The 125,104-nt window shown below is 41.2% G+C and overlaps 9 protein-coding genes across 21 annotated transcripts; 4 read left to right on the forward strand and 5 right to left on the reverse strand.

Moving 5' to 3' along the window:
• Positions 1-1,772: 1,772 nt before the first annotated feature.
• si:ch73-43g23.1 (serine/arginine repetitive matrix protein 2) lies at positions 1,773-11,989 on the reverse strand. Its single transcript, XM_046405531.1, has 3 exons — positions 11,383-11,989; positions 11,079-11,270; positions 1,773-10,531 (listed from the first exon to the last, which is right to left on the reverse strand). The coding sequence occupies exon 3, from the start codon at positions 10,450-10,452 to the stop codon at positions 2,308-2,310; it is 8,145 nt and encodes a 2,714-aa protein (XP_046261487.1). The 5' UTR covers positions 10,453-10,531; positions 11,079-11,270; positions 11,383-11,989; the 3' UTR covers positions 1,773-2,307.
• Positions 11,990-14,433: 2,444 nt separating this feature from the next.
• rmnd5b (required for meiotic nuclear division 5 homolog B) lies at positions 14,434-20,253 on the forward strand. Of its 4 annotated transcripts, none has more exons than XM_046405538.1 (10): positions 14,434-14,587; positions 16,302-16,494; positions 16,639-16,781; positions 16,860-16,997; positions 17,164-17,264; positions 17,685-17,851; positions 18,079-18,244; positions 18,457-18,559; positions 18,645-18,799; positions 19,337-20,253. In XM_046405538.1, exons 2-10 carry the CDS (start codon positions 16,356-16,358, stop codon positions 19,398-19,400), a joined length of 1,176 nt encoding a protein of 391 aa, XP_046261494.1. In that variant the 5' UTR covers positions 14,434-14,587; positions 16,302-16,355; the 3' UTR covers positions 19,401-20,253. The 4 variants fall into 4 exon arrangements, with proteins under 4 accessions (XP_046261494.1, XP_046261498.1, XP_046261495.1 ...); XM_046405542.1 differs by having other exon boundaries at positions 14,455-14,543; XM_046405539.1 differs by having other exon boundaries at positions 14,465-14,587; positions 16,307-16,494.
• A 2,025-nt stretch (positions 20,254-22,278) lies between these two features.
• On the reverse strand, positions 22,279-43,146 carry n4bp3 (NEDD4 binding protein 3). Of its 5 annotated transcripts, none has more exons than XM_046405532.1 (10): positions 42,836-43,146; positions 26,870-27,150; positions 26,594-26,765; positions 25,908-26,120; positions 25,575-25,696; positions 25,234-25,429; positions 25,059-25,151; positions 24,709-24,960; positions 24,295-24,541; positions 22,279-23,926 (listed from the first exon to the last, which is right to left on the reverse strand). In XM_046405532.1, the coding sequence occupies exons 2-10, from the start codon at positions 27,115-27,117 to the stop codon at positions 23,547-23,549; spliced, it is 1,923 nt and encodes a 640-aa protein (XP_046261488.1). In that variant the 5' UTR covers positions 27,118-27,150; positions 42,836-43,146; the 3' UTR covers positions 22,279-23,546. The 5 variants fall into 5 exon arrangements, with proteins under 5 accessions (XP_046261488.1, XP_046261490.1, XP_046261489.1 ...); XM_046405534.1 differs by lacking the exon at positions 42,836-43,146 and adding an exon at positions 37,846-37,943; XM_046405533.1 differs by lacking the exon at positions 42,836-43,146 and adding an exon at positions 36,089-36,558.
• Positions 43,147-44,092: 946 nt separating this feature from the next.
• On the reverse strand, positions 44,093-48,224 carry LOC124068570 (platelet-derived growth factor receptor-like protein). Its single transcript, XM_046406928.1, has 7 exons — positions 47,513-48,224; positions 47,099-47,265; positions 46,871-47,013; positions 46,625-46,776; positions 46,186-46,479; positions 45,803-45,942; positions 44,093-45,378 (listed from the first exon to the last, which is right to left on the reverse strand). The coding sequence occupies exons 1-7, from the start codon at positions 47,592-47,594 to the stop codon at positions 45,172-45,174; spliced, it is 1,185 nt and encodes a 394-aa protein (XP_046262884.1). The 5' UTR covers positions 47,595-48,224; the 3' UTR covers positions 44,093-45,171.
• Positions 48,225-48,306: 82 nt separating this feature from the next.
• LOC124068569 (cationic amino acid transporter 2-like) lies at positions 48,307-53,693 on the reverse strand. Its single transcript, XM_046406927.1, has 11 exons — positions 53,265-53,693; positions 52,591-52,746; positions 52,124-52,286; positions 51,851-51,987; positions 51,297-51,519; positions 50,409-50,545; positions 50,216-50,318; positions 49,974-50,107; positions 49,691-49,857; positions 49,469-49,577; positions 48,307-49,382 (listed from the first exon to the last, which is right to left on the reverse strand). Exons 1-11 carry the CDS (start codon positions 53,632-53,634, stop codon positions 49,252-49,254), a joined length of 1,830 nt encoding a protein of 609 aa, XP_046262883.1. The 5' UTR covers positions 53,635-53,693; the 3' UTR covers positions 48,307-49,251.
• A 4,275-nt stretch (positions 53,694-57,968) lies between these two features.
• anxa6 (annexin A6) lies at positions 57,969-68,778 on the forward strand. 2 transcript variants are annotated; one of them, XM_046406742.1, is made up of 25 exons: positions 57,969-58,120; positions 59,227-59,281; positions 61,057-61,141; positions 61,278-61,372; positions 61,494-61,607; positions 61,706-61,796; positions 61,887-61,966; positions 62,096-62,152; positions 62,607-62,700; positions 63,030-63,125; positions 63,225-63,283; positions 63,442-63,564; positions 63,685-63,743; positions 63,992-64,070; positions 64,686-64,767; positions 64,858-64,952; positions 65,099-65,212; positions 65,665-65,755; positions 65,845-65,924; positions 66,136-66,189; positions 66,300-66,393; positions 66,543-66,638; positions 66,726-66,784; positions 66,998-67,135; positions 68,343-68,778. In XM_046406742.1, exons 2-25 carry the CDS (start codon positions 59,279-59,281, stop codon positions 68,400-68,402), a joined length of 1,998 nt encoding a protein of 665 aa, XP_046262698.1. In that variant the 5' UTR covers positions 57,969-58,120; positions 59,227-59,278; the 3' UTR covers positions 68,403-68,778. The 2 variants fall into 2 exon arrangements, with proteins under 2 accessions (XP_046262698.1, XP_046262699.1); XM_046406743.1 differs by having other exon boundaries at positions 66,998-67,120.
• A 7,473-nt stretch (positions 68,779-76,251) lies between these two features.
• Positions 76,252-88,012, forward strand: tnip1 (TNFAIP3 interacting protein 1). 4 transcript variants are annotated; one of them, XM_046405271.1, is made up of 18 exons: positions 76,252-76,404; positions 77,421-77,603; positions 78,176-78,319; positions 78,436-78,521; positions 78,682-78,741; positions 79,437-79,646; positions 80,571-80,665; positions 81,105-81,267; positions 81,485-81,577; positions 81,694-81,759; positions 83,165-83,296; positions 83,405-83,533; positions 83,629-83,763; positions 83,865-83,990; positions 84,092-84,175; positions 84,663-84,878; positions 85,138-85,222; positions 86,417-88,012. In XM_046405271.1, the coding sequence occupies exons 2-18, from the start codon at positions 77,456-77,458 to the stop codon at positions 86,488-86,490; spliced, it is 2,046 nt and encodes a 681-aa protein (XP_046261227.1). In that variant the 5' UTR covers positions 76,252-76,404; positions 77,421-77,455; the 3' UTR covers positions 86,491-88,012. The 4 variants fall into 4 exon arrangements, with proteins under 4 accessions (XP_046261227.1, XP_046261229.1, XP_046261228.1 ...); XM_046405273.1 differs by having other exon boundaries at positions 84,753-84,878; XM_046405272.1 differs by having other exon boundaries at positions 78,176-78,307.
• Positions 88,013-88,149: 137 nt separating this feature from the next.
• gpx3 (glutathione peroxidase 3) lies at positions 88,150-93,392 on the reverse strand. 2 transcript variants are annotated; one of them, XM_046405277.1, is made up of 6 exons: positions 93,343-93,392; positions 91,324-91,537; positions 89,833-89,980; positions 89,623-89,740; positions 89,007-89,106; positions 88,150-88,653 (listed from the first exon to the last, which is right to left on the reverse strand). In XM_046405277.1, exons 1-6 carry the CDS (start codon positions 93,375-93,377, stop codon positions 88,432-88,434), a joined length of 837 nt encoding a protein of 278 aa, XP_046261233.1. In that variant the 5' UTR covers positions 93,378-93,392; the 3' UTR covers positions 88,150-88,431. The 2 variants fall into 2 exon arrangements, with proteins under 2 accessions (XP_046261233.1, XP_046261232.1); XM_046405276.1 differs by having other exon boundaries at positions 89,833-89,983.
• Positions 92,991-102,377, forward strand: dctn4 (dynactin 4). The gene is made up of 13 exons (XM_046405275.1): positions 92,991-93,187; positions 93,984-94,054; positions 94,195-94,373; positions 94,564-94,607; positions 95,015-95,122; positions 96,419-96,492; positions 97,339-97,451; positions 97,544-97,653; positions 97,755-97,828; positions 98,288-98,342; positions 98,779-98,886; positions 100,845-100,942; positions 101,030-102,377. The coding sequence occupies exons 1-13, from the start codon at positions 93,053-93,055 to the stop codon at positions 101,247-101,249; spliced, it is 1,389 nt and encodes a 462-aa protein (XP_046261231.1). The 5' UTR covers positions 92,991-93,052; the 3' UTR covers positions 101,250-102,377.
• Positions 102,378-125,104: the final 22,727 nt, after the last annotated feature.

Below are 125,104 nucleotides of genomic sequence, written 5' to 3' on the forward strand. Positions count from 1 at the left end.
TAATTTGTTTCAAAATTACAGTGGAGTGGAAGTGTACAGTAGCAGATGGCAGCAATACTTAAGTAAAATGCAAGTTCCTCAAAATGGTTCTGAGGGACATTTAACACACTGAACAATAAAACCAATTTTTTCTGGAATTTTTTAAAAATGGTGCAGAACTGGATTTTTACATCAGATTTGAACAGGCTCTGGATTTTTAAAGACAGAAAATTTAGATAACTGTGTAAAGCTTCTTCTTGGAACAGATCCAAAGTGCATGTACTTGTGTGGAAGTAATTTTGTATTAGGTGTGCCAGGACGTTTAGATTAGCATGTGTTCCTAAGGTGTGTCTGTAATCATTAACCAGGTTGTGACAATACTGAACCAAGGCAATAAACTGCTAAGAATTGCATTCCATTGACAATTTCAGAGGAGGAAGCCGTAGAGAGACAGATTGGGTCTAAACTGCTGATGTTTTGTTGTTATATGCTGTTGCTGTGCAGTTATTAATTTTTAACTGACAAAGTTGGCGGCTACCTTTCTTCTCACTGATATGCCATAGTGACAAATGCTGAGTGTCCTCTTCAGTAACACGTTGGCTGTGACAGATAATCAGTGGTACATTGCGGCCTGCGTCATCTGGTTTACTAGATACTCAAAACAATAAACAGTTGTGGATATCAGTGTTTGTATCGAGAGTGCTGGTGAAGTATGAAATTGAGAATGTCCCACATATAGAGACTGCACATTTTGCCAGGTGCTGTCAGGGTAATATCCCCTGCAGATGTGAATGAACGCACGTCTGTGTTCTTATGGGGCTTTGAGTTGCTTCTTTCAGATGAAACAGTGTTTTGTTCAATCAACCACATGCACACACTCAGTCATACAACCACACACAAACACATTAAAGCCCCTCACAGCTACTGGTCAGACCTCTCATTAGTTTTACTGCCATCCACATCAAAGAAAGAGGAGACCAATTATGCCCCTTTGGTCTAACAAATTAGGCTCTGGTTTCAGTTAACAGGGTCAGTTTTAGATTAGGAAATCATTTAGCTGTTTTACTATGTCTGGGTTTTCTCATGAAAGGTTAGCACATTTCAGAATGGGACTTCCTGTGCCACTCTAGTGGTCTGTGGCACCCTCCAGTGGTCTCTAAAAATTTGTAGTAGCCTATTGAGGACTCATATTTACAAATTTTTGCTACTTTTCTTCTACTGTTTTCAATTACTTCCTTGTCATATGACCTTGTGACATCAATAAAACCACAATTGCTGGTTGATAAAATACACTAGATTATTAAAATATTAAAGTTCATTCATGCAGTTAGTGCCCTCTAAAGGCAGAGAGAGAAAGAGCTGAAGGGTACATCTAAACAAAGTGCTTCTTTGCAAAACTAATTTCAAAGGAGCATCTGGACAAGGAGACATAGGAATAACCTCCTCCTACACACTTTATCATCAAAGCCTCTTTACTCTTTGTTGTAATTGGAAGTTGGATTGTTTAATGGATTGTTAAAGCTAATATTTGGTATATTCAATATATGTGTAAACATAGTGCATTGATGTCAGCCCCAACAAGTGAGACCCATGCACAGGCACTGCATTGTTTCTCAAAAAAAACAATCTCTAATGAAGTTACTGATTGTAAGACTGTGTTAATTCAAAAGTTACATGATTGTAAATATCCAGCATTTAACACCTTACATGGCCTGGTTGTTAAATGAACGCTAAAATGAGCTATAAAGGTAATCTATATAAAAACAGCTGAGGCATGAAAACAGAGCTACGCATATACAACATACTTTATTGGCATTTTTGTTGCAGACATCATGTGCACAAACTCACTGATCCAGTATTAGAGAAACACAATAATAAAAGAAACATGAGGTTCTTTGAAAGCAATATTTTCAAGTTTTTTGGAGATAATTAATGTTAAAGTATACAGAACGGTATAACAGTAAACCTGTTGATTTACAGTACCTGTACATTACTGGTGAACATACAGTATGATGTTCTTACCTTGCATCAAAAATAACAAGCATTTTAAGAGATGATTTTAGATTTAGGTAATAATCTTAAAGAACATTGCATAAAAAATGTTAAATTTGTGTTTTCAAAAGTATCAACTTAAGAATAATGTCTTGCTCTATTAAAGCATCCTAGGACAGAACAAGCAGCAGCAGATAATCAACAACTGAAGAATTGCTGTGTTCAGGCGCAATGTCAAAACTCAAATAACATTACAGGCTAACATTAGACACCCCCTTTATACACTATGTATTTAAAACCCAACAGGCTCCAGGAGGGCGGCCTCTATCCTCTATTTCAGGACCTTTTCCCTCCTGTTGGGGGTAGGTTAGGGGGATGTTTGTGGTAATACTCTGGTGGGGTGGGATTGGGACTTGCATTCATCCCTGTAGGGACATAATACATACTGTCTAAGTAGCTCTGGTCCAATGGTGGATGGTTCTGGGGCTCTGGCTTGGTTGGCCGACCAGAGGGATTCCTGTAGCTGACCCCAGGTCCACTTGTGTGCATTGTTGCTGTGGCAGAGGCCTCAGGATATCGGGGTGGCTGGGGCTGAGCCTGGGGATGGGCTGGAGGAGGAGGAGGAGCTGCATAGGGCATGTATTGCGGAGCAGGGGCATACATGTTGGGGTTATGGAGAGATGGGTAGGGCGCTGCTGATGAAGGAAACAGTCCTGCATGTGACATTGCTTGCTGTGGAATAAGCACCTCCACATATTGGCCAGTCTCTGGGTCAAACAACATTTTCCTCAGCGGCTGTACAGGCATCTCGATATAAAAATACTTCCCTGTGTCAGGATCCAGGAGCACTCTACGAGGTGTCTGTCCGTAGCCACTTTCTGAGTACAAACTGGAGCTGTCACCTCCATATTCAGAGCCATAGGAAGGCCCCAGGCTTTGAGGGCCACACAGATATTGAGGATCCAAAGGCGGAATGCCAGGAGAGTGGCTGTGGCTGGGATCATTGTAAGGAGCCCCAGTCATGCCTGGTGGCTGTTGCTGGGGTGATCTGTGGACAGGAGGCCGTCGGGAGTCAGTATGCTGGGGTGGCTGCAACTGGCGGTCAGCAGGGCAGGCCTGCATGAGTGAGGGATGGGGAGGGCAGGGAGGAGGCTGGTGGAGAGGCTGGTATATGGCTGGTGGCTGGCTTTGGGTGAGAGGACTTGATTTGGGAGAGCCAGGCTGGTAGATCATTTGCTGAGGGTCAGATCTGCACTGGTGGGGACGGAGAGGTGGCTGAGCCACAGGGTAAGGCAGTGCCTGACCTGGAGAGTGTGGTGGAGCAGGGGGGGTGAGGTTACAGGGGCTACACTGATGGTGAGGAGCAGTGAGACCGGGGTGGGAAGGACAGCCAGCTGTGCAAGAGCAGGGAGGAGGAAGGGAGGAGGGTTGATAGCGATTTGACCTCCTGGATGTTAGATCTGGAAGCATGAGGGGACTGAAACTCTCTCTTTCATCATAACTTGGAGGGTCATCTGATGCATAAAAATGCAGCTCATCTGGCCTTTGGGAGTGCTCAATGGAGAATGACCTGCGGCATGGCTGATGTGCGTTTCCTAGAAACTGCATTGTAGAAACAGCAGGAAGCTGTGTTGTATTGTTTGAAGTTATGTGTTCATGGGGATATGTCATCCTGGGATACTGTGGTTGGCTGGCTGGGTCCATAACTGCTGGCGGGCATGACTGGTTGATTCCAGCTGAGGCAGGTCCAAGGATTTGGTTTGATTTTGTGTCAGAAACTGGACCTGGAGCTGAGGTTAAACCTCGGTCAGTGGCTGTTGTTGAGACTGTATTTAAGTTGGAGGGTCTTTGTGTATGACTACAGCTCTGATCTGAGGCCCCTGGCTTCTGCGGCTGACTCTTGTCATGAGATGCCTCTGTCTCTGATGGTGCTGTTGACTGGCTTGAGACACTGAAGTTGGGAGTTGCTGTTGCTGTTTTGCAAGATGGAGGTTTGAGGCTCGATACTGCAGATACAGCGAGTTTTCTTGTACAGTTTGATGTTGACTCATTAGAGATCTTTCTATAGATTGTCGGTGAGGACACTACAATTGTTTGAGGCCTCTCCTCACCTTGTATTTTTACAGTTGATGTTGTTGCTGATTGTCTCTGTGCTTCGTGTGGAATTGCTCCTAAATCTGCAGGTTTAAATTTGCAGATTGGTTTTGGAGGCACAGCTGGCTTTTGAGAATTTTTAGCTATAGATTTAACTTCAATAGTTTGAGGCCTGCTTTTTCCTGCAGAGTGCGTGGGTATCTCTTGCTTCTGTATTTCTTTGGACAATGATTTAACCTCAATTGGTTGTGGCCTGAACCTCCTTATTGCAGGGGACCTTGGAGGGAAAGTTGGATCTAGCCTTTTCACTGCTTCAAAATCCCCTTGTTCCTTCTGTTTGATGGAAAGTGGTGTTTGCTCCAGCATATTCCTTAGAGGAGAAGCACATTTTCGCTTTGCTGCATCTTTTACAGCAGGCTTCATACTAACTCCCTCATCTTCTCTGGTCCTTGTAAATGTGTCTGTGTTGTCAGACAATGCAGAGGGGCCAGATGTGGGTGATGAGGAGGAGAATGTCCTTTCTCTATTAGACTCAATCCGACCATTGTCTGAAGGAGTAGTGGTCTGAAGGGGGATCTCCAGGCAATTCACATGTTTATGAGAAACCCCTTTGCCTCCAGCTGCATTCTGGTTGTCACCCACCACTGCTCCAATGTCAGCTTGGTAGCCTTTCTCCTTTAATAACATGGAAACTGAGTGGCCACTGCTACCATGGGTATTGCCAGGGGTAGTGGGCCCAGGTGAAGGTGAAGGTGAAGCAACTGGAGCTTGGAGTGAGGTGGGAACCTCTTCCTGGGCTGCAGATGCAGATATCTTGGTCTTGCTGGATCCATCCCTTATTAACACTACAGCAGTGGACACCTCTCTTTCCTTACTGGGCAGTTTAGGAAGGCTTCCAAGCAGGGGAGGTTTTCTGTCTGTTCTTATCACCACAGGTTTGTCCTCATTTTCAAGCACTTTATGCATTTTTGTAAGATTCTCTTGTGTTTCTTCTGCCATATTTAGATCATGTTGATATTGCCTGTCAATTGTGTCTCCTGTTGTGTAATTTTGTGTGTTTGCATTCACAGACTTTGGAGGAGCCTGAGGTTTTTCACCTAAGTTCTCTGAGTCCTTTGTGATACAGGACATTTTATTTTTGTCTTCTCTCCAGCAGACAGCCTTGCATTCTATTTGCATTGGCTGTGAATGAGACAGAGTGTTTTCGTTGCTCTTGAGAGTTGGCGATAAGGAAAGTATCTTTGTGTCCCTCATCTCCCCATTCTGTTCGTCTTTCTTCTCCACCCTGAACTCCTCTTTCCTCTCCTCCGTTCTTATCTCTTGAAATGCCTCCCTCTCCTCCTGTGCTGCAACTTCTTCCCTCCTTTCCTCTTTTATTTCTTCCCTGCTTTCCTCGATAAAATCTTCCGTTCTTTCTTCATTCTGACTTGATGTCATTACAGCACTAGTTGCTTTGAAGGACAGATTATATGTATTTTTCACAAGTCGCCTCACATCTCTAACTTTGTGAATGGGGACCTTAACTTGATTATGCCCATTTCCTTCTTCCATTTTTTCATCTATTCCGGTCTCTACCCTGTCCTCCCTTTCTCTTTCAGACATATGTGGTGAAGAAGCCTCAGGTTTGATTTCTGCCTCAGGTGTGAGACAGACGTTTAGGGAGGTTTTCTTTTTCTCCACAGCTTTGAATGTAATCTCCTGTGTTTTTGATGCGCAGGTGCCCATGTCACCCTCATACAGTTGTTTATGGTCCTCTGTGTTTTCACATTCCTGATCTCTGTTTGTCACTCCGGCCTGCATGGTGCTGGGTCCAGTGGCAGAGGGAGCTCCCACATTCCCTGCAGTGGCATTTACTGAGTCACTACTCTTCCTTCCATCCCACGTTTTACTGTCTTCTGCTTGTTGTACTACAGTTCTTAACTGTGTCCTATCAAATGGCATTTTTAATTCTGATTTCATTTCAGACCTTAATGAGGAAACATTCCTGCTTTGAGAATCAGCCTCTTCACTCACAGTCGGTGAAAAGCTAACACTCCTGTTGCTGCTGGATGAACTTGGTCTGTTATTGCATCGCACTCCAAAGCTTTTTGGTGGTTTGGTTTCATGGTGGTTTGTGCTTGGGTCTCCTCTCAAAGGAAGACCCTCAGATGAAAGACTGTAATCTGATTGAAGACTGGAACTCAGATTTAGCACATCAGGTTTTGGTGACTCTCTAAGTGGTGCAACTCCACTCTCTGTTGGAGGGCTTTTTTCTTCACAAGCAGGGCTAACTTCTTCTCCTGGATGCTCATCAGGTTGTTTATCAGCACTTTGTATTTTCTTGGATAACACACTCTTGATGAGACAAGTGGCCATCTTGGTTTTAGTGCATGTTTCATCGAGAGAAGCAGATTTCCAGAGTTTCGATTTATTTATATTTTGTTGACTGGGCTCAGGGCTGCCCTCAGATGTGTAACATTCCTGCATTACTGCTGGTGTACTGTATTGTCTCACAAATGTCTCTCTGGAGTGACTTTCTAAAGAAGGACTTTCCACCATCATTGGAACCCCAGGACTACTATTTTCACTGCTCTCACCCTGCTTCTCTTCAGCATTATCCTTTCTCTTCAGCTGGATCTGTCTCTTTGGCACTCCTTTTCTTTCTTTCCTGGAGTCCTCTCTTTCCACGGCCACATCTATGCACTCAAAGCTGCCCATCTCATAACACCTCGATGGATCTAGGCCAGCTGAGTAGTGTGCAGATGCTTGCTGGCCAGAGAGCTCATCATTGTCCAGCTTTGGAGCAGAACCCCTTAAGTCTGCATAGGCCAGCCAGGCAGCACTGACCCCAGCCGGGCTCTCTTGCGTAGATGGTTGAGAAATGTTGGTTGATGAACGGTGGCTGGAGTTGTACATATCAAGGTAATCTACCTCAGGGCTTGACAGACTGTGAAAAGCCAAGTCTGTAAACCACTTCACCTCATTGTCTGCTTCATCAAGTTCACTTCCCATGCTGGAGCTGGAACTCCGGCAAGACCTGTTAATGGCCACTCGTCCAGGAGCACTGTTCTTGTTCTGTGGTGCAGGAGGTAGAAGCCGTCTGCCAGAACCACCACCCTTGGTGTCTTGTTGGGAGGCAAGTCTAAGCAGACTCTGTTGTTGCTGTAGCTGTCTTGTGGAAAGCAAGCTCTCTGAATAGGAATGCGCTGTAGGCAGTCCCTGACGGGTCTCTCTGCTTGTGGAAGCTGCTCTGCGACTCGCAGGCCCTTTTCTATTCCTGGCATTGAATGACAGCTCAACCTGTTCCTCTCTGTAACTAGTGTCCCCCTGCCACCCCTTCCCCCTTTCAGGAAACTGCTCCTCCCTCTTTTTCTCTCTTCCCATCTCTCTTTGCCTCCCCCTGCCTACCTCCCTATTCTCCTCCAGCTGCATTTCCTTCTCCATCTCCAATTGCATTTCAGGCCTGACCCAGTGGGCCTGGCTATTATTGTCAACTGGAGACACATTGGGACTTTCCCTATTTCTAGCTGCTTTCTTTAAATTACCACTCGGTGAGGAAGCAACAACCTGAGAGGGGCTATAGATTTGGTTCTGCCAGTCTCTGTATGGTTTCTCAGGGGCTATGATGTGGACAGGTGTAAACCTGGTGAGTGGTGGAGAGGGTGTCCGCCTTCTGTTTACATGGTGGGCCATGTCCTCTGTGAACCTGGACTGTTGTTTTCTCACGTGTTCACGTGTACAACCTGTTTTTAATGAGCTGCTGCTTTCAGGAGTCTGGTAATAACTAGTGTCTTGAAGTTGTGTGTTTTCCAGTTTCTGTACAGGTGATTTGAAAGGAGCCCTATGGACAAGGGAAATGCTTAGACTCCTGTCCTTAGAGACTAGAGGATTAGGGGAAGTAGACCTAATTTCAATGGGAGGATTATTATGAGTATCTTGATTCTGAAACAAGGTGGGGCCAATGGCTTGTTTTTCTTCAGAGATGGAGGTTACGCTTGAGTTACCTTGAAGGTTTGCTCCCTTTGGTGTTGCTTCTCTCTCTGTACGTTGTTGTTTCAGTGAACTGTCTACCTTTTCCTCCGAGAAGAAGGGTGAAGTACATACAGGTGAAGGAACTGCCACCACTGGTGATTTGCTTTTGCTTTCAGCTTCAGTTGATTTGCCTGCCCTTTCTAATTCAAATGAGTGTGACACACTCCCGTTTTTCAAACTTGTGGTGTTACGTGTTTCTGTAATATCAGCTGAAGAGGAATCTGCCTCAACCTCAGGTGTGTTTCTTAGAGGTGGAGTAGGCTGTGAATACTGAAGGTTTTCCTCTGTGGAGAAGTTTGTCGGCAAATATTGATGATACCTCTGCTCAGGAGATGGGGCAACAGGTGATGACTCTTTACTTCTGTGCTGAGGTGAGGGACTTTGATACTTGTCAGATGAAGGGGTGGAATATCTTGGCTCAGGTGAGAAAGTGTGATGTTTTGGACAAGGTGAAAGTGTGTGGTACCTGGGTTGACGTGTTTGAATTATTTCAGGCTGCAAGACAGAGCTTGTGAACCCTATATGAAGTGAGTCTTGTGGTGTGGATTCTGCTATACTGCTCTGTATATTATCTCTGCTTGGGGTAGGGCTCCTTGCATCAAGTGGCACAAATGTCCTATCAGGCTCAGGGGTGGAGAGACGAGAGAGCTCAGGAAATGGGGGAGTATCCCTGTCTTCAGGTTGAACAACAGAGTAAGAAATCCCCGTGATATGGGGGGAGGAATTGAGGCTTCTTGATGAGGCAGAATCAAAGTGAGACTCTAAGAGAGGAGAGGTTGATGCTTCACAAGACCAGTCTCTCCTATCGACCTCAGGCGATGATGCTGTAATCCTGATTTCAGGTGAGGGAGCAGTATATCTGTGCTCAGTGGAAGAATTGTTGCTTGTAACTTCAGGTGATGGAGATAAACTAAGACTTACCACAGGTGAGGACACCTTGGTCTCAGTTTCAAAAGGTGATGAAATGTATCTTAGAGAAGGAGTTCTTGTCCCAGCTTTATCTGAAGAAGCAGCACTTAGCAGACCTGGTGAGGGAGCTGTGTGACTCAATTCAGGTGAAACACTATGGTCAACAAGATCTGGAGATGTTCCTGTTGAAATGACAGGTGAGGGAGGTGTGTATCGTGGGCCAGATGTGGACACAATACTGACAGATTCAGCCGATAACCTTGTGCTTTGGCTTTCAGGAGTCCTTCTTGTATCTCTCTCTGCAGTGTAAAGATCTGATATCTGCTCTGGTGGGTGGGTAGAATCTTCTATATCGGGTGTGGAGCCTCTGCTAAAAAGATCAGGCAGGGAAATCCTTCTTTCTACCTCAGGAAAAGGAGACGATGCTTGAGTATCTGGAGAGTAGGGCCTGTTCTTCAGCTCAGGAGAGATCAATGTTTCTCTTGATTGGGATGATAACTCTGTAGTACTGGAGTAAAGCAAAGGAGATGAAAGGACAGCTCTGGATTCAAGGACTGATTCTGTACAATCTAGAGAAAAATCTTTGGAAGCTTGCTCAGGTGAGGGACTGCTGTGTTGATTAAAGTAGCTACTCCTTGGTTCAGGTGAGACTTGTGCTATCCTGAACTCAGGTAAAGATTTGGTATTCACTGATTCAGAAGAGGATGAGCTGACACAGTTCTTAGGCTCAGGGGAGGGGTTTGGAGTGTCGTGTTTTCCTTTGAAAGTAGGAGTAATTCTCCTTGGTTCAGCCTCTGAATGCACTTGCCTAGGGTTGGGTTGTGATGGTGAATACCTTTTCTCAGCTGAGGAAGAAGATAAAGATGATGCTATTCCTTCTGGACTCAGCGTATGGGGGCTGTAATGTCCAGCAGAGGGGGTCCTCTCACCAGTGTTATGGACTTCAGATGATGGGTTAGCTGTACCAAGCTGAGATACTGGTGATTTTCTTTTTGGTTCTGGATTTGGGCTGTTGTCCTGAGAGACTTCTGTATTTCCTGAGCTCTGTCCCTCTAGCTGTTGCCTCTCTGAAGACTCACTCTGCAACAGGGGGCTGTAAAACCTTTCTCTTGAATCTTCAAAACACTCCTCTCCTTCACTAGAGCCCCGAACACTGTGGTAAGAGCCTGAAGAGTCGTTCAGTTCATCCACCAGGGGTGAAGCGGCAGCCTTCCCATCTGCCTCCCTCTGGGAAGGAATGAAAGCCCCTACAGCAGGGCTGCTTGACAGGGAAGATGACTCACAGTCGTCTCCAAAAATGTCACATAGGCAAGTAGTCTCAGAAATTGCACTGCGCTGACTGGGAACATTGATGATGTCGAAGATTTCAACGTGGTTGGGTGTGCCGTCACGATGGCACAAGGAAAAAGTGCGGGGCGCACTGCGCAGGAAGGAGTAGCTGTCCCCCTGGAGAGTCCAGCTGTCCATTGCTCATTCACAAGCTCCAAATTCTCACTGTGGCCAGTGCAGACTGCTCCACCACTCTGCTCTGGGCTCTGTTCCTGGACTGGAAATAAGATATGGTCACCTGGAGGGTGTGTAGCTCATTCATTTATATCACGTGTAACACTGATGGATATTACCGAGAGGAAAAAGCTCACTGATAGCAAATATAGAGGTTAAAATATTGTGCATTGTTTCTGTTTTGTTAGCTTGCCAAAAGCAAATTTAGCTTTTAACCTTCAAATATTCTAAGAATAAATTCATAGACATTATAGGTTAAACTTTCAAGAGCATAAATATAACTTTGTCATGGGGGCTTAAAAGCAAGCAAGCAACTTGAAATCTACATAAGACAATATGTGTGTATGAACGTGTTTGACTATATTCATTATATGTGATTAAAGGCTCACAAGATTTCATCAAGACATAATGCTAAAGACTGAAATCTATTCATCTTACAGATATGGAAAGTGGCAGTTTTAAGATTTGCTCTGCCCAAATCATACCTTTTATCTAAACCTTCCACAATGTATTGCTGTCGGGCTAACTGGAGAAAGAAAGCCTGCTCCCTGAGCAAAGAGCGAAAGACATAATGACTGATGGTACTGTACCTTTGCCCACTGGTGAGGCTTTTCAAAGGGCATTGAGTTCCTCTGTGTTGCAATATCTGCCCCTCATCTAGAGAACCGACTCTTGAAATCCACAGCTCAATCCAGGACTGAGCAGTTCCGTATAGACCAGTCTGGCGGTGCCACACTGGCTAGACAACTTCAGACTGCAAAAGGCACTGACATGTATCAGACCTGAATAGAAAAAGCAAAGAGGGGGATCTCACTCAGACCCATCACATCCTCTCATGCTCCCATCTCTATTTCTGCCCCTCCCTTCTGAGCTGGCCTCAGGGAAATTGCTTACTGAGTCTGTCCTGGATCTTTTTTCTTCTCCAGGTCGAGGTTTGGTTGGACATTGGTTTTCCTGTGTGAGCTGAGCTAGGGTGCAGCGCTGGGGATGGGTGGGTGGGTTTATAGTTAGCAGCAGGTGCTGATCCAGCCAGGACAGATGAGTGCCCCTGGAATCTGACACTTACAGGCAGCTCAGTCACAGGGCTCCTCTATATATAGACCCATACTATCATGGCCAGATAGCTATGGCTTTAGCTGTTTGCCCGAACACACTGGTGTGGAAAGAATAGAGAAATACTTGCTTGAAGTATGCTTGAAGTACAGCCCATGCATTGTCCACTTAACTACTAGATATGAGGTTATACTTGACACTGAGGGTGTAGTTAATATATACTTGTTTGTAAGTGTTTGTGTATGTGTAAGTTTGATTGCTAAGGTGTAGCTGGGGCACAGCAGGTCAAAGGTTAACACAGACCACCCAATGTTGACAGGTCACATGCGGAACTCCTCTGCTCTGCTAGCAAGCAAGCAAGCAACACTTGCATAACATCAGTGACATACACTTGCATGTTTTGAGTCACGTTTTTCTTTTTAACGTATGGATATTTCATGTCCCAGGATCACTACAGCCAATGGAAATTTTCAATTGTAAATTCACATTTAGGCTTGTCTGTCAGAACACACAACAAACCTTTGATTAAAACTGTCAAAACAAAAGTGATTATATTATCCTACTGTACCAGTTATTGCTACAAATGCAGCACCGTCTGACCACACTAAGGCTGTCTGGGCATGTTTGATGGTAGTGTGTTTGGATAAGCCCTGTGTCCCTAACCCAATACCTCATGAGATTATCATTCATTCTTAGTCATTAAGTCATTCAGGGCAAGCCAATGGAAAATCTTTGATTGCAGCCTTGAGTGACTGTTGCATAAGACTGTGACTGAGGGTATATTATGTCTGTCGTATCAAAGGGTTCAGAATTGCTTTCAACACTTGCAAGTCAATAGTCTATTACATGTATGGCATCATACAATTGTAATTTGCCCCCTTTTCTGTCTGACAGTGTAAAAAATACCTAAAGGTCAAACCAGAGGATAAATAAAGATAAACTATTTCTGTGATTAAAGTGAAAAAAGTGAAAGACGCCTATACCCAATAGTACTTGAGTAAAAGAGTTAAAGGATCTGATATGAAGTGTACTTATCATAAGCAATTTTCTGGAAATAAATATATTTGATACCATCAGAAGTGCAAGCAAAAATAAAGTGTACATAGATGTATGCACCCTCTATAAAGGGGATGAGTGATCACTGGATCTGATATTCAGAATTTTTTCAATTACCGGTATTGGAATCATTATTTTTTAAAATTCAGTTGCTAATAAAATAGATTAATTCAAGCAATGTAATGTGTGTTTAAAGTAACTAAGAAGTTAAGTTATCAAAAAATGTACAATATTTGCCCAAAGTATAGTGGAGTGTAAGTATAAAGTACCAGAAAATGGAAATAGGCAAGTAAAGTACAGTTACCTTGAAACTGTACTGAAGTACAGTACTTGAGTAAAGTACTACATTCCATCACTGTTCTCAGAAGTTCAAGCATTTTGAGTCTGGCAGCCCACAACAGGAAGGCCTTTACCTTAGTGCAAAGCAGCTATACTCACAGACCTATATAACAGCTAGTCTGTACATGTATTTTTCTATATCATTAATACTGTATAAACTCACCATAGTTTATACACAGTGATTATAAACTCCAGATCCACTTTCAAAGATAAGCTATAAGTGATTTTGTGTTTCACTGGAGGCTCTAGTGGCATAACAAATGTGAATTAGAGGGAAATCTTAAAGGGTACGAAGGAGAGGATGGATGACATGATTAGAACTCACAGTTTGTGATGTAAATAAACACAGATAGTATTTCGAAAACACAGAGTGAAACATGCTCTTTCAGAATAACAAAGTTTTAAAGGTTGAAGAGGACAATATACATGCATGCATGTGTGTGCTATATGTACAGTATCTGTAGATAGTGTACAGAAGTGCAGATAGATTCGAATCTCTGTGGTAAGGGCAGCAGAACAGTGTGGAGGGGAACACTCAGAGGGAAAGAATGCTGAGCACCTCAGCAATGGGGAGCTTTACTCTGCATCCCTGATAGATTAGTCATACCAGCCTGCTCAAGTCTAAAAACCTCACCCACCCTCACTCTCAGCAATGCAACACATTAATAAGTCATGCATGAACAATACCCAGCATGGGCACCTATGAGTAGCCAAATGTATATTAACTTTTAAAATCAAGGGGTTTGGAAGAGACACTGATGTTCAATGTCTACATATTGAATAAATGTCAGATGCTCTTTGGAACAGCACTTTCTTATGTGCGACGATAAATTAACGTGTTTTGCTTTTTAAAATTAACCATGGCTACTTCTTCTGCATGTGTTCTGTCTGTGTATATGATTCTAAACACAGGTCCAGTCTTATGATGGGTTATTCAAGTGCTAGTAAACAGTGAAAATATAAACACAAGATCAAATTTCAAATCTATCCTTTTTGAACTGACCTAGTTGCCTTTTTAGGATCTCAATAATTTTAATCTTACATTCTGTTTTTAGGTTGAGTCTGTAACATCTGTCCAGGGACTACAGATAAAAAATAGTCTCTCAGCCAATTATGGCACATGAACAGCAATGTTTATTAATGTGCACTGTTCCTGTTAATTGCACATACAAATAAACAGAGAAGTGTTTAGCTTCTTTGTTTTTTTTTCTTTTGTTATTATTTTATTAAGTGACTGGTTTTTAAAATGTTAAGGCAAACTGTGTTCCCTGTAATCAGTCACATAACATTTTATTTTAGTGTGGTTCATTTTGGTTTTTGGTTTTGTTTTGCCTTTTCTTCAACTTTACCTTGACAAGTTTTATTTTATCATATTAAAATGTTGTCTACACGGTGATGCATCTGTATTCTCACTGGATCAGAGTTGTGACAGCTTCAAAACGCCCTTGTTCAAGAGAGACGCATGATTCAAGGGAAAATCAGTTGTACACATACTGAACATTTATCGTCGCAGAGAAAATTGCTTTTATTGTGAAATTCCCTGTTAACGCATAATGCGACACAGGAAGATCCGTATTACGACTGCTGCTGAAGTGTTGCCATAACAGGCAAGTGGCTAACGCTAATGTTTGCTAACTAATTAGTAGGAGAGGTGAGTGCTGTACATATAAATATTTTTTAAAAATTCAGTTAAACGATGATAGATGTTTTACGTGTTGGAGTAATATAAAATAATGAAGGAAACTCGGTTGTCATTCTCCTCTGTTTGTTTGGGCCTTGTCAGTCAGCAACTGGCTTACATCAAGGAGCTAAGTAGCTGCTAGCAGTGGCGAGTTTTTTTAGCTAGCCAGACTCTGATACCGTTTGTTTATGTTAGCTGCGCGACGGCTTCATTTTCTGAATTAGTGTTTCGAGTCAACATACGCGGTTTGCACTTTGTGTCCGTTCGTATTTACTATTGTTCGTTACTAAAAATAAATATGAGACTTGCTATTGCAATATTAAGATAGACAGGTAGCTCGCGTTTATTCTGTTTAGCTCTATTACGGTAACGGCTAGGTGGACATTTTCTGTATTCGGCTTATGAGCAGCGAGTTACATCAAAGCTAGACTTATCAGTGATTTTATGTTTTTCTAGTAAGAAAGCACTAGTATCTGCATGCAGACAGTCGTTCAAACAAAACCATCGATTAACAGTCACATTGGTCCTCTGATGATTAAATTATACTTTGTTTGGTTGAGATACTAGGGGCGACTAACGTTGGTAAACACCAGGCCGCAGTGTACTCTGTGTGCCTGCGTTTAACATTGATAAGGCCTTGCTAGTTGTTAGCAGTATTAGACCAGGCCAAACTTTTAAACGGGACAGTAGTACTTGTTAGGTTTGCTTTGTCTTTGCTTGATTAAGGTCTTTAAAACGTATCGCCTCGTATGAGGCTTTGTCGTTCAAGAGGCAGCTGTGACAATCATGGGACTTTGAATATGATGTAAGTTTAGGCAAAGGCTGCATGAGTTGTTTTTGTGTTATTAAAACAATGAAAGGGGATCCTGCATATTGTTAATATGCCCCTAATCCAGATTTGTAGAATTTTCTTTTGTGTTGAATCCACTGGAGCAAAATACAAATAGCTGCAAACCAGAGAGTTCTCTGAAAAGAGAAAACAAACAAACAAAAACATAAAGCCTGAAACACCAGCTGGACTAATATATCACTATCTGTTCATTGCTGTTTGCTGTTCACAGCTCATTGCTAACAAGAAATTGCAGTTGTAAAATTAAAATAAAAGGTATGTTTGAAGTAGTTTATGAACAAGGTTGCCATTACATACCATTAGCAGAGTTTTTTAGCATTAAAGGGCCATGCCTATCTTGTTCTTTAAATTAATTCTTTAGAAAATAATTTTGTTGCATCATTACAATACAATGATTTCTTTGTATTTAGGAAAAAGAACAACAAAACAACTTAAACAATCAGTCAACTGGAATTTGATCTCAGACTATTTTAAAAATTCATTAATTATTCATGCAAAATAACATCACATTACCTAGTTCTACCTTCTCAAATGTACAGATTTTGTTGCTTTTCTGTGTAATCGTAAACTGAATAATTTTGGGTATTGAGATGTTGATGCTGTCGCCGTGGCTTTAAAAAAATAAATTTTTCACAATTTACGATTTTTACGATGAAATGATTCATTGAGAAAATACGTGTCAGATTCTTCAATGAAAATAATTAGTTAGTTGCAGCCCTGAAACATTTCAAATAGCCATTATATATCTTAACAGCCTCAGAAATTATTATTTGTAAGAGTTTATTCATACTTCAGCATCTTTGCATGTATTTTTCTTTTCTCTTTTTTCTTCAGTCTAGGTGTTATTGTGCGAGCGTGTATGTGTGAGTGAGGGTTCCAGTCTGAACCATGGAACAGTGTGCATGTGTTGAGAGGGAACTGGAGAAAGTTCTCCATCGCTTTGTAATGTACGGTCACCAGTCTGAAGAGAGGCTAGACGAGCTCCTGCGCAGTGTCTGTGAGATACGAGGACAGCTAGTTGCTTTTGGTAAGAAAAAAAACTGATTCACTTAAGGTGTCTGAACACTTTTAATTTCTTTGATCTATTACAGCAGTTTGTTATGTTTCACTAGTGCTCTGTCAGGTGCTCTGCAGACATACACAGTGAAGACTACCCTTTTCTTTCTTGCAGGAGTACAAGATGCAGATTTATCAGTCCTATCTCAGACTATGGCACAGTGCTGTAAGAATATCAAAGAAACAGTACAGATGCTAGCCTCCCGACATAAGGACATCCATGGCAGTGTGTCAAAAGTGGGCAAAGCCATTGACAGGGTGAGAACGGGCAGCAACCTTTTTCAACATTTATTGTGTGGCATACATATACTTAACTTCTCAGATGCTTCTTTGCAGAATTTTGATGCAGAGATCAGCGCTGTGGTGGCAGAGACAGTGTGGGACACCCCAGAGAGACAGAAATATCTGAGTGAGACAATTGTGGAGCACCTGTACAGACAAGGGATGCTCAGTGTAGCAGAGGATCTTTGTCAGGTAAGTAACCATGAAATTATTTTGGTGTAAAATTGGCATGTCTTTCAAATAATTCCCTTCTGAAATGTATTAATGCAAATGAGCTAAAGCAGGTTTAGGGGGCTTGCAATCTAGTTCAATCCTTGATTTTCTGTCATAATTCAAAATACTCTTGTCTTTTTTCTAGGAGTCTGGTGTAGTTATAGATATGAGTATGAAGCAGCCTTTCCTGGAGTTGAACAGAATCCTTGAAGCTCTGAGGATGCAAGACCTCAGGCCAGCACTAGAGTATGTTTTCTTTTTGCCATTGTCCTTGTCTGGACTGTCATCATCTTTTGTAAAGAGGAATAAAATGAATCCTGGCAGAGATTAAGATAGACATTTTAGCTACCATAAGTTAAGATGCACCACAAGTTGTACAAATGTAGCATAGAAAAGAAATGGCATACAAGAAAAGTAGTTTCATAATCTTTAAAAATGCTAAAGCTGCTTTTCCCATCTGTCTGACTCTTCAAAGTTAGGGAATTTCTTTGGCCATTTAACAAAAGTTTGCATATTTATAAAGCTCAAAGGAATTTGTATTGAGATTGCTTTTACTTTGGTCATGCCAACACTGAACACATAATAATGACTAAAAATACTGCATCTAGGGTGTTGATTATTATATTGTAAATGATGACTGTACTTGCTCATGTCTCTACACCATAGATGGGCTGTAACGAATCGGCAACGCCTTTTGGACCTGAACAGCAGTCTAGAATTCAAGTTGCACCGCTTGTACTTCATCAGCCTGCTCAGTGGGGGGATCAGCAACCAAATGGAGGCCCTGCAGTACGCCAGGCACTTCCAGCCCTTTGCCTCTCAGCACCAGAGAGGTAGACTGTAGACAGTGTCATCATTGTTTCATTCCTGACACAAGCACACAGAGATGCTTAACTTTTTTTGTTTTGTTTCACTGTTTTTCTTAAGCTTGATAGATTGTGAGGCTCTGACTTGTGAGGCCTGAGAAAAATTCTGGATTTGTATAGTAGCAACCAAAGAAAAATGAAATTGTTTTTAAGGCAAATACATGATTATGTGAGTACATTTTTTGTCTCTGCAGATATTCAGATCCTTATGGGCAGTCTGGTATACCTGCGTCATGGCATTGAGAACTCTCCGTACCGCAGTCTGCTGGAGACAAATCAGTGGGCCGAGATCTGTAATATCTTCACCAGGGATGCCTGCGCTTTGCTGGGCCTCTCTGTAGAGTCTCCCCTCAGTGTTAGGTTAGAAAACCATGAACAACACTTTATGCTTCATCTGTGATTTCCTTTTTGAAATCCTTACATTTACACCAAAGTAGAGACTTGAGTTAAAAAAATGAAGGGGATTTGAAAATGAATTAAAACAGTGCTGTTTCTTCGTCACAATGACGTTGTTTTATAAGAGCCAGTGTTCTTGTAAGAAAAATTTAATAATTAAGTCTGTTTCATTGCAGTTTTGCATCAGGCTGCATGGCTTTGCCAGTGCTGATGAACATCAAGCAAGTGATAGAGCAGAGACAGTGCAGTGGAGTTTGGACGCACAAAGATGAGCTGCCTGTAAGTTTCATTTTAATTTCCATCATTGTTCCTTTTTATTTTTCCTCCATGAGACAGTTGATTGACGTCTTGTCTGCCCTTGTAGATTGAAATCGACCTGGGGAAGAAGTGCTGGTACCACTCTGTGTTTGCCTGCCCGATCCTCAGGCAGCAGACCTCAGAAAGCAACCCCCCCATGAAGCTCATCTGTGGCCACGTCATCTCCAGAGATGCCCTCAACAAACTGACTAATGCTGGGAAGTAAGTTGACCGTACAGCATATATGGTAGGATAAGCTTGTATGAGTGGCAGTGGTGTTGTTTTATTTTGGATCACAACATTTAATTTTTACAGTCATTTAAGGCCAATTATTATCTAGTAACTGAAATGTAAGTCACATGCACGGTCAAAATTGCATTGTAATCAAGTTAGCAGACAGATAACATTTTAAAATTTGAGCTGTTAGACTTCTCAAAATGTGGATTTCAGTTTTTAGAAAGAACCCTTTTCGGAATAGTTACTGCTGCCAACTGAATTATCACACTGTAATTACACAACCTTTGCAAAGGAAAAAAGTCAAGCATTTTTCAAGCCTGCGTTACTGTAGTGAAATAAATAGAAACCAGTGGCTTTCTGTAAATTAGGAAATTAATCCAGATGGTGCTTTAGAGCGTAAAGATTGAATGTACAAGATTTTATAGTTAATCAGACAAAATAGCCAGTATGGTCTCTTAAACTAGCAAACCACCCTCTGTGACATCCTGTACTTGCTCTCCTCACACTCTGTCTCATCCTCAGGTTGAAATGTCCGTACTGCCCCATGGAGCAGAATCCCTCACATGCCAAGCAGATCTACTTTTGATACCACACACTCTCATCATGAGTCAGGATGATGTTCCCTGGAGCTCTTTGCATTTCCTGGACCATTTGCTCTGGCCCTTGTTCCTCTGTCCTTGGCCTCTTGGCCTGTTATTGTAAGCATTAAGGTTTTATCCCAGAGCTCTTCTGGACAGCCTTGGCCATCCTGTAACCCACTTTGGACCCTCCAACTTTGCATAGTATAGTCCAGCAGGGATGGTTACCTACAACCTGTAGTAGAGTGCAAAGTCTGTCAGTAATGAGACCATCGTCATGAAGAAGCACCTCTGAATAAGGATCATCCATTGAAACTCATTTGCAAATGCCTGCAGAATTATAGGCTTATCTTTTTAAAGTATGTAATACTTTATAGTGTTTGTTTCTTGGCTTTATCAGCCTTTCGAGTTGGATGACTGCTTCTTTTTTTCTTTTTTTGTGATGGAAGCAGTTGAATGATTATGAATGGGTGAGTATGGGTAAATGGTATGGATTGGCAGTTTCTGATTTCAGGATGGTGATAAGCTTCTGTTATACATGCGAAAACCACAGAGTTATGAACTGTGTTGGAGGTTTGTTATTTTCTGGTGAAGGGAACTGAGGAGGTCCGTCTTGAACTGAACTCTTGTGACCCCCATTACTCCTCCCCGATGTAATAAAGGTCTCACGTAGATTTAAAGTCATTCTTGGCTGATGTATCCGTTTGATCGGTAGAACAAATAACTCACCAATGGTGGAACAGCTTTGTGACTGACTGCACCAGCAAGATTTTCCTCATTGTTGAAGCCATTTGTCTTGTTCTATGTATGTATTTAACAATGACAAAAAGGTAACAAAAATATATACTACTGTGAAATGTGCTTTATTTCTATTTTTCGTTGCAACCGCCACAACAGCTCATGTAAAACAGTACGTTGAACATGCGTACTCGACACAGTTCACGTCACGGTTGTGCCATCGCCTCGCTTTGCCCTGCGTTGTGTATCTTAAGCTTGCACGCCATGTGATTTGGAGATGTAAAGTGGTGTGATGGTAGCTATATGGTCTGACTTGCAGTGGCTGTAGGTTTGTGATTCAGCTTTACTCGTTGTGGGTTGGGGAAGTCCTCTGATCATCGTGGCTGTTGTTTAGTAATATACTTAGAAAAAAAGCCTCTGCTGCGTAGGTTTTGCATTATTTGAGATTGAGTCATAATAGAAACAATAAAAATATGAACAGTTTCCTCAGGGCTCACTGTAACACTTCATAGCACACTTTTGCAGTTAGTATGAAAGGTCTTCATTTATATAAGGAGTGTTGAACAAAGATAACCCATATCACTATTCAGGCTAATAGTTTGGATGCTGTTGGAGTTGTATGTATTCAACTGATGGTGTGTAAGGATACACTTTGAAAGTGTGTCATAAGGTCCAAGGCATTTGGATGTACAGTACAACATGTTTAGATGGTCTACTAATAGTGCAAGTTCCTGGTGTCCCTTTGAAAATGGTGATGTCACCTCACTGTCTAGTGAGGCCAGTTTGTTTCAGCAAGCAGCGCACCAGCATAGCTCACACAGACCACGCTACATTACACTCAGTTTAATTCAGAGTATAAGAAAAAACATTTTATCTTGGTTTCATTTGGAATGGGTTAAAGTTTTCACTGAAGTTCCTGTTTTCCCCTTCTTTGGTTGACAATCATTCATTGCTTCTTTGACTGTTCTTTCAGATAGACTGCTAGCTCCCTGTACTTCTCTTATTAATTTTGTTGAATGTTTGCATTTCCTGCTTTTGTGTGTGCTACTTTAATTGTAAATATTTATCCTCTAACATGTTTCATATACTTGCATCTGAAATTAAAATAAAACTTTATACTCCAAGTCAGCTTTGGAGGCGTGCACTGGCATGTGGCGGTCTGATGCTCCTGCTGTTAATTGGTCATTTTCCCTTAAGGTGTTATAGCTGCTCAGTGCTTCTTCATCACCACTTGGTGGCACTATTGTTTTATTCACAAGGAGACTAAATAGCCCTGAAGTCTGTTAGATCTCAATTTAGAGGTTTTAATTTGAGTTTTACAAGAAGGACACAACTTTTTATCTGCATATATTATACACTAATGTTTAATAATCGTGAGAATTCATCAGGTAAACAGCATGGCTTATGACATTTAGTGCTGCGACCGTCCTACGGTGTGATACTGTAAGAGGTAATCTTTTGTCATCCCACCCCAGTGAACCACTCCTGAACTGCACAGTTATATTAAGCCCCAGTTTATATAATAACCTAAATGCCAAATAAGGGCCTTGTGAGTCAGCCACAGCTCAAAACCATTTAGATTACGACCCTGCAAAAAATAAGCTTGTGTTATGAACTTCTGTGCTGTCTGTGTTTTCACAGTTTTATTTATGTTTTCTCACACATAGACATAACACAGAAATTTTAAAAAGTCGTAAGCCTTCTGCACTCTTCTAGTTTGTACATTTGGTGGTTCTCATAGAAGTCCTTATTTTCCTGAGCAAACAGGGATGCTCCTATGTTCTCAGCTGACCTCCCGCCTCTCTACCGTCTGTGCTGCAGGAGATACATGAGTACTGGCAGGAGGAGAACAGGTAGTTGAAATAAGGATTGAAGGCTAAACCTCTAAAAGCCACATTAGTCCCAAAGACCTCCATGGCTCTGTTCATTCTGTCATAAAGCTCCTGTCCTTGGGCTTTATTGGCACGCTCCGCAGCCAACCAACTCGGATGAATGTCATCAGTTACACCTCTTAACATTTTGCCAAATGTTTTCTGGTGAGGTTAATTCAGATAACGATAGACAGAAAAGCCTATTACTAGCATAAGTCATTTTGCAGCCTTGATTGACATCAGAAAATGGCACTGGGACATGCACCAACTAAACAGCTTTTACACCACTTCATAAATGTTTATTATGAATCCAAACCACACATATTTAAACTGTACAGGTTTAATTCCAGTAAATAGACAAGTGTCACAGTATGTTGAAAGGTCAATTGAGAGCTGGCTTTTGAATGTTCATATATTAAAAATAAATACAAGAACAACTTCACCTACATCATGCATCTGATGTTATTGGTTGAATATGGGCAACTAATCGCACCAATAAGCAGGACGGTCATGTTCAGCATCCAAATCTACTGATTGCTTTCATAGCAATCCAAAGATGTGGGCATACACCCATTTAAGACAACAGTGTGCTTGGGATACAATGACAAAAGGCCAATCAAATCAAAATTACAATATTTACAAAATATATACATCTTACTTGAGAGGAGCTGGAAAGTCCAACATCTCCAGTTTATTAAGTAGTGAACACATGTTCCTTGGCACCAGATACTTTAAATCCTTGATACTCTTGATACTTAAATCAGGGATGCAGCTTTCCTCGCAGAGCCCTGATGGACCCTGAACCCACAGAACCTTCTGCACATTAAATCCCTTTGAATCCTTTGGTCACTGTCAATACTATACAGCAGTCCAAACCAAAAGGTAACAACAAAATGAACACGAAATAGCCAGCATATCAATTTTGCTCATTTACAGGGTTTGTAATTGGACAAATGCTTAAGCAGGCTAGGTTCTTGTTTGTTTTTTTTTATTTATAGAATTGACACCACTCTTCTGCCAAGGCTAGTGGAGGCACAGACAGTGTTTACCCTCAGTATTAGCCTGCTCTGTAGAAAGTTTCTGGTCCAGTCTTTGCAGGAAAAGGTCATTAAACAAGAGTGGTGCAAGAGTAGAATATGGCAAACATACAGGAACCCATGGAGGGCCTATGGAAGTCCATTTTCTCCAGGAAAGTAAGACAAAATAGATGAAAAGGTATGCATGGTAAAATACTCCAAAAAGTGAAAATTAAGAAATAATAAATCAAACGTATGTGATACTAAGTCGATGTTGACTTAGCATCTGATCATTTTGACATAACAAATCAAAATTTCAATGTAGTGCTCTCGTTTAAGAAATAAGACAACATTTTGAATGTTCAACATCATGAATTTGTTATTTTTTCATAATTAACCAAGTGGGGAACTCTAATTTTTACTTCCAAACATAATTTGAGTCAGTCTATTTTCCTTTTACTGGCAGACATGATTTTCCATAGAACCAAAATACAGGGAGAAAACAGTTTGCGTTGCAAAGAAGTCACATTCAGATTTCAGATGATTCAATTCTCTCGATCCACGGTAAACCAGAGGAGGGTCTGTCTTCTTGTTTTTGACCCACTCTCTCACTTCTCAGCTCTGGCACTTCTCTTTCCAATGTCCCATTTCTGCTCCCTCCTCCACCTGCTACTCCCCCTTGCTCTCTGCCTGCTCTCAGCTGGTGCAGTTCCCTCTCCAGTGCTTCATTGCGGTGGTACATCTCTAAGTAGCTGGACTGCAGCTCCCTCTGGTAGCGGATGACCTTGTTTTTCTCTGTCTGCCATGTCTGCCTCTCTTCCTCGAAAGCCATGGCCTGGGCCTCGCTCTGGCGTCGCTCCAGCAGGAGCTCTGCACGCAGACGCTCCTCTGTCGAGCCCCCACACCCTCCTGCAATGAAGAGGTGCACATGGCTTCAACTAAACTTCAGCAGAGCCATAGGGGAAATATAATGAAAGACACTGGCTGATTTTAAACGTGCAGAGAACTCTGCTCCTGACCTGATTAAATAACCTGAATTTTGGTTCCAACATCGTAACTCAAAATAACCCAGACAAGCATCTGCCCAAACAACCCAGTTTGCCCAGCCTCACTTGCTGTTGTACTGTGTCATCAATCTCAAACTTCAACTCTTATCTGTGCTTGTGGTGCCTCAGCATAACTAAAGTGAAGTGTATTCCTTTGAACCATCAAAGCACATACAAAAATTGCCAGTGATCAAATGTACACACAATCAAGAGACAGAAACACCAAGCTACCTGTTGTCCCAGCTGAAGGACTTTCTTCAGCTCCTTTTCCATCCTGAGAGGGGCATCTGCCACGCTGTGTGCTCTGAACGACTAGTTCGAGTGCAGCAATCTGGTCTTCTCTATTGCGCAGCTCTGTGCGGGTCTCCCTGAGCTGCGTCTTCAGCTGGAAAAGCTCACTCAGCTTCTGGGTCACCTCCGCTTGGGAAACCCTGAGCTGCTGCTTCAACAAGGAGATCTCCCCTGACTTCTGGCAAACCTGTGAGATAGTGTAATAAAGGACAATAAAGAGAAACATACATTTTTACTGGCTCTAAGAGTATCACTGTGATCATTTTAAATGATCACTGTCCCTTCTAATTACCTCTTTCTGAGAGCTTCTCCTTGCCATAAAATGTTCCCTGCCCTGTCCTTCCAAGGCCTTACCTCCCACTGCGTCTCTTCCAGAGTTGGACTAGTTCGCTTTGCCATGGCTCCAACCTCCTGGCTTCTTTCCCTTTTCAGGTTGTCGAGCTCTTCTTGCAGTCCACTCTTCTCCTGCTGGGCCTTGTAAAGCTGCAACTGCAGGCTGCGCTGGGAACGCTGGGCATGCTGGGAAATCTGACGCAGCTTGGTGGCATACAGCCGTTTCAGCTCCTCCACCTCCTTCTCCCACAGTCGCTGCTTCCCCTCAAACACCTGTACACAGAGAGCAGATGGGGGGGTCAAACTTTAACAGATGGAGGCAGATGGATGCAGAGATTGATGGCAATGAACAGACAACTGCGATGAGTCACCTGAGCGATTGCGCCTTCACTTTCATCCAGGTTTCTTTTCATCTGTTTCAGCTCGTGCTCTTTCTCCACCAGGCGCTCCTCCAGATCCCGGACCTGGAAAAGACAGCACGTCTGTAGATCATACCGAATTGTTTGACCTTCCATTAAATCATCCATCCGTCTGCCCATTACTCACTACTTCCTCAACAGACAGGGAGAGTGTCCATTCATAAGGAGGTGGAGCCTCCCCTCCAAATGGAGCCAAACGGCTCAGGGTTGCCATGCTCCGACACGCCATTTCCCCTATGGCCACGCCCCCTGAAGCTATAGCCTTTTGCCCCAGAGAGGTGCGATCCAGGGAGCCAATAGTGTTGATGTGACCCATAGATGCACTAAGGTTAAAAAAAAAAAAAACACAAACAAAGGCAATTAAAATCTCTTCAACTATACTACCCACTCATTTAATATAAAAAAACAAGTATAGCAACACTTCTTTTGCATATAAAGTGGAGCTGAGACAATAATGCTGCAGCAGACCTGATGTGAGCCAGGTGTGGGCGAAGAGGAGGCCGATACGGCGGCAGGCTGCTCATGGAGTTATGGCCTGAGTCTGACAGGTTATCATCCTCCTGGCTCATCCCCCGCACCGAGGAGAGGGCCTACGCAGTCATGGTTATACATTTATTCATCATTTTAACATTAATTGGCTGAGAAAAGATTAATTTTAGTCACAAATAATGGCTGAATAAAATGACAATGCATGAGTAGTTAACTTTTTTGCTGGACTAATCAACGTATATGGACTTGATCCTGCATCCAAAACCTAATTCATTTATCAGCACTTCAAGTTATGGTCATGTGTTAAGATACCTTGTTACCACTGGATGCTGGTCCTCCGTGACGCGACGGTGAGGAGGAGGAGGAAGAGGTGGAGACAGCCTTAGGGATATGGCCGTAGGCTCTGTGCAGGCCATTGGAAAGGCCATGTTCCACATCCTCTGACTTGGAAGACGGGTAGAGGTTTTGCATGGAGCTGAAGTTTTTTGGGGTGACAGGCTTGAAGGCAGAAGACCTAAAACGAGCCTGGAGGAAAAGAACCAAGAGCCACCAAAGTTCAGGGCACCTTTAGAAGATGCAAGGAAAGTAGAAAGCAGCTAAGTGAAGACGAAAGGAGAGAGAAAGACGCTACTCACAGCAAAGAGGGATGGCAACGGAACATAAATCATAAGGTTTCTATTAAATCAATACTGTTCCACACTGTGTTCTTAGCGCTGATCAATTCAAGTCAAAAAAAGGTGAGACCTGATTGCTGCAATAAATTCAGAACACAGCAAAAGTGGCAGATTCTCAATCTACACTGGTGAGCTGAAAGAGATTTAAGGCTGGTTTATGATGGTAGTCTACTGGGGTGTTGCATCATGTAGCCAAAGATGTATAAACGTAATACTGATCAAATTAACACATCCGCAGTAGTCGGCAAGAGTTAGTCATCTGGAAATGATAAAAACACTTTCTTGAACTGACTTTTTTGAAGGGTTCTAACCAACAATATTCACCTTTTCATACTTGCCCCCACTTGGCAGTGAGTTCTTTGTCAAATCTACTTCATTGCCATCTTTATCGTAGACCTTGGCATATAAGTCGTCCTCCTCGTGGGCACTGGAAGAGCTGAAGCCAGAGATTATGTCCTTCTTGCCTTTGCTGCTTGTGTTCACTTTAGGCTCTTTTCTGTTGGGAAGCACAGAGGTCAAGCCCTGTCATGTTTTATAGCACCTTGCAGACTACTTCCAAATGTCTTACGAAAGCATCTGCTTCTTTATGGTGGCGCTCACCTGGTGATGTTGAGGTAGTTGAGTAGCTCTCTTTGGGTGAAGCCTTTCTTTAGGAGGCCGTTGGTCTGTTTGGGTCTCACCTGCGGTACTGCACGGCTGCCTTTAGTTGCAGAAACATCTGGCCTCTCCACCAGACTGCCTACACTTCCCATGCCGCAACGGGAGGAGAGAGATGGGACTGGGAAAGGGTTCCGGAAGTTTTTGTTAGGGCTACGGGTCAGAGGAAGAGTCTGGACTGAAGCTGCCATTGGTTACAGGGCTCTGTACGGGGGTGTGGTGCTCTAAAAAAAAAAAAAAAAATAGCTGAGTGCTCAAAGGAAGGTGAAGTAACGGTCTAATGACCAAGAAGGTGACGTTCTTGATGGCTACGTATCATTACAGGCTTTCTCTTAGAAAACCAACTGTACCTGTTCATTGTGAGCTTTCTAGGGCTGCAACTGACAATTTCATTCACGTTAAACAATTACTGAGTTGCTGAGATATTTTAGTCTGAACCAAAGTGGTATTTTGCCATCAATGAAGCAAAGCAGCTGATGTGAATGAAAAATTCAGATCTGTGTCTCTTCTCCTTTATTGAAATAAACTCCACCTCTTGTCCCTTTACTGCCCTGAGTGGATGTTGGTCTCTGGAGGAAGACCTGATGGACGTTTCATCAGCTGTGTTTCTCTGAGCAGACAGCTGTCTCACAGCACAGCTAGAACCACTCAGCCTCCCACAACATCACAGCACTTCAGCAAAAAACTGACACACGCAAACTGAACTCCAGGAAACCCCTTTTACAGGAGAACAATGAATGTATTATTTCATGATGCAGTCATTACAGCTTCAGTCTTGCCTCTCGGAAACTCACACTGTCCTGTGCTAGTGGCATGTCGAGAGGCTACAGGATGACGCGAAACATACTTTTTGAGGTAGGGCAGCATATGTCACATCACAATCTTGTTACGTAACCAACGTAAGTAATGTAAGTCAAACAGAAGTGCTTTGGCAACAAAACACATTATGGACAAAGTGCCACAGCATCCTATTTTGTTTGTAAATTGCCTGTTTACTAAAAATCATGTATCCAGATATAGCATCCCCTCGCAAGTCTACATTCTCAACAAATATGATGGCTGTCGCTTTGAGGTCAGGTTTCCTGTCAGTCACGTCAGGCAGAAAAATTAAACAATATGACGCACATTTTGTCTTGAATTTGATGAAACTAAACCGGTTGCTAAGTTACCCAACACCTACCTAAGAGCCCCTATTGTTTTGTCAATTTGAGTTTGAAAATTTTTAGCACCGTGCAGCAAATTGTCTCTCTCTCAACAACATCCCCATCGCCATCATTTGTCAAATCACCCACATATCCCCTCCCTTACTTCTTTTCAGACAACCTCATTAAGGAACACTATTGATTTCACCCTTTTGACCTCCTCTATTCTCACGTAAACAACCCCAGAAGCCATAAAACTTCCTGGAGACCATAAAACACACAGACATGTCGCAGTCTTTCTGACTGTTTCATGCTTAGCCGGCTTATTTGGCACTCACAGAACAGGTGCACTTTAAAGGGTCATAAGGCTAGCTTTGTTTGTTTTAGCCTAGTGACTAAAAGTCTTGAATACTAACCATTTTTCAAACTATACCACAATAATAGAGCTGAATTTCCTCATTTGTAGGCAACTGTTGATTTGGATTAATTTTATTATATTATGAAAAGAACGGAGAGCCTTGATTCAGATTATATATCACAAAAAACCTTTGCTTGTGAAAGATATGTTATTATCCCATGCTGAAGCATTCTTCTCCTGCATGCATTCGGAGACATCAGACATCTGATATTTGAGATATGGCTGCCAAAAAAACACTGCTGTGAAAGTATGTTGTCACAAGATCCAACCTGAAAGATCACCTATAAGCTAACATGAATACTGTCAAAAGATGACTTGTATTTAATAATGTCTTGTATTAGACAGGGTGCTGCTTGGCAGCTGACTCAAACATTGGGGTGTCCTCAAACGCACCAACAAAGTGAGCTTTCAGACCCGTTCCTGCTTGTTTTTTTTTACGCAATAGTGAAATGAAACTGAATCAAGTGACTGCCTGTAAGCCAGAGAACCAAGCTGCTTTTAAATATGCAAGCCCAGTATGGTGGTTGATCTAGAAGGCAGGATCAAACCTGGGCTCATCCCAATTAATGACTGGCCTGTCCTGCCATCTGAAAGTCAGTGCACACTCATAGGACACACTGTACCTTAAAGCTATTTCTCACTGTTGCTCTCACACCGATACATTCCATGTCCAGCACAGCCACCCACAGTGACACTCCGGCATCTCCTCTTGCTTCTAATACGATCCACATTTATCAAGTGCTTTGCACTGTTGGCCTCGACAGTTATAACAATTATGCAAATGGTTAAAATAGGCAGAGAGAGCTGTGCAAAGGCAGCTCCAGCCCACTCCACTCAGGGCTCTCCACCAGGCTGAGATCAAAGCAGCCCAAGCTCTTCATGTTTATATTCATGAGGTCCCATTTCTCCCAATGTAAAACTTTCCACTAGAGCATCCGGCCCTTAATAAGCCAGTACAACACAGACTGAACTCTGAACCAGATAATCAATGGTGATGAATATAATCAAATAAAATGTGAAACTCTGTGAACGTAGTATTCCTCGTGTGCCATCAGACCAGGAAGTCTTACTGCTTCCTGTGTCAGAGTAAGACACGATGGATAGGAGTCATCGCAGGTCACGCTGAGTGTGTATTTGTCTGACACCATATGAATAAATCATGAGAGCACTAGACCTAACGTCCACTGGTCAAGGTCTGATGCAGTATTTTTAGGTATGGAATTTTACTCAGTTTGTGTCTGGTACCTCAAACGACAAGAGAGACCAGTCAATGCTGGACAGGAAGTTGGTGTTGAGGTGAGCGGGGTTGAGGCAAAGCAATTCCTTCTGGGCAGATAGGAGCGTAAAAATCCTTTTAGGCTGCAACCACAAATCTTGCATCCAGTTGTTTTCCATAATTGCCTTCTAGTTTATGGGCCCAAGTAAAGCAGGAGACACAGCAAGATTTACAGAGCAGCCTTGACTAACCAAGGGGCCCTCAAATGCAACACACCTTCTTATATCACACACACACACACAGAGATCAAAGCAGTGCTTCCTACCAGCCTTGAACAGTAATGGTCTAATTGAAACCTGCTCTGTTCTGGATTTACGCTTCTATCAAAGCAGCGACAAGCTTTTTTTGAAAAGCTGCTAACTTAACATAAAAATATTTAACATCGGTGTATCAAAGTGTCTCTTCATCCCTCTGTTGCTGTGCACTCTTTAGACCTCCTTGCAAAATGTAATACAGTAAACTGGAAAAACTAAAATTACTGCATGAATGAAAAACCAGATCTTCTGAGGATATCTGAGCTGCAGACCTTGCAAGGATGCTGAATGCAGCTTGGCATCACTTTAATTATCTTGCAGGACTGCACAGTTGATTTTGAAATAGAGTAAGAGCAACACTGAATATTATCACCCTTTTCCAATTAACACACTGAAAGAGGCATCAATATTGCATGTAAATGTATATAAACCTGAGAATCCCTCTCCCCATTCAGTAAGTGTCACAGGTCATGATGTGAAAGCACATTTTTTTTGTCTGTATAATCCTAGTGATCTGGAGCTGTGCATACAGGAAAGGCAAGAGAAGGTTTTGGCTTGAGTTTTCTCAGAATGATATCCTAACTCGTGCAAAACACCATACTGCCACTTTAATGCAATCACAAACAAAAGCAGGCAGCCTTCAAGAAGAGGGCTTCAAGGATGCTCTCTCCTAAAATATTGTAATCAGGTGTCCTGCGGGAAAAACAAAGCTTTCAAAGGAATGGTTCACCACGAAGAGAGGGCATTTAACAACCTCAGAGATGCACAGGTCAGCACTGGGACAAAGACAGAAGAGAGAAGGAAGCCAAATTCCAAAGATACTTTGCGGAGCACAAGCTCGGGCTCGTCAGCTTTTTGATGCACAGCGCGCTCACTCCCACAGACGCTCACTCACACTTTTGTTTGAGCGGGTCACTCTCAGCAGTCCCCCAAAAAAAGCACATGCACGGCTCCCAAGCGCCAGATCCTGTGCCCTCTCGCCCCACGGCGCTCTCTCTCCCCTGCTCCGCGATCAAAGTTTGTTTACGTTCGTGGGGAAACTTTGCAGGTTACATCTCAAACTCCCACACAGCACACACTCTGTTACATTATATAAGCCTTATCAAAGCGGTGCTCGCTAGCTTTCGCAGCTGTTAGTTGTGTAAAACACTATAGTACAATTACCAAATCAGCCACTGGCCTTATTTTAATCTGTTTTAAAGAGAACTGCAGCGTTATATTTAACTCCTACTCCTGATAGCTCTCCTTATGGGACGCTTTCTATTAGCGAGCAAAATCATGACAGGGTGTTATGGCAGTCTGACAGATGCTTCTGTCACATTTCAATGCCACAACAGTCTAATTATGTACAACAATAAGTCTTAGTGCATCTACGAGCCTGTAAGCTACATGCTAATGTCAGCATGAAACATGCTCACAATGATAATGCCAAAAGCTTTTGATTAGCAGTTAAGGCTGCAAACACTTGTTAAATACATAGCAGGGCATCATCAGTGTTACTAGGATTCATCTATTTGAACTGTGAATGTCTGGCCAATATTTCACAGATATATCAGTCTGTACAAAAGTGGACTGACCAAAAAACAAGAAGTCATTAGCTCAACAAGTCGAAATATTTCCATTATCATGATACTGTCTTTTTTAGCATGTTAAAAATTATATCAATCACTGTATTATCAATATATACAATAACATTTACAAATACAGCATACATATAAACTGAGCTCACTTGGTCAAAGATGCTGGTGTCCTGTAGGACATATGAACATCAGAATGACTACAAAACACCCATTTTAAGCAATAAGTGCACAAATTATACCAACTAATAATGGACATTTAAGAGGATCCATTTCTACCACAGAAAGCACAAAATGTATTTGCTTTAATCAAGGTAGAAATCATCCGACATCCTGTTGTGACCGTCTAAATCTGTCAGCAGCAGGCGGGTGAGCTCTGCTGGAGGCAGACCAGGAAGGAACCAGCCTACATGTGAAGCAAAAGGAGCGCATTACTCTCCGATTCACTCTTTCATGCTTGCTTGTAATGAAAGAGTGCGAGTATCTCTGGCTGTTGGGCATGACAGCAGAAGAGTGCTCGACAGCAGCCTCTAATTGTTGTCATCAATTCATTATGGATGGGAGACAGTCAGGAACACAGACCTCGTTCCTCTCCGCTCACCCCGAGGCCTTTCCGAAGAGCCGAGGTACTGAAGAACAGGTTCACAAATCTTCCTTCCTCTGTGCGTCTAAAGACAGCTTTGTGTGTAGTATCATAAATCAGTAAAAACCCGACAAGATGCGAGCTACATGGACATTTGGTCAGATGCCTCATGACGAATGCCTCAGGGTGACTTTTGTCTACTGTTTTCTGAATGAGAGCACCAACAGAACTTCCCACGAAAGGTCGACATTCATTTCATGACAGTCAAAACGAGTCTCTCTGTGTGAAACATGGAACATAACTCACTTGTGGTTAGACGTGGTGGTGCTAAAGCTGAGGGCCCAGTGTTCAGTCTCACACTGTCTTCATTGATGACGAACACTTGAGTCTATGCACAGGTCAACAGGTCATATTTGCTCATGGCAGTAGATATAGGACATCATTGCACACACAGCCAGTTAAGAGCAGACAGAGACGTCTTATTCTGAAAGTTCTGACACGAGTGACCTGCCACGTTTTACAGAACACAGGAGTGGTTTGTATTCAATACTATAGTACTGTGCACACCCTAAACTCCTTATTATGGATAAAATATTAGCCCGACTATTCTTCTGGTATCGATGTTGATGTTTTTTTAAAGCAATATTTTACTGATAATCACGAAATGAAACTTCTAAATTTGAATACTAAATGCAATCAAACCCTCACTAATAATTTCCAACAGCAGCCCAAACGAGAAAACCTTACAAGAAATCAGGAAAAAATGGCTACTTTAGAGCATCTGTCATTATAGCTTTTGTTTTTATAAGCCCTACAACTCTGCTCAGCAATCTCACAGCTCCAGTGATGACTGAGTGGCTATGATATGGACTTAATCCACTAAATCAGCGGTTAGGACTTCCTCTGAGACCGACCAGCTAAGGTGGGTTTCCTCTCTTTGCCTATTGGAGGTCTGAACAATGTGCCTTGGCCTTTACTGCCTCTGCTGACTTTACATTATTGAATTTCTGCACAGAATTCAATTACTGGCTCTGACTACAGTAGCAGTGTTGGGGTTATCTGGGGTGACAGTTTGCATTGGTGTTTCGTGGACACTTATTGATCTGAATCTGACTGATTAATACCCATGTTGACCCCTCTCTGAGGTTACAAGTTCAGCTTCTCTGGGTGTGAGCATGTGTGTTGCAAGGAGAAATCAGTACTAGCAGCATATGGATAAGAACCTGACCTCAGTGTTGTTCGCTCATCCACCACAAACAAACACACACACAGTACTGACTTGTAATAAACAAAACTGGAATCATACTAGCAACTATCACCTACATTTTACAATAGCAAACATCACTTAAACTACTTTCTATCTTCATATTTATCCAGCATCAACTGTGAGCACATCAACCCACTCCACCACATGTCACCCCACGACTAAAAATGAAACAACAGGTCCTTGATTTCAGACCGACGCTCACTGGATTCTTTCAAAACACTTTCACTGGCTCAACAACGTTTAAGAAGCCTGTAAAAAGGGTCTTAAACATGCGGTATTTTGCAACAAGACTGAGGCTGAAATTGAATGTTCCAGATAAAAGCCAGCATCCTGGCCAGCTGATGAGCCATATAGAAGATTTGTAGACTTTTGCACTGTAGAGCTAGTTAGCACAGCTTTCTTCTAACACAACCCTGTTTGGCTGTTAAGTCTTTCCTATTTTCAATCACTGACTGGGGTTGCTGACAAAGCTCCTAATGTTACTTTAAGGCAACATTATGGAGGACTAAATCAAAGAGAGTAACTGTATTTCTTTGGGCCCTAGGATACTCGGACAAATATGGATACAATAAATATTACAGCCTGCTTGGAACATTCGCTGCATTTTAATGTGAAGGAATACCAGTGGGTATATTGCAGCTTTACTGGAAAAATGATGCATGTTGACACCGTATTATGTATTTTTTATTTTGTCTGGCACTATCTTCAGCTGTTAACATATAAAGTACAAGAGAGCTATAATTAAAACCCAACAGGTTCACTTGTTTTGAGGACATTACAATGAGGAGATGTTCATTCCTCAGAAGTATTTCCTCACCTAACTGGAATTTGTGAGAAAGCAAATAACGCAATGCTGCTTATTTATTTCATCTAATCTTGATTCCAGTTCAAGTTCTCTGTTTGCTTTCTGTTCACCTTGTTTGCCAGTGAAGCCTGCGCAGTGTTTGCCAACTGGTGCTATCAGTTTGTGAGTTGAAGTTCAGAGTGAAGCATCTGAAGAGAGAGAGCGACGAAACTCACATTCCTAACATTTTTCACGTGGTAATTATTAATGTGCCTTCACATAACTAATACGGGTGATGTGGATGACCCCTGTACTTCTGCTACAGGCCAAGTGTTGTAGGTTATTTTAAAAAAAAATCATAAACAACAGTGTCTATTGTCCAAAGTACCTGTTCCCATGAGAGCTATGCTGGGAATAGCAGACATTTAATGACTGATAATTCTACCTCATAACAGAGCAGGGGAGCCACACAGTGCTAAATTGAGCTGATACAGACAAAAGCATGAGAACTAGCCTCTAATTAAATTCATTACTGCAAGGAGAGAGGGGATGTGAGTGGAAACTCGCTTTCTCTTTCCCCTCAGTGGCTTCTTTGTTTCCTCGAGCGGTTCATGTGGGAGTCACCGTTCTGTGATTACAGCAATAGAAATCGTGTGGGTCCTGCATCGATCCACACCTGAACCAATTTTACTTAACAGCTGCGGTGAACGTGTGTGGATCCATCCACACAGCCTCGATGCTAGACCACACACTCAACACAAACACAAATGGGAAAATGTGGCTGAAAACTGAGCTGAAAACACATATGGACTGACCGACAGTATGACTGCTTCAGATGTAAATACTTTTTAATTTAGAAATAGATTGAAAGCTTTACTGATCACATCACAGCAAACATTCTCTTTTGACCTCATCTGCACCGTAACGCCAGTAGAGGAGCCAGGCAGTCAATGTGTCAGGTAGTAAACACTGATGCTGATGTACGCTCATGCCGAGTCAGAACGTCAGCATTTTTTTCCTCCTGTGGTGTTTCTCTGTAAACAGAGCGTTTGTTGTTTGTCAGTGCTGAGAAGCAGCACGGTGGGAACCGCTGAAATTTCAGCCAACGCGAGTCACAGCTTTAATCTACAGAGTTCACAGTGATCACAAAAAACAACAGGAGAATTTAACCTTTGTTTGGCTGCGAAACTGTCCCACAAACTATACAATCGGTTAGAAGAACCCAAAGAAATCTTGTTACCCAGCTTGGGTACAACACTGAGCCATGAATAGTCCTCAGGGGGAATTCCAGGGACACAAACAGACCAGCAGACCAGCAGATAATCCTCTATATTGTCCCTTGAGCACAGTGTGGCTCTATTTTGGGACACTCAATAATTTAACAGTTAATTAGCATATTTGTTCTGTGCTGGGAGTGAATGTGGAGTCTGATTCTGCTGCTCAGTGTGACATCATTCACCCAGGAGAAAAGATTAAGCTGAAAAGTTAGGCAATTCCAATTCATCTTCACTCCAAACAAATATGCCTGAGTAATTAACAATCAGGCTGCTTTCCTCTTCTCCCTGCTTAAGCTTAAGCTGGTCTTTGACGATGCAGACTTAAATCGCAGTGAGTTCAGAGGATGTTGAGCTTGCCGCCACATAAATCAAGTCAGCAGGAAGCTCAGGAATGTATAAAATATACGTGGTAGTACAGGTTCTTGCTTTGACCTGGAGAGCAGTATCGCAGTAGTATCGCAGTATCAGCAGACTGTGGAGTTTGGGTATTATCAGTCACGTCACACTGACCTTTCCAAGCAAATAAAAAACAGATTTATTTGAGAACATGTGGCCAATAGAGATTTGAAAAGTTGCTGGTTTACCTGTTTCTTTGTCCACCTGAAACTTCACTTCTCTGCTCCTGATCATATGCTCACTCTATTACTCTCTCTTTCTGTCGCATGCTTGCGCTACTGATTGTCCCGCCACATGACTTCCTGTTCCTCAGTGCGTGATGGCAGTTGGGAGGTGTGGATGGGAGGGAGTTGCCTGGTCCTAACCACTGACCTGCACGCCACGACAAGATGACTTTGCTTTGATCAAAATAGATGACTAAGCTGATCTTAAGCAGTGCGTGAGGAGGGTTTCAGTACAGACAGCAGCATCACTGGAGGTTTACCTGTGTGTGTTTTATAGGGAGAGGCCATTGTCCTGGCCAATCACTGGGTCTGATATATTCATCATTTTTCAGATTGTCTGTATCTGTAATGCTTTGTCTGACTGCTGATAAAGCAAATTATTCCAAAATAAAAGTTTATAAAAGCAATAGATAGATACTTTATTGATCCCGAGGGAAATTCAAGATAATACATAATTATGGAGTAAAAAGTACAATATTTGCAGCCTAAATGTAGTGGAGTTGTAGTAAAAAGTAGCAGAAAATGGAAGTCCAGTACAAGTACCTCAAAATTGCACTTAAGTATAGTACTTGAGTAAATTCTTAGTTACTGTAGATTTTATCACTAGTTATTCTAAACTTGGACACTAAGATTTTTATTTTTACTTCAAATTTATATCAGTTCCAAATAACTGGCATGGGCATACAAAAAAAGCCAATACTGGTCAATCTCTAGTGTTTAAAATAGGAAACTGGGAGAAATCACTATGTTGACCTCTGCTGTATGGGTCAGTGTTGACTCCCCTGAGAGGCTGGTACTTTCCCGTTCACCCTACACCGCTCTCCTTCTTCCTTCCTTTCTATGCTTCACCTGCTCATCTCTTTGTACACTTAAGCCTTCTCGGAGACTGGAGTTGTCAGACTTGTTCTCCCAGTTCCAAAAACAAAGAGCCTGCATGTGAACCAGCTTTCAGGTGGTCAATCCAAACTGCACTGACAAACAAGAGCCGGACAAAAACCAACAAGGCAATGTATCTCGTTTGCTCATGGACGATAAAACAATAAAGAGGGATCAGACTTGGGTTAAAAGACAGACAACATGATCACAGACACGGAAGGATGAGGGTATGGAAAAAATAAGAGGGCGCAGATGAGGAGCAAGTGGAAAATGAAAGCGTGTGGGGGTTGTCTCAGCATGGATCGTCTGGACAAAAGTCTGAGTGTAAGTCTCCCTTACTGAGGCCAGGATCCTGGACGGGTTCTGCACCATATCAAGTTACATAATTCAAACTGGAGACACTGGCATTTGAGGAGGGAGAAAAGAGCGGACATTGTTCTCTGCTCCTTAACTAGGAGAGAGCGACTTCTTTCCTTGTCATGTGATGTAGGTCGCAGAGCTGAGGGGAGCGAAGGAGGTATCTGGACTTCAGAAAGCTGGCACCAATAGGTGGGCACTTAGGAATCCAAGCTAATAAAGCCAACAAGCAACGCACAAGGTGGAGATTGGCGAGTTATTAAAGGCATTCCAGAGCAAGAATTTGATATTTCGTGGTGCCCTATGGCTTTGCACAGTACAATTTGGAGAAAATCAGTTGAAAAATGAACGGGAGGGACAACCCCATCAAAGCTAGGCAGCCCAGTCTAACACTTGAGCAGGTGCCGCCGTACCCCTGTCATTACCTCTGGGCCCCATAGACACATTCAATCTCAGATTCCACAGATTCTCACTTTTAAGTCTCCCACCTGGCTGATGGAGCAGCTCCAACAAGAAAACTCTGGAAACCCTGAAGTGGAGAAGTGTTGAAGGTGCTGCACGAATGTGAAATGGATGTAAAAGGAAATGGATGTCAGCAGGAGGAGGGAGAACACTGTAGAGAGAAAATAGGAATGTGGTGAGAAAATACAAAAGCAGAAACAACAGAACAAACGAGTCGGGGCTTGCTTACAAATACTGTACCTGTCTGACCAGTCAACTAGACGAGACGGCAACCCGGGCTAGACTCATTTCCTCTGCTTAAGCTCTTCTGGACAAAGGCATTACAGCAAGCAACTATGGGAGGTATGCTGGATGTCTGAATCTTGAGAAATAACATTATCCTGGGTCAGACGCCCACCTGACCTCAGTGTGTCTCTCGGTCTGAAAGCTGTTCTTTTAGAAAAGCATGACACATCGATATCTCGTCAGTAAGGATTTATAATTTTATAAAAACACTGATGTCTGGCCTGGAAACAGCTGACCTCAAGCCTCAGGTGGCCCCCCTAATAGTCACCTGAAGTGTAAAAACAACAACTAATTTTGGTGGCATTGTTCACAGCCAAGCTAACTGTTTCCCCATTTCCATTCTTTGTGCTAAGCTAAGCTAATCAGTTGTTAGCTGTACTTACTGAAGACTTCTGTCTCCTGTAAGTATAGCTAAGTAAATCAGTAATTAGACTCCTGTCGATCTTATCATGTAACCCTTCCCTTTCCAATGTCAGTTTCTTGAAAAAAAAAAATAAAATAAAATAAAACAAGACAGGTAAAAGTGATAGTTATCCTTAACCACTGTTTTACTTTGCTAGCTGTGTGCCCTACATGAGACATTCGCAGGTTACAATGACTGAATGTAACCTTTAAATCTGCCAGATTGATTTTATGTAAAAGAAGAGTACAGAACCGTGGCTGCCTCAACAACTGCTACTTCTACACGCGGATATAAATAAAACACAATGCCCACTTGCAGAGGTGGGCTTTGACTCGTGGCCTTTTGTTCTGCAACGCTACAACTCTTCAGACTAAATAAAAGAGACAAGGGCCAAGTGTTCTACACACAATTCATCCCAATACACACAAACAGGGTAACCGTTGCTGCTGCTATCTATAGAAGGCAGGTAAATGCAAGGGTTCCTCACGGGGAGATAAGCCCGAGCAATAAAAACTCGACGAAACGATAGGCTCAGATGAGGTGAGCACACACCATGGCTGACTCACGAGGGAAAAACATTCGTTATCAAGACAATAGTCCCAGGACGTGAGGCTGCCAGAGTTAGTGGCTATTTCCGTCTGCCCTCTGAGATGGTGACATTTAGAGACAATGGTCACAGTATGGGGTCTATCCACCCACTCCACTCTCAGACCTCTCCCCTCTGAAGGTTAAGAAGGTCCCACTTGTCCCATGAGGACAAAACTATTGTTCAGCAGACAGGTGGCAGGTCATTCAACCACGCAGTTAGTAATAACACAGGAAAGACTGGGCACAGTAGACTCCACTATGATTAAATATTAAGTATATGAATGGTCTGGTTCATCTGGCAGCACAACAGATTTTGATTGACAGAAATAAGGATGTGGGCCCCAAAGCTAGCTCCTTATTATGCCAAATCCACCCATGCATATTCACACTTACACTTATATATCGTCAATCTGTGATGTTCTGTGCTTTCCATGAGTCACTTGGTGAAAAGTTCTTAAAATCTGATTTGTTTTCTGACAAATAATGTGGCTACATTTAAGCTTCATCTAAAAAAGAAAACAAAGATATGGTTCGATGTTTGCAAAAGCTGGACAGAGGATTGTATAGTATAGTAAGAACTCTGACAAAACACAAGCCAATTAAGAAAAAATCTTCATCAATCTGTGTGGCATTTAGGAAACCTGCTGCAGATACAGAGAACACAACACATTACAGAAAAGCACTGAAAAAGACCATGTAAGTGTCTGCAGAGGACACTGGTGTTCAACACGACTTGGACACGTCTGCTGTTTTCTGCTACAGTTTGTGACTCACAGTCACTGAAGTGGTGGGTGCGTGCAGCAGTCACTTTCCGCACATCCGCAGAGCACAGCAGCAACACATTGTCAGTCAATAACATCAACACAGGCAGATGATACACGGGCCATAACTTCATGAGTCACAAACTACAGCAACAAGTCAAAGATCAAGTCCTCTAAAAAAACTCCTGTTTTCTTACTTTAAAAGATCAATCTTCAGTTGTAAACACCTGCCACTTGTGGATAATGATTAACTTGGGTGTGTTCTCCGTCTTGGCACTTAGAAAATAACTCAGGTTCATAAGCCCTGCAATTTGACCGGTCTGAATTTGTTTAAGATACGTTGTGAGAATAACTACATACTTGTGTTTGTACTGTTAGTCCATATGGTTAAACAGCTGATCATGTAGCGCAGAATTACATGGGACAATAAAGTCATGCAAACTATTACCATTTACTGCGACAGCTTTGAGCTAAACCTTCTATCCAACAGTGGCACAATCTAGGCAGGCAGTCCTGCACGCCTGACCAAGTCCCGCGGTAATTTTCTTAAACCGGCCAGGCTTTAATCGCAGCGACAGACGGCTCAGAGAGCGGATCAGCCACGAGCAGAGGGATGACAGAGGAGTGAAGGAGCACAACACTTTCTCCAGAGCGATCAGGAATGGCCTTGTCTATAAAGAGTCTATGACAGGGCAGAGACAGAGAATAGGGCAGTAGGATAAGTCCAAGATTAGGAGAGAAAGGGGAGGCAAATCTGAGGACAGAAGGAAGTAGTTGAGGTGGGGGAGACACACCGAACTCAGTAAGTGCAAGAAGGGCTGATTAGTATTTGATTAGCGGGCTAGCCTGAGGGGAAATCTCTGTCAAAAAACACAGTTTCTCTGCCATTATGACTGTGCTCTCCCCGCTACACCATCTGCTAGACTGCTGCACGCATGACTGACCCGCTATGCACTTACATGCAATGAGAAAAAGCCTGACATTATACTGCACTTTAGTGAAAAGGTTGTTGGATTAACTGGGCTATAACATAGCAAAGTATTAAGTTGCATCTTTACTTAACCTGTACATCAGGACTAACACTACACTGTGGGAAAACAGGTGCGTGGAGTTTACTCAAAATGACCGCGCTTGATGGAAAGGAGTTATCCTCCCATCGTTTAGGCAGTACTAAGCAAATGGTCAGCAGACATCAGACCATTCAGCAGAATTGGTGTTTCATCAGCTGTCAGTGCCTTAAGGAGATACACACACACACACACTCACAGGGAGTGTCAACCCCCTGGGAGCTCAAATAGCTGAAGAAAGACATGACATCAGGTGTCTGCAGCAAAATGGCAGACTGTGCTAATGGGCTGTCATCAATAATCTCCCAAATAAGCCCTAAGATAACAAAAAAAGGCTTCAAGATACTTTTGCTCAAATGTCCCAATGTTGATAACGTGGCAATAATCAGTATTTTGATTATTTCAAAAATACACATTTGGGAAGCAAACATGAAATCTTTAGATTTTTCCCTTAATGACTTAATGATCCTTTTCAAATCGATTTGATCATATGGTGAACACAAGTCATCAGGGCTTAAAGCAATGTCTCCAATTTTCTCATTTAGAGTAACAGACAGCCAAATACTCCAATCATATTCTTTCTACAGTGACACAAAACAGAGAAACAGCAAAGGTAAGCCCCACAGATGAGAAGCTGTAAGTAGCATATGCTGTTGTCATCCACTTTCTATCAGATAGCACTAATGGTTTCTAGCCACGCAGGGAGTTTGTGCTGTTGAGTCCATTTCCTAAACTGCACAAATTAAATTCCACTCATTTCCATTTTATTGGGCTGTGGGCAGACTTTCCAGTTTCTAGTAACTCAAAACTTGTGTGCAAAAAAGGGCTATCTGCATAGAGAGACACTACTGAGGTCACTGACGAAATATGATATGATTTGGCTCAGCTGCCCCCCCCCTTCAATCTGTTAATCTCACAGCAAATCCTGATCTCATGCAACTCCAGCTAAACCTGCACTGTCTGAGTTGTTTTGGTTTGTTTTTGCAGTCGATGAAACCGAAGGGCTGATGGCGAAATCTCATGCCACAGCCCTGACTCTCAGTCACCTCTTTATGTGTCATAAAGAAGTGGCTGAGATGGAGACGTGCATTGTCGCATGGTAACTTTAACCCCAAACAATACTTAAGCTCTCACAGTGATTGCCATGCAGTGACGATCGGTCACTATCACCTCTTCTGAATTCTCCTATAATCTGTGCTTAAATTACAGGAATGGTTACCACTGTGACTCACACCTATTGTCTCTCTATTGCTGGATGTGTGCCTTCACTTGTGTCAGCGGGCACAAACAACCACCACGCTCAAAGGACTCCTCGAACGCTCCATGAGTCCTCAGGTCAGAGGTCACCTGTGGCCTCTGGTCTCCACGACAACAGCCTGGCAGTCCCCAAGATTCTCCACACACACACACACACACACACACACACACACACACACACACACACACACACACACACGGAAACAGCTTTTGTCCCCAAACTCCTGCGCATCAAAAGAAACCATGGAGTATGAGATTCAACCCAAACAGCAGGCCAAATACTCTGCAATGGAAATGGATGCAGAAGACCACCACAGCTGACAGGAAATAAATGGCAAACAAGGCACTGCTCATCTATCTCCTTCTCTCACAGTGGGAGATCTTGCAACTGCCAGGACAACAGTGGAAACACATTGTAAGGATTAACCCTGATTTAGGGTCTAAAACTCTATGATCCGGGCAGTTGAGGGTAACACCGTGCCATTAGTCTCCAGGCTTTAATCTACACAGTCGAGCATGTCTAGTCTGCAGAAAGTTTTAAACACGCCATCATCACAGACCACAACTAACTACCTACCACTGACACAGCTTCCGGCATGCGTGTGTGTGCACGGAGAGCGGACTGAACGAGAAGATAGAAACATTTGGCGCTCACCATATTCTGCATGCAGGACATCTCTTGGAACAGCTCTGGCACTTTGCTGCAGTTTTCTCTCCGGTTTGGTTATATAATGAAACAAACTGCGTTCACGTGGCTCCGCAGGATATTTTCCAGGACTTATGACGGAACAGCAGACCGCGATCAGCCTGCTGGCGGCGTGGACAGAAGGGAGAGTGAGACTGTCTGCGTCTCGGAGGTCTGAACGGCGGAAAGCAAAGTGAGAGGAAACATGAGAGGAGGCAGAGGGAAACGTGTGCCTGTGCTCCCCTGTAACTGGACTGACGCGCTTTAAGTTGCAAAGAGGGGCAGCGCCATCTAGTGGACAGGCAAGAAGATGCGCTACAAAAACGAAATACAGTGAAGCACGCAAGACAAACCCTGGCGTTGACTTAACACCAGGGCTGGATGACTGCCTCAGGAGCCCCGACCCACAGTCGTTTGGGTTTGGAATTTCACTCAAGGTAAATTTGACAAGGAATTCGCTGGACAATATCATCCGAGACAGGTCAAGCGTGTCAACAACTTGTCTTAAAATTATTTATTGTTCTCAGGTGATGCATGCCCCTAAAGATTTTTACTTACCACAATGCTCCCCCCCTCCATTAGCCGGCTGATGTGCCCTTGAGCAAGGCACTTAACCCCCCAATATGCTCCCTGGGCACTTGACGCTGCCCACTGCTCCTGTGTGTGTTTCACTGCATGTAATTTGCCAGGTGTGTTCAACTAAGAATGGGTCAAATGCAGAAGACGAATTCAGTGTGTGTATGTAAACAATATATATACTGTCAATAAAGCTGATTCTTCTTCTTCTTCTTCTTCTTCTGCTCTTCTTCTGCTTCACAAACTGAGAAGTGATAAAACTTGGGGCCATGAACCAATCTTTCAAAGTGCTGGCTGGTCTGTGGGCAAATTACAAAGCAGTCTGCTGTGCTGTGTGCACTGCAGCGTTGGTCGTCACACAGGTTGGTTGTCACGTTCACTGTTACAAGTGTTTGTAATAACATTTTTGGGTTCAGAGGTCATGTAGAGGGTCAGCGGACACTTGACATTTTGGTGGCAGGACTTTATGCTTGTCATATCAAAATGCCAGCATCCACATCTTTTTATTTTCATGGGTTTGTAATAAAACTATTAATATTATTACCATTAAAAAGAATGGAAGGAATTTTACAATTTCAATGAAATGAGACTTTTTAAAGTTTTCTTAAGATTGCCTACATTTTTCATTTCTTCTATTAAAGTAACATTGGGACTCTTAACCCCTTAGTAAGTGAGTACTAACGTCACAGTGGAAATGTTTATCACAAGTCCACAGGAAAGCATGCGTGAGCCCGTATCTTTTAGATACATAGATAGATATACTTTATTGATCCCAGGCTGGGAAATTACAAAACACGAGGCAAATGCGGCTGCAGACAGCCATCAGGAACGGCGCCATCACATTTTTATAAACAGAATAAGAGGTAATAAAGTAATAAAGTCACTCTGTTCCTACCTGACTCTTTAGGCTTCCAGTAAAAGGGAATCTATTAAAGCTAAAGCTAAATTTAGAGGGATTCAAATGAATGTGACACCCATCATGATCTCTCCTACTTAATGAGCTCTGGAGTGCCTACATAATAATAAAAGAGGGGCCCAACATCAAACTGTTGCCTCTTTGCTCCATAGCAGACTAATGCAATCACTGTTTGCAATGCTATAAGCCTGCAACTATTGTTTTTATTATTAATTAATTTATTCATTTTTGAATTGCTTGGTCAGTAGTGAAAAATGTAGCCTACACCAGAAGAAATGTCTTATTTTGTCTTTTGAAAACCCCAAAATATTCAAATTACAAAGGCGTAAAACAGGAAATCACGTTTGAGAGGCTGGGATTTGTGTTTGTCATGTTTGCTGGAATGATTATTCGATTATTTGAATTGTTGACATTCAATTGGCATTGAATTGGCTAATTGTTTCAGGTTTACAACAACAACAGTAATAACAATAATAATATCAGTGTGCCTGTTTACTTTATTTCCTGTGACTTCATCTCCAGCAGGCTCATTCACAATAAGAGAAAAGTAGAAAAAGACAAAGCAACAATGTGTGTGTAGAAGCCTTTGAATGCTCAACAATTTACAAACATTCATCTAAACAACAAAACAAAAGTTATTTTACTGCGGTGTGTCTCCATAGCAGCGACAGAAGGAGAGGATATGTTGTGTTGTGATTATTTATTCATACAAGACTGATTTAATGTATAATACTGTGACAGATCAAAAGTGTCACACCAGACCCCCCCTCCCCCCTCTGTGTCACTCTCTCTCATGGTCTCAGTTTTGACGGGTTCATGGTTTCTTAGGTTTGGCTTTGGGGACCACTTTAACGGTTGTGGACACTGATGTGGCTCCTTGCAGGTTCTGGGCGGTGCAGGTGTATGTTCCCTGGTCCACGTCCCTCACCTCGTCAACCAGGAGGACAGATTGAGACTGCTGTCGAGCCCCTCCTCCACCCACTGGACTGATGCTCTCTTGAGTGTACGGAGGCCTCCCAATCTACAGCCAGCACAGGAGCTTGGTTCAGTTAGGAAATAAACACATACTGTACAGCATGCTAGGTTACCTCTTTACCATAAGCCATTAAGTCTGCAGCTTGATTATTAATAAGTCAGTGATAAATAGTTATTATAGCTGCTTGACAGTCCATAGGTTGGTTTCCTCTTAATTAATAATAAACAAGCCAGAAAGGCAAAGTAAGTAACGACAGGGGATCAATAACACAGATCCTTCTCCTCATTTGTCTCACAACCAACTTGAAATTTATCAGTGATTTTTATGCATTAAAATGCTGCACTATAATCATTATGAATCACCATTATGAAAGTCAGAAGAGGCTTGGTTAAACACATTGAAAGAAGAGAGCGCTGTAAAGAATTCAAATAAAAAGTTGCAATTAGCCCTCTGTTCCCGAGCGTCTGACCTGCTGTCCTGGATATTCCCAGGTGAACTCTACAACCACGTCCTGTTCTCCAACCACAGAGCAGCTGACACGCAGATTCTCCCCCACAACCACGGAGCTTGACGAGGCCTGAATCACTGGAGCAGGAGGAGCCATGGGGTCTGGTAGAAAATCAGTGAGTTATGTAAGTGATAAGTCAGCAATTTCCTGTGTAGAGTTTACATGCTCGGCTTATGTTGTCCTACATTTTCACCCGCACTCTTAAAGATGCATGTAGAGTGGTACTACAATGCCCTCTTCAAATATTGTAGTAGCATTACACAAGAGTTTATACGTTTACTTCTAATGTTGCATCTAACGAGTATTTTAATTGTCACTATGGCCTTCTTAGTGGCTGCACTCACAGTTAATGTAGATGAGCATGTACTTGATGGAGCTCTGCCTCAGGTTACCCAGACTGGCTACACAGTACAAGGCACCAGCATGATAAGGCCGGGGTCGGTGAATGGTGAAGCCCTTCTTGACATGGAAGGAGATCTCCGTGCCGTCCACCGCCACCTCACCTGGTGGATACTCGCGGTGCAGAGTAACTTTAGCCTCGGGGGATGTGACCTGGCAGGGGAGGGTTGTCGGCCAGTTTGTTCTCAGCTGAATCACCTTGTAGTAGTCCGATGACGGAACAAACAGTTCCTGTGGATCTGGTTGGCACAGTGGGAAGATAACAGAAGATTGATGATAAGATCATATGTGAATATGGAAAGTCCTCCTAACAAGCAGTAATAAAACAGAAGCAGTTCTGCATGCAGAGGAGTGCATGAGCAAGCACCAATAAAGTCACTGTACCAGGAAAGAAGACGAAGACTTTTACAGCTTTGTCATACTCCTTCCTGCAGTCCGTGTCTTCACAGTACATAGGGTAACAGGTGTACTCTCCTGTGTCTGCACCAGTGGAGTTGACTAATGTCAGAACGCCATATCGCTCGTGTTGCACAATGCTTCAGAGCCAAAACAGGAGGACAGATTTTTATCATTCATCAGTACATTGTGTATAATAAAGAGATAAAAAAAAGAATCAGCTAAGAAATGTACCTGAGTCTTCCATCATCATCCTCCTCCAGGTAGGAGGGGACGCTCCACTGCACAGGTTTGCCTCTGCACCTCAGCTCCAGCATGTCTCCTGTCTGAACACTTATGGTCTCTCCCACCTTCTTAAACTTCCCTCTGTTTAGCACCTTTATGTGCCAGATACAAAATCATACAGCTAAACAAGAATGTTCCTTTAACATACCAAAAGTCAGTGTGCACTGGATGAAATACCTGCGTGAGGAGGGTCTGTGCTGGGGCTGCAGGGGTAGCTTTGATCTTTGTCTTGGCTGTTACAGCTCTGGGCCCTTTATTTGTTGATTTCCCAAGTTTGGGTCTGCTAGGCTTGGGCTTCCTTCCCGGAGTGGTCCTCTGTTCCCGATGGTCTTTTTGACAGTAAGCTACACAGAGTGCAGAGAAAATGATGCATCAATTGTGAGGTACAGTCAAACATTTAATGACATGAATTGACTGATGACCAGTTAAGAACACAGTAAGATTACTGTCTGTGGTAATGGTATTATTTTTATCAGATGCCACCTTCTAGAGTAAGCCTTGACCAACGTAAAGCGCCAACAGAGATCTGGCCATTTTAGTATAGGATCACATGTTCCCAGAACTGCTCAGCAAGTGAATAAAGTGACTTACCTAACTCGAAGATTATGGCACAAATGAGGAGAGCACTCAGCACCAGCCTCCGTTTTGGCCCGAACAAGTTCACCAAAGGCATGACTGATCAGTGGGATATCTGTGGATTGTTAGTTTACGCAGTTCAACACAGAAAACATACTACAGAAACCAAAAGGAGGGAAGGAGAGGGAAAAGAGGAGGAGGGCAGAGCCTGCAAAGTGAGTGGTCAGCTGTTTACCAGAATCACACAAATTCCTCCTCCTGAGAGTGGCATTAGTACCCAAAATTCCTCCTGACTGGCTCAATGGAGGCTTTCAAGCCTGTCCAGACCAATGAGAGTCCAGACACAGAGGCCCCTCCATGTGGAATCACACAGCCTGTTTGCTTAGCTGCTAGACTGCAAGTGTGCTAGCAGCCCAGACCGAGACTGTGCACTGCAGGGTTATTAAAAGCATTTGGTGCCCAATGAACCTTTTGTGTTGCATATGCCAATTGTTTTCCCACAGGTAAAACAACTTACATCTTTTAAGGGTAAGATTTATCATTCTTCTATCTATTCACCTGTTATGAAAGGAATATAGCTTTTTGATTTTTTTATTTAGTGGTTTGCATCAAATGGCCTTTAGGTGCTTATAAACACTGAGAGGATCCCAAAGTTCTAGTGTCAAACAATCAGTGAAAACATGATTTCAATGTGAGAATCCAACAGCTTAAATCAATATTTTTAAAAACAACAAAGCCTGTAAAGTCTTCTGACAACAACTTTTGAATATTTTGAAGATTTTGGCTACATAAACAGGTCTGTATTCGCAAATGATCCTTGGTGAAATTATATGCTCCTAACCAGGAAAATAAAGTTGGGTTTTGCTTATTTGATTAAATCCATAGCATGCTGTAACCAGTGGGAACAATGTAAAGCTTTTCTTTTGAGTGACTAGCTAAGCCATGATTTTGAAAAATGACACAGGAAAGCTGCTGTGAAAGGACCTTTTGTTCGCAGTGAACTCCTGTAGAGAGCCGGTCTCTGGCTCTTTATCCAAGGTTATGAGTGTAACTGGACTATTTCTTCTTATTAATGTGCCCTGCAACTCTAGATTGTAGTCTGGATTTATTCTTTTTTAATTAAGGAGTACATTTACAATATATAATGAGAAAACATGTACAGTTCCAGTATATACACTTTGAAAGACCAAACAGTTATTAAAGTGAATTTTTACACCGGTTAAGAGCAAACAAACACAACAAAACAAACAAACAAAAATAGAACCTTTGACAAGGTTTTCTTTATCTACATTGTACATACGCCTGTACAGTCTAACTGTCTTAATATGTAAAAAAATCTCTTATTCATAATCAATTAGAACTGTATAAAATTTGAATACATTTCTGCATTTTACAGGTGATAATAAATGTATAAACTTGTAATTTGAGTGTAATAAAATGGTAATTATCAACAGAAAACAGTCTTAGCCCTTTCTTCTTTTATGGTTTTAGTTTGGTTTAAGTGGCCCCAAGTCACAGGTTCAAAACTATGTCAGGCATTTTTTCAGTGTTGTTAATGCTAATAATTAGTTTCTAAATGTAAAATATAGTATAATAAGTTGTTAGCCCATCTGAACATTTGTCTGCATTGTCTGCACACTGTATACCTGTCATGTATTGAACTCTGCAGAAACGTGCATGTAAAACAGTAGTTACACATTTAAAGCAGTTACTCATTGTAACATGTCTATTATTTCTCTGCGCTCAAAATGAGCTCAGAATTTTTCTTCGTTGATAATGTCCTTGTCTGTTTTCCTGCTGACAGTTTCTATTTTCATCTCGTTACTCTGGAGACGCTTCCTCTGTACACTGTTACGCACGCCATAGATGAAATAGATGAGTAACCCTGCAGAGAGACGATGGGATCATTACAGTTCAGCAGTTAACTTTATAAAAGACCTTTAAACCTTTCAAGCAGAAATACGGTCTTACCCACTAACATCCAAATAGCGTATCGTAACCATGTGTCGCCACCTAACTGGACCATCAGGTAGACGTTGATGAATGTACTCACTAAAGGCAACAACGGGACTAAGGGCACCTGTCAAGACAGAAATTAAATGGATGTGAAAAGATTTCTAGTTGCTGTTGATTATTAGATCTCACACAATAGTGACGCAACTGCTATGATACACAATTAAAATATTGTGTCACCATGAAAGATGCCTTGGAGGTATTTTGTGGTTGCCTCCAGATGAGGACAATGTTGAGCAGCAGAATGAAGCTGAGGATGCAGACAATTACGATACTCCATGCTTCCATCTGGGCTAGAGCATCTATGGCTTGGGACAGGGTGACACACAGCGCAGTCAAACATGTAACTGCAGAAAAAGAAAAGAGAGAGAGATCAATTGGTCTGGACAGACCAGAAAGGATTTTTCAGAACCAAAATAATTGTTGGCGGTCATGAAAAGGTACTAGATATTGCATTACGTACCAAAGATCACAGTCAAGACTGTGACTGCTCTTGAGGTGGCTGAAGTGGCAACTGATGGAGCCTTCAGTAAGGAAAACTTGGGCTTTGAGTCCATTATATGAAGGTCTGTGTCTTCAGATGGATCCTCTTGGTACCTTGATTGCAATTAATCAGTCAACTAATAAATGTGTTGCATGAACTGAATTTTGCTCAGCATTCTATGCAAACCACTATGGAAGAAGAACCAGATGAATTAAATATACCTTAGTATTAAGATGCATATGGCCACCAGTGTGTAAGCAAACAGAGTGCCAATGGACATCATTTCCACCAGTGCTTCCAGGTCAAACAACAAGGCCATGATGGCTGAAGATGACATACAGGCAAGAGTTACTTCAAGTCCATAAACCTCCTGACATGTACATAGATGCTGATGAACAGCTGGAACATCTGTACCTGCCACAGTTCCAGATGATATGGTCGCTACAGCGGGACTGCCCTTGGAGGTGACCTTGGTCAGAGGATGGAAAAGTAGGCCATCTCTTGCCATGGCGAACAGCACTCGGGGCATTGGGAACATAGAACCCAGCAGGCTGGAGAGGCAAATTCAAGCAGAGTCAGTCAGTCAGTAGATGCTTTTACCCAGTCTGAAAGGAAGATCATCCCCTACAATAAGTCCTTGCTCATTTGCTGGCATTCTGTCTCAAACAGACACAAGTGAAGGTTTATTTTATTCAGGAAGGAGTTTACTAAAAAAGATTCTTATGTTTTCTGATTAATTAAAAATTCACACTACTTTGAACTGCTTTTAAAGAAATGCCAGTGTGTTGTTGTTGATGCCAAACTGAGATTTGCGCTAATGTCTTTGTTTCATCCAAATGCAGCATGGAAACAATCTGCTATATCCTCACAAGTGATGAAAATCTGGAAAGTCTTAGCAAGGGTTGAGAGGATGATGCATCATTTAAGTAAAAGCACTAGCTTTGTATTTGCTTCATAAAGACTGTGGCAGGTTTTTATAGTTTTTATATTTTTCATGCTTGTATAACGTTTTTGCAAATGACTGAGTCGGTAAGGATCAATAAATAAATGCAGGTGACCAGCGGGAAAAAAAATCTGTTAATGTTCAAAGACATGAATCTGTAGACAATGCATTAATGTACTTTAATATGAATTCAGTCATATATCACAAAGTACAAAATCACAGAATCAAAAGTCAGAGGGATCAACGAAGTCAATTAAGATTCAGCCTCTGGGAACCACCAATGTTCCCGCCAGTTTTTATGGCAATACGCCCAATAGTTGATGTGATTTGTATTCTCTGTTTTGTAAGTAGTTTCATACCTGGTGGACAGGGCACACAGTGACCCCACAGCCACTGCATATTTGGCGGGACCCCAGCCAACATACTCAAAGGCCACTGGTAAGGGGCTTTTTTCATTGAGCAAGTAGTAGGGCATCATCAGGGTGAGCGCAGCGGACACAGCGAAGTAGGCCACGAAACAGATAAGCAGCGAGGCCACAATGCCCACAGGGACAGACTTCTGAGGGTTCTTCACCTCCTCGCCTATAGAGGAACGAAACAAAAAATATTACTCCACTTGTTACGTGGTACAAACTGTGGAAGATCCTTACTGACAATATAGCGGTGTGGAAGAATTATCATTTGGTCTTATCAAGTAATGATTTAGTGTATAATAAGTGGTGAATGTTAGAAGTTTTTTGCATCATCTCGACTGTTACGTTTAAGTGTTCATTACTGACTTCATTACCGATAATTCTGCTTTGTAACTGTACATTTTATGTGAATTTGATCTCACATTTATTTGCCTACTGGAAAAAAAAATCTAAGCATATGATCACACTAGTACTGTCAGAGGCAGAAGTCGTCCTCTCACCTGTTGTAGCGATGCAATCAAATCCAACAAAAGCGTAGAAACATGTCGCAGCTCCAGCCAGCGTTCCACTAAAGCCGTAGGGGAAAAATCCACCCACCCCATAGATGCTTGTCAGATTGGCGGAAGAGCTCAAGTTTCTGCATTGAGGAAAGAACATTATTTTGTGGTTATTTTACAGAAAGATAACCAGGACGAGCAATAGTACTGTATTAATATAAGACAGGATCGTGCACATACACGAACAGTCAGGGTTATGCTGCTCTTTGACATTACTTGAGTTCTGTGGCGTTTTTCAGAGCCTCTTCACTGATTTTCCAGTTGTCAGTGTCACCCTTGATGAATCCAGAGATGGCCACAAACAGCAGCACTAGGATGTTGATTGCTGTGAAGATCTTGTTGATTGTTGTTGACTCTTTCACTCCAAATGCCAGCACACCTTCATGGAAAACATGGTGAATGTTTGAATTTTTGCTCACAATTTGATGAACCGGAACAGAGATTGTGAGCCAGGCCTTTTTGTCCAACATCAGTGCCTGACCTCACTGTTGCTGTACTGCATGAATGGGCAAAAATTCCCACAGAAACATGTAGAAAGCCCTCCCAGGGGAGTGGAAGCTGTCTTTGTATTGAGACTGTGATGTCATTAAAGTCCCTGTTTGTGTAAAGGTCAGGTGCCCCAATATTTTTATCTATGTAGTCTATATACCAGTCACAACCAACATCAGTGTCATCATTTTTACCTGACAGTAGCAAGATGAGACCAGCAGCAAAGACATCTGGGTAAGATGCCAGGCCAGGGAGGCCGATGGATGCATTTTCTTCAAAGTATTTTGATATGTGGCCACCTATAAGGTCATCAAACGTCCCACTCCATGCCAGCGCAACACTGGATGTTCCTGACCATACAATAACAGAAAGATGTAATAAACTAATCAGCATTAGTCACCATTTCCTTGTAGCCATAAACAAAAAATGCTGTCTGTGCATCTTTAACGTTTCATGATTTAGTTATTTTAAACCAAAGTCAGCATGGGTTTATCACTATGGAGGCAATGAATTCAACAAGTGCTGCAAAAAAACGCAGATTCTCAGCAAAAAAAACCCTGAAAACCTTTAAACTTTCACTCTTTAAAGAGCCAAGAATCTGCTCTTCAACAGGTGAAAGGTCACAGAGTGTGTCATGTTGATGGTTGATCATTTATGACTGTCAGCATTCTCAGTGAGCCCAACATGTTCCATAAATGTCAAATATCTTTCTTTGAGCAGAGATTGAAATTAAGACAGAGGTTAAAAATCATGAAATCATGAATGTTTTCTGTACATTTTTGGCATGTCAAATTTAACAAAACAATTTAAGAACCTACATCACTGAATAATAGACATAACTGATTGTAATCCTGTAAATCACACTTGCCGATGACATAAGAGAGTAACAGATTCCACCCAGCGATGAAAGCCAGTAGCTCTCCAACAGTCACATAGCTGTAAAGGTACGCTGAGCCCGTTTTGGGAACCCGGGACCCAAACTCTGCATAGCACAGTCCAGCGAATATGGATGCCAGAGCAGCGATGAAGAATGAGATGATGATGCTGGGTCCCGCAGTATCTCTGGCCACCTCTCCAGACAGGACGTAGACCCCGGCCCCCAGAGTGCTGCCCACACCAAGGGCCACCAGGTCCAGAGTGGTCAGGCATCGGTTAAAGGTTGACTGCTCCCCGTCAGGCTCCAGGGGCTTCCTCCGAGATAGGCTCACCAGAAAGGACTTCATCCCATTGCACGACATGCTTCTAAGGAGTCAGGATGGAAAGATGTGGGAAGGTGGGAGCGCAGTTTGATGTTAATGAAAACGAGTGAGGACGTAGAAAAAAGAGTGAGACGACAGAGGAGGGGCGGGGAAAGAAGGGTGGGTCGGTGAACCTGTGAATAATTGTCAGGTCAGCCTGACTGTTAAACAGTCTTCAGTCTTCAAAAAAGCACTTTTTTGATATCTATTTTTAGTCTAACAATACCTCCCAAAGCCTTACACTGGCAAAAGATTTTATTTATTTTGAAAATGAGGTAAAATAAAGGCTACCAAAGACTACCAAATTCTGTTTTGCTGAAACTTACTAGTGTTCATATGATAATAATTAACTAATAGTTAAGCGTCTTACTGAATAAGGACAAAAGAAGATGGAATTCACTCACCTCATTTATGTAATCACCTGTCTTACAAGTGTGCTTAGGAGACACAATCATAAGGATCTGTCATTTCCTCAACTGATATTATTCTTTCATGCATGCTTCTTTATAACTGCCCTGATATGATAGTGCTGATGGCTGGAGTTTGCCGCCCGCAGCACAAAAACAGCACCCTGGACTGCACTTTACCCAACCTTCAGTTGTTATTATGCAGTTACCACCCTGAACATTTCTGAGGAGGGCAGGGCTCTTCCTCCACTTGACAATTTACAAAATGTGTTCTCACCTTACCAGAGCAGTATCATGTCAGAGATGATCCCTCCCCTCAGCTTGGCGCAGGACTGCTCGCGATCAATTACTGTTAAAATTAAACGAAAAAATAAGATTAAAGACCCTGAGAAACAAAGCTGGGACCTTCACACCTCTCGTCTGCACACTATGTATATTATTGTCTATATGGTGTTAGACATGCAAGTGTTCTTTGTGTCAACAGAAGAACTAAAAACAGTGTTTTACATTAGCTGTGTTGACTTGTCTTTGTACATTAAAAGGCACTTTTTTACATATTGTAATTGACTACACATGCTGTACAGATTTTATTTACATTTGCCTCCGAGCCAGTAGTAATTTGTTGGCTTACCGTCTCTGCACAAACACAGTGCGAAAATGTGACTCTTCTTGTGAGTAACTCATGCGTGTAACTTAAGAGAGAGCTGTGGATTTTCCATTCTTTTCACGATTCATGCCTTCAAGTCTCAACTTAAATGTACATAATTCGTCTATGTCTTTGGATTTTCAGAAAAGGAAACCATTTAAAAGAAGAAACCGCTGAATGGGGCAACAATGGGGAAAAATAAACTACAGTTGTGCTATGACAATGTTTGACACCCGTGGATAAATTATGGTTATTTATTACCATCTGTCATATGCTCCAAAACCGTACCTCTGTAGGTTTTTTAGTGTTTACATGCATTTACAGCTTAGATACATGCCCTTGACCTTATCAGTGCTGCTATGTTTGAGTTTTCTGGCTTCCCCATCTCTACATGGAGGTGTGAGCCTGCCAGACTAATGACCCTGTGGGTTAAGGAAACAGAGGAGGACAAAGCAGCTTTCATGCATGCAACAGGCTGCACACTTACTCTTTGAGAGGTAGCTTTCGCCTTCTCATCTCCCATCAGGGGATTTCAGCTCACCTAATCCCTCCTGGCATCTACTTGAGCAGGCAGGAAACGAATGGGCAGGCAGCCTGTGTGGAAGGTCGAAGTACCTTTGACCGAACTTAAAGCTCAGGCTTCCTATCTGTAGATTTTACTGGTTAAGATATCATTTCCAGAGGGACAATAAAGCAATGCTTATCTAAATAACTGCTACAATGCACGTGGCGTGCAGTTTTATGATCTGAGGGTTATCCTGGATCAGAATGAAGCTCAGTTAAGGTAAACTATATGCTACTTATTGTTGTCTACTGTGCATTTAAAGAAAAATATTAAATATTAAAAGAAATATAAATATTGTACTGCATTAAAACTCACAGATGCAAGTTAAGGCAGAGGTATATTAACCTTCTTGCTTACGGTAATTTTATTCAGCAGATACACAGGTTCTTTACCTTGTCTTCAGTCCCACTAGTGACTTCTGACTTGTGGTAAAAAAAAAGCGCAGTGAAGCAGAAATATCCGTGCTGTGGACTCGGAAGGAAACATGATTTCTACCGCGATATATACAAGACTGGCCTGTGTGACCCTCCCACTCTATGGAATTACTTACAAAGTAGCCTTTCTCACTCCCGACCGGCTTGGGTCATAATGTGCTCATTATTGCATGGAAGGCACAGGGTCAGAATTGTGAACAGCAAATCCTATTCAGAGTGTCAAAAATCCTTTTGTGTTCACTTCATTCGTTGTTTGGTTTTGTTTTCACAGCAATCATTGCATTTTTTTTTTAAACCCGTGGATTTTCAGGATCGATAAATCTTAGGGAATAGAACCTTTTTTTGGGATTGAAGAGAAGTAGACGGGAACACAGAAACAAGCTGTTATGATTATGCAAATAAACAAATTGATCAAATTAACCATCACTTGTTCTCTAAAAGGGAATAAACGTGTATTATTATTGTTTTTCGCGCCCGCAGTGTGTGAGATAAGAAATGAGGTTCAGGCTCTCATGGTCACTGTGCAATGCATTTTCAAAGCAGAAGAGGTCAGTATAACAATTACATTTCATCACTGGTGCCTCCCACCCCCATTTGAATTTACCTTATATGGTCCCCTCTCACCCCGAATACTGGCAGAGAGAAAGCTGAAGAAGCTTCCTGATATTATGACATAAATAGTACATGAATGAGCAAAAAACAAAACATTTGCTTGATAGATTGGGTGCATCATGGACTGATGAAACAGAGACGTGAATCAAAAGTGTCCTGTTTATAACCTGCATTTGTGTTCACTGATGTCAGTTAAACAATGCAGACACAAAGCAAAGAAAGCCAGTGATGCTGGGGTTGACTTTCAGTAAGAGTGAAGGCTGAGTCATGCTGTGTGTGCCACTGTTTGTACTGCCTCTGGCTTCCCTGGATCTCACCTCTCTCCTCATGTCCTCTGACACCAAACTCCATATATGTGTAAGAATTATAAGCAAGAATGAATGCAGCAGGTAAACAGCTCTGTGCATAAAACATCACAGGAACCACTCATAGGCTACAAAATGACACATCAGTTCGTGGACTAAAAGGGGTTTGGTTTGACCCCTTACTTACAAAGGGAAATGTTAATGCTACAGCATACCAGCACATTTTGGACAATGCTATGCTTCCAGTTTTCAGTTTGGGGAAGGCCCTTTTCTATTCCAGCATGACTGTGCCCCAGTGCACAAAGCAAAGTCCATAAAGACATGGTTGGATGAGTTTGGTGTTGAAGAGCTTGACTGGAAACACAGAGCCCTGACCTCTTCCCCATCCAACACCTTTGGGATGAACGGAGATTACGAGCCAGGCCTTTTGGTCCAACATCAGTGCCTGAGCTCACAAACGCCCTACTGCAGGACTGGGCAAACATTCTCACAGAAACACTCCAAAATCCTGTGGAAAGCCTTCCCTGAAGAGCTTAAGCTGTTACAGATGCAAGTGTGTCTGTGCATTTAGAATGCAATGTCATTAAATCATTGGTGTAATGGTCAGGTGTCCCAATATTTTTTTTATCTATATAGTATATGTGCCTATTTTTGTCTATATTTTCTAGTTACACATACAAGGAACTGAGATTCTCGTTTTATGGGAATTACAGCCTCTATATAATGCCTTCTCTCTTTCATCTGAGCGCCCCCCCACACACACACACACACCCACACACACCACTCATAACTGTGCTGGTGTCTCAATCCCTCTCCAACTGGAACAGCTGCCTGACAGGACAGAAATAGAGCAGCCAAGCTCTCACATCAGCGCCAGCAGGCTCCCGTCACACTTATTTGAACGGTCAGTCATGTGACGAAAATCCGGCAAGCGAGGTGAAAGCGAAAACTGTTTAACTCCAAGCAAACAATTTCTATGTTACTGATTGTTGTATCTTCTAATAATAAAATGAGTAAGCAAGGGATAAACTGTGTCCTAACATCAGTAGCACTTTTATTGAACTCCCCTATCACATGACCACCAGACATAACCCACACTCAAAACACATTCAAGATCACTTAGTCCTATTTTATGTGACATATATATTCAGGTACACCACACTGATGTGTTATATATTTAAATGTTTCAGGACAAAGTGAGCTTACTTGCAGCTAAATAAATCCTAGACTGCAGAAAAAACAAGAGCGTAAAATTTCCCATCCTCCTTGAATGTGACTACATTTCAGTTAAGACTGGATGTTATCCGGTCCAAAGGTGGTAAGTCACTGTCCTCCCATATTCAGGCTCACACACACACACACACATACACGGAGAAGCTGCGCGAGAGAGCGCCGCAGTCGTTACGTCACAGTGGACACGTAACGGGACGGTGGACAGACGCACCGGGTGAGCTGAGGCAGAGCGGAGCCAGCAGGAGCACTCTCACCGGACAACGGACACTTTCTGCACCGAGAAGGTACGACGTTATCTGTGGTTTGGAGGAACTTTGGTGCAAAACTGCTTTTTGAAGAAGTTTGCTGATGCGTCATTGTTAACCTCAATGTGCCAGTGACTCGACTATAAGATAGCCAATAGCAGACAGTTGTATGGAGTGGATAGAAAAGCAGTTTAATACACAGCTACAGCGTCTTTCGTTGGCCACAAAGAAAAGTATTACCCATTGTTGGATATAAAATCTGCGGACCTTATTCTCCAGTGTGGGGTCCAGAGAAGGGTGTGGCTGTAAAGACCCAGTACCCCCACCCCCTCCACCCCCCTTCATTCTGACACTAATTTAAACAGTGCATGCTATTTTGGGAGAGCTTCACTTCTGTCTTAAACGGACAGTATGCATTTGAAAGGTGGACAGGAGTATTCCTCTCTCTTTTTTCTCTGCAGTAAAGATGAATGGTTTTCAGTCTGCATTTTTCCTTTCAATTTGAAATGATCTCTGTTATTGTATTGTAATTCTGCACTGTGGTTCTAATTCCACAAATACAGTCAGACAGGGAAAATTACACACCAAAAAAGCCCTGGGTCCAGTGTGGTACTGGGCTGCGTTGACCCTTTACTAGCGGGATGCTTTAATCCGACATTTGTGTTATGATTGATATTACTGTTTTGTCCATTTCAACCCAGTGTATTTTATCGTATATCTGTTCTAGTTTTTCTATAGCAACTGGCCCTCCATAGGTTGTCTGAATGGCTGCATTGTAAGTTAAAGTATAGCAGCATGGAAAATGTGACTGAAGAGTTTCTTGGCAGCTGCTTTAATGCAAATTCCATGTGCCATTTGAGGTGAAGTCAAGTTTAATAGGAAGTCCTTCCTCTGTGCCTTGTGCTGCTTTGCTGTGCTCTTCCTCAGAATTGCTGTGGATAGTGATCAGTTTTATACGGGGCGCACTGAACACACCGCCTTATTAGGTTTGTTCAGGAAAAGCAGGGATCATCATCGTGCAAACTGTCTCTTTGCAGCATTATTTCCTGCATACTGGAGGGGAATGACACCTTCTCAAGGGCAGTGGTGTTTTGCAATGCTGCTATACGACCCTGCATCAGCATTTCTCTCTCTCTCTCTTCTAGGCCAGAAACTATTGATTCTTGAATAGTGTTGACAAAGAAGACCAAGTACAAAATGGTAAGTAGACAGGACTTTCTCCTGCATTATGTAATAGTGATGTGGATTATATTATATAGTCTGAACACTGATGGTTTTGTGTATCATCGAACGAGGTGTGGACAAACTGAGGTCATTTTTCTGCCACCACACGAGTCCTCCCCCATCATAAAGGCCGCAGTGTAGGGTGTCATTGCTACCTGTGGCACCTGCACATCTGAAAGACACACCTGACAACTTCTTTCTAAAGGCAAATGCTTTAGAATTATTTAAGGCTTGTGGCAGACATCCAGCTTGATCGCCAGAGCTGTAAGTGTCCTGTCATTCTGATCTTATTTGAGCTGAAACGTACACTTTCTCTTAATTATACTCAGAAGAAGAAGGAGAAACAGGCAGCACCCAGCGAGGAAAGGAATGGTAGACATTTAGCTCCTAACATTAAATCCACATTAATATATTTTTTTTTGTTAAAAGCCCCTGTTGCTAGGGCTTGTGTTGTGTTGTGGCCGTGTTGCTATGCGAGTGAAGCTGTCCAGCTGTCGTGAAGAGTGATGGTCGCTGTAGTGAAGCAGAGGATCGAAGCATGTACATTGGCGTCTCAGCGGGGTGGAGAGCACATTTTGGCCACCTGCCTCAATGCAGCAGTAATCTCTGCAGCAGCTGCAGTTTTCGTATTTCCTCCTGGTGAATGAGGTTCACAACTTCCCATGGCTAAAACGATAGAGCTATGACCATTGCATGGGTGTGAGCAGCATCTGTCATTTGTATTCATTTATGAACATTCAGTGATAACAGTGCCCTTATGCAGAGCCTAATATCCTCTTTACATGCCCAATGGAGTTTTTTTGTTACATGTATGACAGACTACAGTCATACAATGCAATGTTGCAAACCCACTTTGTGTGCAACCTGACCCCCTGCTGCTCATACACACCCCTACACTCCTACTCACATGCACTGGCCTAGCACACATAGACACACACACACACGCACACACACACACAGCAGGTTTTCATCTGGTCTGCTGGGGGTGTGACAGGTGCAAGCAGTCAGTTGCTGTAACGGCAGACTTGGCTTCACCTCCTGTCCCAGTGTCCTGTCACTGCCACTTTTACACAGTCCACTACTCACACCCTGTAAGGGAGTTCGGGTCAAGTTAGAAAGTTGGAACTAGTGATGCAAAATTGTGACCCTGACAAAGCATATTTTGAGTCCTGACTCTTGAGTTGAGAAGGTTCAAAGTTTATAAGCTTGCTGATATGCAGTGAACAAGATGTGCAAAATCACAGCAAATTCTGAAAATGTTAAAAATAGTCATTCTGTAACAGAACAAGACTCTGCTGTGCTGTTAGCTGTGAGGCTATACCTAGCCACATGGTGATTTGACCTAAATGCTACAGTCAGCTAACATGTGCTAATTAGTACTACACACAAAGTACAGCTGTCACTGATGGGGTTCATTATTTTTTTTTGTTATAAACCAAAACATTGGACAAATGAACACAGTGACCTGAGGACTAATCCTGAAGGGTCACAGAAATGTTTGCACTATTTTTAATGGCAATCCATCCAGTCGTTATCAAGACATTTTGTGAAAAATGAAAATGTAAACTTCATGCTGGCAAGAGAGGACAAGTCAGAACCAAAGTCAGTAGGTTTTACCCTGAGGGAACCACGAATGCTGGTACCTAATTTCATGACAATTTTTTAAACAGATCTAGAAATTCTTCCATACCTGGAGCCGTGCTGCTGGTTATCCCTCCTGGATATCACTGTGTTCATTTTTTTTCCTACAGGTGTTCAGAGGCACAATAACAGATGCTCCGGACTTTGATCCCAGCGCTGATGCTGAGACCCTTTACAATGCAATGAAAGGCATCGGTGAGTGTCACTCCTCCATGTCCTCTGGCCATAGAGACACAAAGAATTTCACACAGCAATTGTGACAATGGGGCAGGGATCAGATATTGTGACTGAGATGAAGGTTGTTGAGAAAAGGTTGGTTTGTGTTCCTCAGGTAGTGATAAAGAGGCCATATTGGATCTGGTCACCTCAAGAAGCAATGCACAGAGGCAGGAAGTCATTGCAGCTTATAAAAGTTGCTTTGGAAAGGTACTGTAATGGACATCATCTAATATCTTATTTTTATTTGCTAAAATAGAAACTAATTTTTCCAAAATGGTTTCGATATCATACCATAACAGACTTTAATATGTTCTTGTTGTTTCAACAGGACTTGATTGATGACCTGAAGTATGAGCTAACGGGTAAATTTGAGCGTCTCATCGTCAGTCTGATGAGAACTCCGGGCTACCATGATGCCAAAGAAATCCACGATGCAGTCAAAGTAACACATTTAGCTTGTCGTAAGGTTATTTACCACAATTCAGTCATATCTAATGAAGCAGAAGCAACTTTATGTTTAACTTGATGCTCTCTTTAAAGGGCATTGGAACGGACGAGCGATGCCTCATCGAAATCCTGGCATCTAGAAACAACAAACAGATTCATGAGATGGTTGCAGCATACAAAGATGGTAAGACATGTTCAATAAGATGCCATTTTAAATCAACATGTTTTGTGTTTCACATCTTTCAACATTTCACATTGATGTCTGTGTCTCCAGCCTATGGCAGAGACATAGAGGAGGATGTAATCGCGGACACTTCAGGTCACTTTAAGAAGATGCTGGTTGTTTTACTTCAGGTCCGTTCACAGAGGAGCTGATATTATCACCAGCGAAGTACTCAGTCAACCATACAGCAGCTGTCATAGCCCTAGTACATTGAACCACTGACTGATCAGCAGCATGTTGTTTTGGTTTGATGGTTTCAGGGGACCAGAGATGAGTCAGGAGTGGTGGACGCAGACCTGGTGGAGCAGGATGCACAAGTGAGAACTGGAAGGTTTTATGACCTGTAAAGAAATGCATCATGCTTGGGCGTATTGACTTCACATGATCTTCTTTTAAAAACTGAAGTTTAAAATTAACTCAAATCACAGCAAAACTAATGATGGGAATGTTAATTTTCCAGGATGAATACAATTTGCTGTTTTTTGATCAAGGTTTTAATGCTAAGTGGAAAGCAAATTAGGGATTGCCAAAGTCTGTAGACTTCATCCAGTAGAGCCCTTGAATTTCGATACAAACTTTTAAAGGCGATCCATCCAACAGTGTTCGTGAAGTTTCAGTGGCGAACCGATCACCATCTGGGTGACAGCAACGTCACCAAATTGAAAATCTTAGTTCATTTTTTAGTTCTTTAGCGTGAAATACACACTAAATAATGTAGACTTTTTTATGTCTGAAATTTTTTATTTTTTTTTCCACATTACCTCTATTTAGGACTTGTATGCAGCTGGAGAAGAACAGTGGGGGACAGACGAGGCCAAATTCATCATGATCCTGGGAAACCGTAGCGTGACCCACCTCCGTATGGGTGAGAACAGCTCTCAGGGAAATTATCACTACAGTGATGCATTTAGGCATCCCCACTGTGATTTCAAGTCTCTTGAGAGACTTGAGGTCGGGAGAAGTTGTGATAAATTAGCAGTGAACAGCTTATTCTGCAGGTATTAGAAGTCTTAAACCCAGAGAAAATTTGACCAGATCATGTTGCAAAATGAAAAGTTAGGAGATTGAAGAGTTTGTAACTTTAATGTGACTTAATTTTGATAGTGTGCTCACCAGTCATCAGCAGAACATTAGGATACCTAAATAAGTGTAAGATAAATAATATTATTTAATGTTTTCTTCTTTGGTCTTCAGTTTTTGATGCATACGAGAAGATTGCAGAGCTGTCCATAGAGGACAGCATAAAGAACGAGCTGTCTGGGGACTTTGAGAGGCTGATGCTGGCTGTTGGTAAGAAACATGCTGAAAGTAGGCTAACACTTTTAGGACGACATGGGGAATGTCGAGTTGTCAAATTGTAACACAGGACTCTTTTGGTTTCTCTCACAGTCCAGTGCATAAGGAGTGTCCCCATGTTCTTTGCCAAGCGTCTTTACAAGTCAATGAAGGTAACTGTAAAGTCTGGTTCCAAACTGTGTAGAAAGATCAACACAGTTATTATGACACATTTTTCTTCTTACTTTTTGATATGAAATTTAGAATTGATTAGGGCTACTTAGAGTCGCCTTAGTATCCCGACCCTGAACATCCTCTTCCTCATTTCCAGGGTCTGGGCACAGCCGACAACACCCTGATCAGAATCATGATTTCTCGCTCTGAAATAGACATGTTGGACATTCGAGAGTGTTTCCGTTTAAGATATGAGAAGTCACTTTATAACATGATTAAGGTTGGTGAAACACTAATGAGATTTTTAAGATTTACTTCATTCATTTATTTTCTTTACTTTATTTGTTAAATAGCATCAGAAGATTGTAAATCCTTAAGCTGATTGTGTGTATGCTTAAAGGATGACACATCAGGAGATTACAAGAGGACTCTGCTCAACTTGTGTGGAGGAGATGATGAGTAAGTTTAACTACCATAAACAACCATAAGGGGGTGATAGAGCACCACTTTTCGGAAGTAAGTTTATTAACTTAATGAGAGACACATGTTGTCATTGCAGTAGTGACAACTGTTTGTTGAAGCTGATATCCAAAGATTAACTGAAACTTTATTTAATAATTGATCCATGTTCCAAGAAATGTACCTACTCTGTACCGCTAGCGTTTTCAGCTTTGCTGTGCTGTCATATGTCACACTGATCATTACAGCTTAGCTGGAGAGTTCTTCCCTGAAGCTGCTCAGATAGCCTACAAGATGTGGGAAATAAGTGCCATGACCAAAGTCCAGGTTTGGGCCCCATCTGCTTCCATGTTAGATGTGTCTGCATGTTTAGCTCGGCAGTGGCATGCATCTTAATTGCCTGCTGTCCCTGCAATGACCTGATTTTTGCAGTGCCACAAAATTGAACTGATAACGTTGCCATGACTGCACAGTGACAGCTTTGTGTGACTATGGATACTGTCAGAATGCTGCTCACTCAAATACAAGTAGTTTTTGTTGTAATGCGCTCTCCACTGAATGTCATAAAGATCTCAGCATTTTGGTCAACAATAGCTTGTGTCACTAACACTCAGTAAAACAGAGTTGTTTTTCAGCCTGCCCACCTTTTCATTGTTGGTGGTGTCATGGCCTCTAACCTCAAGAGGGCCCACACCCTCTCAAATGTCACAAGAACACAAATCTTAGTATGCTGCTTGATATCAGTGGAGCAGCCAAAGCTCCTCTCTTTTGCATATATTGTAGATATCTGCATGTTTAGAGTTTTAAGCTTAAACATCTGGTGTATTATACGATATCACATTCAAGCAGCATATGAAGCTGCTTAAGCACACATGATGTGTGCGTGTCTGTGTGTGATTATTGAATCTCAAGTCTTCTAAAAACATCTTTGTTCTTCTTTAGCTGAGACCGACAGTCCGCCCTGCATCCGCTTTTGACCCTGCTGCTGATGCACAAGCACTGAGGAAAGCTATGAAAGGATTCGGTATGCAACCCTGAAAGATAAACCACATTTACAATAATACAATCTTAAAAAACAGATACTACAAACATTACTGCCTGTTAACACCAACAGGAACAGATGAAGATGCGATCATTGATATTGTTGCACGGAGAAGCAATCCTCAGAGACAAGAGATCAGGCAGACCTTCAAATCCCTCCTGGGAAGGGTGAGAGAATTACATTGATGCAAGTATACATCAGCCACCGGTTAATGTTGAACTCAGCATTGGTTACTGGTTATTTGCTTCAGACTGTTAGGAAGAATATTACAAACAAGTTTATTACAACTCGGTGTGTTTTAATCTGTCCTCAGGACCTGATGAAGGACCTGAAGTCTGAACTGTCAAAGAACCTAGAAAGGCTGATCATTGGGCTCATGCTGACACCTGCAGAGTTTGATGCCAAAATGATGAGGAAGGCAATGGAGGTAGAGTTGCTCTAATTCACCAGAAGATTCTTTTTTCAGTAACTATGGGATGCCTACAAGTTTCATTGTTGACATTGTTGACATGGATTGAGCTCATGCTATTCATAAATAAACTGTTATTTTCCAAGTCTGTGATGCTTGATGTTAGGCCCAGAGTGGTGGCACAGTTGGTGCCAGGGCAGTTACTCTGACAGTAGAAGTCTGGTGTAGAAACCTGACTCATCCTTTAGTCTTGAATGGACGTGAGCATTTAATAGCTACAAGACAGGCCTGTCATTAAAATACAAATGGAGATTATAAAAATAGAAACAAAAAAGATAAACTTTTTTTTTATTCATTTATTTCATTTTCAGAACATGAGAAGACTGTTCACACATATTCTTTTCCAGACTGTGTGGTTTTTATTTTGTTCCTCTGCTTTTTTTTTGTGCTTAATCTCTTCATCTTAACAGGGCGCTGGTACAGATGAACATGCTCTGATCGAGATACTGGTCACCAGGAACAATGAGGAAATTCATGCTATGAACGCTGCTTATCAGGCTGGTGAGTTTCATATCTACAAAGTCTTTAAAATCACTTGTGAGTTTTGGAAACCTTTTGCATTCGATATATCATGTACCAACACTTCACAGCCTACAAGAAGTCTCTAGAGGAAGCTATTCAGTCTGACACATCAGGCCACTTCTGCCGCATCCTTGTTTCTCTCGTGCAGGTAATGTTCATCATCATGAGAACTCAGAGTGTGTTTATTTTCCACACCCACTCACTGATTGCAGTCTGTGTAGCAGACTGTAGCAGAGAGCAAAATAGGTCCACGGAATCACATGAGCAAAGCTCTTTCAAAATGTCATAGATTACTTATGTTCTAACAACTAATATTTCATCACTGATAATTTACCCTTCACTGTGTTTGCTCTGTTCAGGGTGCAAGAGAGGAGGGCCCTGCAGATCTGGAAAGAGCTAATGCAGATGCTCAGGTTATTTAGTGCATGACTTTGTGTATCCTGTTACCGGCAAGTGTTAAAGTGAATTCAAAGAAAGAAATGGAAGAATGGATTTAAATGTTTGTTCCTCCTGAACTTATCAGGAACTTGCAGATGCATGCAATGCAGAGTCTGACGACATGGAGATGAAGTTCATGAGTATTCTGTGCACCAGGAGCTTTCCCCATCTGAGGAAAGGTAAAGATCAAGACAGATAGATCACACGTTAATCACAAATTTCAATGCATTTGATCACAATTGTAAATGAAAGTAATTATCAACATTTCAATAGCAAAATGAAATGGATCCAGCTTGTGATAACTGATCATACTTCTTGCTCTTCACAGTATTCCAGGAGTTTGTCAAATGCACCAACAAGGACATTGAACAGATTATCAAGAAGGAGATGTCAGGAGATGTGAAAAACGCCTTTTATGCAATAGGTAAGAGCTGTCTTTGACCTTAAGTATTATAAATTTTGCTTTTGAGTGTGTCACTGACAACATCTGTTCTCTCTCTTTCCTTTACAGTTCGAAGTGTAAAAAACCAGCCCTCTTATTTTGCAGACCGCTTGTACAAAGCCATGAAGGTATTCATTCACAGAGCTTTAAATATGTTTATGCCGTTGTGTAATTCCAGCTGCAGGCCCTGCAGTACACCACATGGGCCTTGAAAGCCACATAAAGCAAGTGATAAGGTCATGTTTGTTGGTGTATGTAATATATTTAGGTTTCGTGTGTTTTTCGGTGGAGGTTACTGTAACTGAATCAGAATAAACAGGGTATTTATTGATTCTCTGCAGGGCCTTGGTACAGATGACAGAGCGCTCATCCGCATCATGGTGTCCCGTTCTGAGATCGACCTTTTCAACATTCGTAAAGAGTTCAAAGAAACACATGATGTCTCCCTTCATGAATTCATCCAGGTAGAAACAATGATTGTAAGTCGCAGTTTTTGTCTACTAACACTCCTGTTTGGTGTTGTGTTGCGTTCTCATCTCATCTGTGTGCCTTCAATTTTTGTCTCGTGGCCTTTGTCCTGATCTGTGTGAGTGTGTGTTGCATATCCTTTTTCTGTGATGGGGTGGTGGGGTACGGTAATCTATAGCTTCCTGTGGTGGACTACGGTTCTGTGGCTACTGCATAGCTGTTAAGGAATTTCCCTTGTATGCATAACTTCCTCTCTATATCTGCTGTGTGATTGGGTTACAGAGGCAGGAAGTCTCCCAGAAGCAAAATCACCCTGACACCAATACAGACAAGCAAGTTGGGTGCCCTGTATTGGCTTTTCCAGAAATATTATCCAGTTATGCAACAGGAAGGATTGCGATATGTTTTTTATTCTGAAGTGTATATTTAATGAAGAAAATTTACATATTTTTAGGTTGTCATTCAGTTACAAAAGAGATTTTGATTCAAACAAGTTTGTGTATTTAGTTGATAAGTTAGCAGTTTCAACCAAGTTATAGAAAAGTTCATGTCACTGACATCCCAGAGCAAACAGGTACATCCAAAGCTTGTTAGTAATACAAGTTATTATTTAAAATTTGGGATATATTATTATTATTGTTTGTTTTCTGTTGAATCTCCATACAGATCCTTTGTATGTACATTAAATCCACTTAACAGCACCTCTAAAGCTATCAGCTCCAACTTTAGAGGTGCTGTTAAGTGGATTGTGTTACCCCAGTTTTTCAGGTCTTTGTTTTAAGGTAAGCTAAGCAGCTGCTCAGTGCAGTTTCATATTTACTTTGTTGATGTGAGACTTGTGTCTGTCTTTTCATCTAACACTTGCCAAGAAAGCAAATGAGTATAATTCCCAAAATGAGGAAGTAGTCCTTTAAAATGATACAGTCCGACATTATTGCTGTGATTACCATGAAGATAGAAATCTGCATGTCAGCTGATGTAAAGGGTAATTCCACTTTCAAATATCTTGTTGACTGAGGTTGATTTTGTGACTTTTGTCCCCATCCAACATTAGAGAAAGATGAATAGAGTTTTGTTCGAGGGAGAAGAGTGAGATGTAAATCCTGCTTTCCAGTTTTGGCTGTGCAGTGACCTAATGTTAGCAGAAGTAAACGTGATGAAAACAGTATTTTCCATTAATTATACCTCCTTCTCTGTGTGTTTTTCATTGTTGTTTAGGGTGACACATCAGGAGACTACCGTAAAACCCTGCTGGTGCTCTGTGGAGGGGAAGATTAAACTTAAACTCACATCTCTGCGGCTCCCATCACAGACATTGAAGAAAAATCACGAGACAAGACACACAGTGAAACTGTGGTAGTTTAAGTCAGTATCTGTTGTCACTTCTGCCTCTCCTCAGCCAAACCAAGTGACCTTTGACCTCCCGCAAGTCCAAGCCAGTTTTCTTGCTCTCATGTCTGATCGTTCCTGTCCTTCAAAATGTTCTTTTTTATTTACAGTCATAGGTAACAGAAAGATGTTCAAATTAATGTGGAATAATGCTTCACATGTACTGCGTTTTGGAATTAACAAGTGGAATAGTGCCTTCAGTGCCATCCGATGATTACTGTGACTTTAAGTTGTCATACCTGAATAAAATTATTAAAAACACAAACAGTTGTCTTTTTATCTTTGTCCTTGCACTGTTGTAAAAACATTTCAATGTAAAAATTATGTTTATGTTACATTTAAATCATACTAGTTAACATTTTCTACATTTTTTTTTTTTTTTTGCACAGTATGTGTTCTGGGTGCAGTGTCCCTGTTTGTATTTGGCAGGGCAGTTCAGTGATTAACTCTGTTGACACTGGCAGTGAGACTGGGCCTGGTCGAATGGGAACTACGGCATTTAACATCAGGAAACTCCCACTCTAAATCAATGTCTCTAATGGTTAACTAACTCAAAAATACAAACTTGATTGTTTAAAAGCTGATATTAACAGAATAATAATTTATTTGAACTAGTATTTTAATTATTGGTAGCAGCTAACATTGGGATTAAATCTAAACAAATCAGGACCTTGTAACCTTTTCAACCATTCTGCTTCTTTTTTAAATTCAAACTACAGAGGCTACTGCTTACTGCAGGAGCATAGCATAATCCTCTCAGCTACCTGACTACCTACCTCGAAAGAACACTTATTTATACCCCTACACATTTAATTGAAAAGAGAAAATATGTCATTGACACTTTTTTGTTGTATTAGCACTATGGAAAGCACTATTATCACTATGCACTCAGCACTCGACACTCAACACTCAATACTATATCTCAGTTGGACTTTTACACTTATTAGTGCAGAAAAAAAGTACAAAACAGCTGCATCTGTTCTAGTCAATGTCTCAGTTCATTGCGTATGTGTGAGCGCAGCTGTTGTCAGGCCTTCGTTGAGTTAAAAGAGGAAAGAAGAAAAAAGACGTATATGTGGTGAGGAAATCCCCTGCAGTATGCCAAAATCCAAGGCAGCAAATAGAGTCTACAGCAGTCAGCCGCTCTCTGGTTTTAATGGCACACCCAACCTGAAATTGCTGCATTTGATGATAATTATGAGAGATTAAAAGATTAGTTCAATAGAACACTGTTAATATGCAGTCAATGTCAAAATATACACTTTTCTTGAATTTCCCCTTTGATAACTGGGGGAAGTTTGTAAGGTGTTGTTGTTCATCCAACATCTTCTACAGCATAAATCAAATAGACTGTAGTTTTCATATTTCAAAGCTGTCACGTACTCAGAGAGAGTTTATGGGTGTTGCTTCAGCTTTTGACATTTTATCTACAGGCTCTACTATTTTGCAATCATGCAAACAAGCCACATAAAGTACTCGATGTACTATACTGCATACATGCAGTACAAGTTAGTGTATATTAGAGATCCTTTTTTCATAAAAGAGGTCCTTTTGAATGCTGCTCTTGCAGTGTCAGATTTTTGTGGCCACCTTTACTCATTCAGTTTTGTTGACATGTGTTAATGTGTGCAGTGCTGTATGCGTGCTGCAAGACACGGTAAAGAAAAAAAAAAGATCAATTAAATGTATTCAGTGTTTTACTCACATGTTTGTTGTTCAGTAAAGGCAGGGCGCATAGTTGGACATACACCAGGTTCTGTTCAGACTGAGCATACAGTATCAGGCCATTTTACTGGGTTATGGGAATTCCCCATGTCTCACAGTGAAATTGCTTCCCCCCATTCACCAGTTTCCTTAAAAAGTGCTTCTCTGACACAGGCTGAATGTGTGGGTGAGTTGTTATTTATTTGTTTTAACATTTGAGGTATAGTGACAGAACATATTAGATTTATTATTATTTGTGGCATTGTCTTTTTTATTAAAGTCAGAATATGTGTTGAATCATTTTATGTTGTTACTGAAATGAGTATTGTTTTCCTCTGCCCTAAGGGACAGAAAAAAAAAAACGTCACAATCTCTATATTTGTGTAGTATTTTCTGAGTTTGGTGGTAAATGTGTTTTAATCAGAAGGAAATATTCACAAAATGTACATTGCTGTTGAATGTTTAACAACCTGATCACTATGGCTTTGTTTTTAAATATTATTTTGTCATTCATTATAACCTGTCAACAGATCTATTGGCATGTCACAAAATCCATGCTAAGATTGAAAATAGGTATGATTTTATAGACAAATTAATATTTCATCATTATCATAATTATATATTATACACAAGCCTGGGAGACATGTACTTATCTGTCACTGGTTTCTTGGTCACAATTAAAGTCTATATTTCAGATTTTTACTAAAAACTATGATATAAACTGGCTGTTTAGAGTTAACACTGGAACATATCTACCAGTTCACATCTCAGCCTTTTTAAATTGTTATAATTATTATTATTATTATTATTTTGCATTTTCCCTGGAGTACATACATGCAGAGTACATACCTGCTGTGCTTGTGATATTGGGCTTTAATATGATTATTACCCCACTCTCTGTTTTGTGCTATGAGGAACACACACACTGCACACAGAATGTTCCTACTGGGCACACAGTTAAGAGAGGAGGAAGCCCAAGAATAACAAAACAATAATATTTATCACAAATTCATTGCATATGGTTATATGGGACATAGCCTGAGCCCTATACTTTTTGAGTCTCATACTTATTTTCAGCGTCGCTCACAGGAGCCAAAAAGTGGTGCATGGGGACTTGCCAATCTTGACCACCCCACACAGAAATTAACCACCTCAAGGCTCTGCAGCTGAACACTGTACAGAACTCATACCTGAATCACATCTATTCACAGCACTACACACTATATTGCACTACAAATGAAATAACTCTCTACTACAAAGGCACATGTGCTATAAGGGTGCACAATCACCTAAGGGTCTATCTTGCTCTCTCAGCTGCTTTTCCATCATGGTACTAGGCTCTGAGGTGATCTTTTAAAACCCAAAACATTTAACTTAAACCACACATGACATATTATACCCATGTTTATATGATTAATAGTGAAATAACATGCACTGGGGTTGATGATGTGGTACTTGAGTTGATCAGACAGGATTGTTGGGATACATCTTAAAAACAGTAAGTTGGGTGAGGCAGCAGGAGAGCCTTGTCGACAAGCGGGAGAGCGGACAAAAACACTCCTATATAGCAGCTACTATTACCTTAGCCATGCCTCTCACAGAAACCTCATAACCAGCAGCCCTAAATGGCAACAGCAACCCCACCACCCATAACGCAAAATACGACTAAATTAGCTGGGATTCCACCCAATAGCATTCACCAATCTCCATTCATGGAAAACACATATGTCTGCTCATTCTGCACCTTTCAGGGCTGCTCTGTTCCTCGAAGACGAACCCTCCCAAAGGTGTAGTCACTTGCTTTCAGCATCTCAGGTGCAATCACTCACTAGTCAAAACATTTCAAAGACCCGGGGACAAACAGGTATCCTGCTCTGCTGTCCTTGGCTAATCTCCTGCAAATTTGTTGTCCCCTCTCCATCTTTCTTTCCCTGGTTACCTGGTTGGGGACTGATGCATGGTATTTTGATGCACTCTTATCCTCTCCATCTCCTTTCTTGGGTGGCCTAGGTGGAGATGTCTGTGCTCTCCAACTCTGGTTCTCCTAGTTGCTGATCTAGCAAGAAAACAAAATACATCGGCAACCATTAGATGTACTGGCTTATGAACCTCTCCCTCTTGTGACCTCCCAATGGAGTGTGAAGCTTGCCAATGGACCCAGCCTGTACTGCATTTGCTCTTGGATGCAGATCCACAGATTTTCACTTCTGTTTGCCTATGGCACAAGGGAAAGAAATCATTTGAGTCTGTTGTAATGCAATCACTTTAGTCCCTCCCCAAACAACAATATACAATATAAAACTCTATGATTCTCTCTGTGCCTAAATCGTCTTTGCAACTTACGATAGACACCTATCTTCAGGTCTGGAGGTGGTAAGAGTCTTTTAAATGTTTAGTAGTCAACACACTTTTTCAAACAACTTTGACCCAAAATTTTTCCTAAAATCAGTGTAGCCTGGTTGAGATTCCTGGTTGGGGTCCTCCTTCTGTATTTTACAAACCCCCTATAGCAGGAGGCTCGCTCATTAAAACTCTTCAGTCAGGTTCTTTGGCACTGATCACTGTCGCACTCCTTCTTCCTTGTCAGCTTCCACACACCCTACTGAGATTATGTGGTCCAAGTACTTTATCTTCTACATTTACCTAGCTTTAATTTCAAATATCCTGGTGTAAATTGGTTAGCACCTCTTCCAACTACAACAAAAGCCCATGGAACATCTAGCCAAACACAAAAATATCATCCAAATACACTAAAGAATTTGTCCACTACAGATCTACCAGAAATAGATCCATCAATCTCAGAAAGATACTGGGACTGACCAGAATTAAGCACTTTAAACTCAAAGAGGATCTCATGTGTAACAAAGTCACATAACAAAGTCATGTGCAACCACAAGTCAGTAAACACTAGTTAAGTCAAGAGTGAAAAACCAGTAAGTACTGCTCAAGTTGTCAAAGGTGTTAGCAATGGGGGGTGGGGGTGTACATCGCCTCGAGCCAACTGTATTTCAAATCTAATTTACAATAATCAACACAAAAGTACAGAACTACAGCTGCTGCCCAAGAACTGTGAGAGGGCTGAGCAACATCATCCAAGATAAACTGACACCATACCTCCTGTCTCAACTCATCAACCTTCCTCAACAACAGTACCATTTCTCATCACTGTGTGACTTCATTACCCACTCCCATCAGCTTGGCCCCTAGAGTCAGGAGTCTCCAACAGGTTTCTATGCAACTAGGTTTCAGAGGAAAATTTAATGGCCTTCTAGAGTTTTAGAGTTAGTACTCTACAATCTGACCAACCTCAGGCTGGAAACCAGGTCAGACTAATAGTTGCCCCAGTGCTCGTACATTACGCATTGTTATGTGGAGCAGACCCTACATACCTTCCTGTCCCTGGGCAATGGGCTAGAACTTGGCCAACATTGTGGCCCTGGAGTAGTCCACACCCTTCAAAACTCCATTCACTTCATAGGATGGAAAGGCCCTGGAAGCCCTTAAAGAACTGAACCACTGTCACAAGAACCTCTCTTCATCCTGCAGAGCCCAGACAGCTGGCCAGAGTGGCCCAGCACAGAATCGCTAGAGGACAAAGCAGAGTTCCAGAAAGGCATCTTTTGTGAGGAAGCAAAATTGTGAGGACAAAATTTCACTGCTCAAGCACTCTATAGAACTTACTTAATCTCTTAAAATAGACAAGTCCACTGACTTCACAAGAGTAGGCAGTCAGCTCTGACACTAAGAAGATATGGATGACCTCACTTTACTCCACATTGTTCCTAACCCAGTGACAAGCTTGGTCATCCAAAAGCATGATGATGACCTACACCATTTACAGAGGTCATTCTATAATTGTTGGTAGGGGGCAATTCACAGACACCAGCATGCATGTGCCAAATGTCAGTGCTGGAGAGGTCAGCCTACCAATCCCAGAATGGCTGATCTTTCCTCTACCTATCTCTGATTACACAAGGCAGCCCTCAACAGCATTGGTGTGGATTGTTTTGGACCTATGTTAGTGAAATTGGGCGGACATCATGAAAAAGCTTAGGGGATTAATTGTTTATCAACCAGGGTAATACACTTAGAGCTCCTCAGAAATATGGATGCATATGTCTTCATGATTAGAGCTACAACTATGAGTCAATGAACTGATTAGTCAATAGAAAAAAAATTAGTTGCCAGATATTTTGATCATCAATTAGTTGTTTGTGCACCACGTGATAGCTTCGCTGATCCGTGACAACTGATATCCTTATTTCTCGTACTGCCATTAGTGGATTAAGTTTTTTAAGGTAGTCATTGTGATAGTTCATATGTTTAAGTGGAACTAGATTCAGTATGTGGTGTTGTGAAGTGTTAATAAAGCCTCCATACCAACAGAAATGTCCATTGAATGTGGATACCATTACGCGGTACCCAGGACTATGACTAAGGGTGTTAACATTGTCCTTTGTGTAACTTGGTCGATGATACTTATGTGAATTTGTTAATTTCTATGAAAGGTAACATTATAATTTGCATTTAATTCTAGGTTACTGTTTCTGTTAGATTGACTCAAAACAACTGCACCACCAATTACTGCTGAAACACAACATAATTCAGAGAAGAAATTATGTCTCCTCATATTCGTTTCTGTGTCCTGACCCATGCACCAAACCTGTCTCTCTTTTACAGTACTTTTAGCTAAGTTGTGCCTCATAGGTATGTCAATGTTTTACAGAAAGTAATAACGGCGGCTAAAGAAATAGAGAAACAAAGGTGTAATTGGTTTACCTTTCTTGTAAGATAAATTATGTATAGTGTGAAATTATTGATAAATTTAGTGTTTCCTGTGTTGACACAGCCTACTTCCTGTTAAGGTCTCCAAGGCTGATGATCTGAAATCTAAAATCTCTACTGTCTCAATCATCTTTTGGACAGGCAGCTGTAATCTTATAAGACTTCCTCTAGTTAAATTAATAATTTTTACCACTGTGACAGAACCTTAGAAAAAATATACAATACTCTGTGGGGAGCACAGTGTGCCCTTGTATGGTTCAGTCTAATTGAAGGCAATAATGAGGTGAATTGCATCAGTACTTTGTGCTCTCAGTTAAGCAAGGGATGTTCTTTAACTTCTCAAGTATTTGTTTCTCCCAATGTCCTCTGATTACCTGTTTGCCAATTCCCACAAGATGTCACTATTGTTCTAAATTATTACTGTTTGGTCAGTCAGGGCCACTTTGGTCAAACATTGATATTATTGTGTATGGTGCAGTTCTCCTTAACACCTCTTAACCTGTGACTGAAATAACATTGCGGTATGACTTTAAAACCCACGGTGATACTAACATGTCATAATTATATGATTAATCTGATTTTTTAAAGAAACAAATATCTCAGTGAATATGAATATTTAGTTATCTATTCTATTCTATTCTATTCTAATCTATTCTGATATTTTACAAACTGAACAATAAATTGATGAAAACAAATAATCACCAGATTGATCAATAATGAAAATAATCACCTGTAAAAACAGTATAAACATTATATTTCTTAACCCTAATACAAAATATTTCTTGTTAATCAATAACGTGGACTTAAAAAGCCTCAGTGTAACTTAAACTAGGCCTCGTTGATCTCCTTTGTCAGAGGAAATAAGTATGTGGTGCAATCACAGAAACCCCCATCAGCCCCTTCTCTAAAATTATCAATGAAGATGAAAGTCATTCACTGAACATGGTTTGCCGCACGACTGTGGGGGATGGGATAGAAAAGGTTAAAAGAAGAATAAGAAGTTGTTTAGTTAAAATAATTACGATTCATCAATTTATCAGGTTTGTTCAACCATGAGTCATATGAGCAGTTTTACTATACATTAATATTAATTTCTATTTATACAACATATATTTAAAAATCCATCATGTCGACAGGTTTGATAATTTCTGTAAGATATGTAAAATGAAATCGAAATAAACAAAGCCTTTAACTCCAGTGTTTACATTACGGTCAGTGGCCCCTGCTGGTGTACCGCTGACAGAGAACTGTGCTCTGATTGGTCCACCGGGCTGTCAATCATCGCTGTTTACATCAAACGTTGCGAGATGGAATTTCCCAGGTTACAGCATAGACCAGCAGACCACTTCCGCAATACATGTCTGAGCAGAGAGAGGGACGAGAGGCCACTGCGAGCTGAAAGGTATCCAGACAAAAGACACCTCTTTGTTCTATGATTTGTTGTTTAACTCCACTTTCCGACTGGCTTACTGCATCGATAAAACTATTTGTAGTGGATAAAACAGAAGAGCTTGGAGCTTCCTCTCTCGCACTGTCATTTAGTGTTAGCTGGCCGACAGCTAACGAAGATGTTGCTAGCAATTTGCATGACAACAGCGAAAACTAATATTAGCCTTTTTCAGCCAATCAAAGTGGCTATCATTAGATAGATTGTGCTGTATTTGACTCTCGTCTAGTGGGTGGATGTTTGTTAGTAGGATTCATATAACATTTTTTATTTTTTTCTCTGCTTTTCTCATTTTTACTTCGGATATGACCGTTGTAGTTGTCATCTTTAGCCCTCATAACCGTTAGCACATTGTTGCCATATGTTTCTCTTGAGCAGAGTGACATTATGGTGAGATTGTTGCTGCTTTTGTCCTCTTAGAGCTGTCGGTTGGTCTTCATTTTCTTCGTTCATGGTTTACTCTCGACCTTTTATAAATTTAAAGCAAAAATCGATAAAAGGTCTTCAAAGATGACTTACAGCACATATAGTAACATGTCTGTGTGGGTGGATTTTTTAATCTGCTATCAAGAAGTAACAGAAACGCCATTTGTGTTTTTCTTTAATCTTGATACAATAAAAGTCGTGGTGCAAGGGGATTTCTAAATAGTGTTTAAGTCATTTTTCCTCATTGTAGAGCAAATGCTTCTGTTCGGCTGTCGCCGTCCTCTGCATGAACAAATGAACGAACGATGACTGAACGAAGTTGGTTGTACTTTATCTGTACTTTTATACTTTAAATTTGCACCTGCTAGTGATATATTTTAACTTTGAATTCAAATGTAACTGATGTGCAAAAATTCTTGAAGTTTGTTCTCCAGCTCCTTCTCTTTTTGTTTTCTCTAAAGGTCAGCTACTCCACAAAGTCGTTTCTGAACGTTTATGTGTTTATAGTAATGTCGAAAATAACAGTTTGTTTCTCCTTTTCGCAGTTCAGAGGACCATGTATAGAAAGTGAGCAGCAGCAATGGAAGGCAAGGGCCCGTACCGCATTTATGATCCAGGAGGGAGCGAGGTCAAGGCCAGGGAAGAGGGTGGAGTGGGAATCAACTATCGACAGCTACTGGAGGAGAACAGCATGCTACGGGAGCGGATGAAGGGACTGAAGAGCTTAGGTTGGTTCCTAAAGACAGAATGATTACCTCAAAGTTGTGGATTGAGGCCTGGTGCCTGCTGCTTTTTCACATTACACGTCTGTCATGTATCTTAACACCACATCAGTTTATTTTTCCAGATTGGCATGTATTCGAGACATACATTTATTTCTTTCTTGTCTTGGGTAAAATCTATATTTTGCAGCAGCACTAAATGAATTATTAATATTAATTTAATCCACCCACAAAGACATCACATGATGTCTTCTACAAATCAGTTCGCAATCCATGTGTACACATTTTTGTAGGAAACTGATGTGCAGCAAATGAGTTGGAATTTTCCAAATGTTTTACTACATTCCAAATAAGTTGGAATGTAGTAAGACCTGCTGATCTTCACCTGTGGTTTACTGAAGAGCTTGCATGCTGGTGACGTGAACAGCCTGATTGATGCTTTTGTGACTCACCAAAGGAGTGCTACTTAAAGAGAATTACTCACTGAATTTGTTCATATCCTATTTGGTGACTGCTCGTGCTGATCGATCGAGCCATAGCAGTGTTGGAAAGAGATGAGATCTCTCTGAAACTTGTAGGTGATTTGCTGGAAGAGTCTCAATCAGAGGCATCGAGGCTTCGGCAGAGAGTGGAGGAACTTGTGAGAGACAACGAGGCCCTCAAGTCCTCCAGCTTTGCAGCCAGTCTGTGCGTTGGAGGGCCCATTCAGAGTGAGACACACAGTAGGTCTTACGATGTTAATTATTAACTTAAGTTTATGGACATTAAGGTGGATTATTATGGTAAACAACTTTACTGAAACCTTTAGTAAAAGTAGTATCGGTATGCCTTATTTCAGGTAAACCCTGTTTACACCCCACTGCAGAGCAGAAGGAGGAGCAAACAAGCTGTCTGGGGAAGACCCTTCAGCCTGAGAAGCCCAGTGTAAGTTATTTGTACAAGTGGAAACAACATATAAATAACATTAAACATTTGGCAGCTCTCGACCTGAGGATGTTAACTACAGTCTTAGAGGTTGAATTGAAGTAACTGCTGTATGGATAGTGCTTGTACCATAGTGTTACTTACTTTTTGGCTTTTACAGGAGACTTCACCAGAGTTTGAGGTTGTGAATATGGATGGGCAGACTACAGATGCACTGACTGTATGTACCAGATGTATCATTTCATATCATTTGTATCATAAATAAAGATGAACAATTTTCCAATTCCCACAGGAACTGATATTTCTGTAGTTGTAAAAAATCTTGAATATTAACAAACAATTTATTGTGTTTAGAATATCTTCATGCCTCTGGTGCTTACTCCCAGAAGTAATTATTTTGTGTCATTTTGAATAAATTCAAGCTTGCCTCTTTGTAGCTCTTTCCCCAATATTAAGAACATATCCCTTGTGCGGTGACTCACCAATAAACTCAATACTGGTAGCTCCAGCCTGAGTCAGCTGAGGGAAAGTCCAGGATTATTACTGACTAGAATTACATAGCTGATTCACTGACACACTACATCCTAGGGGATGGGTTCGTCGGACACATATGTCAAAATTAATCGTATTGACTCACCTATCCTGTCTTTTTTCTTTTGGTAAAAGTATTACCACAACAACTGTAGTCTGTGTAGACTAAATTTAAATCCAGCAGGACAAACTGGTTCATCTCTCCTGATAAGTAAGCTGCTGTCCGTCATAGAAATAGCAGAGCAGTGACTCTCTGACAACAACTTGAGCTTTCAGTTTCATGCCAGTTGACATACATATGTAATTGTTGGCTTGCATGTTGGTTCAGAATGAGAGGAAAGACTGACTGACTCTTCACTTGTTTGGCTGTTTGGCTATCTCCAGGCCGGCTCAGCGGCAGGAGTAATCCCCCTCCTGCCTCAAGAAAATATCGAGTTAGCAAGCCAGCTGAAGAGACTGGAGAGCTCCTTCAGCATATTCGCAGAGGAGTCCAACCCAAACCACCTGTTGGCTCACCTCGGACGAATGGCTGTGGAGTTTCACCATCTTTCCTCAAAGGTCCAAAAGAATGAACAGAGGACCTCTCTCCTACAGGTAAGTAACACAATGACCACAACCATCACACTCCTTCAGATTTAAGCTATTTCTCCAAAGCCTTTTTAAGAGTTTTTTTTAATTGGCATCATACAGTGGGAGCAAATGTGCATATACAATGATCTCTCATGATAAACTCCATTTTATTTGTAAATGCAATTTATTAACTGTAAATTTTTCACAGGCTGTTTCACATTAAATTCTAGAGTAACTTAAGTGACATGCCTGATATGTAATGTATGACACATTTAAGAAGTTTTATTCTTTTCTGGCAAATGTAGTGCACTGCAGTAGTATGGTGTCTTACGTAGTAATACACAAAAACATACACATGAACAACTACAACCACTGCCGCAGGGATACAACAGAAGCTTCTGGTTTTTTATAAACATACTGTAAATTGAACAGTAATAAATGTTACTGTTTTATTGGTTCACATTTCTAAACAATGTTACAAAGTCCTTTGCAGTAAAATCTTTATTACATAGATGTGCACTTAAGGAGAAGGTTGTTTATCAGTAACTAGTACCAGTGGAAGTGCATCATCACTTGGAACTTTTGAAACACATTCTGGCCTACTTTTAATACAGAAAGTGAAGCAGTATTTGCACCTTGAACTTGGGTTCATATTTTCAGTCAAATCTTATTGTTCTTTTAAATTTTTTCTTTCAAAACAACAATCAAATAAACATAGGAAACGCATGGTTATTAGTTTAGGAATTAAAAATGTGAAATGTAGGACTGTGTATCAAATAAACTGAAATTTTGAACCCAGGAGATGGGTACTACATTCTGACATCACTACTATACAGTTAACTCTTCCTCTATGTGTGGGAACCAGATGTAAAAAAAGAAAAAGCTACGTTGCTGTCGTTACACAGAATGATGCTAAACGTTGTGATTGTCCTATGTTTGGTTTTATAGACTCTGTGCGAGCAGCTCAGGCAGGAGAACAATGAGCTTAGAAAGAAAATGGAAGAGGATCATCATATCAGGAATCGAGACTTGGAACAGCTGAGGTAATGTTTTTCTTGACTGAGCTATGTTTAGCTTGTGCTGGAACAGACACATTATTGTTAGTAAGGTAAAAGAGAATGAACTGTGTAATGTGCAGTATAGTCCTAAACGAACATTCTTATTTCTCATTCTCATTCCTCTGGTCTTTCTTTTTGTTTCTTTTTTTTTCTTTTTTCACTGTAGGACAGTTTTGTTTCTCATGACCTTTTGACTGTACAGCGATCCTCCCATTACTGTTTGCCATGGATGTTCACAGTTTACCATGCTTTCACTTTTGACGGACGAATTATTCTACTGCTTTCTTTTGGCGCGTCATTACACTCAGTGGGTATTGTAGGGTCTTCCCAAAGGACACCCTGAAGCTGTACCAAAACTTGAACAAACTTTGGGAAGGAACCTTTCAGTTAAATGCTATCATTTTCGCTTTCTTGCTATTTACAGACAGGAGAATCAGAAACTAAAGGAGCTGGTTACAGGTGGAGCAACAGCAGCAGGATTATCTGTAGCACCATCGGACACCGAAGTTCCAGAGGCCAAAGAGGAGCCTATGAAGGAGGAATCAGCCGCTGTCAGGCCGAAGATGGAGGCCACCACGCCGCAGAAGGTAGTTAAAACTGAATTATATAACAAATTATGACTTTGCTTCACATAAATAAATCTTTTCCTTTTGCTTACCAAATAGATCTTTATTTTAAATACATTAAACAAAGGTTTTCAAGGCATTTGTGACTTAAAACTTTCCCACTGATTAAACCCTCACAATTTGGGTTTAGAGTAATGGAGGAATGTTGTGGATTTAGGAATGTTTTATTTGCCCCCAGAGTGGAAAAGCTGCAGAGAAAACCCCAACTAAACCTTGTGATGTAGAGGTGTATGAAAAGAAGATCAAGCTTTTGGAGAAGCAGAGAAAGGATGTGAGTGTTTTTTTGTACTTACTGCTCATCCTCTTTTGCCATAGGGGAAAGTCTCTGTGTTTTTTGTTTCCTATATGTTCAGTGTCATATGTTTCACTTTCTGGCACCGCTCACAGGTACTGGAGGTGAACAAGCAGTGGGACATTCAGTGGAACTCCATGAAGTCACAGTTTGAACAGAAGGTACAGTAATGACTTTACAGCTGTTCTGAAGGGTGTGGGAAGACATTGCTGCGTCCTCGACTGCTGAGGGAGAATTGAGACCTAATTTTCTCCAAATTCCTTTGAAAGGCGTTTTAATCATTGTATCTTCAAAGCTCACTTAAGGGTTAAAACTAAACTAAAAGGTTTAGCACATTTTTCACATTCATGAAAACGTGTAATTTCAGTCCTTTTCGTCAAGAATTCTCATTTTCATTTCTGTTCGTTTTGTTTTGTTTTCACTTCAGACTTCGTCAACATGCCAGGGTTCATTTAGATTCACAGCAAAACACTGACAACAAGGTTGTGCAAGGCTGTATCTTCTTGTAAAGCACAAAAAAAAGACTCTTTGCTATTCTCTTATTGTGTTTTTATTCAAAATAAATAGTGTATGTGCTCAGGAGAGACAGTTCTGAAAGTTCTGTTGCCCCACATTCAACTCTCTTCAGCTTTGTCCTCATTCTTTTTATGAATTACTACTGCTATTGTCATTTGTAGTAACACATTTTGAAAATGATGAATTTGGACTATGAAATTATCAAAGTTGTTGTTAGTTTTCCAAAAAAAGGGTATTAAAATAGGTGAACATTACTGAACACTATTTGGTCAGAAAAAGTCAAATAAAACAGTGTTATCATACCAATATTACATTAGTAGTATATACAATATTATGTCAGCAGGCTTTAAAATGAATAGATGCAGCATTACACCAATGGTCACATTTTACCAATGGAATCATCAAATAAATGAAATGGCAGATGACAACGAATTTGTAATTTTAAAATGTCAACACAGGACTCTACTGTTTATGTGCATCAATTGGCAGTGAAGTGAAGAAGTGAAGTGAAGCAAGAGTGTGTTTTTGACATGCTTGTCCAGTGGAAAAGGTGCAATCTTGCAATAGCTCGCTATCTGAGAGCACACTTACCACAAGGCCTGTCACACCTCACTAAGAATTTCCCTCACCTCTCTGGTACCCACTGACTTCCTGCTGTGGTGCAGTCAGAGGGCAGCAGAAACACAGACACAGACACACACAGACACATACACCCCTGCACTTCAGCACACCCACAGTCATGAACAAACCTACATTCACACATTGTTGAGACAGGGACACCATGCAGCCTTGGTTTTAAACCACAGAACCCTAGATATATCCATTTGCGTCACTCAGTTCGTTCATATTTTACACAAAAACATAACTGCATGTGTTTGCAAATGTGTCCTTGTTGCTGTGACTTTGTTTCTAATTTGATAACAAAGATTTCTAAAGCATTCATGAGGGTAACAGATGCAGCAACTTCGCCAGAGAGTTACTTTTTTTTTCTTTTTTTTTTTTGAAATTGTGCTTTACAAGTGTGTGGACTCAGTGATTCACATCTCACAGATCACAGACCTCAGACAACGGCTTGCTGAGTCCCAGAAAACCGTGCTTGAGCTGGAGGCAGAACGTGAGCAGAGGCAGCGTGACTACGACAAGAAGCTGCTACTAGCCAAGTCCAAGATTGAAAATGTACAGGTGAGAATAGAATGAAACACAACCAGCCGTAACCAAAGGGGGACACAGTAATAAAAATGTTTTACGGATACTTTCTGACTTCACTGTGGTGGGTGTGGATGTTTTCAGGGGGAGAAGGAGTGCCTCAACTCTGAGACCACTGAGCTGAAGCAGAAGATTCGCTACCTGCAGGATCAGCTGCTGCCCCTCAGCAAACAGAGGGAGTACCAGGAGAAGGAGATCCAACGCCTCAACAGGGTGAGTGTGGAAGAGATGTATAGAGAGAGAAGTGGGTAGAGATCAAGACAGAGATATTTATATCCATGTCATATTTACACTTTGTATCACTTTAGGCTTTGGAGGAAGCCTTAAATCTGCATTCTCCGTCATCCTCCCAACAACCACCTGGCCAGGGTAACTTTGCTGATGCAGCCAATAACCTAAAGAAACAGGAACTGCTCACTCAAATTGCTGTACTAAAAGAACAGGTCAGACATGCAGCAAAACATACACACGGGTACACACAGTTCTATTGCACACACGCACACACTTCCTCAGGTTTTTTTTTAAGTGTTGTTTTGTACTTCAGGTGAAGATCTTTGAGGAAGACTTCAGAAAAGAGAGGAGTGACAGGGAGCGAATGAATGAAGAAAAAGAGGACCTGAGGCGGCAAGTGGAGAGACTCCAGGGTCAGATTACTAATTTGACCAATCAGGTAAGCTGGGCGTTTTAAGTATATTATCCTGTATATGGCGTGATTACACCGAATAACAGTTATAATTGAACTAATATTTGTTTTTGTGTGTTGTGGTATAGCTTCATCAGGCACAGAATGAGTGTCAGAGAGAGCGTACAGAGAGATGTAAGCTGGAGAGACTGCAGATGCAGCATCACAAACAGGTACTGACTGCAGCTTAGGTCTGAGCCTCGCAGTGTCGCAGATGTGTTGGTACTGGAAATGAATCTGTGCCATCAGCTGGGATAGGTGACGTGTTTGTCTATTTTGGCCATGTAAATGTAATAAAGGCCATGTTGAAAGTTCCTCTTCAAGGTTTTGGAATGCATCATGCAGTAGGCTAAGAGCTGTGATAAACCTTGCAGACTAGCGCCCCCTTGTGACAGAGTTCAGCCCCACATAGATGTTTGCTGTAACAGGTTCATACTGGACAAATCAATACTCCGGGATAAGAGCCTCACTCCAGCTAGGTTGTTTGTCAGTTTGTCATTCGGGATCAGCAGGTGGAACATTTACACTCCCCAGTGGGAGGCAGCTGCAGCAGGGTTGAAGGTCAGCAGTGGCTTATGCCATGACAGGGCCACTGTGCTCGCTGAGAGTAGCAGCCGTGCACTGATTGGGGATCACGTTTGTACTTGTGATCCCTCGTAGGGGCAGCAGCAGGAAAGACGTACCTCAGACCCCACGTCAGGCTCAGTGAACGGCCCGCTGAGCCCTCCCTACTGTGGTCCCTTTGTGCAGGTGGGACCGCAGGGCCTTGAGGGCTGGCCCATACACTTCCCTCCCCGGATGCCCAATGCAGCAGGCGCCACAGCCGCAGCCGCCGCAGCACCGCCCCCTGTACGAGACTTCCAGCCTGTTACCCCGGTAAGGGTCCTCTAAGGCCCCTCTGTCTCTGTCTCTGGAGTGACTCTGGTTCACTGAGGAAACAAGGCTCTTCTTTTTCTTACTTTTACTCCCATTGTCTTTTGGGAGGAACAAGCAGATGTAATTAGCTCTAACTGTAGCTCAACCTAACCACGCTTACACTCAGTAACGATTGTTAGGTTACGACAAAGATTTTGAGGGCTGCAAGTTGTGATGAATGAGTATATTTAGACTAAGATGATGCTGTCTCTTTTGTCAGGGTTTTCCTTGGCAGTCGTCATTCCCGCAGCCTAGAGGGGCCAGAGCAGTAGGAGAGAGTTCAAGACCACCGCCAGAGAATGCAGGTATGGCACAGCCAACCCAGAACAATATTTTATTCTCTTAGTTTGTCATGACATTATTATACACTTGTTTTCTTGCTCAAAGGAGCGATTCCCTACCTTGGGAAGGTATGTGGAGAATAGAGTATGTGTCAGGTACTCTGCTTTTTTGAAAAAAATAAATGAATGATGTTACTTAAAATCCACATTGAGTGAGTATAACAATTCATTTAGGTGTCATTGCAATTAAGAGTGTTTGAGGACAAGCTAACAAACGAGCAGAGGAGATATTAGCTAAAAGCAACAGATCAATAATTAGCTAAAAACTGCTGAAATAGTTCACTGAAGGTAATGGATAAAAAGTTGACCAAACAGTGAATGTTCATTTGTATGAAAATATAATTATATCCACTTTTATGGTTAATAAATGAATAACAAGCTTGAAAGTAATGCAAATGAATGCTTTTGGAACGTAAAGTGTGGTGATAATGAAGGGGTACTTGAGTTCAACAAGCTGTGCTGGGGGGGGTAAGTCTGACAGAAAGTGTTGGAAGGCTGGTGATCTTCTGTTTTTCCTTATTGTCAACATGTTGCCATCTGCAGCACAGAAATAACACAATAATAACCGTAGTCTGTCTCTCAGTACTTTCCATGTGCTGTCTGTCCTGACCACATCTTCTCCTACTGAAGATGCAAATATTTAAAAATGGGTCACAAATATATTAACATGTTTTTCTTTAAAAAGAAAATGCTAAGCAATTTCCCAAAAAAGCTGACCACTGTGGTACTTTAGTAAACATAACTCAAACAGGAATAAATCCAACATTTGTTGGGGATTATTTAAACCATGTATAAATACTAAGAGTGTATGTATGACATCAGGACAGTTTATATGGGGGCTGACTCAAAATAAACTACCATGTCCCTGACACTGAACAAATGTCACTCAAGTACAGCAGTGGGGCTCAACTAAGTGTTTTTAATAGTTACAACGTATTTGATAAGATATTGCAAGCTTTGGCTAAGAAAGTAACAAAAGCAGAATCAGTTTATTGTTGAGTTTGTTTTGCCAAGAAGAAAAATGCAAATATTGCCAGCAGTTTCCTTTCATGCAAAGCATCACCAGTGCACCATGGGTATTTTATGACACGATGGCTCAATGTTTTGTTCTTGTATGTTTGAAGACGATGCAGCCTTGTTTCTTTTGTGTGTCTGTAGATCAGTCTGCAGCCGCTGCAGGTGCAGGATTTGGAAAAAGGGAGCGACAGAACATAGACCCTGGAAAGCACTAAAGTATCACCATACCCACCAAATGGAGTCTGGGTAGTAGCATGAAATCAGTTTGTGTTTGAGTTGACAAGGTGTGATTTGATCTATAATTTTCCTACTGAGCTGTAGATATCCTATTGTAATGTTGTTTATACTTGCGTTTTATAAGGCTATTTGTGAAACACTTGGCTATTCTGAATATATACACATTGAAATATTTAGATTTTTTTTTTTTATCAGAAACTGATAAAAATAGGTTGGAATAATTAACATCATTCTTTTTCCAGAAAATATGCCTGTGATTGTCTCTACAACTGTAACGACTTGACACTTGGTTTGTTACTTGTAGGGTTACAGCAAGCCATTCCCCAGTATGACTAAGACTACAGACACTCATTCCAACAATGAATGATTATATAGGTACATTTAATTGTAGAATTTACAATGTGAATTGTCCCATGTGTGTAACTGTTCAAAAGTGGCTGTTGAAATACAAAAATTTTGGGAAATGAATTTTGATGGTATCATACCAAAAACATGATTGTGATTGATAATTTATTTATAACCTGCCGTTTTGATAGTTGCATTGACTAAGTGTAAATCATTGTCTTTAGTAATGCTGTTCTTTCTATGTTGTTAGTGTAATCCAAATATTGTATTGTAGCTATTGACATTGTACGTTTGTATCAGACACAATACACGATGCACAATACATACACAACCTTTTTTTCCCCCATGATGATGGACCTAATCTCATTAAACACAGCACTTCTACTTTACCACTCTCATTATGATATTCATAGTCATTTACTGCGTCCTGTACTATTGCCCTCAGTTTAGCCCCGACATACGCCTAGAAGTTACAACACCAAAATGTTTAGGCAGCAGCAATGGAAGTCTTCCTCTTTATTCTGTTATTTCATGTTGCGTAATCAGTGCAACTGTTAACAACTAGTACTGAAAGATTCAAGTTCTGCTCAAGCAACACAGTGGAAGACTTTCCATCAGTATTCGGAGGCCTTAGATCCAGTGTTACAGCAGTACAGCCACTCCTTGGAGGAAAACCTCTGCCAGGATGCCTGGCTTTGTTCTCCGTCTTCTTCAACCAGCAATCCATGCCGACTGACCTGTGAACTGCTGTAACACAAAGTCAAGAGCCCCGACAACAGACACAGGATCCACGCTTGGAGACAATGTGTTACCATTTTAAAAAGGCAGATCCCATCTCAAGTCAAGCCAGTGTTTTAACTGAATACCCATCAAAACTCCTTAGCTTAGTGTTTATCAGGTAGTCAGATGAAGGGCTTGAAAAATGTGTGTAGATGAAATTGAAAAAGGCTCCATTTTAATCAAACCAGTTACTGGGAACAATCCTGATGGGCGAGAGCTGAAATGAGAAAATAGTGGAATTGCACTTTGAAAAAGGTATGCTGTAATTATTGGCAGTTGTATTTTCTTGGTTTATATCCCTTTTTCTTGCTGTAGGCAAAAGCACATGTGAGACTTTTTGTATTTGACTGGCTTAATAAATCTATTCTAAATGTCTTTTAGCAGCTCACCCTCCTTATTCCACGTTCATATGAAATGTCAGAGGGCTGCAAATATGCAACACCATATTCACCTTTCCACAACACCCACAACATTACAGTCATTTCCTGTAAAGAAAGGTCAGAACAACAGTATGTTCTCCATGATTTATTGGAAGTAATTAACATTTAGGCAGTAACATCTAACAGGTTCTGAGATTAGAAGATGACATGATGCTGTGGGACTGCAGGGCAGCCTGAATGCACTGAAGAGCTGCCCTGACTCCCAGACTCTGAAGAGGCTCCACAGAGTTCCCGTTTTAAAGCCTCCTCTTCATTCAACATGCCGTCTTCATGGATCAGAAACTGTCAACATTACCTTCTATCTTAGCGTCTCATTTGTTATTTGATTGGATGACTACATGTGATGAATCGACTTTAATTAAAAATATCCTGCGTGTATTGTTCGAGCAGGTATCTGCGAATGCCATCTCGAACAACAGAAACGTTGACACTTGGGTGCCACCTCATTACCGGCTTCCCGTCTGGTCCCACCAGAAACTTTTCAAAGTTCCACTTGACGTCACTAATCTTCATGGGCTGCCAGAACAGTCTGTCAGCGGGGTTGCCAAAATTGTCTCCAACTGGTGGGCATGAGTTCTGCATGGCACAAAGTACAAGATTATTAATGAGTCTCTGCACTGTCAACAATCCTCAACTTGTACTAATGCACCAACTCATGGCTCTTCATTCATTACAAGAAAGATGGGAATGTTTTTCAGTGGCTCCTACATCAAGACAAAGCTTTATTTAGAGCCATTTATGTTTAAAAAATACCTTTTACAGGGTGCTTCTTTTCTGGTTGGAACACATTTATGCACTATTCAGTAAACAAGGGTGCACCACTCATCACATGGTTGAGTAATGAGTTTCTTAAAGTTTTTGAGTAGCTGAAGCTGACCATTAAGAATAAAATACCCCCATCTGATCACACTTTACAGACCATAACATACCTTAAGGAAAGTGTAAACCTCCTGCTCGTCTTTTCCATTCACGTCGCCTTTCTCAAGCAGCAGGAAGTTTGGAACAAATCCATTGCCGGGTCTAACATGCCTGGAATCCAGAAAGAGGGCAGCTTATCAGCGGACATGCCTCTGAGGCACTCTGAGGCTTGCTAGCTGTCGTAGATCACCACAGGCTGAGTAAAACCACAGCCTATTATAATGGATTTGCTATGGATATAAGACTGATGGAACAGGAGAGAAATTCTGCATGCATTTGAGAGGTCACAGACAAACTGATCTTATTGCCAAAGGATGCTTTCCCCTAATTAAATGAAGCTATGTTGATTGACATGGGATTTGGGACCAATATTGCACATTCCTCCTACATCCAGCTTTGCAGGTTCTACTATTACATTATATATGCGGTCTTGTGAGAAGCCTGGGACTCAAGTTTAGGTGGTTCTCATGGTTTCAAATCTTCTACAGGCTGGAGGGGAAACAAACAAACTAACCCTGAACTGAAATGTTTAATTGCATGGCTTCACAGAGTTTTCAGTGAATTGTGGCTGCTGATCTGATAATGATTTGCATTTTTTTTTTTTAAAAAAAAAGGAGCATTTCTCACTTCAAAGCAGGTAGAATTTCATGTTTTTTCCCTGGTTCCTGTTTCCCAAATTGGTTGCATGGAAAGCCGAGAATGGTGAGTCCAAGAGGTTTCATCTCCTCATGTAGTGCATTCAGTTCTGATAACAGAAAAGAAAGTAAAATGACTCCATGTGCAGAATTTTGCAACAAAAAAAAAAAGTAAATAAGTGTCTTTGGAGCTGCTTCTTACCCACATACTGATAGGTGAATCCTCAGTACGTGGCCACATTGACAAAGAGGACACTCTTGCCTGCGTAGTTACTGAAGTTCACAGTGCGACTCCCGTTGAGAGTCATTGCCTTGTATTTGTAAATGGTGCCATCTGTGGATGACTCACACCGCTGGGGGTGACAGGTAAGAACATTTTGTTCGTTTCAACTGGCCAACAACCAACACAACCACCCAGTATTTCTTCACTGTAGTATTTTGCTTACGAGAGATGCTTTCTAGATACACACATATAAAAACAGCAAAGCCTGTCCATTATTTGCTTTTAGATTTGCATATCCTTGCCAGTATTATGCTCTGATGTGGTCTGACCTTCGCTTCATACAAATGAGTGACTGTAGATGGTGCGCCCACAGTTTTCTTGGAAATAAAACTGCAGCTTAAACATCAGAAATGTATGCATGTTAGATCATTCATTAAAAAAAAAAAACCCACAAAAAACACAACAACTATGCTGATAAATGGTCATAAAAAAAAGACATTCTTTTTCAAGTAAAAATGTGAAAGATTTGCCAGCACCAGCTTCTCAAACGTGAAGCTTTGTTGCTTGTCACAGGATGGTAAACTGAACCATCATTGGCTTTTAAAACACCAGTTTGACAAAAGACATTTAAAGCTCTCTTTTTGTTGCATCTGAGAAATTGTGAAAGACATTTTGCACACTAAAGAAGACAAACTGCAGATTAAAAAGCATTAACTGCCAGTTGCAGCCCTACACAAGTCCTAATTAAATCTGAAATACATTCAACATGAGGAAATATGGCAGCTGGTATCATCCACCTCGCTGGTACAAGATGTTTCGGTGTTTTCTGGGGAAAACAAAGAAGTCCTTTTTAACATACTGAGAAGTGATGGAACCTGGTTTAGCCCACCAAATCGAACAGCAACCTTTAACCAAATAAGGGACAGCCGCAACACTTCCTTTACTTATGTTTCTTCTGTTGTGTGATCCAAACTATCACTGCCAGTGTCAACAAAGTGGGAGAACATTGCTCTTAGGGCCAACCCCACAACTACTGCATGGCTCAGTTAAATTTTGTTTATTTTTTTTTTTTTTAAACCCACTCAGAAATAACGTCCACCACATCTCGCATTTAAATTCTGACAATCATCTCGTTTAAAATACTTGCTGTGGCTGATACACTTAGTCATGCAAGTGACAACCCCAAATGTGGATTTAGCAGGGCACCAACTTTGTCAACCGTCTCATGTGTTGTATACACTAAAGCACAACCCTGATTGGTTAAAAAAAAGAAAAACACGAGCAGGTGATTACAAACAAATGTTCACGTGCAAAGAGAAAGAGAGAAAGAAATCAGGCCTACATCAGACGTCGTCATGCCGCGATTTAATTTAGGGATGCATCATTGGAGAACACGGTGATGTCACCTGTCTTATTTATCTATCCGGGCTCATAACTGTGATCGTGCTGTGTGTGGATATCAACAGGTACCTGAATGCACGGGGCTCCAACGGCGCAGTCCGTGCAGGCGGTGCAAGGTCGCAACAGACCGAGCAGCAGCAGCGGTAAGAAGGGCCACTTCATGCCGTCCTTCCCCGCCATGGTGACTGCTCTCCGTGACTGTGTCTCCGCCTCTCCCTCCGGATGAGTTTTACCCGCTGTGGCTGGGGGCGGAGGGGCGCACAGCTGGTTGTGATTAAGCCCTCTGCTGACGTAACAGCGCACACAGTGGAAGACCAATGAATGAATGAATAATTAACACACAACACCCAGGGTAGGTTAAAGTAAATTTCTTCAGGCTTTCAGAATCCACTTTGCTTAAGTCGAATGATTATTAGGTTTTAAATAGGTAAATAATGTGCACACTTAGCGTTTGCTTTCCCTGAAATAGGGCAATGTGCCAAAAATAAAGTAAACACAGTTGGCTGGCTCACTCTGAGCATGCCTGGTGCTTAACCTACTGTGAACAGCATTCAACCAGGCTGCACAGACAAATGATATAAGAAATAATTAAAAGAGATGTGAGTGAATTTGGCTTAATCTTAATGAATACAAAATAATAACCTTTCCTCCTAGAAGAGAAACACTGCTGGTTCACTGTCAGGTGGTTTTTAGGCATGGATCATTTCTCCTCTCTGGGATCAGCTGTTGCCATGGTGAACTGGTACTTGGCCAAAGGCCCCGTGGGTGGCTGACAGGCCTCTTTCCAGGGCTTTTAGATCACCTCTTTGACTATATTTTACATGGTATTCAGTTCAAATCTGTCTCTTTGCAGCAAGGCAACATGATAATGCAACACAAACAAAGGCAAAAAAATTAAAAGATCAGAATCAAGGGAAAATTATTATGCTAGGCTCTACAAGAAAGTGAAGGATGTTCTTATGATACTCGAATTTCCCCTTTGGGGATAAATAAAGGATCTTCTTATATGATTTGTGTTTGAAGTGTTTGAATTTGGTCAGTAATTTCATTGTGTTTATTTCCGTCCCTCTGCAATACACAGTGAATGTGCCAAGCTTGGAAATTGAATTTCACAATAACTTACCCTGCAGAAAATGCACAGGCTATGTTATTTAGTTACAATACTTAGGTTAGTTTAGTTTAGTTGCAATAATTTACCCTGTACACCTTGTGTTTGCTTTGTAATGTTCTCAATTGTACTAACTTCTGGGCCGCAGGAACTGGGTCACATGTTTCCTTGCACTTTGTGGGAAAATCAGAATTTCTGTAATGCTGCAATGTTCAGTTTAAATTCATGAATTTGTTCAGTCTTCAGTAACTATTGGAACAAACTCCCAAGACATTATCGAAGCAGCGATGGTGACGTTTAATGAAATGCATGAACATTTTATGGCTAAGAACTGCATGAACTATACCCAAATGTAAGTAGTCTTTTTACTTTACTCACAGGCACAAATTTAGCTGGACATGAATGAATTATGAGACAATAGTGCCCCTGGGAAAAGACACATGAAAGTCTGCATCATATTTAGAACTGTGGTATTTATGGTAAAACTTGTGATTTAGATTATATTTTCTTTAAGTTTTTTAGGTGACCCCAACCCTTACCCAGTAATTCATCGGTTCATGGGTGTGGGGTTGGCAGTTTGACTGTTCACCACACGAGGTCAGTATTGAGCTCACTGTGTTCCCAGCTAAACGGTGATAATACAGAGCAGTAGAGTCAGTGAGACCGCCGATTAGCCTGCTGTGTCTAGAGATGGCGTCCCTTCTGCAGCCAGATAGAGTCGTCTATCTGGTTCGCGGAGAGAAGAGGATCAGAGCCCCTTTGTCTCAACTGTATTTCTGCCGCTACTGCAGCGAGCTACGATCTTTAGAATGTGTGTCTCACGAGGTATGTGAACGTTTTTCCTCATTTATCCTCTGGTTTTGACAAGCTAGCTGTTAGCTTTATTTAGTCAGCGTCTACTTTGTTGTTAGCCTGGTTGCTAGTTTTGACATGTAGGCGGGATTAGAGCAACCACTTAACACACTGAATGGCTTACCCACTTGTCAATCAAGGCTCTTGCCAACGGTCTCTTCATCTCATTGGGTGCGAGTGACGTTTAACTTCCGTTGGAGAATGCGTAATGGCGAGCACGGCACCGTCCGGCAAACAAGCTAGCAAGCTCTTGCTATTGAGTTTACTGATATTAATGACAAAGTATTCGGCTGGCCTATTCATAAAGAATATGAGCGGCACATCCGACAAGTACAAACTATTTGTTACAAAGTTAGACCACCCCAGCTAACGTCCTTATAGTCAACATCCAGCTTGCTAACGTGGCCCACAGTTATGTACACCACACCCAGACTGGCTTTGATTTTTTCATTTAACGTTAATTGTCGCAAATTCAGATTAATGTTACTAATCAGTGATTTCTTTTTTAGTAAACATGTGATTACTGACGGTGCATACGAAAATCCATCAATCTTGTTTTAGGGAATACATTAAGTTCCCCTACTCGTCGTTCTACCCCATTAACCAAATAAATGCTAACATTAGTCAGTGATAATCGCATTAATATATGTCACTGTTATCACAACACTGAGCTAATTCGCCCTTTAGACAGCCAGTGCAAAAATAAAGTTCAATATTTGTATAGACAGCTGGACTGACTCCTCTTGTACCCGTGTTTTTTGGTGATCAGGTGGACTCCCATTATTGTCCAAGCTGTCTGGAGAACATGCCATCTGCAGAGGCTAAACTTAAAAAGAACAGGTGAGACTGATGTGCTGCATATCAGTACAGCACTCGTGAAGGTCATTGCTCACTTTGAATGTGTCAGGTCTCTTTGCTTCACCAAATTGATGTCATTATAAACATTTAATTTATACTTGATTATCTGTGTTCTACTACAGGTGTGCAAATTGTTTCGATTGTCCATGCTGCATGCACACACTGTCTACTCGGGCCACCAACATCCCGGCTCCTCTGCCTGATGACCCTACCAAGACGGCCATGAAGAAGGCCTACTATCTAGCCTGCGGCTTTTGTCGCTGGACCTCCAGGGATGTGGGAATGGCTGACAAATCAGTCGGTGGGTTGTCAAATTCACAGTTTCTGTCTGTAGTGTGAAGCATCAGCAATGCCAAAATGCCATAGTGTATCCTTTTGTAGGTTTACAGGTGCTTATCAAATGAATTCATTAAGAAAGCTGTTATTCCTCGTGTTTATTTCTTAAAGCTCTCTAAGTGTCATGTTTTGGTTAAATTTTTTTCGACTTCCAGCCAGTGGCGGATGGCAAGAGCCAGAAAACCCTCATACTCAGCGGGTAAGCGTTCCCTGTGGACATTTAAGTTCTCTCGAGTTGCTCACATGTTTCCTGATGATGCATTACTTATTTTTGAATCAATGTGTGTCTGTGCTTAGTTGCTCATGCCACAAATGCACGACAAACAACAAATGATAAATGTCCCCTTTTCATGTTTTCATAAGTGGTTATTGAAGAAAATGATCTGGTATTTTTGTGATGTACAGATTTTACCTGCCTTCCTTTATAATTATGTTACTTTAAAGTATATCATATTCCTTGTTTATACATGTAAATTCACTGTATACTGTATTGTACATAACGGGTGGAGCTTGGCTTACTCTGGCTCAATTCTTCATGACTTTAGTTTTTAGATATGCAGGAGGTATAGATGACCAGTCTGTGGATAAAATCTTTGTTCCCAACAGATCAACAAGCTGATCGAGTATTACCAGCAGCTGGCGCACAGGGAGAAGCAGGAGAGAGACCGGAAGAAGCTGGCCAGGAGACGACAGTGCATGCCTCTGGCATTCTCGGTACTCAGTCCCTCCTGTGCCCAGTTCAAACCAGTCTAATTTGTTATGGCATGTATAAGTACTGTTGGTAAAGAACCTAACATTAAATAATCATATACATTTGTGAGATGTATTTGATACAGAAGTTCTACTTCAGTCTCAATATTGCCCAAAGTTGCCTTCAAAGTTGTGCTATTGATGATATTATGTCAATAGCGAACCTTTAACCTAAACAGAAGGGAATAATTAGCTTTTCCAGCTGTAGTGGTATTTGGAAGGACATAGTTTGTTAGTTTGACACCATGTCTATACTTAGGTGGATAAATCTGAAAATGTTTACATGTGAAAACATTAACTTTTTCATGTTGATTTCAAAAAGTTGTCCATTCTCATTGACATATGAAAACAACAAAGCAAACACCAGCTTAGACTGTCAGAACATGGAGCATTTTCAAAATTAGTCTCCCAGGTGTGGACATGGTCTTTCTGCCTCTTGAGCTTCTTTACACGTTCACACCTCCCGCATTTTATTTTTTACAATAATTAACCTGCCAATAATGCAAATCAGTCTTTCCTATTTTGTATTGGTACCATTTTAAAACACTTGTGCACTGTATTGTCCTGCAGTTGTTTTCCATCACTGATGCGTTTCTTTTGCTGTTGCATGTTGCCAAATGCCACTAATGGTTGCTTAAATTGCTTGGGTTTCACCTGGTTCTTTGTTCTCTCTTTTTTTCCTTTGCTTATGCACTCTGATATTTTGGTTTTTACCCCCCCAGCAACACACTATTCATGTGGTGGTGAGTTGTATTTTTCACAACTTGGGTAGTCTCATCTTTACAGTAGTGCTGTCTTTTTTTTTTTTCTTTACGTCTGCTCCCGTCCAGTCTTTTACAGAGTGACCTCACAGATCACATGAATGTCTCCTTTGGTAAATGAGTCTGAAATTCACACAATGGGAGCTTTTATGTCGCTTAGGGGTAGAGAGGAAATAGAAGACTTTGCTGAATTTTCTGTAACTTGATCAAAATATTTTCGAACTAATTAAATTCTGAACCCTCAGTTGATTCTCCCTTACCATACTGGACAGAAAGGCTCATGTTAGTGTCTTTTACCAGAAGACCAATGAAATTGTTTTAAGTTTGTTTATTGTTTATTTAAATGTATAATATTGTTTCTTTCTAGTATTGTTTTTGAAAGTTGTCATAGTTCTCAAGACCTTGTGATAGAAGTAGCCATGTAGAAAAAATGTTGTAGATTAGATCAGTTTTTCAGTAGACAGAATGCCTGATCTTGTCCTCCCCACTCCCGACTCAGGAAAAATATGGCCTTGGAACCAGACTGCAGAGGCAGAGGCCTGGAGCGCCCATATCAAACCTGGCTGGCCTTTCGTGAGTGTTCTTTTTGTCATATACTCCTGCTTGTGGCTTCACACGTGGAACATCTTTTTCATATCAAAACTAATGAAGTAAATAAATTTTAAAGGATAGCTCCCCTGGTTTTCCGTTTTGCTCCGAGTAACTACACATTTTGTTCATACAAATTATTGGTGACTGAGATAAATTCATTTCTTACCTGCCAGCAGCCTTGTTTCATTAATTTCAGTGTGCCATGAAAATGAATTTGCAGAGCCTTGAAACTTGGCTCGAGATGCATGTGTAATCCATCACAGTGAGCAGTTTGTCACCCTTATTTTTCCAGTTACATCGTCACCTTGTAGTAATACAGTTTTGAGCAAAGACCGTTTTTAAATTTCTCCACCAGGATGCATTTAAATACCCTGCTTAACATCTGTAAATTAATTATTGGCTGACAAAACTGCTATGTTAACAAATGTGCTCTCAGATGCACAAGACAAATGTAAAGCAGGTCAGGACACCATGAAAATAGTTTTGTGAATTTTGGTTTGCTTCAAAACGTTGCCAGTCAGTAGTTCCGTCTAAAATCTTGCATGTCAAAGTATTGTAGAAGGCACCGACACTGAGTCCTCAAAAGCCTCTTTTCATAAATCTAAACCCTTGCTTTATGGTTGGAAAATGCTCTTTGGCAGGGTAAGATGATCTGTAGGTTAATTTGCTTCCCACACCAGCTGTACTGTTAATAAATTTGTGGTGCTGTCTCTGTGTTCTGAGTGGTGTAAACATGAGAAAATCTCACTATTTTATATTAAATGTCAACTTTATAAGAGATACGTCAGATCGTTGATAGTAGCATTATGTGTGTGTGTGTTTCACTAGCCTTAAAGAGGGTGAGGACCAGAAGGAGATCACTATCGAACCTGCCCAGGCCCTTGATGAAGTAGAACCCCTGCCTGAAGATTGTTACACCAGGCCCATCAGCTTACCAGAGGGTAACATTCTGTTACAAACTCACCACATAACACTGATGTTTATCGTCTGTCTGATTATAGAGGTACAATTAAGTTTTATCGTGTCCTCCCAGTGACCACGCTGCGCCAGCGGCTTCTGCAGCCTGACTTTCAGCCAGCGGGGGCGTCTCAGCTCCACCCCAGACACAAACACCTCCTGATGAAGCGCTCACTGCGCTGCAGGGTCAGTACATTTAGGGTTTTACTCTCCATTATCAATAAAAGGCTGTTTTTTTCACGTAGATGCACACTTTGATATGTTATTTTCTTAATTTGCTCCTCCAGAAATGCGAGCACAACTTGAGTAAGCCAGAGTTTAATCCCACTTCAATCAAGTTTAAAATTCAGCTGGTGGCAGTGTGAGTATTGGTCATCAGATCCTGTCTGAAACATGTGTTTTCATGATGATGTTAACCTTCTTTTAATTAAGCAACAGAAATCAGCCTGAAGCCTGATGTAGTTTAATGAGATTAAGGTCCCAGTTTTTTATTTTAGCCCTGTGCGATTACAAGCACATGTTCAGGAAATTATTCATGCAAAAGTAGCTTAAAAGTAGCTTTGTCAATTTTTTAAAATGGAAAATAACCAAAATTATGCATGACCTAGAAAATACACTGCATTTGCCTCCTTCGGCTGTTCAGGGGAAGTTCATACTGTATGAATAGAATAGAGTTCATGGTTTGTGAATGATTTTAACTTCTACCACCATAAATCAAGTCTGAGCTTTTTATGAACGGGATTGAAAGCTGTGTTGAATATCATCAGTGTGTTTGAGTGTTGTAGCGTACTGACTGTCGTTCTCTTCATTCCTCCCACAGGAGTTACATCCCTGAAGTGAGAATTATGTCCATTCCTAATCTCCGGTACACGAAGGTCAGTGCGTGTGCTGGTTCTGCCATGTTGAATGTATCTGTTACATGTTTCATTCATTCTGTTCATAATCCTAACTTCAGTGAGTAGAGTCTGTAACAGAAAACTGTAAAAACTAAGTAAAACCTCAGCTGGTCGTAAGATGTTTATATTGTTTTTTTATTTAATACTGCTATATTTTTATCTTTTCTCTTTTTTTTTAATTGCATGGCATTAGTACTAAGGTGAGAGAGGAACAATATTTCGATTCTCCTGTTTGTCCAGCACATACAGTGAATTGACAGTAAATACCTTTGAATCTTGAATCTTAAATGTTTTATGTCAGTGCTTGAAAGACCAGAGCTGCACTGTGCTGCCTCATCACTGAACCCAGTCAGCTTTGAAAGCTATTCTGGGTATGACCTTTGTCTTTTTTCCCCTCCCCATCCTATCTTTATAGGAGAGCCAAGTGCTGCTGACCCTCACCAACCCAGTGGAGAACATCACCCATGTCACACTGGCTGCCTGTGAGGGGGAAGATCCTGATGACATCAACAGCACGGCCAAGGTATTTAACTAAATTTCATTCTTTAATTTGTTAGAAGTAAACCATAGTCATAGAAAGTATCAAGTAATAGGTCTTGTACAAATACTCATAACTGTCCCAGCTACGATCAAACACTGAGACTGCTTTATTTAAACAGCGACAGCATGAACTCCACCTTTCTTTACTTACAGGCCACAGTAATTAAGTAATTAGCAATTGAAACTTAAATTGTCAATATTTAATTTATTTTAACACTGAATCTGAATAGTATATTCTCATGATAAACCTGTAGAAAATTATCACCTGTCGCTGTAAAAACCCAGTATTTTCCACTGGAGCTAGTAAAGACTAAGACTGAGCTGAAAAGTCAGTGAAGATTGGTCCAAAACATTTCAGTGGAATTTTATTGTTGTTGGATACACAGTGGTTTTACTGAAACCATTTTGTAAGGTAATGATATGTCAGGCCGGTTTGTTTTGAGTACTTGTGCCTCACGTGGTGTCCAAAACATCAATGAATGGAGCTTTAACTGCTGCAAGGGGCATCATGACTTAAATACAGGTCCAGTCACAGATTGTGGCAGTTGTAACCAGTTGTTATTATTGCTACAATCTTGCAAACCTGCTTCAGAGAGTTCAGCTATTTCATACTGCCTGTTCCTTATGGAATAGCTAGCCTTGTCATCATGTCGAGCAGAACAGTTGTGTCCCATTTTACCTCCATCTGTCAGCTGTCATGCATGCAGCTAAGAGTGCCGTGTTCCTGTGGTAAATGGTCTGTTGGGCTGCCTGCTGCCAGCAGCCGCTGTGAGCCTCTCGGTGACTACAGGCTGTTTGTCTTGGCCTTTTTAGTGATGAAGTCATGGGCCAGGCTGGGTAAGGAAGAGCTCCTGGCCAAAGCAGAGCATATTCATGACTGATTTCTGTTCACATTGAGACCAAACAGAATGTGCAGTCCTGTCATTCTGCTTGATCTGATATTCAAACACCTGGAGGGCAGAGCAAAGCACAGCAACCCAACTGTGCCTGGTTGATTTCATTAACCAGCTCTTTCCAAGGATGACTCCGCTCACCTTGTACATATTATGCGTTTCACCTGAACATTGTGAAAACTTGCTGATGACGGTACAGTACATTCATTTTACTTGTAAATGTGATCGCGCTTCTATTTGCCATTCAGGGGGCACAAATATGACTGAGCTGCTCAAACGTAAATCTGTCATTGTCAAGTCGTAGTTGGGTGTACATGCTCATCTAAAACTGGCAAGGTGCAGCACCACCTGAAAGAGCTGCAAGTGGTGCCTTTAGAAAAATTCAGACAGGCCTCTTAAAATGGCAGTTTGGTCAGTGCTCTTTTGGGTCTGTATTATGACTGTAACCTAATACCGTAATTTCCAGACTATTGAGCACACCTGAATATAAGCTGCATCCACTAAATTTGAAAAGGAAAAAAAACCCAAAAAAACTTATATTATTACTTATTATATACTTTATATACTCTATACTTATTATACTTATATATTATACATATATAGGCCACAACTGTCTGTAAGCCACAGATGTCCACGATGTCAGTCTCTCTTTCGTTGTCACTCTCAATGTCACTTTCGTCTCAAGGTAAAATCCATAAATTAGCCGCGTCATTGTTTAAGCCGCAGGGTTCAAAGCGTGTGGGGAAAAAAAGTAGCGGCTTATAGTTCGGAAATTACGGCAGTTTATTTCTTGTCTTTTGTAAATTGCCATACACTTGTTCATTCATGTACCCTTCTTTTAAAATTGTAATTATCTGATTGTGCACATACATCAGATATCCAAGTGAAGTAGCAATAGAAAAAGACATTATTTAGTTGAGGGAGGTTTTCAGAATTTATTTTCTAACAAATAAATTGACATCGGCGCGCTTGAAAACAGAAATAATGACATTTAAAGTATATGTTGGCTCATACAGTTATTGAATGTTGGAACTTTTTTTTTTTTTAGGTTATAGTACCCACCAAGGAACTGGTCTTGGCAGGAAAGGATGCTGCTGCTGAGTATGATGAATTGGCTGAACCTCAAGACTTTCAGGATGACCCAGAGTAAGTCGAAACGCAGACACACATACTTGTACACAAAGAATTAATAGCGTGAGGTAACTCTTAACCTGATCCCTTTCTCTTTTTCAGTGTTGTTGCCTTCAGGAAATCCAACAAGATTGGTTTCTTCATCAAAGTGATCCCTCAGAAAGAAGAGGATGCAGATGTCGTGGTTTCATTTAAGATTCGACATGACTTCCGCAACCTCGCGGCTCCCATCAGGCCAAGCGAGGAGGGTGCTGAAACCATCCCGGAGGCCATTTGGCTCACGCACCACGTGGAGCTGAGACTGGGACCACTGGCTCCGTGAAAGTGAATCATCTGCAACCATCAGTCAATCTTAGTGTTCTTTGAACTGCATTCTGTAAACTGTGGGATTAATTTCATTTCCAAATGATTTCTGATTGTGCTTATTGATATTTAAGAAGTATTTGAGATCTGCTTTTTTTTTTTTTTAAGGTTTAGTTCCATCATCAGATATGTTGCCGAACATACAGTAAAAACACAAAAACATGGCTGATAGACTACCTGATAAGTTCATCAAGTGTAACTAAATTTATAACCAAAACATGACAATATACTGTATTTTACCAATACCATCATCCTTAAACACTATGGTATCTATCAGTAGAAAAGCACTGTCAGCGTGAGGTTAGGAGAAACAGATATATACATATAATTACTTATTTGCAAAAAATGTTAGGTTTTGCTTTGTTCAATTTGTTTTCTGTTGCTGGAATGTGAAAATGGATTTCATGGTTATACATAAAGTATTTTCTTAAATGGCAAAGCAATTGTAACTACCTGGCCTCTGTCTCTACACTCAGTATGTTGTCCTATTAAATCTGTTATGTATGGCTTTTTTGTTTTTTTTTTTCTTTCTGTAAAATATCTTTAATGCGCGTAGAAAAATGTTAGTTTATGTTTAGAGATGAGAGATTGTTTAATACAGCAACACTGTCAGAATGGTAGAGAATAAATGAGTGAAATCGATGAGCAGATTATATTTGCGAACGAATCCCAGCCATGCAGCACACACCTCCACGCTTTGAGCTCACGTATCTTTGTCGGCATCCTTTCCTGCAACAGTGGAATTGTATTAGCTCGCATGTTTCAACTATAGTAAATATCCCATAACACAATTACTGCTCCTGTACTGTTTTCTTACCAGAAAGGATCTTCTTGGGCTGAAGGTGCTTCAGGCCTGCAATTTTGCTAAAGTCTGAAGTCGAACCTTCACTGGAACTATGGAGAGGATGTATTAAATGTATTCAGACACTAATTTTTTTTCTGATTTAAAAATGTTTTGTAGAATTCACTGACCTCCTATATCCTAAGCTGCTGTCATGTTTGGTCTGGTGTGTTAGTTAAACAGAGCCTTCCAACAAACACAGTTAATTCTCTGTACCCGCTAATAAACAAATGTGATACTGTAAAATGCTTCATGACTTTGTTGTTGTTTGGGACTAGCATGATCTTTTAAATTCATAATCGCATGATGGCAGTCGAACTGTGCTGGCTGTACTCATACTCACCACTGGGTGGCACTGCAAGCAAACGGTTCTTAGCAGTTTCATGGGAAAGAGCTTGGAGAAGATATAGATAGAGAGCATACAGGGACATGCATACTTTTGAGTGATCTTGAATGACCCTACAAGCTGAAACAGTACTTCTGATTACAGTAATGTGAGAAGGTAAAAGGCGCTCTGTTCCAGCCTGAAACATTTTAACAATCCAAGCGAAGTTGGATGTTTTTTTTTTTCTTTTTCAGGATATGAGTCATGAGGATAAAATGTCTCGTCAACAGTAGGAGTGCAGTAATGGAATTTATATTCTAACAGATACTGTTCTGTAGCTGACACATATCGGTCCGGTGATGCTCTGCACACATGGGACAGTTTGTGTATGTATGTGTGTAGAGCCCTGTTGCAGCTATCCAGAGGCCCATCTGTTGTGTAAACAGACCCACTTTGTTAGGGTAATAAAGGCATGATTTTCATTTATCTTCAGCAGATATAAACAGCCCAGAAGAGTGGCTTGTGTGAGAGCCATAAATCACTCCTGAAGATGAGGTAATAAAGCACCCATGAAGCGAGTCCTTGCCACTGAAACAGACTCCCACTTCAAGCACAGCTGTTGATAGCAGTGGCTGTGCACAGCAGTGGTGTACAGTACCTGCACTTTCTGGGAGGTTGTCTTCCTGCTGGGAATATCATATTTTAGGAAAAAATATGAACACCTGCTCGACTAAACTTGCATATACATCATCGTCATAATTTAAATTGAGCAGAGAAGACTGTGACTGAAAATTGCATACGGCGCCGGAGATTTATGCATAAACCTTATGACTGACTCATGTGCAGACCTTGAATGATGCCCAAAAACACCGTCTGGAAGAAAAATTGTGGATTCTTCTGGTCAGGATAATATTTTCCTGGATCAAGACTCAAATTATTTCATGCTCAGCATCAGCGTGTTCTTATTTGTAGAACCTCATTCTGTAAACAGCACAGAAATTTGACCTGTGACCGTATGCTGGGGATTAGAAATTAATATCAGGGTGTTCAAGCAGTGTTGAGTAAGTAAGTAGCTTACTAAAAGATTTTCATATCCCCCTCCTTTTTAAAGACTAACATCTTTATTTATAAAGACAGACCCGGCCAGCCTTGACCAGATCAAAAATTCCTCACTGAATTACAAGATTGACTATATGAAGGACCTTTCCACAATTACGTCATCGTCCAAACCGCCAGTAACTCACCCACACAGGAAGCGTGACGCAAACGAGCAAAAGAGGAGAAAAGCTACTCCACAACAGAGAAAATAAATTCTCTCCATCTAATAAAAACATGGCATCTAGACTTGTGCATGACTATCGTTTCTCAATGTGTTATTGCCGTGGATCAACTGCACAGAGTGTACTATACATGCATGAGATATACACACTTTATTAGAGCTGTCAGGTGGATGGATATTATTAATATAATCTTCAGAGGAGTTTTCTCCTGCTTGTGGACCGGAATATAGTTTGGATATATCCTGTTTCTGGAGCATGAGGAAGAAAAGCATAAACGATCCCTGAGCTCTTGTCGTTTACATCTGTTTAAGTGAAGCAGTAAGCCTGGAGGTGCCCTGAGTGATTAATCGCCTCCTTCATTTTCTGCTCACCAGACCATCATCTGGTTAATTAGAGGTAATTGATGATGTCTGCCCAGATGACTAACTGTAGACGTGGGCTTCCAAAGCTGGGAGCGCCAAACCTGTGAAACCTTAGCTTTTCAGGCAGGGAAGAAAAAACATCTCTTCCCTCCACAATACACTTTTTCTGGGTCATTTTCTCTCCATCACCCTCCATTTCCTCTTGCTTTTATTCTCAGTCTACATTCTAATAGCTGTAGGTTAGTTGGAATGTTGACTTTGGATGCCGAGTTGAAAAAGATCGCTCTGAGAAAGCAGCTGACCCTCAACACCCCCTCTGAGCCCCCGTCAGAGATTACAGGCCTGTGCTTTGTGCTTTCATTTATTGTTTGCTCAATTGCTCACCGGGTGCATTTTGTGTGTAGGGGCACATGTGTGGCAGCACCCTGAGCTAAGGCCAGGGCCACCGATTTGGGCCACATGGGAACCACAAAAGCCACAAGATTAGTGTAGTTTAGTGGAGAAAGTAATACCCTTTAAAAGAATATTTTCACAATTTGGATAGCCCTATTTTTGACCAGATGCTACTCAGATGTTACTCTGTTATTTGGTCACAAAGTGGTCCTTTCAAAACTTTAGATGAAAGATCAAAATGCTATTTTTATACCATCAAAGTTATTTTTTGTGATCCAACAGATGTCTTCTGACTGCCTGTAGAGATAATGTGTTTGCCAACTGCGAAGCTAATGTTTAATATTTCTTCAGAGAAAAATAAGAATGTAGTGGTTGTGGAAATGTTGTATATATATATATATATATATAAGATAAGATAAGATGAACTTTATTGATCCCGCAGTGGGGAAATTCACCTGTTGTGGCAGCTCACAAGGACAGAAGAGGAGTGCAAAAAGCAAAGAGTGTGCAAAAACAGTTACAAAAGAGTGTAGAGGTAAAATAAATTATATATAATACATATATATATATATATATATATATATATGTTATTTCAATAGACCTTTTGTCATGTTGGTCAACAAGGAGATATTGCAAAAACACTTTGAAAGAAGAATCTGCTGCTAGATAACCGGTTATGTTTTTTAACTTATCCCTTATGGCTTTTGTCCCAGAATATGCTAATTAGCTTTTTTCTGTAAGAGCCAGCAGTCAATTAACTTAGCCTAGCATAAAGATTGGAAGGCAGGGGAAACAGCAAAACAACTTAAATTACGGATTAAACAAACACGACATAACTTGCTAATTAGTGATATTTAGATGTGTGGGTTTGTTTAAAGTTTTGGACTGAGTGAAGCTGTTTCCCCCACTCTCCAGTCTTTAGATAGATAGATACTTTATGCTAAGTTACGTGGTTGGTGGCTAGAACTTCATTTTTAACTCAGCAAATAGGTGTAGCCTATTTTCCCAAATTTAATAAAGTTTTCACTATCAAGTACACTCTTGTGTGCTAAGCTGTGACGACACTAACTGTGTGTCACAGCTTGTGTGTGCTACCACAGTCAGACTTAGGCCTGAATTTACCAGAAAGCTTTGCATCTCTTTGTACAGACATTTAATTCAAGTCATAGGACATTTCATCCTGGAACACTAATGACACTTGTGTCATTTATTTACTCATATCAGCAAACAGAGCAGAGCTTGAGTTCCCCTGACATTTATAGAAAAGAGTCATGCATCTCTGCACCTGCCCCAAAGATCTTACTTCAAGCACAGAATCCTCTGTGGTTTACAAAGATCCACCCGAAGTTCATTAATTGCCAAAATGAATTACATACCCCAAAGAAATTCAGCCACACGCCAGCAACAATGCAAGTTCAATAAATAAAGGATTTCAATTAGGACAACAGCTATAGTAGAAGCACTGTTGTTGTGTCATTGTGGTTGTATAGCTGGAGGCTTCTTGGGAAGCTAAGCCCCATTAGGTCTTGCTGATAGGGTTCTCGCAGCTGAAGACAGAGGTGGCTGTTTTTGACTGTACAGCCATCTCAGGGTGAACTGCCAAACCCACAGAAGCCCAGGCCAACGTGACCTACCACCACACCACAAATACCGCATATCCACATCCAGCATATACACACACAAGTTCCCATCCCCGAGCAGTGCTGTGTTTCAGCCAGGAGAGGTTAAGTTAAATCAGTGTGGGGAATCAATGAGGGTTTCATTGGATTTACAGGGCAGGAATATGAAATGTCAAACTGTAGATGGGGATTTGCTGTAAACTCTATCAGTGGCACATTGCACAGGCTGAGGAGGCCTATGAAAACCTGGAGGACAATGAAAACCCTGTGCAGATGGAACCTTGAGTCTGCCATATTGAGAGTAAACAGCAACAGATTTAAAGCTTTTATATAGATAGATAGATACTTTATTGATCCCGAGGGAAATTCAATAAAATATATCTGCGTACAGTGAGTGTTTTTACTTGCATGATCACGGATTTATATGTTTTGCTCATAAGAGGTAGGCTACAGTACATATAATATGTTTCTATTGTTTAAAGCAGAACTTCTCATCATGGGGATCGGGACTCCCCAATGGATCTCAAAATACATTAGATCACCAGCTGATTAAAAGAATGAAGAAAAATCCTGTTACAGAAAGTTGTTTATTTTTTCTCAGTTTTTTTTTTCCCCCAAATGTTTGCTTGTGTTCTTTTTAGAATTCATAAGCATCATCACAGCATGTGCAACTAATATGCCTATGCCCAGTGAGGGCAGGCATCTTATGTAACTACATTAAAGAAAACAGTATGGTGTAAATGTAATATTGTAAAAAATCTCCTGTGAAGTGACCATAATCATGTGTTTGTGTGCACTGTGTGGTATGCCAAATTCATTTGTACTGAGAGGTTTCATTAAATTCCCTGTATGGGTAGGTGGTTGTATTTTGATTCAGCATTTATTATCTTTATGCCCAAGGTGATCTTGATTTCCATGTGGCCCTACTTACTCTAAACCTGCTCCCACTGAATTAATGAGAACATCATCTGTAAAAGAGTCTCACATACTCAAGTTCAGCTGTGGAAACAGAGTCAGACTGAGGATCCCACAGGGACTGTCGGCAGAGAACAGAGGGCTACGTTACAAATTTCAGTCATGCTCCAGGAATTTAAGGCAGATTATACTTTGCCATTCCTGCTAAAACAATAAAAAAGGACATATAATGATATCATGATGATATACAGTTTATGTGATGAGGGAAGGCTAATTATGTATGTAAAATCACATTTTGTGTCAAAGTTTGTGGGTGTCCTCTCCAATGCAGATTTGAGCTGAAATTTTCCATGTGGGGCAGATTGGTGTCTGATTGGGTAGACCCCTTGCATTTTGAGCTTGTGTAAAAGAGGTTGTGTTAACTGAGCCTGTTCAAAAACAGAAACAGAGATGGTCAGTAAATGAAATGAGGTCTGGTAAGCTTGACAAAAGAATTGAGAGTGCATTCACTCATGCTGAAGTAGAAATTTCCAAACATTTATTATTTACAGAAGGACGTCTGTTGTCTATGACCTGCTGTTTATCTACAGACTAGTCTCACTGTCAGGACATCCTCCAGCATCGCCTCGTCACTGGTTGAAGTTGCTGCTGGGAGGATCAGGGTAGACTGGGGTCTGTCTAAACCATGTTGTTCTCTTTAATTTCCTGTTGATTGGACTCCCAGATCTGATTTCCTGCCTATGCAGGAAAGATAATCTTGTTGCCAATCCGCTGTGTTTGGCGGAGGGAAGAATTTCACTTCAGTGAACCACAAGGACCTTATCTAAGATCCCCTTAAACCCCCCACCCCCATCTTCACATCTGTTGAGTGTGATTTGATAAATTTGTTTTGTCAAGACTTGGTGGGAGAATGTGTAATGTAGACAATGAAAACAAGAAACAGTCAGGTAATAATTCAATTAATCACTTAACTGAGATAGATATAGAAGATAATAATAAGATAGATAGATAGATAGAAAACTTAATAAAAATCTGGTTTCAGTGCAGTGCTATTGCAGTACAGTAGAAGTAGCCTGGTCTGGCTGCAGGGTGGAAGAAGGTCAAAGAAACAGAGAATAATGAAGATCGAGGACGGGGTTGGAGAGAGGGATCCTGAGGGAAGAAAATATGTCTTCAAAGGAGGGGAATATTTTGGTCTGGGACCAATCTGATGCATCTGTCACTCCTTTCCTGTGCAACATCCTCTGGTAATGGTTGAGGCTGTGCAACAGGGACTGCAGATGTCTCTGCAGCAGTAAACTATCATTTGTGTTTAAACAAGACACTAAATATGCCACAAAAATATAAGCATCAACGGGGCTATGAGAGGGAAAATCTGTGCTTACTGCACAGCAGCTCACCCACAGCTACAGATACAAGACTGCACTCCAGGTCATGCCGTGGTAACACATCCCTGACATCCTTCCATTTGCCAGAGGATGGATGAGCTTGACCTCCTAGTACTTGACCTTGTTCACCCTTAAGCAAGAACAACACATTCCCCACTGACTCAACATTGCTCTGTTCAGTGCTACAAAACCTGTGTTCAAAGAAGGACCACCTTTGAGGCATAGTTTCATACAGATTAGAGAGTCGCATAGAGAATTTTGGGTTGCTGTTGAAACAGTAATTAAAATGAGTACGAGTCAAACAACATGTGGGTGTAAGCCTTGGGACTGCAATGAATTTCGCTGGTGTAGCTTGCACAACATGGTTAACAGGAACTTATGCCGGCAAACATCCAGCACGATCTGTTATTAAGGGCCTTTTTTCCTAACTTCACTGAGTTCATAAATATTTTCATGCTGAAGGTTATCATAACATGACCTCATGAAAACAAAGCATTCCTTCTCCTTCTGCGCGCAGACTAAAAAACATCTACATCTCCCTACTCTCTCAGTTCACATCTTTTCATTTTCTCCCTCTTCTTCACAGCTTTTAGTGACATCTTTACTTTCTTCTTCTTTCCTTTTTTCTGCGGCCATCTTTCCATTTGTTCATCCCTCCTATTTTCCTCTCTTCCTGGTCGACCAGCCCCTAATTAGAGGGGAGTAAAAATAAGGGAGCCGTTGCTAAGCTTGTGAGTTTGGCAGACCAGGAGTTGAGCAAACCAGGTTTGCTGCCAGCTGAGAAACCTTTCGGGCACATATGCCAGCACATAGCCTTTAAGTGGGTCACGAAACTGAAACCCAGGCGCAGCTTTTTAGCACTTTAAACAGCCCTCTAGAGGCAGACAACTCCAACCAGAAGGTCAAACATCTCCTCAATCAAGACCCCCAAATCCCAGACACCTCAGGGGCTGTGGTGGGGAATTTATTAGTGTTCTTTTACACAGGCTGGATCACCTGTGGGCTGGAACAGGAGTAGAAGGTTTTCTTGAGTCAGCGTGAACAGGAAGTTGGTACTGCTGGCTATTTATTTTCGCATTTTCTTATTCAGCACTGTAACTGGATAGGCCCAGATGGCTGCTCCTGGCCCGATTGGCGGGCATGTATTTCAGGCTGTTTATATTTGGGTGTGTCTCCGGGGATACTCTCACAACTTACATGGTTGTTATGTCAATATGTGATGAGTTGTTCAATTGTTCTACAGAAAAATATTTTTACAGAGTGGCAATGCCTTGTAGTGTAATATGAATGAGCTTTGTAGTCAAATAACCTGAGCTGAACCCATTTCTTTGAATGTGTTGTTCAACCTCTGCAAACTATGGGTATGCAGTTTCTGCAAAAAGAGGTATTTGTCACATACTTTTTCTCCACTTGTTTTAATGGGTTGTGTGGTGTTGCCTTACATTACTAAAGGTTTATGAGGGGAAATATGGTAGAACCCAAACTGTCAGTTAACCTTGGCTGCAGCCAGTAATTAGACTTGCCATTGGAAAGTACACACGATGGTTACTGACTCAGATTTAGGAAGTAGAATGCTGGTTTGGATTTGATCCCAGAAGAAATTATCCTAACCTTTCTTTGATTCTACAGACAATAATAACATTGTTGTGTTGCTTCTCAGTTTCCCACTAGTTACTTTGCAATTTCAAATAACATAATACAAAATGGAAACGACAGAATGATGAATTGCTAAAGGTTGATTTATTCAGTGGGGAAACACCAAGGTTAGCCCCGCCTTTACTAACTGCAGAAATAAAGAGATGTGCATCAAAAACTATAATGTAATAATGAAATGGGACATTCTGCATAATGACTACTTTTAGGGAAGGTACAAACAGTCTTAGACATAACTAAAAACCTTTGTTTCTACATTTTGGTTTTAAGGAGATTTTGTTATCTTCGGCAAAGCCAGACTAGCTGTTTTACGACTCTATGCTAAGCTAAGCCTGTGGTTTCCACAACAGATAAAAACAAAGGCATCAGTCTTCCCATATAACTCAATATTTCTCAAACCAAATCATTCCTTTAAAACAGCAAGGACATTTGAATTTGCTTGTCCTCATGAGCATCCAGCTGCGATTTTTGTTGTACTCCTGAACTTCTTTTAAACTTCCTCTCCTCTCCTAGTGAGTTCCTCAGCATTCATTCCTCAACTATTTATGGTCTGTGCTGGACTCAGCCGAATGTCTGAGAATACAGCCCACACATCATTCAAATCTCTTACCGTTTCTCAGGAAATGTTTGGCGGAGTGACTACTGGGTTACTGTTTTTCTCAAATGGAGTCTGACCTTGTCTGTGCTAGTCTGCTCTGCGCGGGGAGGAGGGGAAGGAGGGGGAGGAAAGGGTGTTGCAAAGGATGCTCTAGGTGAAGAAGCACAGGACTTTCCAATTCATGCTAGCTGGCAAACAGGTGGCCAGGAAACGACAGGGAAAGTGCCGCTATCACACCTAACACCCACCTATTGCCTCTCTGTCATCCAGCCACCATATCCTCATGCTATTTCTCTACACACACACCCACAGTCTGTCATCCGGGTGTCAACCCACACACCCTCTCCCTATCCTGTCCAATTCCAATAAGTGTCATACTTTCATCCTTCACCTTGACTCAACCCTGCATGCTGTCACATATATCTAACCCTTAAATTAAAGTAAGTTTTTATCTTGGCTCGTGGGCACATTTTTTACTAAAGTGCTCATGCATCTCTGATCAGTATGATTGTACAGCAGTACAGTGGAGGATTCTGTTTTCATTCATTCATTCAACTTTTAATAGATTCATGATGTGCCTTGTCTTTCTAACTTTGCATTTTGGCCTTGATCAGAGCAAAAGAGTTTTTGGGTGGGAAGTGGGTGGATTTCCCCATCGTGACAGCCCCATAACTCATTTTCTTGACTGGAAAAGGAAACAAAGTGGCATTCACATGGCAACACACACTGCTGGCATCTGTTTCTGAATCATGTTGTATAATTTTTTTTGTATTCAGCTGCCATGACATAATCTAAATGTTCTGCCCATCATCAAAGTCAGCTTTGCCTGTTAGCTGTGGTGCTCTCCATATCATTTTTGGCATAAGACCTGCCATGACTTGTCTGATCTGAGAGATGTTACATTTCTCCAGGTTTTCCAGCTCTTCGCTTGATGGCAACAGGCTGACAATCACTCAAAAAAAATTACATTCCACATCGGACTCTCCTCTCCTTCTGGAAAGCATTGGGACGGAAACCAAGAAAGACAAGATCAGAGCTGATTAGATGCTTGGCTGCCTGCCCTGTACACAACAAAAAAAACCATCAGGCTCAGATATCCTCACATCCAAATTCTGCCATATCAGTTTTTGGAAATACCCACCAGGCTGTGGCTGTCTGAGTTCATTGTGTGTTGGTTAGTGCTGGCCTAGCCCTGCAAAGAGAATAGAAGCAGACGGAGAGGACTCATCAGGCTGGTACCAAAAGGCAGATATGACACCCTGCATCCGGTTAGTCAGCCATCCCAGCCTGGGCCTGCTCCTTGCCAATTTTCTCCAAAACATCTGTAAAAGCTTAAAACTCAGTGGGCTAGATCACACAGACAGAGCTGGGCTTTGTCAGACCTCAGCTTCTCTGCCAGGACTCAACCTAAATGGATTAGAGACTCTGTCACAGAGAACCAGGGAAGGACCGAGTTCACTGCCACACACCAGAAGCCCAAGTCCCTTTAGTTCATCAGAGCACTGGTCTACACAGTACCAACAACTGAAGAGACCCCTCTCCATCCCACTGAAGTGGTTTTCTTTAAGTGCACTCAATGGTAGGGCCATTGCAGTCAGCAGAGTCATGGGTATGAAAACAATAAAATGACTAAACAAAGACAGAGAGGGTGGTCAAAATAGACTGCACAAATGCCTCTCTTCATTTGATGACTGGCTTTTCAGCCGTCACAGCTTACCCTGGTATTTCTCTCTTTATGCCTCCTCCTCCTCCTCCTGTTTCTCTTTCTGTCACCTTCCCTCTCCTTTCTCCTTGTTTTTCGTCTCCAGGCCTCTCACCCGGCTTCCATATAATGGCATGTGTTTTGATTGGTGCAGCACAGAGAAGCCGGGTATTGTCTGGACAGGATCTAGGCTGAGATCAACAGATAGATTGGATGGTGGTTTAGGGCAGTGCTCGAGCTAACCAACGTCATCTTTGTTTTAGTTGGACCTTGCAAACCCTTAGCTAAAAGAGCCAGACATGCAGGAAATAAGGACTTATGAAAACAAGCAACCAGTCCAGCATTATTATTATGTCGTAGTCATTCATTAGAAACATGTTACTATTGATTATGTCTCCAGATGTTATCACACATCTTGTTTTCATTTTGAGCACACTGAAGCAAAACGTAATCAACGAAAGGGATTAATAATGAGGGGAAGATGGTATCAAATGTTAAGTCATTTTTCATGCTGTTTCCCATCTGTACCTGTTTCAATTTACATTTTGAACTTCACCATTAACTCCCCAGTACATGTTGTCTGCCCATCCTGAATGGATAATTTCATGGTTTGTTCTGGCCCACCCAAATATTTTAAATGTCAAAATTGCCCTCGCTTTTGCTGTTCGAAAAGGGGGGTTGACACGGAAAGGATGCAGACAGCTGATTTATGTTTTCTGGTAAAAATGCAGACAATTAATTCCTGCAACAGGCTCAAATTACATCAAGCTTGGGTTGTTGTGGCCAGGGTGCACGACCTAAAATAACTGGTCTGTCAGTGCCATGAATCTGCTATGATATAGAGGGGTTAGTAATCAATATGAAACAGGGCGTGAATGTTAATACATCCCATATGGTGTTCCGTGCCGTCTAGTCTGAACGGACCAATTGCTTTGCCTCCGGTTTTGCTGCTTGTACCCTTCTCAAGAATCATTCAAACTACTTCACACTTGACACTGACTGTGTACGGTGATTAAAACATTTAAACTCAAATTACTTGACCCCTCATCAGGCATATCCAGTGTTTACATAGCTCTGGGCATGACGTAAGCCAGTGTAGGTGTAGTGCATGAGTTTTTTTTCTTATTGATTAATCTAATTATTGTTTTTCTGAGTAGTCAATTCATCCGGTCTCTTGCTTTTTCATGTCAAGGACCCTAAACTAACTAACTAAAATAACTAAACCAAAATTATATTTTATTACAGAAAGTGTTTAAAACCTATGGCCAAAAAATATTCACATATTCTGTCATTGTGCTACTTTTGGTTGGAACTGGAGTGAAAATACCACTGGATTAATCTAATGACTAAATTATAGATTATTCTAAATATTTTTTGTGAAGATTGCCATTTCTAGAGGCATTATGGAATAAGCCATGAGGAAAGGAAACTCCAACTGTGCAGTATAAACACAATTCGATGTGGTGTTGTTCATGTTCAAGCCCTACGCTAACTCAAATGTCAGAGTGGCAATCTGGTTAGATGGACATTCACACAGAAATCAGAATATGTGTCCTGTTTGTGAAATAACTTCCTCTCCTTCAGGGGTGGACTCCACTTCGCCTGATGTTCTGTGAGATTCAAGGCCTCTGAGGCTTTCCACAGTGTGTCATTTCCTCTCTGGAACCTGAGGATTAGTCATATCACTTCCTATTGTCCTTGCCAGGCAGCAGCCCAGTTGGCTTTAGCACTTCTTTGTCCATGGCTGCTTAATGGCCTTATGGTTGTGCCACTGTCAGCACATGTCCACTACTGTCAGAAACATTATTTTGCTTTGCTTTTCTTTTTCTTTTTCCTTTACCGTTGTTGAAAAGTAAGTGTTTGAAAAGTAAGCTATGAAATTTAAGTGCAATGGAACTGTCAACCATTGCAGCACAATTCCCAGGCTTTGAATGGCATTTGGCAGTGAACTTTATTGTGTGGTCAAAGGCAGACAGCACCTTTCCAACAATCTTTCAAAACCATATCCATATATACGGTGCTGCTTAAACCATTAAACTGTTTTGTTAAATGTTTTGTTGCTCATTTGATGGTAAATTGGTAACTTTAAGAGATAAAAACCCAGAGTGTCACTAAAACTGAAAAGTGCTAATGAGAAAACAGTTGCTTCAACACTTCATTACTGAGAGGCACATACTGCTCTCTTTACTGAAGGCTTGAGTTGGCGTCTGGTTGGGTGAGAAAAAAAATCAAAAGAAAAAAACTTTTCCATCCAGCTCCAAAGCAGCCCCTGGTTCTGCATGTGGAAGTTTTAATGCGAGTCAGATGTACTCCTAATCAAAGGAATATGGCGGGAAATGTTAGCGATCCAAACAAGGAGAAATAGGACTACAGGAACTGTGATAAGACTCAAACAACAGTAACAAATTACGCCTTTTGATTTCAGAGCCATGTGAACCTAGAGTTACGTTACCCCTACTGGGAACATGGTCACATGAAGGTGTTTAATGCCATTTATGTGGCTCTGTATATTGTTGTAGAAAATACAAAAATACAAAACCTGTAAAGCTATAAATCTTTTTTAGAGGTTGCAATATTAGCTTTTCTGCATGTTCACAATATGAATTCATTTAGCTAATTTAACTTGGTCTTTAAAGTGGCTATAGTCAATGTTTTTACAACAGTGGATCAAAAGATTATGTGGAATGTAGCGGGGTTGCTTGAAGTTATGAACTCACTGCAAGTTTTCAGTTGTACAAGAGCATTTTAGCTTTTCAGCTCATTGCTTTGGTTTTATTGCCCACAACTTTACTGGTTTTGTGTTATACTTGTCAATTTTTCCTGGAATTCTCCTATATTTTACCTTTCTCTCCTGTTCTCCTCACATTCAAATACTTTCCCAGTGTTTTTAATCTATATAAAGTGCAGAAAATTAGCTGTAACATTCTAGTTACTAGAAATCATTTGGTCAAAATGTAGAGGCTAACTGGGGGGATACTTTATGCAGAGCAATGTCTGTAAGGATCAGATCATGTGGCACATTTTATATTCAACATTTGTTTGCATTAATTTACATATGTATATATACACATAAACACACTTCACATACATTCTCTACATATTTTTTCATACATATATATATATCCCTTTGGTGTTTTCATATACATTATTTATATGAATATATTTTCACAGCGTTTCACTTTTAAGCAGGCATTTCATTCTGACCACTCACTTTAATGTAGGAACATGTTAACCCTGCCCTTGCTTCACTGATATTTTGAAGCAAGCACTTGCCTATTGCCTCCATCTTCTATTCGCTCCCTCTGTTTTCCAGTCATGCATCCTAATTATTATATGTTTTAGTGCCTGAGCATGCCAAGAGCCCTTTGACCATCAGCCAGCCAACTGCATGAAAATGAAAGTGGTGGTGTCATGTGCTGATACGCTTTCACTGGCGAGTAACAAACCTGGCTATTCGTCTTTGTCAAACTGCAAGCACCTTTCCTCTGCCTGTAGACTAAACACACTCAGACGGGCACACATTGTACACTCCTGAGTGCATACAATCAAATCTCACAGTGTAAGACTCACACATACCGTAACAACGGACGAGCAGACTTGCACAAACAAAGCAACATGCCAGACATCCACTTAAAAGTACTGTAGGAGCTTGGTCTCATTACCAGGGCATCAAATATAACAGTTTTGGTTCGATCCCAGCCATTTCACTCAGACTTAGAAGGTTTACTTTAGCATCTGAATGAGATGCACCAGGTTTTAATATACCTTAAATGCAGACGCATTCACGTCAGTGCAATTGCACAGCGCAACATAGTTTAAAAACTGACACATGCACAACTTTCATCCAGTAGACTGGAATTTGCTTCCAATGTAAAAACAAATGTCACTGATCTTTTCCTACATCTAACCATGTAGTTATTGTGCTCAGTCTTAACCATAGTATGTTTCACGCTCGCCACGTGTTAGAAAGGCTTTTGTGGCATGAAGTCTTTGCACGTCATCCACAGATGCTGAAGGGTACCTTGTATATGTGCACAAGTCCGTGTCTGGTGAGCTGGAATGAGAATTTGTCGCTCATGTGCCAGTCATTGGGGATGAGTGATGAATGTTACTGTTTGAAGCTTTGTTTGCATCTATGTGACTCACAGAAAGACAAACCAGAGAGTCGTGATGGCTGTGACTTTAATTCCCATAAAAAATAAATAAATAAAAAAACCCTAGGTCATGCTCAAAGAGCTCATGGGAAAGCAATACTTAGTCTTCAGCCCCCTCAAACTGCTCAGGCCTTGGCTCAATTACCAAAGGACATTTCGCAGTGCACCATTTTCTGAACCAGACTGGTCTGGCTCACAGAGAATATCTGCGGTCTTAAGAGTACTAATAAAGCGAGTGGAGAGGAAAAAACCAGAACTGAGTCAAACTGGAGAGAGAGGTAAAAGAAAGAAACTGTCACATAAATAGAGGACCATGTAGGAAGCTTGTCGAAGCATGTTCTGTCTATTTACAACAACTGCTGTCTGGAATGCTTGCATTAAGCTGGAAGAGTCGTAATCAAGAAGCTGCAGGCTACAGCATCTGCACAAGAGAGGTTATGGGTATTCAGCAGTCTGCATGAACTATAGTTCTCCCTCAGTCATGCCAGTGGGGCAAAAGCTTAAAAACACTTTGTGGGATGCCTTAAAAAAGAACCTCTGGTGTCTGTTTTGTATTTAGCACACTGCATTTCTAAGCACAGCAGGGCCGCAGTGGTATCATCAAGGTGGGTGGCTGGTAACAGCAGTGGATGGGGTGTAGGGTGTGTGTGTGCGTGAGAGAGAGAGAGAGAGAGAAGGGGGGGTGGGGGTGTTTCTTGAGGCATAAATAGGTTTCCATTACAAATTCTATCAGGTGAAAAAACATGTTTTGTCATGTTTTGGTCATTGCAAAGAGCAAAGAGCATTTTCCTGTCAAACCCATTTGCTGAGCAGATGGGATTGAACCTAACCTGCAATCACAGACAGTTATAGATAAACAGCTTGGATGGCCTAAAATGTTGCCTCCTCTTTACAATAACAAATGAGTTCATTTTAAATTGAAAAGGACACTTCTTCCTATTTGCACTGCAGGATTAATTTGGGGGAATGATTCCGCATTACCCTGCATTGCTAAGTACCTGTCAGGGGTCACGTACAGGAGCAGACATGAGGGAGGATCTGGTTTTTATGGGATGGGACAATGATGTCAGAGCTTCAGTGTCTTCTCCAGAGCCATCCGACTGAGGCCATGTCTGCTGTCAGTAAGGGCGTGGCAGGCTGAATACACCAGAGGCTCATTTAACAGTTTTGGTAAAGCTGTGTGTGTGTGAGAAAGTGTGTGTGTGTGTGTGTGTCTGTCTGTCTGTGCAAGTCCACATATATTAGCACACACACATACAGAGTGCAGAGTGAAGCTCCAGTCATCTGAATCACCTGGCTGTAGTCTGACATAGCTCACAGGGGCATAGTGAAAGGTTGTGTAACAAGTTCAAAGACTTAATGTTCCTCCACATTGTTTTTTTCAGAGACTGAATCACCCACCTGTGGTATTAAGGAATGCTTTCAGTACTGTCTGATATTTAGTTTCCCAGGTGAGCAATTTGAGGAGTTATGTGTCATTATCAGTCACAGCTGATGGAAAAGAACAGAGGTTGAGCTTCACTGGCGTCTTTACTCTTATTGTATTTAAAAAGAAAAATACAAGAATAAAGATCTGTCACCATGCAAGAAATCCAAGATACCCTCTGAGGCTGTAATTCTCATACACCAGAAGACATCTTACGTCTTCCCCCTCAAAAATATAAAGTTTGTCAGGTATTCAGATGATAAACCAGAGTCTTTCCTAAATTAAAGGAAAACCACAGTAAATTGAAACTGCTGTTTATTTATTTTTCTCCACAAATTCAATCAGTTATTTCTGACTAAAATAGATCGAATAGGGCAATAAGCATGAGTGGTCAGTCAAAGAAGTACTAAAAAGTTATTTTAAAAAACACCAAAATAGTATTTGAACGAGAAGACAACAACTAAAAGCAAGCAAACAAAAAAATCTCATTGTAACACCAAATGTCCTATGTAAAAATCAGCAGAAGAATCAACAAGTTCGCTAGACTTGAGCAGATCTGGAGTTGAAGTGGGTTTCTAATGAACCATTTACTACTGCTTTTGAAGTGCAAGGCAGTCCCTCTTCTCTGACATCTTTGCTAGAAATAATAATCATACATGTGCCTTTCTGTTTTCTATAGTTCATCACTTTGATTTGCCTTGTTGAAAGGTGTTAAATGAACTTGCCTTCAGTTGCAAAAGTACATCCTCATGATTACCTGCCCTCAATGACTGAAATCTGTCCAGTTAGACAACTGACTACTTCACGACACCACCATAAAGAACAATATTCTCATCCTGAGCCATTTCATTTCCTCAAAGAATTGAAAGGTTGTTAGACCAACAAGCTTCAATTCATCCAAATGCACACAATTCAAACCCCAAAGTAAAGGTACAATCTCTTACAATGTGGCTTCCCATCACTTCCACTATCTACTGCAGTGTTCCTTTACTTTGTAGGAGTCCCAGGAACATTGGGAATCTCACTCTCTTTTTGAAATTTAAGTTCACACAGATGTACTTTGCAAGTGAACATGCAACTGTGATTAAGTTGCCTGCAGTTTTTACAAAGGAAATTCTTTCCTAAGACTTTCTGGGTTTTTGGGGGATTTTTGAATCTCTTTTACTGGCAAAAACCACTGTTGAATAAGTCACTGTGGTAAAAAAAAAGACCAATCACTAAGAACCATAAAAAGAGTTACCAAGCTCCCACTGCTTGTGGGTAAGTTCCATGACACTTACAAGACAGTTCATCCTAAATGCATGTCTAGATGTACAACTTTTCATGTACTTAATGCATTATATGAAATCTTATTAAGTAGACTTAACACTTAACACATTTTCCTTATTTATCACTGTTCATTAAAGAGGTGAGTGTGAGATGGGAGATGTTGCTATTCATTATCAGCCACAAATATGATTTTTTTCAGGTTCAATTTCAATTTCTTTAATTTTTATTTATATAGCACCTTATACAATCAAAATTGTCTCTAGATGCTTTACAGAGCCTGAACCCCCAAGCAAGCAGACAGTGGCAAGGAAAAACTCCCCTTTAACAGGAAGAAACCTTGAGCAGGACCCGGTTGCATTGGAGACTGTGTCTATTGCTGTTAGTCCCATCTGTGAGGTGGCTGGGCATGTTGGACTCAGGGACAGCCCAGAGGTGTCCTTTTCAAATATCTCTTGTGGTCTCTTGAGCCTGGCCAAACAGGATAGATAACCATCTCCAACCTCTGGTGAAGCAGCTTCACCATAACCCTTCCGTCGGCCTCCGTGGACTCTTTTAGTACTTTCTCCTTAATGGAAAAGTCATGTCTTTTCCCAGAGTAATGGGATCTACTGCAGGCCAGTTAAACACTATTAAACCCATGGAGTGACAGTGATGAGCAGAGCATACTGTGCCTAAATGTGAACAGCAGGAACACCTATTACAGCCTGACCTACCCGTATGGAAAACCTTGAGGCAAGATCTGGCATCTGAAATGACACTGAGCTTCAGCTGCTGCTCTTTTCACGTTTCTGTCTGAATAGGCCCTGTGAACTGATTGTGCATCATGAATGAAGTCATTCAAAAGACTATGGCTCACTATGAACCATCTTACAACATAATTTAACATCAATGTTTTCATAGCTGCATCATTTGTGCATTAACTCAGCAAATCTTGTTACAGTAACTTACTCCCAGGAGAGAGTTTGAAACCTCCCCTGGTAGCTTATTTTCACTGAGAAATGTAGAACGAGGCAAAGAAAAACACTGAACATACAAAGCCTCTAGTGTATTGAGAATAAATGAGTCCACAGCATGGAGAAAAGATTCAACCTTGTCCTAACTCAGGGAAGAAAAAAGTGAGAAGGCCATGCACAGCCCAGTTGGCAGGAGGTATGAAAGTATGAATTTAATTGCTTCCAGACAAGCAGAGGGGGATACAAGGAACAGTTCCTGCACAAATACAATGTGAGAGACTTCTGCCGTGTATGAATATTATTACAAGACGCCGTGTCTGGAATGGCTAAAATTAGTAGTAATTTTGGCATGAACAGCACCATCATACTGCACGCTGATCTGTAACATCCTCTGAAGGTGTTAACTGTTCAAAATCATGCCCGGTTAAGACAGAGGGGAAACTTGAAAGTTGCGCTATGAACAGTTTTTGGTTAGATCTGCAGCAACATGAAACACTGTGAAAGTGTGATGACAGTGTGGTGACTACTGGTGCCACCATACAGTATATGACATCTCCAGGATTGGGTTTCCATTACAGGGTTTGTGTGTAAAGTCATAAGTTCTTTGTAACTAATAGCAAGTATAAAACTAGCGATTCATCATATTTAAATAGGAAAACAGAAAGAAAGCTGTAACCAAAAATAACATTTTAATAATTCAAATGATATATTAAAATGTAATCCTTATTACATCATACATTACTCACAATCCTTATTGTTGAAAGGACACACATGCAGCCCAGTCCAACACAAACCATTGCAGACAAAAACTATCATATGATAATAAGAGATGCCTCCACTGATCTCACTTTGCAACAGTAACCCTCTCAACCAAAAACTCATTTTAGCAGCTAACCAGTTAGCTGCACACTTTCACAGCAGTGTGCATTAACTGTCAGTTAATGCACACTGCTGGCGTTTAACAGAGTTGTTTATTTTTGTAATTGTTGCACTAAAAAAGCTGAAAGAGTTTGTTGAACGTGGAAAACCCCCTGCTCACATATACATCCCAGCCAGAGGAAAGGACAGTCACTTTGCCACCCTCAGCTTTCAATATGAATGGGAAATACCAAAGTATGCTAACTGTTGCTACTGAACAGCATGATGTTATTAGAACAAAATTAATTCATTTGAGGTATGTTATGTTATTCTTGGAAAATGTCATTTAAAATCTCTTATCAAGTGTCAGATCAGTTAAGTCAACCATGTTTAACTGTTCATCTCTTACCCTTCAGTACAATGAATAAACGCCTACAGAAACAAATTAGCTTTGTCAGAAATCAAGCTACAGCTACATAACAGTTGCAGCAGTAATGCAGTGTAGCTGTTCAATCATAAACAATCACCACAGTTAAACTGGCAGCCTGTTTTAACTTAGTGACTTGTGTGTTTCCACTTAGAAAAGCGTTTATGTAATGAACAGGCTAAGTTTGAACTTATGAAGAGCCAGAGCTGAAAATAAGATAATTTAAGAATTTCTCTCACTTTCTTTATAATCTTTCCTGTTCTCTTTTTCTCTTTCTTTCACTCATTCTCACACACATCTGATTTCCTGGAATTTCACTGCATTACACATTCACAATGACTGCGGAATATATTTTGGGCTTACACACACTAATGTGATTTGCAGGAGGGAAGAGGATTATATTATAAATATTTTGTACGGAGCTTGCATTGTGTGACACAGATCAACTCCTTAGTTTGTGTGGCAGTGAACATGACCAGTGTTTGGCATTTTGTTTCTGTCTCCCAGTAAATTTTGATTACATTCTGCAGAGCGTTGATCCAAACAAAGAGTGAGCCTCTTGTTTGGAGAATAATTCCTGCCTTGTTCCTATCCCATCTGCAGAGAGGCCCAGCTACTAAGCAGAAAGGCATTTAGATGGAAATGGGCTGAACCAAACAGAATCAGATAGTAATGTCACATCAGCCAATCCATAAGTTTGTGCATATGTTGATTCGATGGATAAAACTACTATCAAAAGTGCAGTTTTGATTATTTTGATGCTTTAATCTGATTGGCTGCATCTAGAGATTTGTGTGTGTGTGTGTGTGTGCGCAGGGTCCTTTGAAATACTCAAGCTCCCACCCACTTCCTGTTATTCTTTAACACTTAACATAGGAATAGGGTGAAAAAAGAGTAAAACTATTGCATGACATTCCTTTGAATTAAATAATGTCCGGCATGTTACAACCTGCGCTGCATGTGAAAGGCCTGTAATTCACACTGTGTAATGCGACTCACAACACAACCACTGACCTGTGACACAGAATTTGGGTATTAATTCGGTTTTACTCAGCAGATTCTTACAAATGGGGCATGCACAGTTTGGTAGCATGGAAATGCATGGAAATGAGGAAATGTTTGCTGAGCCACTAATAAACAATTTTTTGCAGCATCTGGTGTTTGTTTTGGCTACTGGGACCATGCAAGCATTGATGAATGTGATTTTAAACTAACATCAGAAATTTACTGCATTAAAACATTAAAAATCAAATCCAGACAAGTTGGAGGTGAAAGAAAACAATAATTGTACTTAGGACAACCCCTGTGATTTATTTGCAATTATTTCAGATTCTCTCATGTTTGAGAAACATAGTTGCCAAGGACATATTAAGAAAAAGGCAATGTTGCCTTATAGCTGATTTTAATGTGTAAACAGCACCGTTGGCTCTGTGTGTGTGTTTTGACATTAACCAGACAGACAGACGGAGCCAGCTGATTGTGGTTTGGGCTCAGTCTCAGTCTGTGTATTAGCACACTTTGGATCCCACCATATGCTCATCGGGGTGAAGTCTGGCACATACAATTCACACATGAACACATACACACACACAACATATAAAGGATTCCAGGGCCCACTAATAGCTCTGATGCCCTGCCCAGTCTGTGGAAGCAAATTAGGCCACAATGCTGTGTACTAGTGGGACTTGCGCCATAGAGTATATTTAGTGTATTGGATCTGGAAATTTTGTGTAAGTTTTAATATTTAACAGGCGCCAGGCTGGCATCCAGGCCTGCTTGTACTTAACATGTGGAATCAGTACAGTTTATGAACTACACTGGGGACTGATATCATAAAGGAATTGGACTATTGAACTGCTTGTTTCAAATGTGGCCTTACAGTAGTATACGTCATCGAGCCACAAGTGGACACTCCCTGACTCTGCGAGGCGTCATTCATCTCTGCTTCAGACCACACCACCCTGTGAAGAGGTTGATGAGAAATACAGAAGTCTGGTTGAGTGAAAATAAACAGAGGCCGTGGTGAAACACGAGTGTGCCTTCACAAAATTAGTCCTACATACATAACTTATGCCAGAAGATTGGTAATCAACCCAGTTGGTATGGAGTTGTACTCACACACAAGCCTGTCTAAGTTGCGCCTCATAATCACTGAGGAACATCTACACATCAAAACATCCACAGACATGGCGAATATTCCCTCTCAGCCTCTGTTTATACTAAAAAGCTTTGCCTTTGAATGGCCCCATGGCTGTATCCCATTACATCCAGGGAGCATGAGCTTATGGTTGGTATGGTGAGCAAGAGACTGGAGAGGGTGCCGTGTACCACTCTAATCAATTCAGGCAGAGCAAACACTCTCTAATAACTTCTGTAGATGGATCTGACTTGAGAGGGAATTCAAACCAGATCACTTAAGAAATTCCACTCGCTTTGCAGCAAAAGCCCCTCTTCTAGTGGAATGTGTGCTAACATTTCCCCTCAGCTCACTGGTCTCCCACACACACAGCTGCCCGTCAGAGAGTCATGCCAGATTAGCACAGCCGTACTTGCCGCCTGAGAGGGAAAAGAGAGGAAAAAAAAAAAAGTTAGGCAGGGCGCTTAATGGCTGGTCTCCCAGCTGCATGGAGTCTTACACATATAAACATGTCAGGAGAAGTTGGGTCAAAGAAGAGAGCACACAGGAATGGTGATGAGGAGAGGAAGAGATGGAAGTAGGACATAGGAATAAGTATCCTAAAGCGGGCCTATAAAGGAACAAAAAAAATGAAATCAGAAGGAAAATCAATAGGGGCAGAGAGACGTGTGAGGAAAGAGAAGAAAATGAGAATACAGAGAGGGAGAGTGGGAGCAGGAGGAAAGGGGTGTTGAAGGAGGAGAGGAGGCAGAGCCTAGATGTTACTTAAAGTAGCCTCAAGGTGATGGATTGTCTGAGAAGTTTGGCAGGACCATCCATCAGGTGAAAAAAGGTGGTGAAAAGAAGAGTTGAGATAAACGTATGACACTGAAATCACCAAGCACAACACTGTCAGCATTACAAAGGATGCTGAAAATACTTCATATTCTTTGGAAAAGTACAGGTTTGTCTCTTGGTAAACTTTGTGTGACCTGCTGTTTGAAAGTGTGGTGAACCACAAGTAGAACAACTGCACCATCAAGTAAAGTTAGTTTATCCTAAGGCTGAAGAAAGATTAAGATGTTACTCCTAAAGCCTGGCAGTCATTGGAGAGTTTTTTTTTTCAATCATGTGACTTTACCATGCAGTAGATCTAACAACCCAGTGCCCACAGCCACTTCCCTCACCGAGAGCCATCAGATTTTAAAGATTAGTGAAATACATTACATTTTTCTTTGCAAAAGACTATGGATCTATAAATCTAAAGAGCCAATCATTTCTAAGCCTCTGATGTCATCGAGTGAACCAGATGTTATTGACCTTTTATGACACATGTGGGATCTTTTGAGTGAATCAGTGTTTGGAGAAATAAAATGATCTTAGCAAGGATAATATTCTGGAGGTTTAAGGTCCTTGCAAAAAGGCCAAAAGTTGTGTGCTGTACAACAAATATGAACTGTTCATGATATACCGTCCTGAGCAATGTGCACACATGGTAAAAAGCTATGAAGGATCTTTATGTTTGATGTTTATTG

Source organism: Scatophagus argus, chromosome 12 (genome assembly GCF_020382885.2).
Source record: "Scatophagus argus isolate fScaArg1 chromosome 12, fScaArg1.pri, whole genome shotgun sequence".
NCBI lineage: Eukaryota > Metazoa > Chordata > Actinopteri > Scatophagidae > Scatophagus > Scatophagus argus.

Coding starts and splice junctions, on each gene's coding strand:
- si:ch73-43g23.1 (XM_046405531.1), bottom strand. CDS start 10,452: ATGGACAGCTGGACTCTCCAGGGGGACAGCTACTCCTTCCTGCGCAGT.
- rmnd5b (XM_046405538.1), top strand. CDS start 16,356: ATGGAACAGTGTGCATGTGTTGAGAGGGAACTGGAGAAAGTTCTCCAT. Junction 16,495..16,638: donor AGGACAGCTAGTTGCTTTTG/GTAAGAAAAAAA, acceptor TCTTTCTTGCAG/GAGTACAAGATGCAGATTTA. Junction 17,852..18,078: donor TGCCTCTCAGCACCAGAGAG/GTAGACTGTAGA, acceptor TTGTCTCTGCAG/ATATTCAGATCCTTATGGGC.
- n4bp3 (XM_046405532.1), bottom strand. CDS start 27,117: ATGGCAGCTTCAGTCCAGACTCTTCCTCTGACCCGTAGCCCTAACAAA. Junction 26,766..26,869: donor AACTACCTCAACATCACCAG/GTGAGCGCCACC, acceptor GCTTCCCAACAG/AAAAGAGCCTAAAGTGAACA. Junction 26,121..26,593: donor GTGGGGGCAAGTATGAAAAG/GTGAATATTGTT, acceptor CTTTTCCTCCAG/GCTCGTTTTAGGTCTTCTGC.
- LOC124068570 (XM_046406928.1), bottom strand. CDS start 47,594: ATGCCTTTGGTGAACTTGTTCGGGCCAAAACGGAGGCTGGTGCTGAGT. Junction 47,014..47,098: donor CACAGACCCTCCTCACGCAG/GTATTTCATCCA, acceptor TGGCACATAAAG/GTGCTAAACAGAGGGAAGTT. Junction 46,777..46,870: donor GATGATGATGGAAGACTCAG/GTACATTTCTTA, acceptor TTGGCTCTGAAG/CATTGTGCAACACGAGCGAT.
- LOC124068569 (XM_046406927.1), bottom strand. CDS start 53,634: ATGTCGTGCAATGGGATGAAGTCCTTTCTGGTGAGCCTATCTCGGAGG. Junction 50,319..50,408: donor ATCATCTGGAACTGTGGCAG/GTACAGATGTTC, acceptor TGTCATCTTCAG/CCATCATGGCCTTGTTGTTT. Junction 49,858..49,973: donor AGTCTTGACTGTGATCTTTG/GTACGTAATGCA, acceptor CTTTTTCTGCAG/TTACATGTTTGACTGCGCTG.
- anxa6 (XM_046406742.1), top strand. Junction 61,373..61,493: donor ATAAAAGTTGCTTTGGAAAG/GTACTGTAATGG, acceptor TTGTTTCAACAG/GACTTGATTGATGACCTGAA. Junction 65,925..66,135: donor TCCTTGTTTCTCTCGTGCAG/GTAATGTTCATC, acceptor TGCTCTGTTCAG/GGTGCAAGAGAGGAGGGCCC.
- tnip1 (XM_046405271.1), top strand. CDS start 77,456: ATGGAAGGCAAGGGCCCGTACCGCATTTATGATCCAGGAGGGAGCGAG. Junction 81,578..81,693: donor TGGAGAAGCAGAGAAAGGAT/GTGAGTGTTTTT, acceptor CACCGCTCACAG/GTACTGGAGGTGAACAAGCA. Junction 85,223..86,416: donor ACCACCGCCAGAGAATGCAG/GTATGGCACAGC, acceptor GTGTGTCTGTAG/ATCAGTCTGCAGCCGCTGCA.
- dctn4 (XM_046405275.1), top strand. CDS start 93,053: ATGGCGTCCCTTCTGCAGCCAGATAGAGTCGTCTATCTGGTTCGCGGA. Junction 94,608..95,014: donor AAAACCCTCATACTCAGCGG/GTAAGCGTTCCC, acceptor TGTTCCCAACAG/ATCAACAAGCTGATCGAGTA. Junction 95,123..96,418: donor GCATGCCTCTGGCATTCTCG/GTACTCAGTCCC, acceptor CTCCCGACTCAG/GAAAAATATGGCCTTGGAAC.